The following is a 144,179-nucleotide window of genomic DNA, read 5'->3' as shown; positions in this document are numbered from 1 at the left end:
AACAACATTTGTAGTTTCCCCTTGCTTTTGGATGGTAACAGTTCCAGTTAATGTTACAAAGCCAGATCAGTCAATCATCCAGACTGTTGTCACTGCAAATGCCAAAAACATTGGTGCTCCTGTTCAGGAAGATCTTGTTTGTATGGCCTCTCCATAGATATCCCTCCACTGCGGCAACACCTAGGATAAGGCTACCCGCATGATTGAGGTACGCAAGCTGCCGCACATTGGCTAGGACCATGGGGGGGAGGGTGGGGGGGGGGGGGAGTTAGCAGCAATAAGGTTAGGAGTAGACAGTAGACTAGATGGCCAGACTGTGGTCAAATCTGGCAGTCTTCTAGATTTAGTATAGATACCCAAGAAGTTCAGGAACTATCTGGCAAGGTAAGGAAGAAAGTACAAGGTGAAGCTAATACTGGTCCTAGGGTCCTAGGTTAAAGTCATCCTGCTTGGGAGTGATCTTGAAAGGGGAATGTCAAATAGAACTCCCTTGGTGATGAATACCAAGTAAGTAATATTTTTAAGGAATCAGCAAGTCACCTGCGGATCAGGACCTTGGAGGAAATATCTTTGTAAAGAAGATAATGTTGTGATTACTTTTTGTTTTCATATTTTTTGCCCTACAGAGAATGCTTCTCACACTATGTTGGAAATCGTGTCACTCACTGTACAAAACAACAAGTCCTGGAAGAATAATTCTACCAAACATTTAATGCAGACCCCAAGCATCACCAATAAACTGAGATGATCATACATGTGTATGATAAATGAATTACCAGCATTTGATTGCACTAAACATGACACGGTCTACATCTAAATGTTTCCTGGGAAAAGGTTACGTACATCACTAAATTCGTGAAGCATTCAGTTTAACCGAAGCACTGTCTATCCAATCCCTGTGTTACCAAAATCATCACTAATGTGTTGTAGGGTAAATGTTCCTGAAAGGCATGTTTGCTAAATGACTACTGTCACAGTAGCAGCAGAACAAAATACTGTAGCATAGACAACAAAAAAGATAAGAGACAAAATGAATTTGAACTTTCTTAATCAAAACATAACAATCATAAAAAATAGAAAGGTAAGCTTGTTCATATCTTTAAAAAATTGGAAACCTAAAGGTATTATAGATAGTATTACCAGATGCTCTCAGTTCTTTGGCTGTTTGTCTCTTTTACAGTATGTAACAATCTGTCTTTTCCTACTTTGTTAAATCATTAATACATGCTTAGCATTTAGTATATAATGTAAATATATGTGTGTTTCAGGCCAATTTTACTCCTAAACCAACATATACCTGCCCAATATACAAGACTAGTGCAAGGCGAGGTGTATTATCGACAACTGGTCACTCTACAAACTTCGTTATGTTCATGGAATTCCCCAGTGACAAGCCACCACAGCACTGGATTAATCGTGGAGTTGCTTGTCTCTGTCAGCTGGATGACTGATTCTTATGTATCAGTTTTACTGTCATATTTCTTACACAGTATGTAATTTTCAACTGAAATATATACGATTGTAGGAGTGTAAAACATTTTTAATTCAGCAGTATCTGCATCTAATGACATAAGATTTGAAATTACCTGTTGCACAAATACTGGATATTTTCTGTGAGATTTATGACTAATATTTTCCTTTATAGTTCAAAAATCCAGCATGAGTAAGCATAACAGCTGCCCAGAATATACAAAGGTTGTAGATTTTTGTGAAAAACAGTTCACTGAACTTCCCATTTAGCAGTGGCTTATTGTGTAATAAATAATGCAAAGTTCTTCTGAAAAAGTGGCAGGTCATGAATAAAATTTGTTTTTAAAATACACTCTGCCTCGTGGCAAACTCAGTCACACATATATTCAATAGTTGTTTGACCCTTTGGATCCGATCTGAAGTCTTGTGTCTTGAAAGTATATGGATTAATGGGCTACACTTATTCCATATTAAAGAAGTGAATAATGAGCTAAAAGTTAAATTACCATATCAGTTGGGACAGTCAAGAAGTACCGTGCTTCCAAGAGACTTTGAAATCCCATTTGTATCCTATAGATGGCGGTTGTGAGTTACTTCACCACAGTCGTATTGTGAGGTAATTGAGCAGCTCAGGGAACACAAAAGCAATCACCACTGCCACGTGTTTTGAATTATAGGTTAACTGGAGCTTCCTATGAGAAGCAGAAAGTAATACACACAACAGACCTCAGGGCAGTGCTACCTGCCATAGGAACATAATGGCAAATGATTGATAACAATGGCTGGTGCTAAGAAAGACTTGTGTACATTTTCTGAGATTATAATCACACTTGACAAGTTACGAGAAAAGGAAAATGTTCTTAGTGATCCTGATATCTCTCACCAGAATCCTGATTACATTACCAGTGACTCAGATGACTCAGAAGTATGTAAATTTGCAGGTCTGTTGCACTTAGTATGTTTTGGAAATATAATGATCATTGTATGTACATACTATTGTGTTCTGAAAATGAATGAATGCTGCTGTTCAAGGCATTACAGTGTGTATACACATATAGCTTCATTTATGTTTGTACAAGTGACAATCACATCAGCAACATGTAGCAGGACTTTGAATTTCACCGCGCTACACTCGTTCCCGCAGATATAAATTATACCGTCGCAGCTGTACAAGCACTGGACGGCAGAGAAAATGTATAAGAAAATGAAGGTACTAAAATTGTAATTATTTTGTTTTTCTACCCGCTTTTTTGTCTTTGAGAGCGGAAGCTTAACTTACTTATTAGCTAGTCGTGGTCAGATTAAGACGAAAAAACTCATTGATGTGAAGACGTATTGTGGAAGTTGGTATGAAATTTGGAGGATGGAAGTAGCAACGTAAAATAAATTGCATTCAATACCAAGATAGTTTTGATTTGTATAAATTAGTGATTCCTGGACGATTGCAAAATTTCGGAGCAGCTACGACTTTTCAAGCAGAAATGAAACAGGAAATTTTTGGAGAGTAAGACCTGGACGCCGCACGAGAGAAGACATCTTAACATGGTAAAGAATGAACTCTTATCTACGCCATTTCCCCCTGTTAATCACATTTTGTTATTCTTTGTTCTCTTTCAAATAATTTTTGTAGTGGAAATTGGTTTGACTTTTGCTCAGAAACGCCACAAGGACCACCCCAACAATAGCTTTTCCGAATCACGAAGTCCGATAACTTTTCTGTAATACGAAGTCCAACTTGCATTTCATTCTTTCCCTTTTTCACGGTCATTAACAATTTTATAAACCCCTTTTTATTCACGATTTCTTCCCACATTTTCAACCTTTTCTTTTCTTCTCTTTTTCTTTTTTATTAACCACTACAAACAATAATAATAATTCTAATAATTCGGGTAATCTGCGACAGCTTTTGAATTGGCCTTAATATTGAGCAATCTGTTACTGTCTCAGATATGTGTCATGAAGGGGCAGGAGAACAGACAGATAGGTCTCCTCAGAAAAGGATGAGATGCACCTCACAGCAGAAATTTAAGCAGAAGAGGTGTAATTTAGGCAAAGAATATGTATTTCATTCTGGAAAAACTACAGATAAAAAGGATGTAAGTCCTAACTGCTACTGTACTCTTAAATGTTTTGAGGAAGTAGGTGAAAGCAGTGTGAGCAAACATTCAAAAAATTCTGGGAAATTGGTGACTGGTGTTCAGAATATATTTTGCTGTGGAAGATGACTTCCGAATACCCATCATCTTCACTCACCAGTGAGACATTACAGTATGTCATGACATGTGGCATAAAGTAAGTTTCAGGAAATATGGGAGGCAAAATCCAGGCCTTCCTCTCTGATTAAAATATGATGCACCCGTACGCATTGAAAAGAAGAAAGTTGTTGACATTCTGTCCTTCTTAGATTACTTCCTTCTGTTCATCATGGAGTTTTCTTGTCACTTAAGCCAACACATTTGGACAATGGACATGTCTGTGATGAGAGTAAGACGGGTGAAGTACTTTCAAGCAAGTTAAACCTTCTCGTAACTTTGTGTAAGGGTTCTCATACGATTATGTTTTTTTATTAGTGCACATGATTTGAGTAACATAATGGTATCTCCATTACAGTATGTAGTGATACATGTTGCTATAAAGAACAGCAACATGTCTTGCTTTCCTTTTTCCATTTTCCAGACTGATGAAAGATGTGCTTGTGAAAAATGTGACTTTAATTAGTAGTAGAGTAAAGAGCATCTACTGTGCCCAGGGTTGTTGAAATTTATGTCTAGATACGAGAAAGAAAAATGTGGACACAGTGTAGAAAGCTGTGACAGACACTTTGTTTGGACTCAACTATGAGGGGTCCCTTGCACTTTGCAGTTGTGCTGTGGCAGTGCTGTGGACTCCAGAGAAGGAAGGGGCCTGGAGTCAAGTAGGAACTTATGGTTTTGGTGAAGCATTGAAGCGTCATGTATGAACATGTTGGTAGAAAAGCTTTGTTAGTTATCAGTTGTTGTGAGTTGATAACTTACATGAATAAGTATAGAAAACGTATGGAAACAGTGTGTTGTGATTTTGTAGAACCACTCTTATAGCCCTTGCCCCTCTGCAATCAGAAACAAAGTCAGCAGTTAAATACGTAGCACTGCACAGTGCAGGGTGACCGACTCTTCCATATCTCCCGGGATCTCACGTATTTGCATATTTTGTTGTAATCTCCTGGCGCTCATATTTTCAGGCTCATTTGGCATTTTTCTCCAGTTTTTAACTTTATTTCTTTTACATTAGTACAAATATTTTTTGAGTATTTGAACTTTGTGTGCATGGTCAGAGTTCATTGAAATGTTGGACAACTGATTCTATATTGACATTATGCCTATCAATTATCTTAGAAATGATCAACTGATGCTTGGCAGTTAGACATGACTTCATTACAGTGCCAGTACTTCCTGTGAATCCTTGTTCAAGATTTTATGATGGGTGGTGAGGATGAAGCTAAAATGCTACCAAAAAAAGAAAACAAAGTGTATCTCTACATATTTTACAAAGTGGGAAGCTTTATATTGCTTCTAAAGCAAACTGCTCAGACTGCAAACATGAGTTTAGCATCACACATGGCAGCAAGAATGATTTTGTACAGAATATGAATACTTCAGGTGATAAATTATTACTTTATATTCCAAAATTATATATATATATGAAATGAAATGAAATCATCGTATGGCACTGTTGGCCGGGAGGCCCCATGCGGGGAAGTTCGGCCGCCGTATTGCAAGTCCTTTTTAGTTGACGCCACTTCATCGACTTGCGAGTCAATGAAGATGAAATGATGATGAACACACAACACCCAGTCATCACGAGGCAGAGAAACTCCCTGACCCCGCCGGGAATCGAACCCGGGACCCCGTGCGCAGGAAGCGAGAACGCTACCACAAGACAACGGATAGAGGGAAACATTCCACATGGGGGGGGGGGGAAAAATATATATATATATATATATATATATATATATATATATATATATATATATATATATATATATATATATATATATAAACAAAGATGATGTGACTTACCAAATGAAAGTGCTGGCAGGTCGACAGACACACAAACGAACACAAACATACACACAAAATTCAAGCTTTCGCAACAAACTGTTGCCTCATCAGGAAAGAGGGAAGGAGAGGGAAAGACGAAAGGATGTGGGTTTTAAGGGAGAGGGTAAGGAGTCATTCCAGTCCCGGGAGCGGAAAGACTTACCTTAGGGGGAAAAAAGGACGGGTATACACTCGCACACACACACATATCCATCCACACATATACAGACACAAGCAGACATATTTAAAGACCAAATGTCTTAGGGGGAAAAAAGGACAGGTATACACTCGCACACACACACATATCCATCCGCATATACACGGACACAAGCAGACATTTGTAAAGGCAAAGAGTTCGGGCAGAGATGTCAGTCGAGGCGGAAGTACAGAGGCAAAGATGATGAAAGACAGGTGAGGTATGAGTGGCGGCAAATTGAAATTAGAAATTAGCGGAGATTGAGGCCTGGCGGATAGCGAGAAGAGAGGATATGCTGAAGGGCAAGTTCCCATCTCCGGAGTTCTGACAGGTTGGTGTTAGTGGGAAGTATCCAGATAACCCGGACAGTGTAACACTGTGCCAAGATGTGCTGGCCGTGCACCAAGGCATGTTTAGCCACAGTGTGATCCTCATTACCAACAAACACTGTCTGCCTGTGTCCATTCATGTGAATGGACAGTTTGTTGCTGGTCATTCCCACATAGAAGGCTTCACAGTGTAGGCAGGTCAGTTGGTAAATCACGTGGGTGCTTTCACACGTGGCTCTGCCTTTCATCGTGTACACCTTCCGGGTTACAGGACTGGAGTAGGTGGTGGTGGGAGGGTGCATGGGACAGGTTTTACACCGGGAGCGGTTACAAGTGTAGGAGCCAGAGGGTAGGGAAGGTGGTTTGGGGATTTCATAGGGATGAACTAAGAGGTTACGAAGGTTAGGTGGACGGCGGAAAGACACTCTTGGTGGAGTGGGGAGGATTTCATGAAGGTTGAAGGATGGATCACATTTCAGGGCAGGATTTGAGGAAGTCGTATCCCTGCTGGAGAGCCACATTCAGAATCTGATCCAGTCCCGGAAAGTATCCTGTCACAAGTGGGGCACTTTTGGGGTTCTTCTGTGGAAGGTTCCGGGTTTGAGGAGATGAGGAAGTGGCTCTGGTTATTTGCTTCTGTACCAGGTCGGGAGGGTAGTTGCGGGATGCGAAAGCTGTTTTCAGGTTGTTGGTGTAATGGTTCAGGGATTCCGGACTGGAGCAGATTCGTTTGCCACGAAGACCTAGGCTGTAGGGAAGGGACCGTTTGATGTGGAATGGGTGGCAGCTGTCATAATGGAGGTACTGTTGCTTGTTGGTGGGTTTGATGTGGACGGACGTGTGAAGCTGGCCATTGGACAGGTGGAGGTCAACATCAAGGAAAGTGGCATGGGATTTAGAGTAGGACCAGGTGAATCTGATGGAACCAAAGGAGTTGAGGTTGGAGAGGAAATTCTGGAGTTCTTCTTCACTGTGAGTCCAGATCGTGAAAATGTCATCAATAAATCTGTACCAAACTTTGGGTTGGCAGACCTGGGTAACCAAGAAGGCTTCCTCTAAGCGACCCATGAATAGGTTGGCGTACAAGGGGGCCATCCTGGTACCCATGGCTGTTCCCTTTAATTGTTGGCTGCTCCATCGCAGCGAGGCCCTGGACATGCGGAATATTTGTGTATAAGGAAGTGGCAACAATGGTTACAAGGATGATTTCCGGGGGTAACAGACTGGGTAGGGATTCCAGGCATTCGAGAAAGTGGTTGGTGTCTTTGATGAAGGATGGGAGACTGCATGTGATGGGTTGAAGGTGTTGATCTACGTAGGCAGAGAGCTACAATGGGACGGCCGGGATGATTGGGTTTGTGAATTTTAGGAAGAAGGTAGAAGATAGGGGTGCGGGGTGTTGGTGGGGTCAGGAGGTTGATGGAGTCAGGTGAAAGGTTTTGTAAAACCTGTCCCATGCACCCTCCCACCACCACCTACTCCAGTCCTGTAACCCGGAAGGTGTACACAATCAAAGGCAGAGCCACGTGTGAAAGCACCCACGTGATCTACCAACTGACCTGCCTACACTGTGACGCTTTCTATGTGGGAATGACCAGCAACAAACTGTCCATTCACATGAATGAACACAGGCAGACAGTGTTTGTTGGTAATGAGGATCACCCTGTGGCTAAACATGCCTTGGAGCACGGCCAGCACATCTTGGCACAGTGTTACACCGTCCCGGTTATATGGATACTTCCCACTAACATCAACCTGTCAGAACTCCGGAGATGGGAACTTGCCCTTCAGCATATCCTCTCTTCCCGCTATCTGCCAGGCCTCAATCTCCGCTAATTTCTAATGTCAATTTGCTGCCGCTCATACGTCACCTGTCTTTCAACAACATCTTTGCCTCTGTACTTCCGCCTCGACTGACATCTCTGCCTAAACTCTTTGCCTTTACAAATGTCTGTTTGTGTCTGTGTATATGCGGATGGATATGTGTGTGTGTGCGAGTGTTTACCTGTCCTTTTTTCCCCCTAAGGTAAGTCTTTCCGCTCCCGGGATTGGAATGACTCTTTACCCTCTCCCTTAAAACCCACATCGTTTCGTCTTTCCCTCTCCTTCCCTCTTTCCTGACGAAGCAACTGTTTGTTGTGAAAGCTTGAATTTTGTGTGTATGTTTGTGTTTGTTTGTGTGTCTATCGACCTGCCAGCGCTTTTGTTTGGTAAGTCTCATCTTCTTTGTTTTTAGATATATATATATATTCAGCAGGTAGTGGTTAGTTGTTGGCAATTTTCTGAGTTAACTTCTTGTATGTGGTTGTACATCACCAAAGCAAAACCAATGATGTCACTACTTCATCCAAAATAACTACTTTCTTAGGCTCTCCTCATTGAGCAAAGGCCCAGCAAACAATGACATGAAAAACCATTGCTGGTGAACTTTCATTAGTCTGTTACACAGTACAACACAATCTAAACTAGAGGATCTTGGACTGTGCGATCAGACTTATGAAGAACATGTTCAGTGAATCTCATGTGTCAAGTAAAATATCTTGCAAATGAACTGAAGCTGAACTGATTGTAATGAATATATTGCCTCCAAGAAGTGAGAATGGTTTTTTGGAAATTTTAAATTACCCTAAATATGTAGCATGTTCTTGTCTTTATCAACAGATGACTCCAGTCACCTAAACAAGAAAAGGTTTCCATTTGTAATGCAATATTTTGATCCCTTTAGTGGAATTCAAAACAAATTGTCGGATTTCGTAGAACAGGCAGATGAAGCTGCAAAGGATGTCCATAGGTTGTTAGAAATAGTCACTGAAGTCAAATAATTTGAATGGCAGTAATAGATTATCATAGTATGCTGATGGTGTCAATAAATTATGGCAAGCACCATTCAGTCAGGAAACTATTAAGTAATGAGAATGATACAATCCTCAAAGCCAGTTGTTTTAACTATATGCTTCATAATGCCATGAAATGCACTTGCACTTGTTTACAATATGTAGATGTTGAAGTGTTAGTATTGAAAATATGTAGTCACTTTCTGTTCTGTCAAATGAAGCGAAACATTAAAATCATTTTTTGAATTGTTGATGATGTATGGCAGAAATCCTCTGACATGTAAATACTAGATGGTTATCTCAGTACTAGATGTTACCTCTACACCCACTGTAGAAAGGCTTTTAAAGAATTGTGAGCCTATAAAAAGCTATTTTGAAAGCGTAGATGGTTCAGACCATCCTAATGCTTTGAAACAATTTTTTGCAGTAAAAATACAGAAATAGCCACAATTTTTCAGGCTTATTTGAGTTTCTTTTTGAATATTGCAAATGTTTTCTTTCAAAAAGCAAAGTATTTGGAAAATTACGATCTTAGTATTCTGGAATCTCATGAAGCTGTACAGTTACTAATTAGTGAAGTAAGACAGAGAAAGGAAGACAGATTTTTAGGTAGTGGTATTCATAAATTGTTAGTCACTGTTCTCGATTCAAATCTGAAATCTACTGGTGCTGGTTAACAGTGATTTTGAACAGAATGGCATATTTCCTCAAACTGCTTTCACTCTCATACGTCACACGAGTGACGTCACATACTACGGACCCCATCACTGCCCCACCGGCTGCATCACTCCCCACACCCTAGTTCGCACCGAGATACGCCGATGCCACCGCGTGCCGGTACATGTGCACAACATGACTGTTTTACCACAATCACGCATCGACAGCTTCCAGGATGTCACAACAGATGCATTAACAGCACTCTGACCACAAGACAGACATCAGAATTACATCCGGATTGCTACAACAGCTGCACGGACAAAGAACAGCGTCAAGTTTGAGCCAGGCATCGAAACCACACCGTGCTGACAAGTACGACAAACAGTGGCCACACCTCATCAGATCGTGCCTGTCGGTCTGAGCAATGCCACACAAATGCTGCACGGCAACAACTCAGTGGGACCGACACAAAGTGACCACTACGGGAATTACGCACCATCTACGAAACTCCACCTGCAGCCCATTCACACAGACTCACCAGAAGTGCGGTTTGCTCTGTGCGAGTGTACGACGAGGACGGCAGGGATCGAGGATGACCAGAGCGAGGTGTTAATACTTCTCAACCGTCTCGGCGAACGAGCAGATCTCGTCAGTGACCTACTGCTAAATGCTGCGACTGTGCACAGGTAGGAGATGACGAAGTTACTAATATTGCAACAATTATCACACACACCACAGCAACAACTGCACCTCGTCATCAATGAGAGTACACCAGGCGATGACACGCCATCAGCATTACGGTGCAAACTGCTCCTGAAAATTGATAACAACCTATTACCGGACCGGGTCCTACGGTCATTACGGTTGCTCGAGCTCCCAGAGAAAATACGGACAGCACTTCTAGTACGTGCGGACACACCGTCGGAAATGTGCCTACAACTGGACGACTGGATGCGGGGCTCGGACGCCACTGGACACCGATCAGTGCCGGGACACCTACCTGCGATCACCGTGCCAATGACGGATACGGTGCACGACAGACTAGGACGGCAGCAGTGGCAGACACAGTGCAAAACACTGCACTCAGATCCCCAGCGACACCCTCCTCTCCCTGCAACCGGACGTCTGTCATCTCGCAGGCCGCGACCACCGCAACAATCACGGCACACGGACCCAGCTCCGGCAGGAAATAAACGGACGAAGGAGACGGCCGATGCCCAGGCCACCACATCACAGCCCAGCCAAATCAAAATAATAAGCAGCTACTGCCGGTTTCGCATGTGATTCGGCACTGACCCACACCGCTGCTGCCCTGGTGGACTGGCCTAGGCTCACCAGCCCACCTCCCTACAACCAGCTGCCCTTCTACTGGAGGTACCAAAGCACATAACGTGCCACACACACTTGCAGATGGCACACAACTGTTTGTTTATGACCGCTGGCTACACTGGTACCTGCTGCTCGATACAGGTACGGACGTCAGCACACTACTCCCACATCTCACCACAGGAGATTACGAGCCCTCAACCGTACGACACTGAGCAGCAAATGATTCAGTAATACAGGTAACGGGGACGACCTCCACAGTGCTCTGGCTAGACGACCACACACCACATCCGCGGACTTTCTTTGTGGCCGAAACGGTGGAACTGGTGGATTTCCTCCATCATTACCACCTCATCCCGGATCTCAGCAGGGCTCTGTTATAACAAGGTGATGGACTACACCCTACAGCCGTTGTCTGCATTGACAGTCTGCCATCCACCACAGACCCTCCTCCTCCACCGCTAGATAAGTCGACCTCAGACCTTACATTACAACGTGCAACACTGTGTGACAAACTCCGTGGCATATGAGAACATCTGTAAAGCAAACATCAAAACATTTTTAGAGGATGAGCAGCTACACAGCCATCATCACAAATTGGTCAGCCGACATTGAAGAATTTATGTAGAGGGTGGTATAATCAGACCTTCAGACAGTGCATGGGCATCACCTATCATTATGCAGCAAAAGAAAGATGGTACACGGTGCCTCTGTGGTGACTACCAGTACCTCAATGCCAGAACGATTATAGGTAGCTACCCAGTTCTGAATATCCGAGATTTCACACACAAGTTGTCAGGGGCAACCACCTTTAGCATACTGGACAGTACAAGAGCATACTCCCAAATACCTATGGCCCTGGAGGACGTTCACAAACCGACCATTATCACTCCATTCGGTTTATATGAACTCTTATTCGTGCCATTTGGGTTGAAAAACGCCACACAGATATAGAAAAGATTGTTTTTCCATGAGCCACACTGTTACTGCTATTTAGATGATTTAATTATATTCTCAAAATCCAGAGAGTAGCACAAACGACACCTGTGTGGAGTATGCGACAAGCTGTCACAACACGGTAGGGAAATTAATACTGACAAATCCCAACTGCGACAGCCTCGCGTAGTGTTCGACAGGCATATGGGGCCCAGACGCGACAAAACTGAGCAGATTATTAACTGGTGCCCTCCCACAAATTACCAAGAACTACGTAAATTTCTTGGCATTGTCACTTCGTACCAATGACACCTACCCCATGCAACTGAAACTCTACTTCCCATCACAGAAGCTCGACACGGGAAAAATACATCAGTGAAGAGGAAGCTGACGTGGACAGTTGAGACGCAAACTGCATTGGACTACATTAAAGCTCGACTAGCCCACACCGTCAAACTCGCACTACCTTCACCAGATGCTCATCTTATCATTACATCAGAAGCGAGTGACCGAGCAATAGGCACTGTATTACAGCTGGAAGTGCCAGGGATGACTCAACCTCTCCGTCTTTTCTCAAGGAAACTGACAGACTCTCAAAGGAAGTGGTCAACCTTTGACGGCGAAATACTGGTCGTGTACGAAGTGGTGTGCTACTTCTGCGAGGATACTGAAGGGAGACCACTTTCTATCTATACAGACCATCAACCATTAGCTGACGCAGTAAAGAATCCATCTGCCAATGTCACACCGTATAGGTTTAGGCACTTGGATCACATCTCACAGTTCATAACAAACGTTTGCCACGTGCACTGAGTGAATGATATTGTTGTTGGCTAACTGTCGTGCCTAGTGGCCGTGACCACGCAACTGGATTTCGAAAACCTCGCAGACTCACAGGCAACCTGGAACGATTCTTGTCAGGCGATGACATGGGATTACAAGTACAACAACGCCCAGTGCCCAGAACCGACAAACTACATTGGTGCGACATGTCAGGGGGGAGGCAATGACCTTTAGTCTCTGCCAAATATCACGGAACAATATTTGACTTACTCCATAACTTAGCTCACCCCAGAGTGCGCCCCATGACGAAACTAGTTTCGGAGCATTATGTGTGGCCGAATATGAAGAGGGATTGTGCCACTTGGACACAAGCAAAGATAAGACGACACAAGCAGCCGCTGTTAGGGAGCTTCCCTGTCCAAAAGGACCATTTTGCCTCGTACATATAGATTTAGTGGGGCTACTACCTGAATCTTACGGATTTCATTATATCGTATCAGACATCGACTGAACGACTCAGTGGGTGGAGGCTGATCTGCTCAGGGACGTATCAGCAGAAACAGTGGTGAGATCGTTCATCGACCTCTGAATAGCAAGATTTGGCTGCACTGAGTTGCTAACGACCAATCAGGGCAGACAATTAGAATCAATCCTATTTATGGAACTGTGCCACCTCTGTGGCTGCCACTGATTCCATACCACAGCCTACCATCCACAGTGAAACTGCCTATTGGAACAGTGTCACTGCACACTGAAAACAGTACTGGTGTGCCAGAATAACGAATGGTTAGAGGCCCTACCTTGGGTGCTTCTGGGTATCAGAATGGCTCTCAATGAGGACTCAACGCCTCACTAGTGGAGGTCCTCTATGGTGAAGTGATTAGCCTCTCAGCAGGAGTTTCCACAAAGACAATGGACAAAGGCAACAAGGACCTCCCAGACCTTGCACAATGGGTCAGAGTATGGTTACGCAGCATCAGAGTCGCACCGCTGTCACACCACACAACACCCAATATATTTGTGCACAAAAACCTACAGACTTGCACTCACGTAATGCTATGCACAGACGCCATCAAGCCAGCACTGCACCCAGCATACAGTGGATGATATAAAGTCTTAAGATGGGGACCCAACACATTCAAAATTGTGATAGCCATCAAACCTACTACTGTGTCCTTCCATAGACTGAAGCCAGCATGGACTTTGTCGGAGATGCCGGGGAACAGTACTGCCCATTTGACTTCATGCCATGACACAACCCTCTTTTCCATCACAGTCTATGTCAAGCACTACCTTCCAGAAGATAGCACAGTGTCTCTACATGACACGACTGTGGTATCTGCCATGAACATAAACCACCAGGTTGACAACAGAACAGTGTCACAATCATTGTACCACTCCACACCAGTATCGCAGTCACTCAATACAGCTGCACTGTTATCTACACAATCCAGGGACAGCATCCTACATGTGTGAGCTCCAGACCACAAAATGGAAAACTGGACACAGGACAAGCCTACACCCCCACCACAGGATCACGTACAACAGCATCTCCAGAGATGACACCTGCACCACGCAGCAACACAACATCAGCATTACATGTCTTTGGGGGGGAGGGGGGGGAGGGGGAGATCTGTGGGGACACTAGCTCTATGGACTTCCGGCCTCAAGAATATCACTGCAAAACAGTATCTCTGGACCCTGGAGCAGTGTGTTCTAAGATGCTAAGTGTTTAAGTTGTATCTGTCCCTATAATGTAAATAAATAAATACTGTGTATGTGAATCAGTAATGTTGACAGTCATTACACGACAATAACGTCATGTTTGTTACCCAACTCCTACAAGTCTTTAAATTCTTATTTAGTTTACAAATCTGATGATAGTTTAAAGTCACTATGTCTCAAAAGGGAATTAACATTCAATGACATGCATGAAGGTGTGGAGTGTGTCAGACTGGATTGTGTGAATGAAAGTGAATTACATGAGGAATTTTGCAGTCCTACTGATGCAATTAAATTTGCTGTCTCTTTAGATGGTAGCTTTAGCCAGAAATGGATTAAAGTTTTAACAACTTTGAAATCAAATAATGTGAATTTTGAAAACTTGGGTAAGCTGGTGGGTTATGTTATGAGTATACCAGGGAGTAATGCTCACACTGAGTGGGTATTATCTCTTATGAATAATAAGTGGACCATTGAAGGAATAACAGTGGTACAAACCTAATCAAATCAAAACTGCAAATTGCCACGAATTTCCTTATTCGTGCAGTGAATTCTTTGAATTTGCTGAAAATGGTATAAAACTACTGACTGAGCCAAATTCTGTTGCAAAATATGTGTAAATATTTGTGATGTGTAATTAAATAGTTATCTTTTACAAACACTGCTTTGATTTTTTGTGAAATTTTGCCATTCTCTTAGTCTCCCTTATTTTTCATCAAGGATATAAGGATCTCAATATTTTCTTTGTAAATTGTTGATTACCATATCAGGCCCACAACATCAAGAGAAAAGAAGATGGCAACCGGGAAATTCGGAAAAGAAGGTAACTGTTATTACATGGGAATGAGTAAAGACTTGGCACCTCACAATATATTTTTAACTTAAAATCAACCCACAACAAGAACACCTCATGTGGCATCCTGAGTGAAGGATATGGACGAGACCAAATAAGGTAGCTATAACAAGAAATTAAAAATAAAATTTTTCAAACAATGAGAAGATGTACATTGCTGCCTAGTGCAACAGAAGTAAGCAAGCCATCGAGAACTGTTTTGTAAGCACATACACTTTAATGGTGCAAATGGCAGAAACATAGTCAAACTAAAGGGATTGTGCATTGAAGTAAACCCAAACAATTTAGATTGTCATGATGCTAGACGAAAGGAATACCAGTTCTCTATAACAGCCAGGTAAACAACGACTATTATTCATGTATGTACGTTCTTGGCACATAAACCACATGATGATAAGCCAACTATAGAGCAGATTTTCAGTGACCAGTTTCTATGGTGATGGGTGCTGTGATGGCTTCTGACAGCTACACATATGATGGCATTGTCAGGGAGTGACAGCAGCTGGTGAGACAAATTAGGTGAAGTGGAGTTATATAATATGCAATAACTGACTATGAATGACATTAATTAACAATGGATGATGGTGTAAATATGTTGATAAACAACCAACACACACACACACACACACACACACACACACACAATTATGGAATTATTTGCAATCAAATCTCAGAGACACAAGAGAGGTTGGAATTATTATAAGGAAAAATCTTATGGAAATTTCTAGCGATCCAAAAACCTTAACTAAATCGGGGAACTGTGTAGAAGAAATGGTGGAACAAAAAGTACACAAAAAGTCTAATTTTTTGGATGATAGTATTAATAATAAGAGTGAGTTACAGAAATTTCGGAAGGGATTAGAAGATACTGAAGTGTTATATGCCATTTAGGCAAACGAAATTTCACACACCTTGTGGAGTACAAGGAAGGGTGACCGTGACAGAATAATATTAAGTATGGCATAAGCCATGGAACATATATTGCCCATGGGTGTTTGTTTTCGTTTGTGCAGAAATTAAATGGGAGGTGTGGAATACAAGAAAACAGCAAGAGGCAGCAACAAATAAATGGCTTCATCTGCTGTGGGTGGGGCCTTTTACGTTTTGATGACAAGGCTTGGCAGTGGCTTGACCATCAAAGAGCAAACACAGCCTCCAAGAATGAAAGCAAAGGGCAAGACGGTTTTGCGACAAATGGGACGTACTGTAATCTGGATTGCCATGCTGAGCCTTTGAGGTGTATGTCATATAAAAAGATTGTGTTCTACTCAAATTCACAGGTCACACTACTTACCTTCTCTTGCTCTAATAACAGCTGCAGAACCTGAAGAAATCAACCCTGTCTTCACCTACATACAGGATTTCAGAGCCACTGATTAGCATGACTTCCACTTCCAGAGAATCATCTACAGTGACCAGATTAAAAAAAACATCAGATGTTATGTCGGGTTACAGATCTAATGAAGTGTTCTCATTCAGCTTCAACTGCAATGAGCGAGCCAGCAGCTACATAAAACTGTAACCCAACAAGAGAAACATTTCATTTGGCTCCCAGTGTACAGGATGTGGAACACTGGAGCAAAATGGAGGAAATAAAGAACCATAATTGCAAAATCTTGAAATTCAAAAAGTGATAAATTACGGCATTGCTAAGAGTAACAAGGATTAAACAAATGCCGTGCAGGATTAGCCGAGCGCTCTAAGGTACTGCGCTGCAGTCACGGACTGTGCGGCTGGTCCCGGTGGAGGTTCGAGTCCTCCCTCGAGCACGTGTGTGTGTGTTCGTCCTTAGGATAATTTAGGTTAAGTAGTGTGCAAGCTTAGGGACTGATGACCTAAGCAGTTAAGTCCCATAAGATTTCACACACATTTGAACATTTTTTAATGAAACAAAAGGAGTAATTATAAGAGAATGGATGTAAAACTCAGTAACGTTCCATCAAGAAGAAAGCAAAGAGAAATATTAGAACAATTCTGATGACAAATCATACTTATATAATTGTGGTACAAGTATTACAGCAACTTCAATTAAATTTACATGTCAAGTAAATAACATCGACATGTGAATAAAAGAATGTTTTAACTACAATGCAGTAACTACCCAACGGGTTTGGAGAAGAATTTCTCGGTGGGTTCAGAGAAGATGATTTCCAAAGCTGACATCGGCAGGTGCACAGCAGTAGCTGAGCAAAGCTGCAGGGCTGCTGCTGTACGACACAGTGCAGTCCACCTACTGCTGGGTTGGAGACATCGGCTCTACTGGGTGGTGCAAATAATTGCTACGTACACGCAGTTGCATTGGCTACATGATGAGACAGACCTGTTCATCAGAAATGATGAGCTGTTCAGAAAACACATAAACACAAGTTGAAATTTTTTTTATATATTTTTTATTTTATTTTATCTTATTTTTTATTATTATTATTATTTAGACAGTGACACAGTGCTTCAGTGTTATCATGTTTAAGAAAACTGTACAGAAATTGAGGGTACATAATAAACAATATTTGCATTGTATGCCAGTCATTACTTGAAGAAAGGCTGCAGAGGCTCCAGAATGCATTAAATGCTTTTTGAAACAAATGTCTGACAAAATAAATCCTAATTTTAATGCATGATCTGAGAAATTAGATTGGAATATTAAGGAACTATCTGACAAAGTAAATTCTAATATTAAGAAATTATCGGACAAAGCAGATTCTAATATCAAGGAACTATCTGACAAAGTAGAGTCCAAAAGTAATGAACTGTCTGTCAAAGTAGAAAATGTGGAAAAAGAACTAAAATGAGAGATAAGAGATCACATTAAATAGGAACTAGAAGCTAAATTAACTATCACTGCAAGTACTTTGACCCAGTTGCCTAAGGAGTTGAAGGTTGAAATCAATAACCAATGCAGTTTAGTTCACAAGGAAGTTAAAGAGCAAATCTCAGAGGCATAAGAGCAAATAACTGTTTTCAAACAATACTGAGAATTTAAGAGAAATATTTACCACACCTGAAATGCTGTCTAATTTGGAATAATGATTACATGAATCTGTAAATTCCACCATGCAAGATAAAGTAGAATCGGTTAATACTAATATTCTTTCGAACATAAAGTATGTTAAACTTTATCCCATCAAGCAAACAAATACCAATATTGTAATGCATTGTTTGCAAGAGTATTTTCAAGTACACTACCTGGACACAGTTAGTGCCAGAATTTCAAGTGATTCTTAATGAAATACCACATATGTCAACAGGATTAGCTCCTGCAGAAATTATGAATAAAACCTTTTTGTAGGAGAGCCATTGTTAAAATTGTTTACATGGCTGAATTCACTAATGATTGACTTGGAAAAGTTGCAACAAAAGGTACAAGAGAATTTGATAAACAGGCACAAAAAACAGAACTTTGGTATTACTATGTGATTTTCATCATAGCTTGAATTTAAAGTAGGAAACAAGCAAATTTTTACAGTGTTACAGTGGATCTCTTAAAATTCAGGATATACCACATCCAAAATCAGTATACCTAACAGACCCTGATATAGGGCAAGATAAAGGGTTATACAAGATAGATATGATAAAATGATTTAAGGCCCCAGGAGAGTTTACACCCTTCACAAATTTGATGAATTGATGACCACCGGCTGTCTGAGTTAAATTGTTACCTTATTTCTATCCTAGTTTTCTCAGTGACAATTGCTATCTTCTTAGGTTATTCTATTATCTTTTTTTAATGTTATACTTTCTACTACCACATCCTCAAGAAATAAAAAAATTAATAAATAAAAGAAATACAACCTCAACACCAGCATGTATAGTGTCCAGTGTTCATTCAGTAATAAATGCATTGGTACATTTATCAAGATAGCCATGAACTGTTAATAAACTTGACTATAAATTAACATTTCAAAGAAATTTTTCGAGATGTATGATGCACATTTAGTACACAAAAAGCCAAGAATAACAATGATATTAGCTCTATTATCATATGATAGTAATAGAAAGTGAAGGGAGTTGCAGCACTATGACACTTGCAGAGAAATGTTTTAACTTGTGTGCTTGTATGAATTTTTAGGCTATCAGACTACTTCTCTTACATTTCAATTATAGATGCAGGCAGCAGACTCCAAGTACACCAGTGCATTTCATAATTAAGAAAATCCTCCTTACTTGGTTTCACTTCCTTTGAATAAAACATGCTTAATTCTAGTAAATTTTTTTTTCTTATTTTGAAACATGTTGATACAAAACACTCGTAGCCCGTCATCCTCCAAACGGCACTTCTTCACAGACCTTCAGAGAGCATGAATAACAAAATCATGAAAAAAACAAAACAAAAAAAAGATGGATTTTTCATTTGTCAGCACCTTACCGCGCATTCATAATTAATGTCTTTGCCAACACTTATGGTCAATCATGGTTTCATTATTTGTTCTTAATAAATTTTAACTTTACGACATCCTGGGGGTCTTTCAGCATGTACCTACACAATTGCCCCCACACTCTATGTTGACATGGTATGGAGACGTACAGTAGTTTTTGGCTTGTACATGTTTACATTTGTCGATAGGGGTCGATGGCCTTTATTTGTTGGCTTCTCTTTTCTTAATGGAATGGGTATATGGATATATCAGCTGATCCCATGTACGTAAAGGTTCTACAAGAAATTAAAAAATTATGTAGATAATATGATAGTCCATTACATATTTGAATTTATCATGCTAACAATAATGTTCATTTTGCTTAATTCTTGCTGCTGGGTTTCGCACTTGGCTCTGGAAGATTTGGTGGCTAAGAACAAGTCACCAATGGTCAACATGTCAGCTGCTACTGTCGCATTTCATAATGTTGATTTCACATGGAGTGTCACATATTGAAGAATTGCTGTGGCGTTTGTTTTCACCCTGGGTGCAGTGGGTGTGTGCTTATTGTACAAAATCCAATTCTGTGGCAGAGGATCTCCCATTTTTATGACCCAGGCATCATTATTACTCGTTGTACTCGCATTTTCAGCAAAGAGAACCCTGACCAACAGCATCCGTTGATGAGGTAAGTACCAGCTCGAACAACTATAGTTCAGAATGAGATTTTCACTCTGCAGTGGAGTTTGCACTGATATGAAACTTCCTGGCAGATTAAAACTGTGTGCCGGACTGAGACTCGAACTCAGGACCTTTGACTTTCGAGGGCAAGTGCTCTACCAACTATTTGTCCCGAGTTCAAGTCTCGGTCCGGCACACAGTTTTAATCTGCCAGGAAGTTTCAACTATAGTTCATAATATAAATTACTTGTCTTTTATGTTCATTTCTTCATATGAAGCTTGGATTCCTATGAAAATTCATACAAGTATTGAGTTACAACAATGTACATAACAGGATAGCCTATACCTATGTCTAACATTCCATCCATCGCTTACACTACGAGCATAAATTTCTTAAGTTTTAAAACGTCATAAATTTTTCATTAACTGGGTTCTGTTACTTCAGTTTGTTTGTTAGCTTCGTTCACATCTCATACACGAATAATTACATTCACATTCTCGTGATACAATACAAGCATATGATACATTTATGCTTCATTTTTATAGATAAGCTTTTATCACGTATGGGAGCTCATTTCTTCCTTGGGTAGAGGAGAGAAAAACACATTGGAAAGAGGACTGAATCATTACGCATTGCTGGCCTAACTACACTTGGTGGCACCTCCTTTGTTTGAAAGGGAAGAAAGGAAATACTTATGTACTGGTTCAAGGATTTATGAGGAAATGTTACTCGTACAGTCATGGACTAGTTGCCAAAGAACTTTTATTTTGTGGAAATAATGTGCACTGACTAATCCTTAACATAGTATCATGTTGTTTCTTCATGTGCTAGCGCAGTTTACTTCAATTCACATGTAGCGTAGGGTGAAATTTGAAGTTTTAACCATCATAGACTTATCTTTCTCAAATACCTGGAAATGTCACTATTTAAGCTTTCAGGTGACACTATAAAAATTAATTCGTTTCTGCAGAATCTCATGCTTAAATGTTTATGTGTACTCTGCAGCAAATAGGTACTGATAATTGTCATGGAGATACACTGTGACAATGCATATTTCATTTTTCATTTGCCTTATGACCTTTGTATAAATATCCTCATAACTAAATTGTTTACTCAAGGTGTGACCCATTTCTCTTTGGTGCCTGCTACTCTTGACGTAATTGTCATCTTCTGCACCATGACAATGCACTGGTCGCTGAAAGACAAGAACTTAAAATTAATTGCATTACATAGCTCGATGGCCACTGATACATTTGGTCATTGCAAACATCCGCAGATATTTCCACACTTTTTTTAAATTCATAGACATTCGTTTGTTCTGGTACCCTTTATGAACATTTACTCTGCAAGGAAAATTAATTGACATTTTTTACGGTATTTTGTTGTTCATGCTTAGCTTACATGTCTCATGTACTTTTTCGTAATGCTTCCTTTTGCATGAAAATATCCTGTATATACGTTAGTATTTAATTAGATCTCTGTGTACATATATCAACAGGTTCTTTAGTTCTTAGGCAGTAGACGTGTTTGCATAGTATTTCTGTTTACTTTGTATTTAAGTTAAGTACTTGTGCATATTGCATTCCTATTTGGTTGCATCTTCTGCCAGTCTGTCACACATGAGCACAGGTCAATGCCTCCTCTCCTACTACCAACATCTGTGCGTATTGTCGAGCACGCACAGCTGAGCCATAGGTTAATTTTGTTTATACCTTTGCTTCGCATTAAGTGTTGTATTACTTCTCATTACTGTTAATTTTATGCCTTCATGTACAAATCAAAAGAATTACTTATGTGTGTACACATTACTTTATCTTAAAAGACACTCCAGAAGAAAAATTACACTTAGAACTATGTACAATAATCTTGTGATAGAAAGAAAAAATTTTGCCTAACTGCATCATTCTATAAAAACTTTTATATTTTTGTGAAGGTGGAGATTTAGGGTACATCCCTAAGAGGACTTGTTGCCCTTCAAAAAACTGGGTAATATGTTTCAGTTTCTTATTATAAATTTTCTTTCTATACTCACTCCTGTTTTCTAGTGTAACCATGGCTTGTTTGATTTTGTCTTGTAGTGATATTTCTGTTGTGGGTATCTTTGGTATGGGGGACTCCCATTCATTTGTTTGTTTTGTCTGGAACATCAATTCGTTAGGTGTGAAACCTGTTGAAGAATGTCGAAAATTATTGACAACTAACATGAAAGGAATTATGTATTCTAACCCTTAAGTGTGTTTGTGAGGGGTGTATGTCCTAATAAACTAGTTAAATTCCTTAAAGACACATTCTACTGGGCTTGCTTCTGGGTGAAAAAATCATACTAATATATGCTTTGTGCCCTGTGAGATCGTAAATTCTTTCCACTTTAGCCTAATGAAATATGACGCATTATCAGGTAGCAGTACCTTTGGTTTACCTATTCTTCTCAAACAGTCTCCCTTGGTTCTTTTTCTGATATTTGTGGCTGTTGCATTTTTAATGGCATACATTTTGATATGTTTCGAGAAAATATCATATAGTGCCACTATGTATCTTACTCCTCCTTTACTTCTTCAATATGGACCAGCCATGTGTATGGATACTATATCTAGAGAGTTTTTTGTGAGTATTGGGTGTAGCTCAGTATATTTTGACACATTGGACTGTTTTGATATGACTCAGATTTTCATTGATCTTCTCTCTCTCCTTCGTAGCACAGGCTGAGTCAACTTCTAATATTGCTACCCTTCAAGTAAGCTTTTATACAGCTAGAGGTACCTCTTCATAATTTTTATTTAGTTTGTTAACTACAGTGGTTACCTTTTTTACTGTAGAACACAACTGGTTTTGTGTGGCTTCAATGTTTGTGTTTGCATCTGTGATTTTCCTTATCTGTTGCTCTACTAGATCATGATAGTCGTTAAAAGGATCTACTTTTTGTCTTAACTCAGTAATATTACTGTTAACTTCAGAAAGTACTTCATGCTTCACTTCTTTTTCATATCATTCAATTTTTCGTTGATTTCTATGAAGAAATTTTTGGCTGTCATCGAACTTCTGCAAAACCATGTCTTGCAAATCCTTGAATACTTGTTTTTGTTCTTGTTTCATTGTATTTAGATCTTCTGTAACAATGTTTTGTTGCTGTTTTACCATGTGCATATCTTACTTCATGTCACTGAAATTTTCATTGAAACTATCTAATTTCATGTTTATGTTAGATAATAACTGCCATAGCAGTGCATTAGTTGTACTACTGTGGTTTCTGTCAGCCATACTTTCCAAGTTAATGTTTGTGTTGTAACCAAGTGGTGTCTTTAATGTGTCATCAAAATTCATATGGGAATCGCTCTCCAGTGGTTTCATCCTGAGCTATATGTCACTCTGGGAGACGTGTGACATTGTCTCGTCAATTGTAAACATTGTGTCATCAAGTTTATAATGTTGTGGAGCATTGCTATCATTTGTCACACCTATGACTTTCATCTCTGAGCTACTTAAATCTTCAGCAGTAGGCACGCATGGTGCCTGAACTTCAGCTGTACATTCTCGCAATTCTACGCCATCTTGGCTGATTGCTTTTTTGGTACTGCTATCAATAATGGACATATATTTTTCTGGCATGCTATATGAATAAGTGAAAATAAAAAATTTCACAAAAAATGGAAAAATTTTGTTTGCTAATTATTACACTTGATAATTGTAATTTATGTAATCTCAAAGCCTGTTACGTCTATTATGATGTGCAAACTATTCTGTTGCATTTATTTATATTTTACTGTTTATGTGTATCACAAAAAAATTCCTGTAATTTTTCCATATAAAATTCAAGGAAGGGAATAAAGAGGAAAAGGTTTCTATCTACATGAAAAGGGGTGCTACAAATCAACTTGCGTAGCCGTCCTGCCTTTGCTGCACCCAACAAAACAGCTTACTGTGGTACATTTTATGTAACCTGCATCCAATTGTTGTTACTTTCCAAAATTTCTCCTCATTTTTTGCCTTTTTGCTGTGCTTGCTTCCTAGGGTGATTAATGCAAACGGAAGATACAGACGAATAGCTTTTATAATTCATAACAATGTCATAGAAATTTCTTACTATAACAGTAATTAACAAACCCTACTCACAACTGGTGCCCTGAAGTCCTGGCACACAGGTCGACAGTTATGCTGTAAAAAAATTAATAAATAAATAAAATATACATATATGCATACAAGAAACATTTAAAAGGAATAATACAATTGCATTATTAGAAATGTTCTGTGCTTGTAAGGATTTTTAGGCTATCAGACTTCTTTTCTAACATTTCAATTGCAGGTGCAGGCAGTGGACTCCAAGTACACCAGTGGTTGTCAAAATTAAGAAAATCCATCTTACTTGGTTTCACTTTACTTCAATAAAAAATACCAAAGTTTTTCTTGTTTCAAAACACGTATGATACTAAGCACCCATAGCCCGGCATCTCCTTTGGAAGGCAATTCGTAACAGAACTTCTACATACAAGAGAGGGTGAATAACAAAATCATGTGAAAAAAATGAATGATAGGTTTTTCATTTGTCTGTGCCTTACCACACATTTGTAATTAACGTATTTGCCAATGCTTATGGTCGATCAGTGTTTCAGTTTTTGTTATTAATAAATTTTAACTTTACAACATCCTGGGGGTCTCTTCCAACATGTCCCAACACATACCTTTGCAGATGGAGACCCTGGGGTTGGCTCGGTAAGGGAATCCATCTATGGGGTACTGTCTTCTTTTCTTCTTAGTTCCTAACACACCTGTATTTCTATTTCATTTGCTTACTTCTCCATTAGGAGTAACAACTCTATCTTCTCTGTGTGCAATGCAAAGTTCCTATTGCAGAATCTCTTCTTCAGCTAATTTGCCTAAAGAGTTGAAAACCAAAATAGTGGAGCATTGTGATATAGTTAGACAAGAAGTGATAATACAGTTAAAAGATGTAAGTGATAACATAACACAGTTAGAGAAATCATCTTCAAGTGATTGCTAAACTATATGCAGTCAATTCTCAGAGACTCAGGACGGGTTAGAATATATCAAAACTAAATAAAATAACTTATTGATATAGCTAGTAATCCAAATACTTTAACTGATGTGGAGACATATCTATAAGAAATAGCAGAGCAATAAGTACACGAAAAACTAGATACCAACATCACTAACTTTAATTCTTTAGATGAGACTATTAATAGTAGGAGTGAGTTACAGCAATTATGGAGGGAGTTAGAAGACACTAAACAGGAACGTAGAAGCAAAATAGCTACATCTAACATAGGATTATTGCCAGGATTATTAAAAGATTTACAAATAGGCAGTAAAATTAGTTGTGTTAAGCTGTTTCCAAAGTTTAAACCAGAAGGAGAAGTACATCCAACATGTTTCTTTAGAGTATTTTCTTGATCTATGCCTCAGAAATGGGATAATGATAAAAAGATCAATTTTGCGCTAGGTTGTTTACTAGCTGATGCAGTGAAATGGGGAACAGCTCATTCACAGGAATTTAAATCATGGGAAGATTTTCAAGAAAAATTTTAAGAGAAAATCTTGGTCCACAAGTTCACAAGAAAAATTGACACTAGAGTTTTTAGATCCTGAGTATTATAATACATCATGGGGCACATATAAGAAGTATATCGAGTGGCATCTGCCTAGGTCTAAGTTTTTACATAACCCACCAGATGAAAAGCTTTATATAATTGATAAAATAAAAATTTTAAGTCCTCAAGATAATCTGCCCTCTTTGCAAATTAGATGGGGTGACAACCGCCATGTTCTGAGTTAATTGCTTCATTTTTTTTCCACTTCATTTCTCTATGAGGCAATTTCTTCCGCTTTAACTATTCTATTGTCTTTCAGCTTCAACTGTTAGAGAGATTTTGCAAACATAAATGGTATCTATTAAAAGGTTATACCTATATTTTTTTAATACAGAAGTATAGAATAATATTTGTAAATCATTACAGAAGGGAAAGATTTACTATAAAAAAGTGAATAAAATACTAGAGTACCATAAAATTAGATATCTATTCCTACAATCCGTATAAAAATGGTCCAGATACTTTTATATATTTTGTATGCGGGATTTTGTATTATTATTTTTTTTTTTCATATAAACAATGGGTTGGGTTTTATGTACATTTTATAGTGGAGTTTCACTACTGGAATGAGTTATATGTTATTCTAAGTACAGTACTGCCCATCATATATTGGGTATATGTAGAATGACCTATTACTCACAAGGCTGTTAATATCCCCAGAGGTAATTGACAAGGATATTAGGACAAACGACAGCAACTGAATGACAAATAATGTGTAACTACCAGGTTTCTACTGACTATGTTTATGGATGGGTTAGAGTAAGTTTTCAGGCTCTGCACAATGGTGAAGCTATGGCAGTTGATTCTATAGGGAATGCTGTCCATCTACTCCCTCTGCCATCCTAGTCAAGAACGTTTGCTGAAGGGGACCTCATGTGGGGATGGATAGGAATCTGTCTTTGGGTTCTATTGTATTTTTCTTCATGAACCTAATGCATTTGTCCTTTTACTTTCTTTTCTTTCCTCTCAATTAGGAGTAGCAATTCTATCCTCCCTCTTTCCATATGCATATGTTACTATCACTGAAAGCCTTCTCTTATCTGGACGATATATGAGATGAGTCCAAATTATTCCAGAACTTTGTCCACAAAATTTTTCTACACTTTATGTTTTACTTATTGAGTATGGTCTTCTTTGAAATACTCTCCTCCACAATTAATGCACCACTCCCAACAGCATTTCCATTTCTGGAAGCAGTCTTGGTACACCTCTTGCTTGTATTATAATAAAAAAAGTTATTAAAGAATAGTACAATTGCATTATTATGAAATGCTTTGCATGTATGATGTTGTGCTATTGTTTATTCACTTTACCTTGCATCCTTTGTTTTTCTGTGTACATCACTATATATATTTTAATTGCATTTCTCAACTTCTGAAAGTTTCTGCTTCTGTTAATTTTATGAAAATATGATCATGGACTTCTTTTCCTCCATTTCAATTGTAGATGCAGACAGCCAACTCTGGGGAACACCAGTGCGTCTCAAGATGATATAAAATATGAAGGAATTTTTTTTAACTTGGTTCTGTTTCACTTTAATTAAAATACTTAATACTGTAATTAAATCTTCTCTTATTCAGAAACACATATGATAAAAAATACTCGTAGCCATCTTGCTCCTAGCAGTACATCTTCACAAAACTTCTACCTACTAGAGGATGAAACAAAATCATGTACAAAAAAGTGAATGATGTTTAATGGTCATAAGTCTATGCTTTATTTGTGCATTCATAACTAATGTCTTTGCTGAAGCTTATAGTGGATCTTTGATTCTGTCATTACTGCTGTTTCATTTCTTAATAAACTTTAATTTTACAATATCCAGGGGTCTTTCACCAAGTACCTACACAATTTCCCGCACACTGTATGTTAACATGGTATGGAGACGTACACTGTTTTTGCATGTACATAAGTTATATTTACGTTTGCTGATAGGGGTCGATGTCCTTTATTTATCAGCTTCTCTTTTTCATTTAATGGAATGGATATGTCAGCTTATCCTATTTACGTTAGGGTTTACCAGTAATTAAAAGATTGTACACATAATATGATAATTCAAAGATGCTGTGACGTAGCAAACGAGAAAGTGCCAGTAGATAGACATAATAAAAAACACACACAAACACACACACACACACAACTTTCAAGGTTTAGCAACCCAAGGTTGCTTCATCAGGAAAGAAGGAAGGAGAGGGAAAGAAGAAAGGATGTGCATTTTAAGGGAGAAGGTAAGGAGTCATTCCAATCCCGGGAGCGGAAAGACTTACCTTAGGGGGAAAAAAGGACAGGTATACACTCGCGCGCTCGCGCGCGCGCGCGCGCGCGCACACACACACACACACACACACACACACACACACACACACACACACACACACACACACACACACACACATCCATCCACACATATACAGACAGGCAGACATATGTATATGCAAATAGGTTGGGCAGAGATGTCAGTCGAGGCAGAACTACAGAGGCAAAGATGTTGTTGAATGACAGGTGATGTACGAGGGGCGGCAACTTTAAATTAACGGAGGTTGAGGCCTGGTGGGTAACGGGAAGAGAGAATATATGGTAACGGGAAGAGAGAATATATTGAAGGCCAAGCTCCCATCTCTGGAGTTCTGACAGGTTGGTCCAAGTGGGAAGTATCCAGATAACTTGAACGGTGTAACACTGTGCCAAGATGTGCTGTCCGTGCACCAAGGCATGTTTTGCCACAGGGTAATCCTCTTTACCAACAAACACTGTCTGCCTGTGTCCATTCATGTGAATGGACAGTTTGTTGCTGATCATTCCCACATAGAAGGCTTCACAGTGTAGGCATGTCAGTTGGTAAATCACATGGGTGCTTTCACACATGGAGCCAGAGGGTAGAGAAGGTGGTTTGGGGATTTCATAGGGATGAACCAAGAGGTTACAAAGGTTAGGTGGATGGCAGAAAGACACTTTTGGTGGAGTGGGGAGGATTTCGTGAAGGATGGATCTCATTTCAGGGCAGGATTTGAGGAAGTCATATCCCTGCTGAAGAGCCACATTCAGAGTCTGATCCAGCCCAGAAAGTATCCTGTCACAAGTGGGGCACTTTTGGGTTTCTTCTGTGGGGGGTTCTGGGTTTGAGGGGATGAGGAATTGGCTCTGGTTATTTGCTTTTGTACCAGGTTGGGACGGTAGTTACAGGATACGAAAGCTGTTTTCATGTTATTGGTGTAATGGTTCAGGGATTCAGCACTGGAGCAGATTCGTTTGCCACGAAGACCTAAGCTGTAAGGAAGGGACCGTTTGATATGGAATGGTTGGCAGTTGTCATAATGGAGGTACTGTTGCTTGTTGGTGGGTTTGATGTGGACGGATGTGTGAAGCTGGCCATTGGACAGATGGAGATCAACGTCGAGGAAGGTGGCATGGGATTTGGAGTAGGCCCAGGTGAATCTAATGGAACCAAAGGAGTTGAGGTTGGAGAGGAAATTCTGGAGTTCTTCTTGACTGTGAGTCCAGATCATGAAGATGTCATCAATAAATCTGTACCAAACTTTGGGCTGGCAGGCCTGAGTAACCAAGAAGGCTTCCTCTAAGTGACCCATAAATAGGTTGGCGTACGAGGGGGCCATCCTGGTACCCATGGCTGTTCCCTTTAATTGTTGGTATGTCTGGCCTTCAAAAGTGAAGAAGTTGTGAGTTAGGCTGAAGCTGGCTATGGTAATGAGGAAAGAGGTTTTAAGCAGAGTAGCAGGCGATCGGCGTGAAAGGAAGTGCTCCATCCCAGCAAGGCCCAGGACGTGCGGGATATTTGTGTATAAGGAAGTGGCATCAATGGTTAAAAGGAAAGTTTCCGGGGGTAACAGATTGGGTAAGGATTCCAGGCGTTCGAGAAACTGGTTGGTGTCTTTGATGAAGGATGGGAGACTGCATGTAATGGGTTGAAGGTGTTGATCTACATAGGCAGAGATACGTTCTGTGGGGGCTTGGTAACCAGCTACAATGGGGCAGTCGGGATGTTTGGGTTTGTGAATTTTAGGAAGTAAGTAGAAGGTAGGGTTGTGGGGTGTTGGTGGGGTCAGGAGGTTGATGGAGTCAGGTGAAAGGTTTTGTAGGGGGCCTAAGGTTCTGAGGATTCCTTGAAGCTCCGCCTGGACATCATGAATGCAATTACCTTGGCAAACTTTGTATTTAGTGTTGTCTGAAAGCTGATGCAGTCCCTCAGCCACATACTCCCGATGATCAAGTACCACGGTCGTGGAACCCTTGTCAGCCGGAAGAATGACAATGGATCGTTCAGCCTTCAGATCATGGATAGCCTGGGCTTCAGCTGTGGTGATGTTGGGAGTAGGATTAAGGTTTTTCAAGAAAGATTGAGAGGCAAGGCTGGTAGTCAGAAATTCCTGGAAGGTTTGGAGAGGGTGATTTTGAGGAAGTGGAGGTGGGTATGCTGTGATGGAGGATGGAACTGTTCCATGCAGGGTTCAATTTGGATAGTGTCTTGGGGAGTTGGATCATTAGGAGTAGAACTAGGATTATTTTTCTTCATGCAAAGTGATATTGCCAGCAGAGACTACAAGTGTAGGACAGTAAATCTTTGACGAGAGCTGTTTGGTTGAATCTGAGTGTAGGGCTGAAGGTGAGGCCTTTGGATAGGACAGAGGTTTCGGATTGGGAGAGAGGTTTGGAGGAAAGGTTAACTACTGAATTGGGGTGTTGTGGTTCCAGATTGTGTTGACTAGAATTTTGTGGTTTTGTGGGGAGTGGAGATGGAAGTGGGAGATTGAGTAGATGGGAGAGACTGGGTCTGTGCGCAGTGAGAGGAGGTTGAGGTTTGCTGGAAAGGTTGTGATAGGTGAGTGAGTTGCCTTTCAGGATGTGGGAAACCAGGAGATTGCTTAGTTTTTTGAGGTGGAGGGTGGCATGCTGTTCTAATTTTCGGTTGGCCTCTAGGAGGATGCCCTGAACAGCCGGTGTGGATATGGGATAGGAAAGATTGAGGACTTTGATTAGTGATAGGAGTTGACGGGTGTGTTCATTGGCTGAATTGATGTGTAGGTGAAAGATTAGGCAGGTGAGGGCTATGGATTGTTCGGTTTGGAACTGGTAAAAGAACCAATGGAAAGAAGGGTTACAGCCAGATATGGGAACATTAAGTGTGAGGCCTTTGGGGGTAATGCCAAATGTCAGACAAGCCTGAGTAAATAAAATGATGTTGTTGTTGTGGTCTTCAGTCCTTAGACTGGTTTGGTGCAACTCTCCATGCTACTTTATCTTGTTTAAGCTTCTTCATCTTCCAGTACCTACTGCAGCCTACATCCTTCTGAATCTGCTTGGTGTATTAATCTCTTGGTCTCCCTCTACGATTTTTACCCTCCACGCTGTCCTCCAGTACTAAAATGGTGATCCCTTGATGGCTCACAACATGTCCAACCAACTCCTTTTCTCCCCAATTCTATTCAATACCTCCTCATTAGTTATGTGATCTACCCATCTAATCTTCAGCATTCTTCTGTAGTACCACATTTCAAAAGCTTCTATTCTCTTCTTGTCTAAACTATTTATCGTCCATGTTTCACTTCCATACATGGCTACACTCCATATAAATACTTTCAGAAACAACTTCCTGACACTTAAATCTATACTCGATGTTAACACATTTCTCTTCTTCAGAAACTCTTTTCTTGCCATTGCCAATCTACATTTTATATCCTCTCTACTTCGACCATCATCAGTTATTTTGCTCCCCAAATAGCAAAAGTCCTTTACTATTTTAAGTGTCTCATTTCCTAATCCAATTCCCTCAGCATCACCCGACTTAATTCGACTACACTCCATTATCCTCATTTTGTGTTGATGTTCATCCTTTACCCTCCTTTCAAGACACTGTCCATTCTGTTCAACTGCTCTTGCAAGTCCTTTGCTGTCTCTGACAGAATTACAATCTCATCGATGAACCTCAAAGTTTTTATTTCTTCTCCATGGATTTTAATGCCTACTCCGAACTTTTCTTCTGTTTCCTTTACTGTTTGCTCAATATACAGATTGAATAGCATGAGGGAGAGGCTACAACCCTGTCTCACTCCCTTCCCAACCATTGCTTCCCTTTCGTGTCCCTTGACTCTTATAACTGCCATCTGCTTTCTGTACAAATCGTAAATAGCCTTTCGCTCCCTGTATTTTACCCCTGCCACCTTCAGAATTTGAAAGAGAGTAATCCAGTCAACATTGTCAAAAGCTTTCTCTAAGTCTACAATGCTAGAAACATAGGTTTGCCTTTCCTTAATCTTTCTTCTAAGATAAGTCGTAAGGTCAGTATTGCCTCATGTGTTCCAACTTTTCTACAGAATCCAAACTGAAATTCCCTGAAGTCAGTTTCTACCAGTTTTTCCATTCGTCTGTAAAGAATTTGCGTTAGTATTTTGCAGCTGTGACTTATTAAATTGATAGTTCAGTAATTTTCACATCTGTCAACACCTGCTTTCTTTGGGATTGGAATTATTATATTTTCCTGAAGTCTGAGGGAATTTTGGCTGTCTCATCATCTTGCTCATCAGATGGTAAAGTTTTGTCAGGACTGGCTCTCCCAAGGCTGTCAGTAGTTCTAATGGAATGTTGTCTACTCCCGGGGCCTTGTTTCGACTTAGGTCTTTCAGTGATATGTCGAAGTCTTCACGCAGTATCATATCTCCCATTTCATCTTCATCTACATCCTCTTCCATTTCCATAATATTGTCCTCAAGAACATCACCCCTGTATAGACCCTCTATATACTACTTCCACCTTTATGATTTCCGTTCTTTGCTTAGAACTGGGTTTCCATCTGAGCTCTTGATACTCATACAAGTGTTTCTCTTTTCTCCAAAGGTGTCTTTAATTTTCCTGTAGGCAGTATCTATTTTACCCCGGTGAGATAAGCCTCTACATCCTTACATTTGTCCTCTAGCCATCCCTGCTTATACCATTTTGCACTTCCTGTCGATCTCATTTTTGAGATATTTGTATTCCTTTTTGCCTGCTTCATTTACTGCATTTTTGTATTTTCCCCTATCATCAATTAAATTCAGTATCTGTTCTGTTACCCAAGGATTTCTACTAGCCCTCATCTTTTTACCTACTTGATCCTCTGCTGCCTTCACTATTTCATCCCTCAGAGCTACCCATTCTTCTTCAACTGTATTTCTTTCCCCCATTCCTGTCAATTGTTCCCTTATGCTCTCCCTGAAACTCTCTACAACCTCTGGTTCTTTCAGTTTATCCAGGTCTCATCTCCTTAAATTCTCACGTTTTTACAGTTTCTTCAGTTTTAATCTACAGTTCATAACCAATAGATTGTGGTCAGAGTTCACATCTGCCCCTGGAAATGTCTTACAATTTAAAACCTGGTTCCTAAATCTCTGTCTTACCATTATATAATCTATCTGAAACCTTCTAGTATCTCCAGGGTTCTTCCATGTATACAACCTTCTTTCATGATTCTTGAACCAAGTGTTAGCTATGATTAAGTTATGCTCTGTGCAAAATTCTACCAGGCGGCTTCCTCTTGCATTTCTTAGCCCCAATCCATATTCACCTACTACTTTTCCTTCTCTTCCTTTTCCTGCTGTCAAATTCCAGCCACCCATGACTATTAAATTTTCGTCTCCCTTCGGTACCTGAATAATTTCTTTTATCTCTTCATACATTTCATCAATTTCTTCATCATCTGCAGAGATAATTGGCATATAAACTTGTACAACTGTAGTAGGCGTGAGCTTCATTTCTATCTTGGCCACAATAATGTGTGTCACTAGGCTGTTTATAGTAGCTTACCTGCTCTCCTATTTTTTTATTCGTTATTAAACCTACTCCTGCATTACCCCTATTTGATTTTGTATTTATAACCCTGTATTCACCTGACCAGAAGTCTTGTTCCTCCTGCCACCGAACTTCCCTAATTCCCACTATATCTAACTTTAACCTATCCATTTCCCTTTTTAAATTTTCTAACCTACCTGCCCAATTAAGGGATCTGACATTCCACGCTCCGATCCGTAGAACACCAGTTTTCTTTCTCCTGATAATGACACTCTCTTGAGTAGTCCCCGCCCGGAGATCCGGATGGGGGACTATTTTACCTCCAGAATATTTTACTCAAGAGGACGCCATTATCATTTAATCATACAGTAAAGCTGCATGCCCTCGGGAAAAATTACAGCTGTAGTTTCCCCTTGCTTCAGCTGTTCACAGTACCAGCACAGCAAGGCCGTTTTGGTTAGTGTTACAAGGCCAGATCAGTCAGTCATCCAGACTGTTGCCCCTGCAACTACTGAAAAGGCTGCTGCCCCTCTTCAGGAACCACATGTTTGTCTGGCCTCTCAACAGATACCCCTCCGTTGTGGTTGCACCTATGGTATGGCTATCTGTATCGTTGATGCACGCCAGCCTCCCCACCAATGGCAAGGTCCATGGTTATTGGGGTGCGGCGAAGGGGGGGGGGGGGGGGGGGGAGCATAATCTGGCTAGGTCGAAGGCATGTTTGTGGAGGGAATGTAAATAAAACTTAATGGGGTCATTTTGGGGATGTTGTGAGGGTGACATGGTATTAGAAGGTGGAAAGTGTAACATGAGGCTAGAAAGCAACTGGAGTTCCGGTGTGAAGAAAGTCGAAAAAGTGTTGGTTAAAGCTGAGCTATGTTGGTCCTGGGGTGAACTTCGGTTTGTAAACAACTATGTGCACAAAGGTTAGGTAGTTGTGTCGCCTCCAAAACACGTTAAAGGGTGGATAAATTCGAGAAAATTTCGAAAAAACTGCGTGTAAATGTATTAAAAGGACTGGTTATGTGTTGGTAGATTTTGCAAATGAGGCTAACAATTGCCTGACGAAGAAATAATAACGTTAAAACCAGTGGGAAGCTGCTAAAAAATGATCGGTTATGTGGGAAAAACAGGAATGGAAATAAAGCGAAAGTTGTTAGAATGGTTGTTTAATAGGTTAATAGGTGAAAGGAACTGAAGTTGTGACATAGTATTCGCGAGGTTACACGAGAAATGTTTGTAAATTGGGAACGGTGGATTTTATAGTAGCAGTAGTGTTGAAAGTGGTAAAAAATTTTTTGGTTATGGTTTGGAAGTAAGTTACATATTATTGAGTATATATAGGCAGGATAAAATTGTATGGTGGATTACCATAAAAAGGGAAGGTGAATACAAAGTGAAACTACTTGCAAAAACAGAAATAGAAAGTAAGATGACAGAAAAGATTTTCAAATGCAACAGTGACAATAACGAACATAATTGTTGGGTTCAAATTAGTGATATGAATATAATAGAGGGAAACATGACACGTGGGAAAAATATATATAAAAACAAAGATGCCCTCTCCAAACCTTCCAGTAATTTCTCACTTCAAGCATTGTCTCTCAATCTTTCTTGAAAAACCTTAATCCTACTCCCAACATCACCACTGCTGAAGCCCAGGCTATCCATGATCTGAAGGCTGAACGATCCATCGTCATTCTTCCGGTGGACAAGGGTTCCACGACTGTGGTACTTGATTGTTGGGAGTATGTGACTGAGGGACTGCGTCAGCTTTCAGACAACACTACATACAAAGTTTGACAAGGTAATCCGATTCGTGATGTCCAGGCAGAGCTTCAAGGAATCCTCAGAACCTTAGGCACCCTACAAAACCTTTCACCTGACTCCATCAACCTCCTGACCCCATCGACATCCCGCACCCTTACCTTCTACTTACTTCCTAAAATTCACAAACCCAAACATCCCGACTGCCCCATTGTAGCTGGTTACCAAGCCCCCACAGAACGTATCTCTGTCTGTGTAGATCAACACCTTCAAACCATTACATGCAGTCTCCCATCCTTCATCAAAGACACCAACCACTTTCTCGGACGCCTGGAATCCTTACCCAATCTGTTACCCCCAAAACCATCCTTTTAACCATTGATGCCACTTCCTTATACACAAATATCCCGCACGTCCAGGGCCTCGCTGCAATGGAGCACTTCCTTTCACGCTGATCACCTGCCACCCTACCTAAAACCTCTTTCCTCATTACCTTAACCAGCTTCATCTTAACTCACAACTTCTTCACTTTTGAAGGCCAGACATACCAACAATTAAAGGGAACAGCCATTTTTACCAGGATGGCCCCCTCGTATGCCAACCTATTTATGGGTCACTTAGAGGAAGCCTTCTTGGTTACTCAGGCCTGCCAGCCCAAAGTTTGGTACAGATTTATTGATGACATCTTCATGGTCTGGACTCACAGTGAAGAAGAACTCCAGAATTTCCTCTCCAACCACAACTCCTTTGGTTCCATTAGATTTACCTGGTCCTACTCCAAATCCCATGCCACTTTCCTCAATGTTGTCCTCCATCTGTCCAATGGCCAGCTTCACACATCTGTCCACATCAAACCCACCAACAAGCAACAGTACCTCCATTATCACAGCTGCCACCCATTTCATATCAAACGGTCCCTTCCCTACAGCTTAGGTCTTCATAGCAAACGAATCTGTTCCAGTCCTGAATCCCTAAACCGTTACACCAACAACCTGAAAACAGCTTTTGCATCCCGCAACTACCCTCCTGACCCGGTACAAAATCAAATAACCAGAGCCACTTCCTCATCCCTTCAAACCCAGAACCTCCCACAGAAGAACCCCAAAAGTGCCCAACTTGTGACAGGATACTTTCCGGGACTGGATCAGACTCTGAATGTGGCTCTCCAGCAGGGATACGACTTCCTCAAATCCTGCCCTAAAATGAGATCAATCCTTCATGAAATCCTCCCCGCTCCATCAAAAGTGTCTTTCTGCCATCCACCTAACCTTTGGTTCATCCCTAACCGCCCTGGTGTAAAACCTGTCCCATGCACCCTCCCACCACCACCTACTCCAGTCCTGTAACCCGGAAGGTGTACACGATCAAAGGCAGAGCCATGTGTGTAAGCACCCGTGTGATTTACCAACTGACATGCCTACACTGTGAATCCTCCTATGTGGGAATGACCAGCAACAAACTGTCCATTCGCATGAATGGACACAGGCAGACAATGTTTGTTGGTAAAGAGGATCACCCTGTGGCTAAACATGCCTTGGTGCACAGACAGCACATCTTGGCACAGTGTTACACCGTCCGGGTTATCTGGATACTTCCCACTGGCACCAACCTGTCAGAACTCCAGAGATGGGAACTTGGCCTTCAATTTATTCTCTCTTCCCGTTACCCACCAGGCCCCAAACTCTGCTAATTTCAAGTTGCCGCTCCTCGTACATCACCTGTCATTCAACAACATCTTTGCCTCTGTACTTCTGCCTTGACTGACATCTCTGATCTCTGCCCAACCTCTTTGCATTTACATATGTCTGCCTGTGCCTGTATATGTGTGGATGGATATGTGTGTGTGTGTGTGTGTGTGTGTGTGTGTGTGTGTGTGTGTTTTGTATTATGTCTATTTTCAAGTGCTTTCTCATTTGGTAAGTCACAGCATCTTTGTTTTTCATATATATTTTTCCCACATTTAATGTTTCCCTCTATTATATTAATATGATAATTCATTACATATTTGAATTTAGCATGCTGACAATAATGTTCAGAATGCTTTGGCCTCGTTGTCGGGTTTTTCGCCTGGGTACTAGTATGATTGACGGCTAAGCACAAGCCGCTAATGGTCAACATGCTAGTTGCTATCATCGTATATGCGTGCTCTCATTTAATTAGTGTTAATTTCACACTGAGTGCCACACTTTCACCTGAGTATTACATATTAAATGGCTGCCATGGCATTTGTCTTCATTCTGGGTGCAATGTGTGTGTGTTTGTTATTCAGAATCTGACACTATGGGAGAAGATCTCCATTTGTGGAGCCCAGGCATCATTATTACTGTTCGTATTTGCATTTTCAGTGGAGAGAATCCTGGCCAACATGATCTGTCGACGAGGTAAGTGCTGGCTCGAACAATTGTAGTTCACTTATTAATGTATCAGATGTTGTGAGACACAATACTTAGAAATTACTTCATTGCACACGTATGTTAATGTCACCACACTTCATTGTCCACATTGAAAGACTCATATTGCCATTCCAAAACATTGTATAAATTGCTTGTCTTTAAAGTTCACTCCTTTGCGTGGAATTTGGTTTCCAACGAAAATTCATACATGTATTGATTTACAACAATATATAATATGATAGCTTGTACCTATGCCTTCTTTTCCATCCATTGCTTATACTATGAACATAAATTTCTTAAGTTCTAAAATGTCATACATTTTTCATTAACTGATTGCTGTTACTACAGCGTGTTTGTAATTTTTTACTTATCTTCACTCACATTACATATGCAAATTAATTGTGTAACACATTATTATGGTAAAATACATGCATATGATACATTTATACTTCATTTTATACCCTTTTACCACTTATTTCAGCTCATTTCTTCCTTAGGTAAAGGAGGGAGAAACACATTCAAAATAGGACTAAAACATCATGCATTTCTGGCTTAACTATTCTTGGCACCGCCTCCTTTGCTTGGGAGAGGATTTATGAGGAAATTTTACCTGTACAATCATGGACTAGTTGCCAAGGAATTCTTATTTCATGGAAATGATGTGTACTGACTAATCATTCATGTACTATCATGTTGTTTCTTTTACTTATTTATTTATTTATTCTCCATGGACAAATACAAGGATTTGTTTTGGATAGTTTACATATTGCTCATTTCCCCTTATAACATTGTGGTAAACACTCATATACAATAGGCCTACAGATAAAAAATTATGTTGCTCTTTTTGGTACATGTAAATACTATTTATACAAATGAAAGTATTCTACTCCTCTGAGAGGAATTCCTTATTACTATAAAAACATTTACTGCTGAGGAACTCCTTCAAGGCAGTTTCAAAGCAGCTTCAACTTAAGCTTTTTAATTTTTTTGGAAGTTTGTTATAAAATTTGATCCCCATGTAATAGGGGCTCTTGTCTGCACTTTTTGTACTATTTATTTCCAGGTGATAATCATCAGCTCTCCTAGTATTGTACATGTGCACTTCTCTATTTAGATGATTGTACTGCTTGTATTTTAGCATCAGCTTAACAGTTTTATAAATATTTAGTGATGGGAGTGTTAGTAGTTTCTTAATTTTGAAAACTGCTTTGCTGGACTGATTATATCTAAGCTTACACATGATCCTAACTGCCTTTTATTGAAGGATGAATACCCTATTTACATGCTTGGCAGCAGCACATCCCCATACTTCAATTCCATATGAGAGGTATGGATACACTAAAGCATGGTAGATTATACTCATTTGCTCATATTTAAGAAATTGTGAGATTGTCCACATTGCATAAATTGATTTGCTTAGTTTTTGGCATAAGAAATTGATATGATGCTCCCAAGAGAGATGCTGATCTAACAATACACCAACGAAGGAAATTTTATCTTTCAATTTTATTTCTTAACCATCATCAGACACAACACTCCATTGCATTTCATCTTGTTTGTGGTGTATTTGAAATTCCATTACATTTGTTTTATTGGTGTTTAAGGTTAAGTGATTGTTTTGGAAGTAATTCTTCAATCCAAATAAGACATCAGAGTAATTTTGGGCCAAATCATTCTCATTGGTTCCCCAGTTTACAACGGTTGTGTCATCCACATAGTTAAGTATCTTGCTGTTGTGTTTTGTGGGCAGATCATTAACATATAATATGAACAGTAAAAGATCCAGAACAGACACTTGGGGCACACCATAATTTACTATAGCTAGACTGGAGCTGTACTTCTTAATAATGTTGCCCGGTTTGTGTGTCACTTGTGTGACATAATACCTCTCGTCTAAGTATGACTGTATGAGACTTTTGGCAATTCCTCTAATACTATAAGTTTCCAATTTCTCAAGTGGCAGCTCATGAGATACTGTGTCGAATGCACATGATAAATATAGGAACAAACATGCCACCCATTCTTTTCCATCTAATTTCATAAGTACCATATGTACTGCATCACATATGGCAGATGATGTTGAATAGCCTTTCCTAAAACCATGTTGGGTTTCTCATAGGACTTTTTCTTCGAAAAGAAAGTTTTCTAACCATAGTGAAATAATCTTTTCTAATATGTTGCCTAGGATTGGTATTAAGCTAATGAGTCAGTAGTCGATACTACCTTTTTTGTGCAATGGCTTGACTATTGTATATTTTAATTCAGGTGGAAACACACCTTTATTCAAACTTTCACTTAAGAGGTGGACCAGAACCAGTATGAGTGAATGTTCGCATTGTTTTAATATAATGGAGGAGATTTCATCCCATCCCGTAGAGAATTTGTTTTGAATTTTATTTATGATTCCCTCTACTTCAGTTGTATCGGTTTCATACATAAACACTGATTTTTGTACCTGGTAAGGAGTTCTGTAGTCATCAGTGTCAGAGGTCATACATGTTACCTGAATTTATAAAGTGGGTATTATAAACATTGCTGATCATGTATGGATCTGAAATATTTACATTATCAGTCATTAGTTGGATATTGTTGACACTAGGCTTTGGTTTTCTGCTGATTCTCTCATTTACTCAGTTTCATACTAATTTGCTTATGTTATTTGAAGTAGCAATTTTTTACTGTATAATTTCCTTTGTGTATACATTCAGTGCTTTTTCATAGGTGTTTCGACATGTTTGGTAGTTGTCTCTAGTTGATGTGCCCGGGAACTCTTTATATATTTTCCAAGTAATAAACCTTTTCTTCTTTACATCTGAAGAAAATTTTATAGGGTTTTCAATATATTTCTTTTTGAAAGTAACTGGACATGTTACATTGAAATGGGCAAAGAAAGTGTTTTAAAACTTATTCCATTCCTCTGCAACATTTTCTGCACAATATGTGTCAGCTCTGTTTTCAAGTGTAATCATAGCTTGCTTGATTTTGTCTTGTAGCGACATTTCTATAGTGGGTACTTTTGGTATGGGCAACTCCCACTCATTCGTTTGTTTTGCCTGGAACATCAATTCATAAGGTGTGAAACCTGTTGAAGAATGTGGAAGGTTATTGACAACTTACAGGAAAGGAGTTACGTATTCTACCCATTGGATGTGTTTGTGAGGGGTGTATGTCATAATAAACTGGTTAAATTCTTTAAAGACTTTGTTCTACTGGGCTTGGCTCTGGGTGAAAAAATCTTACTAATATATGCTTTGTGCCCTGTGAGACCATAAATTGTTTCCACTTTAACCCAATGAAATATGAAGCATTATCAGTTAGCAGTACCTTTGGTTTACCTATTCTTCTCAAACAGTCTCCCTCAGTTCTTTTTCAGATATTTGTGGCTATTACACTTTTAATGGCATACATTTTGATATGTTTCAAGAAAATATTGTATAGTGCTACTGTGTATCTTACTCCTTCTTCACTTCTCTGATATGGACCAGCCATGTCTGTGGATACTATATCTAGAGGGTTTGTTGTGAGTATTGGGTGTAGCTCAGTATACTTTGACTGTTTTGATTTTTGACATATTGTGCACTTTTTTAATGCCTGTAGGACTTGCCTTCTCAAATTTGGAAAATAACAAACTGTTGTAATTTTTTCAGTACATTTGCCTACTCCATAATGTCCACATACTTCATGTGTGTGTCTTATAAATTCGTCGATGTAATCTTCAGGAATGCACACACACCACTGATCATATTTTGCATGTTTTCTATGAAACGAAACACCCTTGTACTCCTGATACCATTTGCTTACCATTCCACCTACACCTTGCTTAATGTTTTGCATGACTTTACACCATCTGCAATCTTGCTGTTGTATAATTTTCATTTGCTTACAAAACTTATGGTAATCAGACCATTTGTTTTACCTTGCATTAATAACTTTTTGATTTCTACATCGTGCTCTGTTAATTCACTAAATTCATTTAAACCTTCTAGTAACCTAGACAAGGCATCTGTAATAACATTTTGACTTCCTTTAATATAAACGATTTTGAAACTGAATTGTTGTAAATATAGACACCACTGGATAATCTATGGTGCAATAGTTTACATGTTAAAAGAAATGACAGCGACTGATGATCACTGTAAACTTTGGTATTCTTACCCCACAAAAAATATTCAAACTTTTTAAATGCCCATAATACAGCTAAAATTCCTAATTCTGACACCGAGTAAGATTTTTCTGCCTCTGATAATGTTCAACTAGCAAAAATGATGACCTTGAAAACTTCTTTACCTTCTTCTCGCATCAGAAACAACACTGTGCATTTACGTTCTTCTTCTCACATCTGAAACAAGCATGCCCCAGCAACTGAGATGAGGTGTCTGTGCATAGACAAAAAACCTTTGCACATATCAGGGTGGCTAACAATGTTTACATTGACTAAGGCCTGCTTTATGTTGTTAAGGTCCTCCTGACACTTATCCTCCCTTAATCAAGGTCTATTTTTTCATAGCAAGCTCAGTAATACATCACTGTTCATCACATGATGAAAAGCACTGATAAATACTACTGGGTTCATTCTTTTACCTTCGGTAATGAGTACAGCAACTGTCAATTTCTCAGCAAACCTTTGTCTGCAAAAATAGTTGATAGAGACATGGCATTTTCTGTTGTATTTACTGTAATTGCTCAGGTGTTGTATGTATAGTTATGTTTACATTTAGCACTCTACAACTGTCACTGGTATCTGCTGCAGGACTCATGACAATTTGTAGATAAATACCAACAGATTGTGGTTTGTTAACTGTAGCCTGAGTATTATATGCATGCATATATTTAAATATGTCTGCTTGTGTCTGTATAACCATATATATATACCTAAAAACAAAGATGATGTGACTTACCAAATGAAAGTGCTGGCAGGTCGACAGACAGACAAACGAACACAAACATACACACAAAATTCAAGCTTTCGCAACAAACTGTTGCCTCATCAGGAAAGAGGGAAAGACGAAAGGATGTGGGTTTTAAGGGAGAGGGAAAGGAGTCATTCCAGTCCCGGGAGTGGAAAGACTTACCTTAGGGGGAAAAAGGGACGGGTATACACTCGCACACACACACATATCCAGCCACACATATACAGACACAAGCAGACATATTTAAAGACAAAGAGTTTGGGCAGAGATGTCAGTCGAGGCAGAAGTGCAGAGGCTAAGATGTTGTTGAATGACAGGTGAGGTATGAGTGGCGGCAACTTGAAATTAGCGGAGATTGAGGCCTGGTGGATAACGGGAAGAGAGGATATATTGAAGAGCAAGTTCCCATCTCCGGAGTTCGGATAGGTTGGTGTTGGTAGGAAGTATCCAGATAACCCGGACGGTGTAACACTGCGCCAAGATGTGCTGGTCGTGCACCAAGGCATGTTTAGCCACAGGGTGATCCTCATTACCAACAAACACTGTCTGCCTGTGTACATTCATGCGAATGGACAGTTTGTTGCTGGTCATTCCCACATAGAATGCATCACAGTGTAGGCAGGTCAGTTGGTAGATCACGTGGGTGCTTTCACACGTGGCTCTGCCTTTGATTGTGTACACCTTCCGGGTTACAGGACTGGAGTAGGTGGTGGTGGGAGGGTGCATGGGACAGGTTTTACACTGGGGGCGGTTACAAGCGTAGGAGCCAGAGGGTAGGGAAGGTGGTTTGGGGATTTCATAGGGATGAACTAAGAGGTTACGAAGGTTAGGTGGACGGCGGAAAGACACTCTTGGTGGAGTGGGGAGGATTTCATGAAGGATGGATCTCATTTCAGGGCAGGATTTGAGGAAGTCGTATCCCTGCTGGAGAGCCACATTCAGAATCTGATCCAGTCCCGGAAAGTATCCTGTCACAAGTGGGGCACTTTTGTGGTTCTTCTGTGGGAGGTTCTGGGTTTGAGAGGATGAGGAAGTGGCTCTGGTTATTTGCTTCTGTACCAGGTCGGGAGGGTAGTTGCGGGATGCGAAAGCTGTTCTCAGGTTGTTGGTGTAATGCTTCAGGGATTCCGGACTGGAGCAGATTCGTTTGCCACGAAGACCTAGGCTGTAGGGAAGGGACCGTTTGATGTGGAATGGGTGGCAGCTGTCGTAATGGAGGTACTGTTGCTTGTTGGTGGGTTTGATGTGGACGGACGTGTGAAGCTGGCCATTGGACAGGTGAAGGTCAACATCAAGGAAAGTGGCATGGGATTTGGAGTAGGACCAGGTGAATCTGATGGAACCAAAGGAGTTGAGGTTGGAGAGGAAATTCTGGAGTTCTTCTTCACTGTGAGTCCAGATCATGAAGATGTCATCAATAAATCTGTACCAAACTTTGGGTTGGCAGGCCTGGGTAACCAAGAAGGCTTCCTCTAAGCGACCCATGAATAGGTTGGCGTACGAGGGGGCCATCCTGGTACCCATGGCTGTTCCCTTTAATTGTTGGTATGTCTGGTTTTCAAAAGCGAAGAAATTGTGGGTCAGGATGAAGCTGGCTAAGGTAATGAGGAAAGAGGTTTTAGGTAGGGTGGCAGGTGATCAGCGTGAAAGGAAGTGCTCCATCGCAGTGAGGCCCTGGACGTGCGGGATATTTGTGTATAAGGAAGTGGCATCAATGGTTACAAGGATGGTTTCTGGGGGTAACGGATTGGGTAAGGATTCCAGGCATTTGAGAAAGTGGTTGGTGTCTTTGATGAAGGATGGCAGACTGCATGTAATGGGTTGAAGGTGCTGATCTACGTAGGCAGAGATATGTTCTGTGGGGGCTTGGTAACCAGCTACAATGGGGCAGCCGGGATGATTGGGTTTGTGAATTTTAGGAAGAAGGTAGAAGGTAGGGGTGCGGGGTGTTGGTGGGGTCAGGAGGTTGATGGAGTCAGGTGAAAGGTTTTGTAGGGGGCCTAAGTTTCTGAGGATTCCTTGAAGCTCTGCCTGGACATCAGGAATGGGATTACCTTGGCAAACTTTGTATGTGGTGTTGTCTGAAAGCTGACGCAGTCCCTCAGCCACATACTCCCGACGATCAAGTACCACGGTCGTGGAACCCCTGTCCGCCACAAGAATGACGATGGACCGGTCAGCCTTCAGATCACGGATAGCCTGGGCTTCAGCAGTGGTGATGTTGGGAGTAGGATTAAGGTTTTTTAAGAAGGATTGAGAGGCAAGGCTGGAAGTCAGAAATTCCTGGAAGGTTTGGAGAGGGTGATTTTGAGGAAGAGGAGGTGGGTCCCGCTGTGACGGAGGACGGAACTGTTCCAGGCAGGGTTCAATTTGGATAGTGTCTTGGGGAGTTGGATCATTAGGGGTAGGATTAGGATCATTTTTCTTCGTGGCAAAGTGATACTTCCAGCAGAGAGTACGAGTGTAGGACAGTAAATCTTTGACGAGGGCTGTTTGGTTGAATCTGGGAGTGGGGCTGAAGGTGAGGCCTTTGGATAGGACAGAGGTTTCGGATTGGGAGAGAGGTTTGGAGGAAAGGTTAACTACTGAATTCGGGTGTTGTGGTGCCAGATTGTGTTGATCGGAATTTTGAGGTTTTGGAGGGAGTGGAGCTGGAAGTGGGAGATTGAGTAGATGGGAGAGACTGGGTTTGTGTGCAATGAGAGGTGGTTGAGGTTTGCTGGAAAGGTTGTGAAGGGTGAGTGAGTTGCCTTTCCGGAGGTGGGAAACCAGGAGATTGGATAGTTTTTTGAGGTGAAGGGTGGCATGGTGTTCTAATTGGCGGTTGGCCTGTAGGAGGATGCTCTGAATAGCCGGTGTGGATGTGGGAGAGGAAAGATTGAGGACTTTTATTAAGGATAGGAGTTGACGGGTGTGTTCATTGGCGGAGTTGATGTGTAGGTGAAGGATTAGGTGGGTGAGGGCAATGGATTGTTCAGTTTGGAATTGGTATAGGGACTGATGGAAAGAAGGGTTGCAGCCAGAGATGGGAACTTTAAGTGTGAGGCCTTTGGGGGTTATGCCAAATGTCAGACAAGCCTGAGAAAATAAAATATGTGAGCGTAATCTGGCTAGGGTGAAAGCATGTTTGTGGAGGGAATGTAAATAAAACTTAATGGGGTCATTGTGGGGGTGTTGTGAGGGTGACATGGTATTAGAAGGTGGAAAGTTTAACATGAGGTTGAAATGAAAGAGAAAGATAGAAATGTATGGGGATAGATAACTAGAAGCAATTGGAGATCTGGTATGAAAAAAGGCGAAAAAGTGTTGGTTAAGTTGATCCTGTGGTGAACTTGGGTTGGTAGACAGCGATGTGAAAAAAGGTTAGGTGGTTGTGTTGCCGCTAAATCACGTTAAAGGACGGAGAAATTCTGGAAAATTTCGAGAAAATTTCGAAAAAACGTATTAAAGGAGTGGTGTTGTGGTGAAAGATTACGAAAATGGGGCTAACAATTGTAGAAATAATGACGTCAAAACATGTGGGGAGCGGCTAAAATGATCAGTGATGTGCGAAAAACGGAAGTGGAAATAAAGTTAAAGTTATTAGAACTAGCCGAAATGGTTGTTAAAAACGTGAAAGCAGCTGTTATTGAACTAGAAACGGTGGATTTTATAGCAGCGGTAGTGTTGAAAGCGGAAAATAAAATTTTTTTGGTTATGGTTGGGAAGTGGGTTACGTATTGTTGAGCATATATAGGCGGGATAAAATTGTATAGTAGATTACGGTAAAAGGGGAAGGTGAATACAAAGTGAAACTACTGGTAAAAACAGAAAGAGAAAATAAAGAGAAAAAAAGAGAAATAAGACGACAGGAAAGATTTCGAAATGCAAAGGCGACAATAACAAACGTAATTGTTGGGTTCAAATTAATGATATGGTTATAATAGAAGGAAACATTCCACGAAGGAAAAATATACCTAAAAACAAAGATGATGTGACTTACCAAATGAAAGTGCTGGCAGGTCGACAGACAGACAAACGAACACAAACATACACACAAAATTCAAGCTTTCGCAACAAACTGTTGCCTCATCAGGAAAGAGGGAAAGACGAAAGGATGTGGGTTTTAAGGGAGAGGGAAAGGAGTCATTCCAGTCCCGGGAGTGGAAAGACTTACCTTAGGGGGAAAAAGGGACGGGTATACACTCGCACACACACACATATCCAGCCACACATATACAGACACAAGCAGACATATTTAAAGACAAAGAGTTTGGGCAGAGATGTCAGTCGAGGCAGAAGTGCAGAGGCTAAGATGTTGTTGAATGACAGGTGAGGTATGAGTGGCGGCAACTTGAAATTAGCGGAGATTGAGGCCTGGTGGATAACGGGAAGAGAGGATATATTGAAGAGCAAGTTCCCATCTCCGGAGTTCGGATAGGTTGGTGTTGGTAGGAAGTATCCAGATAACCCGGACGGTGTAACACTGCGCCAAGATGTGCTGGTCGTGCACCAAGGCATGTTTCGCCACAGGGTGATCCTCATTACCAACAAACACTGTCTGCCTGTGTACATTCATGCGAATGGACAGTTTGTTGCTGGTCATTCCCACATAGAATGCATCACAGTGTAGGCAGGTCAGTTGGTAGATCACGTGGGTGCTTTCACACGTGGCTCTGCCTTTGATTGTGTACACCTTCCGGGTTACAGGACTGGAGTAGGTGGTGGTGGGAGGGTGCATGGGACAGGTTTTACACCGGGGGCGGTTACAAGCGTAGGAGCCAGAGGGTAGGGAAGGTGGTTTGGGGATTTCATAGGGATGAACTAAGAGGTTACGAAGGTTAGGTGGACGGCGGAAAGACACTCTTGGTGGAGTGGGGAGGATTTCATGAAGGATGGATCTCATTTCAGGGCAGGATTTGAGGAAGTCGTATCCCTGCTGGAGAGCCACATTCAGAATCTGATCCAGTCCCGGAAAGTATCCTGTCACAAGTGGGGCACTTTTGTGGTTCTTCTGTGGGAGGTTCTGGGTTTGAGAGGATGAGGAAGTGGCTCTGGTTATTTGCTTCTGTACCAGGTCGGGAGGGTAGTTGCGGGATGCGAAAGCTGTTCTCAGGTTGTTGGTGTAATGCTTCAGGGATTCCGGACTGGAGCAGATTCGTTTGCCACGAAGACCTAGGCTGTAGGGAAGGGACCGTTTGATGTGGAATGGGTGGCAGCTGTCGTAATGGAGGTACTGTTGCTTGTTGGTGGGTTTGATGTGGACGGACGTGTGAAGCTGGCCATTGGACAGGTGAAGGTCAACATCAAGGAAAGTGGCATGGGATTTGGAGTAGGACCAGGTGAATCTGATGGAACCAAAGGAGTTGAGGTTGGAGAGGAAATTCTGGAGTTCTTCTTCACTGTGAGTCCAGATCATGAAGATGTCATCAATAAATCTGTACCAAACTTTGGGTTGGCAGGCCTGGGTAACCAAGAAGGCTTCCTCTAAGCGACCCATGAATAGGTTGGCGTACGAGGGGGCCATCCTGGTACCCATGGCTGTTCCCTTTAATTGTTGGTATGTCTGGTTTTCAAAAGCGAAGAAATTGTGGGTCAGGATGAAGCTGGCTAAGGTAATGAGGAAAGAGGTTTTAGGTAGGGTGGCAGGTGATCAGCGTGAAAGGAAGTGCTCCATCGCAGTGAGGCCCTGGACGTGCGGGATATTTGTGTATAAGGAAGTGGCATCAATGGTTACAAGGATGGTTTCTGGGGGTAACGGATTGGGTAAGGATTCCAGGCATTTGAGAAAGTGGTTGGTGTCTTTGATGAAGGATGGCAGACTGCATGTAATGGGTTGAAGGTGCTGATCTACGTAGGCAGAGATATGTTCTGTGGGGGCTTGGTAACCAGCTACAATGGGGCAGCCGGGATGATTGGGTTTGTGAATTTTAGGAAGAAGGTAGAAGGTAGGGGTGCGGGGTGTTGGTGGGGTCAGGAGGTTGATGGAGTCAGGTGAAAGGTTTTGTAGGGGGCCTAAGTTTCTGAGGATTCCTTGAAGCTCTGCCTGGACATCAGGAATGGGATTACCTTGGCAAACTTTGTATGTGGTGTTGTCTGAAAGCTGACGCAGTCCCTCAGCCACATACTCCCGACGATCAAGTACCACGGTCGTGGAACCCCTGTCCGCCACAAGAATGACGATGGACCGGTCAGCCTTCAGATCACGGATAGCCTGGGCTTCAGCAGTGGTGATGTTGGGAGTAGGATTAAGGTTTTTTAAGAAGGATTGAGAGGCAAGGCTGGAAGTCAGAAATTCCTGGAAGGTTTGGAGAGGGTGATTTTGAGGAAGAGGAGGTGGGTCCCGCTGTGACGGAGGACGGAACTGTTCCAGGCAGGGTTCAATTTGGATAGTGTCTTGGGGAGTTGGATCATTAGGGGTAGGATTAGGATCATTTTTCTTCGTGGCAAAGTGATACTTCCAGCAGAGAGTACGAGTGTAGGACAGTAAATCTTTGACGAGGGCTGTTTGGTTGAATCTGGGAGTGGGGCTGAAGGTGAGGCCTTTGGATAGGACAGAGGTTTCGGATTGGGAGAGAGGTTTGGAGGAAAGGTTAACTACTGAATTCGGGTGTTGTGGTGCCAGATTGTGTTGATCGGAATTTTGAGGTTTTGGAGGGAGTGGAGCTGGAAGTGGGAGATTGAGTAGATGGGAGAGACTGGGTTTGTGTGCAATGAGAGGTGGTTGAGGTTTGCTGGAAAGGTTGTGAAGGGTGAGTGAGTTGCCTTTCCGGAGGTGGGAAACCAGGAGATTGGATAGTTTTTTGAGGTGAAGGGTGGCATGGTGTTCTAATTGGCGGTTGGCCTGTAGGAGGATGCTCTGAATAGCCGGTGTGGATGTGGGAGAGGAAAGATTGAGGACTTTTATTAAGGATAGGAGTTGACGGGTGTGTTCATTGGCGGAGTTGATGTGTAGGTGAAGGATTAGGTGGGTGAGGGCAATGGATTGTTCAGTTTGGAATTGGTATAGGGACTGATGGAAAGAAGGGTTGCAGCCAGAGATGGGAACTTTAAGTGTGAGGCCTTTGGGGGTTATGCCAAATGTCAGACAAGCCTGAGAAAATAAAATATGTGAGCGTAATCTGGCTAGGGTGAAAGCATGTTTGCGGAGGGAATGTAAATAAAACTTAATGGGGTCATTGTGGGGGTGTTGTGAGGGTGACATGGTATTAGAAGGTGGAAAGTTTAACATGAGGTTGAAATGAAAGAGAAAGATAGAAATGTATGGGGATAGATAACTAGAAGCAATTGGAGATCTGGTATGAAAAAAGGCGAAAAAGTGTTGGTTAAGTTGATCCTGTGGTGAACTTGGGTTGGTAGACAGCGATGTGAAAAAAGGTTAGGTGGTTGTGTTGCCGCTAAATCACGTTAAAGGACGGAGAAATTCTGGAAAATTTCGAGAAAATTTCGAAAAAACGTATTAAAGGAGTGGTGTTGTGGTGAAAGATTACGAAAATGGGGCTAACAATTGTAGAAATAATGACGTCAAAACATGTGGGGAGCGGCTAAAATGATCAGTGATGTGCGAAAAACGGAAGTGGAAATAAAGTTAAAGTTATTAGAACTAGCCGAAATGGTTGTTAAAAACGTGAAAGCAGCTGTTATTGAACTAGAAACGGTGGATTTTATAGCAGCGGTAGTGTTGAAAGCGGAAAATAAAATTTTTTTGGTTATGGTTGGGAAGTGGGTTACGTATTGTTGAGCATATATAGGCGGGATAAAATTGTATAGTAGATTACGGTAAAAGGGGAAGGTGAATACAAAGTGAAACTACTGGTAAAAACAGAAAGAGAAAATAAAGAGAAAAAAAGAGAAATAAGACGACAGGAAAGATTTCGAAATGCAAAGGCGACAATAACAAACGTAATTGTTGGGTTCAAATTAATGATATGGTTATAATAGAAGGAAACATTCCACGAAGGAAAAATATACCTAAAAACAAAGATGATGTGACTTACCAAATGAAAGTGCTGGCAGGTCGACAGACAGACAAACGAACACAAACATACACACAAAATTCAAGCTTTCGCAACAAACTGTTGCCTCATCAGGAAAGAGGGAAAGACGAAAGGATGTGGGTTTTAAGGGAGAGGGAAAGGAGTCATTCCAGTCCCGGGAGTGGAAAGACTTACCTTAGGGGGAAAAAGGGACGGGTATACACTCGCACACACACACATATCCAGCCACACATATACAGACACAAGCAGACATATTTAAAGACAAAGAGTTTGGGCAGAGATGTCAGTCGAGGCAGAAGTGCAGAGGCTAAGATGTTGTTGAATGACAGGTGAGGTATGAGTGGCGGCAACTTGAAATTAGCGGAGATTGAGGCCTGGTGGATAACGGGAAGAGAGGATATATTGAAGAGCAAGTTCCCATCTCCGGAGTTCGGATAGGTTGGTGTTGGTAGGAAGTATCCAGATAACCCGGACGGTGTAACACTGCGCCAAGATGTGCTGGTCGTGCACCAAGGCATGTTTAGCCACAGGGTGATCCTCATTACCAACAAACACTGTCTGCCTGTGTACATTCATGCGAATGGACAGTTTGTTGCTGGTCATTCCCACATAGAATGCATCACAGTGTAGGCAGGTCAGTTGGTAGATCACGTGGGTGCTTTCACACGTGGCTCTGCCTTTGATTGTGTACACCTTCCGGGTTACAGGACTGGAGTAGGTGGTGGTGGGAGGGTGCATGGGACAGGTTTTACACCGGGGGCGGTTACAAGCGTAGGAGCCAGAGGGTAGGGAAGGTGGTTTGGGGATTTCATAGGGATGAACTAAGAGGTTACGAAGGTTAGGTGGACGGCGGAAAGACACTCTTGGTGGAGTGGGGAGGATTTCATGAAGGATGGATTTCATTTCAGGGCAGGATTTGAGGAAGTCGTATCCCTGCTGGAGAGCCACATTCAGAATCTGATCCAGTCCCGGAAAGTATCCTGTCACAAGTGGGGCACTTTTGTGGTTCTTCTGTGGGAGGTTCTGGGTTTGAGAGGATGAGGAAGTGGCTCTGGTTATTTGCTTCTGTACCAGGTCGGGAGGGTAGTTGCGGGATGCGAAAGCTGTTCTCAGGTTGTTGGTGTAATGCTTCAGGGATTCCGGACTGGAGCAGATTCGTTTGCCACGAAGACCTAGGCTGTAGGGAAGGGACCGTTTGATGTGGAATGGGTGGCAGCTGTCGTAATGGAGGTACTGTTGCTTGTTGGTGGGTTTGATGTGGACGGACGTGTGAAGCTGGCCATTGGACAGGTGAAGGTCAACATCAAGGAAAGTGGCATGGGATTTGGAGTAGGACCAGGTGAATCTGATGGAACCAAAGGAGTTGAGGTTGGAGAGGAAATTCTGGAGTTCTTCTTCACTGTGAGTCCAGATCATGAAGATGTCATCAATAAATCTGTACCAAACTTTTGGGTTGGCAGGCTTGGGTAACCAAGAAGGCTTCCTCTAAGCGACCCATGAATAGGTTGGCGTACGAGGGGGCCATCCTGGTACCCATGGCTGTTCCCTTTAATTGTTGGTATGTCTGGTTTTCAAAAGTGAAGAAGTTGTGGGTCAGGATGAAGCTGGCTAAGGTAATGAGGAAAGAGGTTTTAGGTAGGGTGGCAGGTGATCGGCGTGAAAGGAAGTGCTCCATCGCAGCGAGGCCCTGGACGTGCAGGATATTTGTGTATAAGGAAGTGGCATCAATGGTTACAAGGATGGTTTCTGGGGGTAACGGATTGGGTAAAGATTCCAGGCGTTTGAGAAAGTGGTTGGTGTCTTTGATGAAGGATGGCAGACTGCATGTAATGGGTTGAAGGTGCTGATCTACGTAGGCAGAGATACGTTCTGTGGGGGCTTGGTAACCAGCTACAATGGGGCGGCCGGGATGATTGGGTTTGTGAATTTTAGGAAGAAGGTAGAAGGTAGGGGTGTGGGGTGTCGGTGGGGTCAGGAGGTTGATGGAGTCAGGTGAAAGGTTTTGTAGGGGGCCTAAGGTTCTGAGGATTCCTTGAAGCTCTGCCTGGACATCAGGAATGGGATTACCTTGGCAAACTTTGTATGTGGTGTTGTCTGAAAGCTGGCGCAGTCCCCAATTCTATGGTTCATCCATCTGTTATTACTTCTATTGTAACCACTATTATTCTGATTTTCATTGTCACTCCTAACTTGATTCCTGCTGTGATTCCACCCCCTGCCAAATATGCCATTACTTAACTTCTCACTCCTCTCAAAGGCTCTATCCAACTTATCTACATACCTCAAGAACTGATCTACAGAGTCACCTGGCCCATAAATCAATTCCCACTGTACTTTTTCTGGCACTCTCCTTTTTAAGGCATCTATTTATATTAGTTCATTAAAAGGTTTGTCTAAGTGTACTAATTTCCTCTATTGGTTTTCACAAAAACACTTCAAGCTACCATCACCTTCCCTGTACATTTGACCATTCAAAAACTCACTCTTAATCCTAGCCTGCTCAGATTCTTATTTAAGAACTTTCTTTCAAATTCATTATATGATGTATCTAAAAAGAAAGATGATGAGACTTACCAAACAAAAGCCCTGGCAGGTCGATTTATGTGACTATCGACCTGCCAGTGCTTTTGTTTGGTAAGTCTCATCATCTTTCTTTTTAGATATATTTTTCCCACGTGGAATGTTTCCCTCTATTATATTCATTATATGATGTGGTACAATTAACATTCTGATTGGCCCATGAGATTCCTCCTCCATCCAAAAATCTCTTAACAAATTTAATTTTAACATTGCCTGTCATGTTATTATTAAAATTATCTTGACAATGCTGTAAAAAATCAACAGGATGCAATTTAGTATCTCCTGGAAATCATTTTAAAGGTATACAAAAAAATGGCTCTGAGCACTATGGGACTTAACTTCTGAGGTCACCAGTCCCCTAGAACTTAGAACTACTTAAACCTAACTAACCTAAGGACATCACTCATCCATGCCCGAGGCAGGATTTGAACTTGTGACCGTAAAAGTCGCGTGGTTCCAGACTGTAGCGCCTAGAACCGCTCGGCCACCCCAGCCGTCCAAAGGTATGCAACCCCATACACAATTAATATTGCTAACAAAATTTCTTTGAGCTACACCCTCTTGAAGTTCTACAACTTTCCTACTTAAATCTACAACATTATTTTTACATAAATCTATTTTTTCATCACACTTCAGTTCTACATTACTTATTTGATTGGTAATGTCTGTAAATTTTAACTCAGAGTTCCTTTTGTAAGTTTCTACTTTTTCTTCTAAGATTCTTTTAGTCTGAACAACCTCTACTTTAAGTTTAGAATTTTCTACTTCTATATGCTCATCTAGTTTTTTGAATCTCTCCTTGTTTTTTGACAACTCTTGTGTGAAATTAGTTTCTAATATTTCTAACCTCCCTTCTACTGCTCCTACACGAGTACGGAGTTCACCTTGCCCTGTCTCAACAGTAATTTTTAGTGCTGCCAAACTATCCTGGATTTCCCTTATCTTAATAGTATAATGCCTAATCTGTCCCATCTTTTCATTCACTTCTTGCCTAATCTGTCCCAGTTTTTCCTTCGCTTCTTGCCTCATCTGTCCCATCTGTTCCCTCACTTCTTTCATATGGTGCATTAATAACATTAACCAATCATCTCCGCCTACTCTTCCCTGTGCAATTGGAGTACTCATGGTGACATTTTCACTGGAACCCTCTGCACAAAAGCTTCGGTCTACACTTTGATTACTATTGGGCGACAGTTCACTAATACTTGTTTCTAGGTTTGAAGTGTTTTCCATTGTTCCTCACTCATTTTTCCCATGACATTATCGGCCATGGTAAATTACAAAATATAAAAACATACCACACAAATGTTTGTCACTGTCACAAAACTATTTAATTAAAAGGATAAACTGTTACTCATCTCATTGGTTGATGGTGTTGCCCGAGAGTTTGGTCCTTTTTATCCACACCAACTCTTTCCATGTGGCGACATCTATTTGTTCTGTGTCTCCATAACGCAAAATTTTTTCAAGACAATAAATGCTTGGCATTCATCTTATTTTCATCTGAAACAGTCACTAGTTAAACATATTTCCACATTTCAAACATCGATCCCAGTTCAACTCCACCAAATGTAACAATTCATGTTAAATGTTACTTTACTTACGTTTCTTCTGCCTGGTCCATAGATGAATGAAACAAAACTTTCATGCTTCACAAAATTTATTCACATTAATAGACATGCAAACTGCACACTCGGCGTGTAAACAAAACACAGACAGACTTCACTGATCTCTTTGACTTCCAAAAGTAACTTCCAAACTGACTCGTTGCAGCATCGCTGCATCACTTTATATAGAACTTTAACAAAGCTTCCAAAATAAAGCATTATTAATTTTGTACAATTTTGATGTTACAGTTATAATTTACAAAACGTAAACAAACTGATGGTACAGATGAATAAGGTATAAAATACAATATTCAGTGATAATCTTTTATAGTAATGTCTTTAACTTTCCATAAGAAAATAATTCTGAACTTTAATTACAATAATGTCTCTCATATTATTTTATTCTTCTTCTTCTTCATCATCATTTAAGACTGATTATGCCTTTCAGCGTTCAGTCTGGAGCATAGCCCCCTTATAAAATTCTTCCATGATCCTCTATTCAGTGCTAACATTGGTGCCTCTTCTGATGTTAAACCTATTACTTCAAAATCATTCTCAACCGAATCCAGGTACTTTCTCCTTGGACTGCCCCGACTCCTCCTACCCTCTACTGCTGAACCCATGAGTCTCTTGGGTAACCTTGCTTCGCCCATGCGTGTAACATGACCCCACCATGTAAGCCTGTTCGCCCTGACTGCTACATCTATAGAGTTCATTCCCAGTTTTTCTTTGATTTCCTCATTGTGGACACCCTCCTGCCATTGTTCCCATCTACTAGTACCTGCAATCATTCTAGCTACTTTCATATCTGTAACCTCAACCTTGTTGATAAGGTAGCCTGAATCCACCCAGGTTTCGCTCCCATACAACAAAGTTGGTCGAAAGATTGTACGGTGCACAGATAACTTAGTTTTGGTACTGACTTCCTTCTTGCAGAAGAGAGTAGACCGTAGCTGAGCGCTCACTGCATTAGCTTTGCTACACCTCGCTTCCAGTTCTTTCACTATGTTGCCATCCTGTGAGAATATGCATCCTAAGTACTTGAAACCGTCCACCTGTTCTAACTTTGTTCCTCCTATTTGGCACTCAATCCGTTTATATTTCTTTCCCACTGACATTACTTTCGTTTTGGAGACGCTAATCTTCATACCATAGTCCTTACATTTCTGATCTAGCTCTGAAATATTACTTTGCAAACTGTCAATCGAATCTGCCATCACAACTAAGTCATCCGCATATGCAAGACTGCTTATTTTGTGTTTACATATCTTAATATCACCCAGTCAGTATATTGTTTTCAACATATGATCCATAAATAATATCATCAACAGTGGAGACAGGTTGTAGCCTTGTCTTACCCTTGAAACTACTCTGAACCGTGAACTCAATTTACCGTCAACTCTAACTGCTGCCTGACTATCCATGTAAAGACCTTTAATTGCTTGCAAAAGTTTGCCTCCTATTCCATTACCTCGTAGAACAGACATTAACTTCCTCCTAGGAACCTGGTCATATGCCTTTTCTAGATCTATAAAGCATAGATACAATTCCCTGTTCCACTCATAACATTTCTCCATTATTTGCCGTAAGCTAAAGATCTGGTCCTGACAACCTCTAAGAGGCCTAAACCCACACTGATTTTCATCCAATTGATCCTCAACTAATACTCGCACTTTCCTTTCAACAATACCTGAGAAGATTTTACCCACAACGCTGATTAAAGAGATACCTCTGTAGTTGTTACAATCTTTTCTGTTTCCATGTTTAAAGATTAGTGTGATTACTGCTTTTGTCCAGTCTGATGGAAGCTGTCCCGACTCCCAGGCCAATTCAATTGTCCTGTGCAGCCATTTAAGACCTGACATTCCACTGTATTTGATGAGTTCCGACTTAATTTCATCCACCCCAGCTGCTTTATTGCACTGCAATCTACTGACCATTTTCTCCACTTCCTCAAATGTGATCCTATTTCCATCATCATTCCTATCCCATTCTACCTCGAAATCTGAAACATTACTGATCGTATTTTCACCTACATTGAGCAACTCTTCAAAATATTCCCTCCATCTGCCCAAGACATCCACAGGATTCACCAGCAGTTTTCCTGACCCGTCCAAAATACTTGTCATTTCCTTCTTACCTCCCTTTCGAAGACTGCTAATTACACTCCAGAATGGTTTTCCATCAGCTTGACCCATAGTCTCCAACCTGTTTCCAAAGTCTTCCCAAGATTTCTTCTTGGATTCTGCAATTATCTGTTTGGCTTTGTTTCTTTCTTCAACATAATTTTCTCTGTCTACCTGAGTTCTAGTATGTAGACATTTTTGATACGCCTTCTTTTTCCTTTTACAGGCTGCCTTGACTGTGTCATTCCACCAAGTTGTTTGCTTCATCCTACTTTTACACACTACTGTTCCAAGACATTCTTTAGCCACTTCTAGTACTGTGTCCCTGTACCTTGTCCATTCCTTTTCCAATGACTGTTATTGACTGCATTCAACTAACTGGTACCTTTCTGAGATCGCTGTTATGTACTTGTGCCTGATTTCCTTATCCTGAAGTTTCTCCACTCTTATCCTCCTACATATGGACCTGACCTCCTGCACTTTTGGCCTCACAATCCTAGTTTCACTGCAGATTAAATAATGATCAGTGTCATCAAAGAATCCCCTGAATACACGTGTGTCCCTCACAGCCTTCCTGAATTCCTGATCTGTTATTATATAGTCAATGACAGATCTGGTTCCCCTGCCTTCCCAAGTATACTGGTGAATGTTCTTATGTTTAAAAAAAGGAGTTTGTGATTACTAAGCTCATACTGGCACAGAAATCCAAGAGTTGTTTCCTGTTCCTGTTGGCCTCCATATCCTCTCCAAATTTACCCATAACCTTTTCATACGCTTCTGTTCGATTTCCAATCCTGGCATTAAAATCAGCCATGAGCAGAACACTGTCCTTGTCCTTTACTCTGACAACTACATCACTGAGTGCATCATAAAAACTATCCATCTTATCTTGATCTGTCCCTTCACAATGCGAATATACTGACACAATCCTAATTTTCTTGCTAGACACTGTCAAATCTATCCACATCAGTCGTTCGTTTACATACCTTATTGCAACTACGCTGGGTTCCATTTCTTTCCTGATGTAAAGCCCTACACCCGATTGTGCTATTCCTGCTTTGACTCCTGACAGGTAGACCTTGTATTCTCCCACTTCCTCTTCTTTCTCACCCCTTACCCGAATGTCACTAACAGCTAAAACGTCCAGCCCCATCTTACTTGCAGCCTCTGCCAGCTCTAACTTCTTCCCAGAGTAGCCCCCATTGACATTAATAGCTCCCCATCTCATTACCATTTGTTTGCCAAGTCGTATCTTAGGAGTCCCTGGTTTGTCAGTTAGAGGTGGGACTCCGTCACCTCCAAAGGTCCGAGGCATTTTGCTCTGATTGTTGCCAGCATCATATTTAAAGTACCAGGGAAGCAAGTTGCTAGCCTTACTTGCCCCGAGTCCCATTGGGGTTTACTCCTAACGGTTGAGGGACTAACCGGTGGATTTGGTAGTCTTTGCCGTATGAGCACAAAGGTGACCACGACTCAGAATATGTCCGAGATGCCCAGCCTTATTCCAAAGTAACTGGTATCCCGACTGTCGGGACCACTTACTTGGCCACTCATACATTGCCCGTGGTTCATGAACTAGGACATGACTACAGGAACCCACACAATTTTAGTTATGTAATTAATTACAGTTTGGATTTGGTTACTAACATGTAATGGTATTACAGAACTCGTGCTGTATCCTATACACAGAACATATAAATAAGGTCTGAAATTGGAAAACTGTGAGATGTAAACAATTGGAGAGTTAATTAGAAATGTAATTACAAAGAATATTAATTACAGAGGAAGGCATAAAAATAAATAACAAATAAAAGTACATCGCTTGGTAATAACTTTTAAGCAATTCAAAATCTGAGCTGATGAACATATTAACAGCAAATAATTTGGAGATTACAATCCACTCCCCTACACGTGAAACAAATCATTCTAGCACTACCATAGAACAAATAATAATGAGCTCCAAAACAAAATATAAATCAGTTGTAATAAAAGCTGGACTGGCAGACCATTATGCACAGGCTATAAGCTTTTGTGTAAATACTAATCCATCCTATGATTATATGAGGAAGACTACACACATGAGCAGAACTTTCAGTAATACTGCAGTACAAACATTCCAGAATCATCTCCAACAAGAATCGTGGGAGATAGTGTATAGTACAGAAAACATTTCTGGTAAGTTTCAGACATTCATGAATATTTTTAAATATTATTTTGATCTTGCTTTTCCATTGAAAGCCAAAACAACCCAAACCACTAAAAACAACAAGTGGATTGCTAGTGGTATAAGGAAATCTTGTTCTAGAAAACGGTACCTTTACAATATTGCAAGAGGCTACAACACATCTCAGGAGTTACTTTAAAAAATATAAATCTATCTTAAATAAAATAATAAAGGAGGCAAAGAAACGAGACAATGACAAATACATAGAAGATACTTCAAACAGAACCAAAGCAATTTGGCAAGTTGTAAAGAAAGAAACCAAATCTTAAAAAAATAGAGATAATAATATAGTATTAAAGGCTGGCTTGGAAAACATTAATAACCCACAGGAAGTAGCTAATATGTTTAATAACTATTTTATAAATGTAGCAGAGAAACTACTACAACAGATCTTTAATAGAAAACAGCATACATTATCATCATCATCATCTGTGTTCTGCCTAAAGGCAGGTTTTCACATGGTAGTTCTCCAGGCTGTTCGGTCTTCTGCCATCTCTTCAGGTCTGCATAATTTTCTCTTCCCTTAATGCCATCTATCACCATGTATCTCCTTCTTCCTCTCCCACAAACCAATCCTTCCAAAGCATCTACTAGCAAGCACTCCCTTCTCAATGAATGTCCCAACCAGTTCTTTTTCCTTTCTCTTACAACCTTCAGCAGACATCTTCTCTCACCAATCCTTTCCAATACTCTTTCATTACTAACTCTTTCAATCCAGCTTATTCTCTCCATTCTCCTCCAAATCCACATCTCAAATGCTTCTAACCTTTTTTCATCCTCTCGTCTCAGTGTCCATGTTTCTGGCCCATTTATAACGCCACACTCCAGACAAAACATTTTCCAAGACTTTTCCTTAGTCCTTTATCTAATTTGGCACATAAGAGTCTCCTCTTTCTGTTGAATTTCTCCTTCACTATGGCAATTCGAGTTTTCACCTCCTGGTGATATCTCAAGTCTTCAGTTATTGTGCTTCCAAGATATTTAAATTCACTTACTTGGCTAGTGGTATATTGTCCTATTTTAATATTGGACAGTCTGCATCTTGTCCTGATGACCATACTCTTCGTTTTTGCTGTGTTTGTTTGCATCCCATATTCCACACAAGCTTCATTCAGATCTTTGAGCATGTTATTCACTGTCTGCTCACTTTCTGCCACTAATACCATGTCATCAGCAAATCTTATACATTCCTTTCTCTTTCCACCAATACACATTCCTCTTTTCACATCTAAGCTTCTCGCAATAATCTCTTCAAGGTATACGTTAAACAACAGTGGGAAAAGGCAATAGCCTTGTCTAACACCTTGTCCAATGCTGCTTCCTTCTGACATTTCATTTCCAATCCTTATCCTTACTTTCTGGTGTAAATATAGATTCTTTATCAGTCGTCTATCTTTCCAATCTACTCATTTCCTCTTCAAGATATCCATCAGCTTGTTCCACTGAACTCTGTCAAAAGCCTTTTCTAAATCTATAAAAACAGCAAAGATTTCTCTACATTTTTCCATATATCTTTCCCCTATAGTTCTTAGTAAGCCAATAGCATCTCTTGTTCCTTTTCCTCTTCTAAATTCGAACTGCTCCTCTGCAATCCCCCTATCCAGCTTGCCATATAACCTTCTATTTAACACTCTCAGCAAGACATTAGGTGCATGAGAAATTAGACTGATGGTCCGGTGCTCTTCACATTTTTTAGTGTTTCTCTTTTTCTCTATTGGTATCATAACTGTTGCAGCAAAGTCCTCAGGCCATTCCCCTTTGTCATATATCTCGCTACAGAGGTAGACTATTTCTTTTTTTGCCTTGTTTCTCAGACTCTTCAACAGTTCTGCTGGCAAATCATCTATTCCACATGCCTTCCTATTCTTCATCTCCTTCAGTGCCTTTTCTACTTCTGCTTCCAAGATGGTAAACCCCTTTCCATCTTCCGGCACATATTGCTCCTCTTCAACCTTAATTTCGCTTTGCATTTCATCCCCCTTATACGGACATTCAATATATTCTTGCCATCTGTTCAAAACCTCCTGTGGTTCTTCTGCTAGAGTACCATCTGCTCTTCCTATTTCCATGTCATTCCTCTTTCTTTTACATTCAAAAACTATCTCACTAGCCAGCCTATACATCATTTCATACTTTCCCTTTCTCTCCATTTTCTCTATTGCGTCACATTTCTGTTTCATCCTTTTTTCTCTTGCTTCTTCAGTTTCTCTTCTTAATTCATTATTCAGTTTCCTGTATCTCTTTTTGCCTTCTTCAGTTTCTACACTTTTCCACTTTCTCCACTCTTCCATCTTTTTCAACATGTTTTCTGTTATCCATTCTTTCCTGGTGCTTTGGGATACTCTAATTCCTAGTACTTCTTTGGCATAGTCCATGAGTCCTTCCCTCATTTTTATCCACCTGTCATTAACTCTTTCATCAACACTACCTCTTTGCCATTTTTCCATAAATCTGTTCTCCAAATCTGATGCCTTTCCTACCTCTTTGAGTCTTTCTATATTTAGACTTTCCTTTGCTTTACCTCTCCACACTTTTTTCAACTTCACTTGTATTTCTCCCATCACTAGATGGTGGTCTGAATTTATATCTGCTCCTGGATAAGCTTTAGCATTCTTCAAACAGTTCCTAAACCTTTTTTGTATCAGGATGTAGTCCAGCTGATATCTTTCCCTATCAAATTTCATATCCATGTGTAACGTCTCCTTTTGTGGTGTTCAAATAATGTGTTGCCCACTGCTAATGAATTTTCTTTACAGAAACTAATTAGTCGTTCACGTCTCTCATTTCTTATTCCTAATCCAAATTTTCCTACTGTATCTTCATCTCTGCCTTCACCCACCACTGCATTCCAGTCCCCCATGATGATAATGCAGGCATTTCTATTTACTTTCTCGATGAGTTCTTGTATTTTCTCATAATATTCTTCCACTTCCTCATCTCTATGCTGGCTGGTTGGCATATATACCTGTATTAACACCAAATCTTTTGAACTACCCTTCAGTCGTATCATCATCAGTCTTCCATCAATATATTGTACCTTCATTACCTTATTTTTCAACTTTTGCACTATCAATATTCATACTCTTGTTTTCACCATTCTTGATTTCCCCTGAGTAAAAGAGATTATAATCTCCACTTTCTATCTCCCCATTCTCTCCCCCATCTCGTTTCACACAAACCAAGGGCATCTAATCTGTTCCTTTTCATCTCCTGTTTTGCATTCTCTAGCTTTTTCTGCTTGCAGAAGTGTCCTCACAATCCATGTTCCAATCTGTATCTTTCCTCCCTTCACTGTCCCTTTCTTCCTTTCAAATATGTCTACTCTCAAAGTGTTCCCCTCCCGGAGATCCGAATGACGGAAAAAAGAAACAGGGAAAAAGTCTCGAGCAGATCAATGTTTTTGTACCCAACAAATGTAGAAGAAGTACAGGTTTCAATAAAAAGTCTCAAAATTAAACTCTCTGCAGGTGTAGATGATATACCTGATTTCATTATAGAGAAATGTGGGAACTTGATTACTGAGTGCTTAACCCACATATGCAACCTATCTTATCTTTTGCTACAGGAACTTTTCCTTCATGTTTGAAAATAGCAAAAGTAAAGCCATTATACAAGAAAGGAAACAAAGATGATATTTCCAACTACAGACCACTGGCACTTCTGTCTGTTTTCTCAAAAATATTAGAAAGGCTTTTCAATAAGAGGCTAACAGACTTCTTAGAGGATGATTGCATTCTGTCAGAATCTCAACATGGATTTAGAGCAAACCGTTCAACCAAATCAGCAGTTCACTCCATTCTGTTAGAGGCACTGATAGCATTAGAGAACAAAAAACTTATAATGGGCATATTTTTAGATTTGTCAAAGGCATTTGACACCATAAATCATGACAAATTGCTATACAAGCTAGAAAATCTTGGCATTAGGGGAACAGCTAACAACTGGCTCAGCTCTTATCATAAGAACAGGGAACAATATGTGGAAATAGATCAAGAAAGTCACAATGTCATTAGGAAATATAATTCCAAGCTACTGACTGTTAAATATGGAGTGCCACAAGGATCAGCAATGGGTCCTGTTCTGTTCTTACTCAATGTAAATGACCTAAACATAAGCAATGACAGCAGTAAAATATTTCAATTTGCTGATGATACGAGTGTTCTAATTACAGGAAACTCAGAAGAAACTCTTGTAAAAAACATAAAAGAAACCACTGACAGGCTAACATGCTACTTTGATGACAATGACTTAATAATAAACACTGAAAAAACTGTAGCTATGGATATACATAGAACACAAACAAAAAATCTGATATCACCCAACCTAGAGCTATACGGACAGACAATTGCCAAAACAGCCTGTACCAAATTTCTTGGACTTCATCTACAAGACAACTTGAAATGAAAAGCACATATTGACCAAATGAACAAAAAAATTAAGTACTTCTTGTTTTGTGCTGCGTACATTAAAAAATTGTACCAGCTACAACACCCTTCAGTTTGTATATTATGCAATTGTACACTCTCACCTCCGGTATGGGATTATGTTCTGGGGAAATTCTGGAGATGCCATCAAAACAATCAAAATTAAAAAAAAAATTATAAGAATAATGGAAGGGGTAGATAATCGCAAATCATGTAGACCATTGTTTCAAAAAAAGCATGATCCTGCCACTTCCTTGCATATATATACTTGAAAATATAATGTATTTAAAGCAAAACTTACATACAAAAAGACCACTCATCACTCAAAATCACACAATACACAGCTATGATACAAGACAAAATTTGGATGTACATGTTCAAAGTACCAACACAAAGTTATTTCAAAACAGCCTTATCCATCCTAGTGTCAAACTATACAATGCCTTACCAGATACCATTAAACATATACAAAACATTGGTCACTTCAAATCTAAACTGATGTTGTACTTGGTTGATCACTGCTTTTACACAGTAAATGATTACATACAAAGCTAGTTTTCTGTGTTTTTACCCAATGTAGTCTCATTCAGAAGAATATTAGCATTTTATCTCTCTGTATATAGCGTAACAACATTTATTTAAGTATTTATCATTAATTGATATGTTAATGTGTGTTATTATGTATGTCTGCTTGTGTCTGTGTATGTGTGGATGGATATGTGTGTGTGTGCGAGTGTAAACCTGTACTTTTTTCCCCCTAAGGTAAGTCTTTCCGCTCCCGGGATTGGAATGACTCCTTACCCTCTCCCTTAAAACCCAATCCTTTTGTCTTTCCTTCTCCTTCCCTCTTTCCTGACGAGGCAACCATTGGTTGCGAAAGCTAGAGTTTTGTGTGTATGTTTGTGTTTATTTGTGTGTCTATCGACCTGCCAGCGCTTTTGTTGGGTAAGTCTCATCATCTTTCTTTTTAAATTTATTATGTAAAAAGGTATATTACATGTAAAACTGTTAATATTAACAAAAAAATCCAAATATCTCTTTCACATTGTGCAGCTGCAGATGAAAATGGATCAATAAACCTGTCTGTCAAATCTGTCTGTCGTAAACTCTTGTCTTACTCATAGTAGATTGGCCAAAAGCAACAGTCAACATTTCAAATTTAGAGCTTCACGTCATTCCATTTTCCAAGCACAATTTAATGCAAATTCTTTGAGCCATCTTTTTTGAAAGTAATAATTCTCTGAGTGCTCAGAAACATTTATAACCTCTTTGACTGTCAACAATAAACAGATATTCAGAACAACTGAAAATGCAAATATACACCAGGAATATGTGTACCAAAAAGATAACTGATTGATTTTTTTAAATCAGATGTACAATGCTTCAAAAATTTTTAAAGAATTTAAAAATTACTTTTTGTTGTCACACCTCATAAATCTCAATCTCATAGTTAATTTGTGCTGAATTCCTCCAGATTCACAGAACTGCAGCTATTTGGGGAAATAGAATTCTAGGTCATTGTCAGTCCAGATTCTCTTTCAATATTTACCAGTTTATTTTTCCATTTTTTGGATTCTTCAAGTTCTTGGTCTTTATTTTTTAAGAAATGCACAAATATTTTTCTGCTTGTATCAGGTATTGTACTTGTTAAATATGTTTTGCCTCCCAAAACTGGAACAACAACAGTTGCCATGAGATCATTATGAACATGTTCTAAAGGTTTGTTTGTTCCTTCGAATTTGGTGATACAATTTCTGGAAACAGTCTTCATGTCAGTTTTCTCACCAAAGTCATCATATCTTTTTTGCAGTCTAATCCCAAAACTGCTTCCCTTTATTTATCATTTTGTTGATTGTACTCTTACCAAAGTGCATCATCATTTCTCAATATGTTTATTAACCTGCTTTCATTGGCACATGGCTTCTTTTTTGTGTAATATAAATGGTCTCTCTGTTGAGCTGTAATGAGCAGTCTCCCAGATCCATCATAGACCTGACAATCTATTTAATTAAAAATGACCTTTCTATCATTTCTCGTGACCTGCCATAGAGGTAAAATAGCATGATAATATATTTTTAGCTACAAATTCTTTAGAGATATCTTCATTGTCCTTTCCCTATGAGTTCTCTTAACCTGCATCAGCTAAAGTTATGTTTTTAACGAAAATATTTTTATCACCAATTGAAAAATAATTTACATTTGGCACCATGTTTTGAGTTGCCCTGGAATGCATTATCCAACTGGCACTATTCAATCTAACTGTGTCACACACTAAAAGCACCTCATTTCTTTTGTTCTCTCTGAAATTTCTCCTTTTCTGGGCACTCTCTGGGTATGTGACTGACTTTGTGATAGTTGTAACAAAGAAACACATCTTTTCCTGTTGTTTCTTTCTTAATTTTTCCTGTCCTTTGTCACTTTGTTCCATAAATGGCTTTTTTTGGTACTACCTTCCATTACCTTTCAAACACATTGCAGAATGTTTACCTTCATTATATTCGTTATATCAAGCATCTTCAGCAATAAGAGACCTTTTAATTGTTGCACACTTAAGATCATTGTCTGGCAAATTGTACAAAGCTGTAACTACTGCATCCCATTTGTGTGGAAGTCCACATAGAATAGTCATTTCTAGATCTTCATTTTCAGTTTCATCATCAGTATTCACTAGATCTTCTACAGGTTTGGTTATCTGTTCTATAAAATTTTCAGTAGATTCACAATTTTAAGTTAATATAATTTCAGTCACAATGGCACAGCTTGAAATGTGCTATGCCTTGAGGAACAATTTGTAATGTTCTTCCCATCCTCTTACCAGATTTGCCAAGCTTTGTATAAGCAATTACTGCTTGTTGCATTTTTAAAGTGTAATTTTTGCTAGTGCATTATTTTTTTTTATTTATTACTATTGGTCCTGTAGATCATACAATTTGTACTTTGCTGTACATCATGATATAGGACAAGTCAATCTGAAAATTTTGTTGAGAGACAGTGTATGATGAGAGATGACGGTAACGGTACATAACTCAAATAGCAGAATACATATAGGATATATAGACAAAGTATAAAAAGGTGGTTCGTGATGAGAGATGACAGTAGTAGTAGTAGTAGTAGTGGTAGTTTATTCATCCAGAGACAATGTACATTGCATGGATTTCGTCAAAAAATACATAGTATATATATATCTAAAAAGAAAGATGATGAGACTTACCAAACAAAAGCGATGGCAGGTCGATAGACACACAAACAAACACATACATGCACACAAAATTCAAGCTTTCACAACAAACGGTTGCTTTGTCAGGAACGAGGGAAGGAGAGGGAAAGACGAAAGGATGTGGGTTTTAAGGGAGAAGGTAAGGAGTCATTCCAATCCCGAGAGCGGAAAGACTTACCTTAGGGGGGAAAAAGGACAGGTATACACTCGCACACACACACATATCCATCCACATATACACAGACACAAGCAGACATTTGTAAAGGCAAAGAGTTTGGGCAGAGATGTCAGTCGAGGTAGAAGTACAGAGGCAAAGATGATGTTGAATGACAGGTGAGGTATGAGCGGCGGCAAATTGAAATTAGAAATTAGCGGAGATTGAGGCCTGGCGGATAGCGAGAAGACAGTATATGCTGAAGGGTAAGTTCCCATCTCCGGAGTTCTGACAGGTTGGTGTTAGTGGTAAGTATCCAGATAACCCGGACGGTGTAACACTGTGCCAAGATGTGCTGGCCGTGCACCAAGGCATGTTTTGCCACAGGGTAATCCTCATTACCAACAAACACTGTCTGCCTGTGTCCATTCATGCGAATGGACAGTTTGTTGCTGGTCATTCCCACATAGAAGGCTTCACAGTGTAGGCAGGTCAGTTGGTAAATCACGTGGGTGCTTTCACACGTGGCTCTGCCTTTGATCGTGTACACGTTCCGGGTTACAGGACTGGAGTAGGTGGTGGTGGGAGGGTGCATGGGACAGGTTTTACACCGGTGGCGGTTACAAGGGTAGGAGCCAGAGGGTAGGGAAGGTGGTTTGGGGATTTCATAGGGATGAACTAAGAGGTTATGAAGGTTAGGTGGACGGCGGAAAGACACTCTAGGTGGAGTGGGAAGGATTTCATGAAGAATGGATCTCATTTCAGGGTAGGTTTTGAGGAAGTCGTATCCCTGCTGGAGAGCCACATTCAGAATCTGATCCAGTCCCGGAAAGTATCCTGTCACAAGTGGGGCACTTTTGGGGTTCTTCTGTGGAAGGTTCCGGGTTTGAGGAGATGAGGAAGTGGCTCTGGTTATTTGCTTCTGTACCAGGTCGGGAGGGTAGTTACGGGATGCGAAAGCTGTTTTCAGGTTGTTGGTGTAATGGTTCAAGGATTCCGGACTGGAGCAGATTCATTTGCCACGAAGACCTAGGCTGTAGGGAAGGGACCGTTTGATGTGGAATGGGTGGCAGCTGTCATAATGGAGGTACTGTTGGTTGTTGGTGGGTTTGATGTGGACAGACGTGTGAAGCTGGCCATTGGACAGGTGGAGGTCAACGTCAAGGAAAGTGGCTTGGGATTTAGAGTAGGACTAGGTGAATCTGATGGATCCAAAGGAGTTGAGGTTGGAGAGGAAATTCTGGAGTTCTTCTTCACTGTGAGTCCAGATCATGAAAATGTCATCAATAAATCTATACCAAACTTTGAGTTGGCAGGCCTGCGTAACCAAGAAGGCTTCCTCTAAGCGACCCATGAATAGGTTGGCGTACGAGGGGGCCATCCTGGTACCCATGGCTGTTCCCTTTAATTGTTGGTATGTCTGGCCTTCGAAAGTGAAGAAGTTGTGGGTCAGGATGAAGCTAGCTCAGGTAATGAGGAAAGAGGTTTTAGGTAGGGTGGCAGGTGATCGGCGTGAAAGGAATTGCTCCATCGCAGCGAGGCCCTGGACATGTGGAATATTTGTCTATAAGGAAGTGGCATCAATGGTTACAAGGATGGTTTCTGGGGGTAACAGACTGGGTAGGGATTCCAGGCGTTCGAGAAAGTGGTTGGTGTCTTTGATGAAAAATGGGAGACTGCATGTAATGGGTTGAAGGTGTTGATCTACGTAGGCACAGATGTGTTCTGTGGGGCTTGGTAACCAGCTACAATGGGACGGCCGGGATGATTGGGTTTGTGAATTTTAGGAAGAAGGTAGAAGGTAGGGGTGCGGGGTGTTAGTGGGGTCAGGAGGTTGATGGAGTCAGGTGAAAGGTTTTGTAGGGGGCTTATGGTTCTGAGTATTCCTTGAAGCTTCGCCTGGACATCAGGAATGGGATTACCTTGGCAAACTTTGTAAGTAGTGTTGTCTGAAAGCTGACGCAGTCCCTCAGCCACATACTCCCGACGATCAAGTACCACAGTCGTGGAACCCTTGTCCGCCAGAAGAATGACGATGGATTGGTCAGCCTTCAGATCACGGATAGTCTGGGCTTCAGCAGTGGTGATGTTGGGAGTAGCATTAAGGTTTTTTTAAGAAGGATTGAGAGGCAAGGCTGGAAATCAGAAATTCCTGGAAGGTTAGGAGTGGGTGATTTTGAGGAAGAGGACGTGGGTCCCGCTGTGACGGAGGACGGAACTGTTCCAGGCAGGGTTCAATTTGGATAGTGTCTTGGGGAGTTGGATCATTAGGAGTAGGATTAGGATCATTTTTCTTCGTGGCAAAGAGATATTTCCAGCAGAGAGTACGGGTATAGGACAGTAAGTCTTTGACGAGGGGTGTTTGGTTAAATTTGGGAGTGGGGCTGAAGGTGAGGCCTTTGGATAGGACAGAAGTTTCGGATTGGGAGAGAGGTTTGGAGGAAAGGTTAACTACTGAATTGGGGTGTTGTGGTTCCAGATTGTGTTTTGGGGGGAGTGGAGCTGGAAGTGGGAGATTGAGTAGATGGGAGAGACTGGGTTTGTGTGCAATGAGAGGAGGTTGAGGTTTGCTGGAAAGGTTGTGACGGGTGAGTGAGTTGCCTTTCTGGAGGTGGGAAACCAGGAGATTGGATAGTTTTTTAAGGTGGAGGGTGGCATGCTGTTCTAATTTGCGGTTGGCCTGTAGGAGGATGCTCTGAACAACCGGTGTGGATGTGGGAGAGGAAAGATTGAGGACTTTTATTAAGGATAGGAGTTGATGGGTGTGTTGATTGGCTGAGTGGATGTGTAGGTGAAGGACTAGGTGGGTGAGGGCAATGGATTGTTCAGTTTGGAACTGGTATAGGGACTGATGGAAAGAAGGGTTGCAGCCAGAGATGGAAACTTTAGAGTGTGAGGCCTTTGGGGGTGATGCCAAATGTCAGACAAGCCTGAGAAAATAAAATATGGGAGTGTAATCTGGCTAGGGCGAAGGCATGTTTGCGGAGGGAATGTAAATAAAACTTAATGGGGTCGTTGTGAAGGTGTTGTGAGGGTGACATGGTACTAGAAGGTGGAAAGTGTAACAAGAGGCTGAAATGAAAGTAAATATAAATATATATGGGGAGAGATGAAGGTACTTGATCATCGGGAGTATGTGGCTGAGGGACTGCGTCAGCTTTCAGACAACACTACTTACAAAGTTTGCTGAGGTAATCCCATTCCTGATGTCCAGGCGAAACTTCAAGGAATCCTCAGAACCATACGCCCCCTACAAAACCTTTCACCTGACTCCATCAACCTCCTGACCCCACTAACACCCCGCACCCCTACCTTCTACCTTCTTCCTAAAATTCACAAACCCAATCATCCCGGCCGTTCCATTGTAGCTGGTTACCAAGCCCTCACAGAACGAATCTCTGCCTATGTAGATCAACACCTTCAACCCATTACATGCAGTCTCCCATCCTCGTCAAAGCCACAACCACTTTCTCGAACGCCTGAAATCCCTACCCAGTCTGTTACCCCCGGAAACCATCCTTGTAACCATTGGTGAAACTTCCTTATACACAAATATTCCGCATGTCCAGGGCCTCGCTGCGATGGAGCACTTCCTTTCACGCCGATCACCTGCCACCCTACCTAAAACCTCTTTCCTCATTGCCTTAGCCAGCTTCGTCCTGACCCACAACTTCTTCACTTTCGAAGGCCAGACATACCAACAATTAAAGGGAACAGCCATGGGTACCAGGATGGGCCCCTCGTACGCCAACCTATTCATGGGTCGCTTAGAGGAAGCCTTCTTGGTTACCCAGGCCTGCCAACCCAAAGTTTGGTACAGATTTATTAATGACATTTTCATGATCTGGACTCACAGTGAAGAAGAACTCCAGAATTTCCTCTCCAACCTCAACTTCTTTGGATCCATCAGATTCACCTGGTCCTACTCTAAATCCCATGCCACTTTCCTTGACGTAGACCTCCACCTGTCCAATGGCCAGCTTCACACGTCCATCCACATCAAACCCACCAACAAGCAACAGTACCTCCATTATGACAGCTGCCACCCATTCCACATCAAACGGTCCCTTCCCTACAGCCTAGGTCTTCGTATCAAACGAATCTGCTCCAGTCCGGAATCCTTGAACCATTACACCAACAACCTGAAAACAGTTTTCGCATCCCGTAACTAACCTCCCGACCTGGTACAGAAGCAAATAACCAGAGCCACTTCCTCATCCTCTCAAACCCAGAACCTCCCACAGAAGAACCCCAAAAGTGCCCCACTTGTGACAGGATACTTTCCGGGACTGGATCAGATTCTGAATGTGGCTCTCCAGCAGGGATACGACTTCCTCAAATACTGCCCTGAAATGAGATCCATCCTTCATGAAATTCTTCCCACTCCACCTAGAGTGTCTTTCCGCCGTCCACCTAACCTTCATAACCCCTTAGTTCATCCCTATGAAATCCCCAATCCACCTTCCCTACCCTCTGGCTCCTACCCTTGTAACCGCCCCCGGTGTAAAACCTGTCCCATGCACCCTCCCACCACCACCTACTCCAGTCCTGTAACCCGGAACGTGTACATGATCAAAGGCAGAGCCACGTGTGAAAGCACCCATGTGATTTACCAACTGACCTGCCTACACTGTGAAGCCTTCTATGTGGGAATGACCAGCAACAAACTGTCCATTCGCATGAATGGACACAGGCAGACAGTGTTTGTTGGTAATGAGGATCACCCTGTGGCGAAACATGCCTTGGTGCACGGCCAGCACATCTTGGCACAGTGTTACACCGTCCGGGTTATCTGGATACTTCCCACTAACACCAACCTGTCAGAACTCCGGAGATGGGAACTTGCCCTTCAGCATATCCTCTCTTCTCGCTATCCGCCAGGCCTCAATCTCCGCTAATTTCTAATTTCAATTTGTCGCCGCTCATACCTCACCTGTTTTTCAACATCATCTTTGCCTCTGTACTTCTACCTCGACTGACATCTCTGCCCAAACTCTTTGCCTTTACAAATGTCTGCTTGTGTCTGTGTATATGCGGATGGATATGTGTGTGTGTGCGAGTGTATACCTGTCCTTTTTTCCCCCTAAGGTAAGTCTTTCCGCTCCCGGGATTGGAATGACTCCTTACCCTCTCCCTTAAAGCCCACATCCTTTCGTCTTTCCCTCTCCTTCCCTCTTTCCTGACGAAGCAACCGTTTGTTGCGAAAGCTTGAATTTTGTGTGTATGTTTGTGTTTGTTTGTGTGTCTATCGACCTGCCAGCGCTTTTGTTTGGTAAGTCTCATCATCTTTCTTTTTAGATATATTTTTTCCACGTGGAATGTTTCCCTATAGTATATTCATAGTATATATATATATATATATACACATATAGGGTGAACAATACTATACAAAATACTGATGTGCATAGTAGACTACATAACATCAGACTACATTGAAATAGCATGTACAACTTTGATTATTTACATTGATGTATGAGAAAGACTTCTTACATGGAATACACAGTTGATATTCAGATATAACACATACAATTCTAGCACTTTTGTACATATTATTTATTTAGATCATAGCAGCAGTCAGATAAAAATTACTATTGGCACAGAGTACATAAATATAATTGTTTAGTATGAAGCTATTCTAGGTATTCTTTTACACTATAATAGCAGTTGGTCATTAAAAATTTGAATACTGCTTCTTTAAATGAAGACAATTGTTTTATTTCTTTTATCTTTACCGGTAGTGTGTTATACATTCTGCTTCCTTGTATGTTTGTTTGTTTCTGCGCCAAAGCCTTGTTAACTCTTTTTATATGAATGTCATTGCACTTTCTTGTGTTGTAAGTATGTAGATCTGAGTTGGATTGGAAATTGTTAATATTTCTTTTTACATTAATTACGCTTTTCTGTATATAGAGGCATGGTAGGGGTAGAATATTCAGCTGTTTAAATAATTGCTTTGAAGGAGTTAGCCTTGAACTGTTCATAATTATTCTAACAGCTCGTTTTTGTAGAGTGAAGATGGTTTTGAGATTTTTCTTACTATGACCCCAGAAGGTGTGGCCATAGGTAATAGCAGAATGTATATAAGCAAAGTAAACAGCTCTGCTACATTACCTACTACATACAAAGCTAATAACACATAAAGCAAAGCAAGCAGAGCTTAACTTATGCGAGAGATACAGGATATGGGATTTCCAGTCTAAATTTTTGTCTATATGTACACCTAAGAATTTTGTGGTAGCAACTTTCAATTTCTTTTTTTGTGTGTGTTCTGAGATCTAGATCAGAGTGTGACTTTGCTTTCCTGTAATGGATATAATTAGTTTTAGAGATATTTATGGTTAATTTGTTCACTTCATACCAATTTTGCAAATATTCTATAACTCTGCTTGCAGATGTTGGCAATACCCGGTTTATGTCAGTTACTACAATGTTTGAGTCATCCGCAAACAGGGTTATATGAGTACCATTTACTGGAATCTTGATATCATTTATGTAAAGAAGAAATAGGAGAGGTCCTAGAACACTCCCCTGTGGTACCCCAATTGGCAGTCTGAATATCCGATCTGTAAACAATACTTTGGTTTTTACTGTTTGTTGTTGTAATTTCTACTACCTGTTCCCTATTATGGAGATATGACTGAAACCACTTTTTGGCTACTCCTCGTATACCGACATATTCTAATTTGTCTAGCAGGATATCATGTTGGACAGTATCAAATGCCTTTGAGAGGTCCAAATTTATTCCTATTGTACTGTTGTTCTTATCTAGCCCCGTTACAATATTTTCAATGAATTGGGTGATGGCTGACTCCGTACTCATTCCTTCGCAAAAGCCGTGTTGGTTTACAGACAATAGATTGAATTTCTCGAGGTAATTTGTAATTCTGTTTTTCATGACTGTCTCTATTACTTTTGAAAATACCGATAATAAAGCTATTGGTCTATAGTTTCCCACTTCATGTATATTGCCCTTTTTTTACAATGGTTTTACTTTTGCAATTTTTAATCGTCGTTGAAAGACACCTTCTGAAAATGATATGTTTATGATGTGTGAGAGTGGGTCTGATATGACACTAGCACATCTCATCATGACTGAGCAAGGTATCTTGTCAATCCCTGAGGACATTTTATTCTTCATTGTTTTTATTATTCGATTAACTTCCAATTTGTTCGTGGGAGGTAGCAATAATGAATTAACACTTTGTTCTTTTGGGATTGATGTCTACTAATCTTAGAACAATTTTTACTCAGATTAATTGGACTATTTATGAAGTAGTCATTAACGTAATTTGCTAAAGTAAGATTTCTGACTAGCACACCTTGATCATCATTTTAAAACAAAGTCATCTGGATTTCTAACGTTTTTGCTTGGACCTATTTCTTTTTTTACTACATTCCATATAGCTTTCGATTTGTTTGCTGACCCAGCAATTACACTGTCATTGTGCATTGTCTTGGCTGTTTTGATCACCTTCCTGTAAATTTTCTTGTATGTCTTAACATAATCTGTGAAGTGTTCATCTTTGTTATCTTTTTTGAGTTGACTGATATGTTTTAGTGTTTGACTAGATACTCTAATAGCGGGTGTTATCCACTGGCTTGTGTTCCTAGGCATGACATTGATCTTTGTGAGCTTTTTTGGAAACACATCTCAAATAGGGACATGAATGTACTAGAAAAAGCATTGAAAGATTCCTCGGTTGTTGTTTGTGCAAAGACATCTTCCCAGGTTTCATTAGCTAACAACTGGATGAAGGTATTCACTTTTTCTGTATAGAAGTGCCTTTTGTATCCCCACTTATATTTTACTGCCTTGGGGATAAAGTAATTTATGTATGTTAATAGTGTATTGTGATCCAAAAGACCTAAGTTTACGTTTAGTGGCTCAGTGATACCATTCTCCATATTTGTGAAAATATTGTCTAAAAGAGAATATGACGGTTCTGTTATTCTGGTGGCATCTGTAAAGAGTGATTTCATGTGGAAGCTTCTGAGTATACTCAAAAGCTGTCTTTTTTCATCATTTTAAATTAACAGCTTAATATTAAATCTCCACATAAAAATAATTTCACTTCATTACTATAAAAAGTGTTTAGTGCTGCTTCTATTTTTTTGAAGAATATGTTTTTGTCACCCAGTGGAGATCTATATATTGTAATGACAACTAGTTTTTCACTCTTCTCCTCAGTTTTTAACTCTATGGCACGTGATTCAAAATGTTTTCTATATTTAGATGGTCCAATTCTGTTTTCACTTTGAACTGCAGTCCTACTCTAGAGTAAATGCATACCCCACCATTTTTAAAAACACTTCGGCAATAATGTGATGCTAAATTAAACTTGCTTATATTTATGAGACTTAATTCACTAGCCTTGCACCAGTGTTCAGATAAACAAATACAAGAGACATCAGCAAGATTATTTAAAGCTACTTCTAGATCCAGTACTTTGTTTCTGAGGCATTGAATATTCTGACACATTATCCTGACTGTTTTGCAAGTATTTTTTCTTTTGACATTACCTGGTAATGTGCTGCTTTTTCCATAGTAGTTGTGACTTATCTGCAAATTTTCTTGCTGATTTGTCACGATCTTTCCCTTCTCTTTGTCTGAAGCCATAAAAAATCCTTATTTAATGATGTAGATGTACCTTGTCTTTGACTCCTCCTTAGGCAGTGTTGAGTTGCTGCAACTGTTGTTGATGGTTTTGTTGCTGCTGCTACTGTTGTTGTTGGTTCAGTTGCTGCTGCTGTTGTTGCTGCTGCTGTTTCTGTGGCCGGAGGTGGTGGTGGTGGTAGTGGTTGTGGTGGTGGTGCTGACAGGATTCTTCGTGCTGTTGCTGCCTTTGATTCTTTTATTGGCACTATTTCTGTTGATGGTGGATCTGTTGTTGTAGTATCTGTTGGTTTTGCTGTTGTTTCCGCCGAAGTTTTAGTTGCAGTTACTGATTGTGGTTTGACCATTTGTGGTAATTTTACTGCTGCTAATGGTGATGATTTTGTTGTTGCTGTTGCTTCTGTTGTTGGTGGTACATAGTAAAAGGAAAACGTGTGCAAGTTGCAAAAATGAAATACTGAAGCTGAACAAACGGATATCCAGTCTACAGTTTACAATCAACGCACTAAAGGTGGAAATAAGTTAACTACAATCTGAAGAACGTGATATGCTAATGAAGAAAGAAGACTCGGTCTCGGGAAAATGGAAGATAATGACTGACGGAAGTATTACTCAGAAGGTAAAAGTTCTGAAAGACAGTGAAAATTTTGTGCAAATAAACTGTTTTGAAGTGCTTTCTGCCATGGATTCAGTGAACACGTCGGAAAGCGTTGAAAAGTTGGAAAACAAAGTAGTCAAACCGTTGCTCGTTGTAAGTAGGTCAATCAGTGAAAATACTGGGTCGGGAGATATTCTAAAAACTCCGAAAATAAGTGCGCACACCTACACTACCGCAACAAAGGAAACTATGTTATACGTGTGACAAAAAAACACTACTCGGGTGAGAACAATCAATCAATCAATCTCTTTATTCGTCTGTTACCATACATTGTATGGATTTTAAATCCTCCGGTTACAAAAAGTGTGAAACACAAAACAATCTGTGTGTTATCTTCTGGTAAAGCCTTCATACTATAATCTGTGTGTTAGGTGATAGTCACTGCCGTGAAATTTCTGCAATGTTGATGGGAACATGTAGTTTCAAGGCTTCTGGTTTCATAAAGCCAGGGGCTCCATTGAGTGAAGTAACGGGCCTAAAAACATCAACTGACGTGGCTAGTTTGAATAAGGACGATTTCGCCTTGACAATAGGAGGATCAAACGACGTCTATAGAAACGAGACATACAAGGTTATTACAGAAATGAGGAAATATTTACATAATTTAACCCACACAGATGTACTTATTGTGAACATCCCATATCGTCATGATTTACCACTCTGGTCGAGTGTGAACCGCGAAATTAATGACGCAAACGAGTGTATCACTGAAATATGCACCAACTTTAAGAATGTCGATATTGTAAACAGATTGGAGCAAAGGTTCCATACAGTCCATGGACTTCATTTTAATACGCCAGGAAAGAAATTATTAGCCGAAAAAATATGTAGTCGCATTTCGAAGAAGAGTGAAGGAAAAAGTATAAGTGACAAACAAACGGAGTTTAAGAAGTGCTTTAGACGAGTTACAAGCTGTGCCATCGGCCAAACGCAAATTACCAAGTGGTTTAAAACGATTAGGCGAGAAACAAACAATCAAGTCGTCAGCCAAACTAAAATTACGAAATGGTTTAAACCGAAGAGGACCGATGTGGATGAAGCAAAACTTATACAAGCTCCAGAAGTTAACTCACCTGTTGGGTCTAGTGAAGCAGGGGATACAACCCGTCGGCTTTGATCAATGACGTCATACATTAGTCACAGATAGTAATTTCTTCACTTCGAGGCATAGATAATAAAGCAGTTCTGTGTTCTGGATAAGCGCTATCATCGCACATTAAAATAATTATTCGTAATGATATTGAGGTAATTTGGAGTATTAGTTTGTTATTGTAGAACAATTTTTAGTGTCTTATTTTCGTTCATAGGAATGGATTTGTCTGTTTGTGGGTATGTAATTTTCGTTACTGTCTGTCTAGGCGAGCTTCGGTTATTCCTTGATATTTCCGTGTGACAAGGTCACTTTCCCATTAGCTTCTTTCACTGTATTTCACTATTTTGACATATTTCACTGTTTCATTGCACCAATGTGTGTATTTTCGTGTTGTGAAGTACGTAACAGAAATTTCTCAGCTGTCAATCTTCTTTCGTTTCCCAGCACTAGTATCAGTACGACATTTTCGAATGTGTACTTGCTATATTACAGGCGAAACCCCTGACACAACTACAACTTGTATCTCATTCTTCACTTCATCTTTATACTGACGACACAACTAAAATTTGTATCCCGTCCTTCACTTCGCCTTTACACTGACACAATATATGTCAATTGGCGAGCAAGATACAAATGTTGCATATAGCTATATAGCTCAAGTAACGAATAGGATACTATTAGCGTACAAGACAACAAGAAAACTGTTTCCCATAGTGAAGTACGGGATACAAATTGTACATGTGTCGTCTTCTTGTCTCCGTGTAGTTCAATTGAGGTACAGGTTGCAAATGTATCTTATGTCTGTTTCCACCTTTTCGTTACCAGTGTACATATATAGAGGTCAATGGAGGTCTGGTATACATATATTACATACGTAGGCCCTTCTGTCATCAGTAGTACTAATATGTACGTAAGACTGTTAGTAATAGCGGAGACGAAATAAACAACACATCTACAATTTGTCTCCCATGTTCTACTTAGGGTTTACTGAAGTGGAGGATACATCGTTCGAGAGAAGAACAGGACAGTAATGCTAGTGAAAACGAAGATATCGACTTACGACAAACTCCTATTCAAACTGTACTTAAGCAACACACTTCGAATGAGCTTTTAATTTGTATCCGGTGTTTCATTTACGGTTTAGTGAAGCAGGGGATACATAGTTCAAGTGAACAACAGGACAGCAATGTTAGTTGGAACTAAGAAATTGACGTACGCTGAACTTGTATCCCGTACTGCACTTAAGCAATACAGTTCGAAAGAGTTTCACGATACAACTGACATACATGTGACGTGATGTATTCTTTGCTAGTAATATATTTCATTCATTTATTTCCATTGTATTTTGTGGAGAAATACTAAGATACAAACACGCGATATCGTTAACGTGAGAATACTACTGGCCCTTATATATGTGAAGTATAGTTTTTCTCTCTTGCATTCCTTTGTTTCTCAACATTCTTCTCAGCTCTTTCATCTTTGTAATACATGCTCTCTGGCCAATTCTGACGTCATTGGTCAAAGCCGACGGGTTGTATGTTGGTTGTATCCCCTGCTAAACTAGACCCCACCTGTTGATTGCCACCAGCAAACAGAAGCCACACATAAGACAGATACCGAAACTTTTTAGGGTAAGTGCTGTATTAGAAATGCCATTAGATAAAGAATCAGCTAAAGTTACTAAATACCCAGATTTTGCTATACTACACCATAACGTTCCGTCACTCACAAATAAAATTTCCATGTTGGTAGCTGTGCATATTTAAAAAGTACATATACATATAAATATATATAGCAATAATAATCAAGGGTATGTAAATAGATTAATAGAAATCAATTATTTTCAATTAACACCCAAATTTTCGAATTTTTATAGTTTCTTTCGTTTGAGTCTGTTTTAACGTGAACTTTCTTCTGATTTCATGGGTTATATTCATCTTCTTCCGCCATGAATATTTATCTGTTGACCGTGTGTGTAACAGTTCTTAATCGGGCTTTTTCTTTCGAATGCAGGCCGCTTGTGGACCTGACATTGAGATGATGCGCGGAAGGAAAGAAAACTTTCTTGGTTTTGCACAAATAAGAATTATTACTCCAAACACAGACGGCTACCTCATGAATCTTACAAAAATACGTCCTCTCCACTCAAGAACTAATAACAGAGTCTCTCTATTAATGGAAAAAAATATATAATGGAATTTTTTTATCATTTGCTATCCAGCGTAGCATAATATATCTTAATCGGCGGTTACAACGGGCGCGCTAATGATTATTATCACTGGTTTTAAATTTTTGTCGTAGCTTGTTGGGGCTTCTCCTTATGTACCTATACAATTGCCCCTACACCGTGCGGTAACATGCAATGGAGGGCACACAGTGTTTTGTATACACTCGTACAGCTTAAATTTAATTTTGTACCGAAGGGGGTACAACGACCTTTATTTGTCGGCGTATTTTTATTTGTAAATTGGGTTTGAGATGTCAGCTTGTCTTACTTACACATTATCTTACAGGAAATACATAACTTACATACAGAATGATAGTTCTCTAAGTATTTACATGAGAGTGCTGCTAGAGCTATTACTCATCTCTTTGCCAACACTGCTAGCCTCTGTGCGCATACACGCTAAATATATTTGTTGACTGCGCAACAACCATTACATGTTCCACATATTATTGGGTAAGGTCGTCCGCGATTCCACTCGCACTTTTAGTGTTATTTTCACTCTGAGTGCCGTACTATCCGTCGAATAATTTGCTGTGGTGTGGTCTTCTATTCTGAGTGCATTGCATGTGCGTTTATTCTCCAAGAACCGATGCTGTGGAAGATAACTCACCTTTCATATGGCCCGGGAAGGATCTTCCCCACCGTATCCACATTTTCAGTGGGGTGAACACTGCACATCAACACCAGACATCAAGGTAAGTGATTCTTGCACAATTGTAGTTTGCTGTTTAATATCAGACGTTTTGTGGCATGACATTACCATAATTGCTTTGTTGTACTATTGCACACGCATTTGGGTTCCACTATATGTTTTGTCGTTCAGTTTGTCATGAGAATTGCTTTTAGTCCTTGACGTTTTTTCCTTTTAGATAGTTCTTCATGTTCATTATTTACATATGGCTCGATATACACATAAAATTCACATAAATATTTTGACATAATAATGCATATTACAATGGCTTACATCTAAGACTGACATTTCACCCATTATTTGCATCAAACATTAAGAATTCATAAATACTAAAACATTACAAAATTCCTTTTTCAATTACCAGGTGTACCGGTATGAAATGAGCCTTTTTTAGTGAAAATGAAACACTAATTTTGAATTGAAAAATAAAAACATTTTATTCAAAGTTTGCTTTGCGTTCTATACATTTTGACCACCTTTCTGGCAATTTGTGGACACTACTCCAATAGAAATATTCGTCTTTTGTAGCAAACCAATCAGATACCCAATTGTCGACTTCTTCATAGGAATCTGCGTATCCCACTGATGGAAACAAATTTTAGTCATAAGGGGCCACATGTGGTGAATACGGCGAGTAGGGTAGCAACTCCCAGCCAAGTGTTTTGATTGTATCCTGAACCAGTTTTGCTTGTGAGCAGGTGCATTCTCGTGTAAAAAAAAAATACTTTGCCAAGTCTTCTGGCCCGTACTGGTCTTTTTTCGATCAATGCATAGTTCAAATTGATCATTTGTTGTCTATAGCAATTAGTATTCACAGTTTCACCGGGTTTTTAAAGCTCATGATACACCACATCTTTCTGATCCCACCGAACACAGAGCATTGTCTTCTTGCCGAATCGATCTGGTTTTGCAGTCGATGTTGACGGTTGTCCCGGATTAACCCATGTTTTTTCCAGTTTAGGATTCTTAAAATAAATCCATTTTTCATTGCCAGCAACAATTCGATGCAAAACTGATTTTCTTTCGTGTCTTTGAAGCAAAATTTGACAAATGGTTTTTCGGTTTTCCATCTATCTTTCATTCAATTCAAGTGGCACCCATTTTCCATACTTTTTCATCTTTCCCATGGGTCATTCCATCTCAAATCAACTAACAGTCTGAACCTTGATATCTCAGATTTGGATGAATTTTTTTTTCAGGTAATGTACCCACTAACACTAGTTTAAATTTGAAATTTCAAATTTTTCTGCCCTTTGGTCTTTGAGTTTTAAGGGTTTAAAAATCAAAAAACCTCTGTTTATGATCAATCAATGATTGTTTTAAAATGCTGTAGCTCAAAAACTATACAACCTAGAGAGTCAAATTTGCACCATTGTTTTCCTCTAAAAATTCCGTTCAATTTGATATGTAACATGACTATGCTACCTAAATCTGAAGATTTTAAACTATTACAAAAACACATTTTTTGAAATTTCCAAAATATGTACCCTCGCCTTTTAAAAAAAATTATATGTGTTGTCCAGTCTAACTGACTACATGCATGCAAAATTTCAAGATGGGATCTCAATGGGTTCTTGTATAAAGTAATATTTTACTACCACAATACATACTAGTGAGGTGAAAAGCAGACTATTTCTAGGCTATGAATACTAAGGTAGGCCTATGTAATTCTAACAAACTTAAATTATTATGTTAGCCTCTTTATGCAACATTACCTTCTTATTGTTTGTTAATTCATTAAATGATATTTTAATGTGAGAATGAAATATATAAAAAAATATTAACTTAAGAAACTTACGATTTTATACGACATTCACTTTTTATTATAAAAAACGGGAGATTTTCATATACGGTCAAGGCTCTAGTTTTGGCCACTACCTCACTTATTGCCACCTCCATGTAACGAGTGCAAATTTTAGCACCTTTGGGATACCAGCCAGTCCTACCATAGATTATAATAAGCAATATGGAATGAGCTATTCAGTTGTCTATAGAAACATTTCTTTGTTTGGTCTTGTTTGAAGTCACCATTCAATGAAAAAATGTGTTGCAGATTTGGAGTTATGTAGTGTTTTTCTTTAAGCAACACACAAATTGTTTTTTTTGTATTCAACAAGTTGTACAAAGCATCAGAAGAAACTTAATTTATTGAGAGGTAAGATTAAGTATTATATTTTCATTTCCTACAGGTTAAACATGATAAAACCAAAAAACATGTCATTAATGTGGCCATAAGTGGGGCCTTGATGCTACATTAAAATGTGTATGAAATAATCATAGCAAAAAAACTTATGAGTGCTCTACATTGTACTGTGTTTTAGTGTTAAGTTCTCCAAGTGATCTAGTATAGAGCGGTGTAGTCTTAGAGTACGCCACACCTTGTATGTGGTAATATATCAAACATCATAAAATACGATTGTTTACTATATTTATTTTTTCTAGAATGTTCCAGATAATATAAATGTAGTTATTTAAGTTGTATGTATATATTTACTTTTTGGTAGTAGCATTTGTTACCTTACAGAAATGGCATCTCAGAAGAATTGGGCGACTATTGCTGCTAAATGTTGTAACCCTTTTAAAGTAGAACAACATAAGAAAGTCTGTGTACAATCACTATGAAATGTAACAGACTGGATGTGCTCTCTAGACTTAGGAATCATTAGTGACATGAAAATATGTGATGTATGTAGGAAAAAGGTTAGTGACAAACACAAAACATAAGAAGAAGTTTTACCTTGCAGTAGCAAAAATGTAAACGGTTCTTTTATTGATCCTCAATCTTCCGTAGACTATTTGAACAAGTCACTGGAACTCATTGGTGAGTCACCACTAAAGAAGAAAAAGTTTACTGTGCCTACCTATACAAAGAAAAACTTGATAAAATAAAGTCTAGCTTAGAAAAGAACTTACTATCAGAATCAAGCCCTGAAGAAGTTATTACGGAACATTCCGAAGATGAATCGGAGATTATTCAACAGTTAATAGAAAAGTTTGCTCAAACAACAAAAAGAAGTGAAAACCTGATGATTTTGTCTATCCTACCTATGAGTTGGAGCTGTCAGAAAATAGAAGAAGAATTTGGAGTGACAAACTGCATGGCTCGTGTAATAAAACTGATAGTAAAAGAAAAAGGAATTTTGTCAAATCCTAATCCTAAACCTGGAAGAACTCTAAATCAGAATATTGTTGACTGTGTAAAAGACTTCTACAATTCTGACGACGTTAGTAGAATGAGGCCAGGGAAGAAAGACTGTGTGACCATAAGAAATGAAGATGGAAAGATCCAGGTTCAAAAGAGGCTAGTGTTGGCAAATGTGCAAGAAATATACCAATTATTTAAGGAAAAGATCCCTGCAAACAAAATTGGGTTTCCCAAGTTTTGCAAATTAAGGCTAAGGAACTGTATTCTGGCTGGAAGAAGTGGCACACATACTGTTTGTGTGTATACCTTACACCAAAACATTAAGCTAATGAAGAAAACTGGTTTGAAATCTTATCATTCCTGCCTAGTCAAGATGATGTGCAATCCACCATCGCAACAATGTTTTATGGATATTTGCAAAGAATGTCCTGGTGTCTCTTGACTTAAAGGACTGTTTATGAAAAGTTCACAGACGATATGATTAATGAAGTTACCTACAAAAAGTGGGTAATTGTAGATAGGTGTTTGACGGACACTGAGTAAAAAGTACTGATGACTTTGTGGATGAGTTTTTGGACCAACTATTGAAGGTAAAAACTCATTCATTTATAGCTAGTCAGCAAAAGAATAGTACAGCAAAATCAAGGACAGTTTAACTGAAGGCCATGCGTAGTCAACTGTGATTTTGCAGAAAACTGCTCTTTCATAGTGCAAGATGAAATACAATCATTCCACTAGACTACCACCCAAGCTACACTGCATCCTTTCATCATATATTATAAATGGGAGGGAAAACTAAAACATGTGCAGTATATCTTCATATCATATTGCCTGAAACATAATACAGTCGCTTTCTATGTATTCCAGAAAAAACTGCTGGAAATCATAAAGCAAACCTTGCCATTTGCACTTAAAAAGATTACTTACTTTTCTGATGGCAGCGCTGCACAATATAAAAATAAGAAAAACTTCCTTAATTCGTGTTTTCATAAAACTGATTTTGAAGTTGAGGCAGAGTGGGAGTTCTTTGCAACATCCCATGGCAAGAGTGCATGTGATGGCCTTGGCGGAACTGTTAAGCGGTTAGCTGCTAACACCAGTCATATGACCAACAAATCTTAATACCCAAATCACTTTATGTATTTGATATGGAAAACATAAAAAACATTGACTTTGAATATTGCACAACAGAGGACTATGAACTGACCAAAGAATACTTACTTTCTCGGTTTAGTGAATCAAAAGCGATTGTGAGAACACAAAAGTTTCACTCAAATAAACCCTGCACAGATAGTCAAATTACTGTCAAGCCTTATCATTTTAGTCTGGATGAGTCTCTTGAATATGTGACAACACTGAACCAAATAACACCGTCACATGTGGTAAATATTGATGCTGGTTTTCTGACAGTAACATATGATGCCTCTTGGCAGCTAGGATGCATTGAAGAAAAATACAATGACATGTACCGGAAAAATTTTTTACACCCAAAGGGTCCAGCCCAGTCTTTTCCTATCCACAACCAAGATATATATATTATATGTCCCAGGAAATACTGTTTTACAAACAGTGAATCCAACAATAACTATGGGAAGAACCTACACTTTAAGTGCTAAAGAAATGAAGTTATCTTCTCTTGCTTTGGAAAAATATCTTAAAAGATCATAAAAGAAGCATGTTTAAATTATGTGACACCTACCCTTACCAAACACTAAGTTGTATAAATACCATGTGTATTAACTTTGTAAATACCAATTAGTATTAGAAATACAGTTTTATCCATGCAAATACCAACAAGTTAATCTTTTTCCCAAGTGAAATTACTTATATGCAAATTTCTAATATAAGGAGTTTGTTGTAAATGGTTACAAATAACACTGGAAAACTAAGAAGAAGATAATCTTTGCCATTTACAACTAAGAATGAAGGTGAGTGGCTTTATTAAAAATTTTAACTTGTAGCACGTATACTACAAATTAAAATGTGTTCACTTCCTTCTGATGCATAGTTAAAAGAATCATGAACATTAAATTAAAACAACACTATATCAGTTAATGAATTAACAAACAATAAGAAGGTAATGTTGTGTAAAACGGCTAACATAATAATTTAAGTTTGGTGGAATACCATAGGCCTACCTTAGTATTCATAGCCTAGAAATAGTCTGCTTTTCACCTCACTAGTGTGTATTGCGGTAGTAAAATATTATTTTATACAAGAACCCGTTGAGATACCATCTTGAAATTTTGCATGCAAGTAGTCAGTTAGACTGGACAACACATACAATTTTTATAAAAATTCCGATGGTATGTATTTTGGAAATTTCAAAAAATGATTTTTTGGAATAGTTTAAAATTTTCAGATTTAGGTAGCATAGTCATGTTACATATCAAATTGAACGGAATTTTTAGAGGAAAACAATGGTGCAAGTTTGACTCTCTAGGTTGTATAGTTTTTGAGCTACAGCATTTTAAAGCAACCATTGATTGATCAAAAACAGAGGTTTTTTGATTTTTAAACCCTTGAAACTAAAAAACCAAAGGTCAGAAAAATTTGAAATTTCAAATTTAAACTAGTATTAGTGGGCACATTACCTGAAAAAAAAATTAATCCAAATCTGAGGGGTCATGGTTCAAATCATGTAGTACAATTGGTTGATTCGACATGGATTGACCCCCATACCTTTCAAATGGTCAGAAATTGTTTGTTGTGCAACATTAAGATCGCTGCCATTTGTTTCTGACTCAAAGTATCATCTTCATCCAATATTGCTTGTAATTCGACGTCTTCGAACTTTTATGGTGGTCTTCCACGTTCTTCATTTCTTACATCAAAATCATTATTTCTGAACCGTTGAAACCATGTTTTGTATGTTGCTTCTGATAAAGCATGATTACCATATGCCTCTACAAGCATTCGATGCCACTCTGCAACACTTTTTTTCAAAAGAAAACAAAAAATTGATTCTTTCCGCAAATCATCACTTTCTGGTACAAAATTCGACATTGTTACACGATGAAAACATATGATGTTGTTTGTTCAATGACTTGATGTATACTAAATATCTTTGACAGATGTCATACCAACCAAACAAAAAAAATTAAGGCTCGTTCACAAGAAATGTTCCCCATCGACACATTTGTATCTTAACGCTCATTTCATCTACATCTACATCTACATCCATACTCCGCAAACCACCTGACAGTGTGTGGCGGAGGGTACCTTCAGTACCTCTATCGGTTCTCCCTTCTATTCCAGTCTCGTATTGTTCGTGGAAAGAAGGATTGTCGGTATGCCTCTGTGTGGGCTCTAATCTCTCTGATTTTATCCTCATGGTCTCTTCGCGAGATATACGTAGGAGGGAGCAATATAATGCTTGACTCTTTGGTGAAGGTATGTTCTCGAAACTTTGACAAAAGCCCGTACCGAGCTACTGAGCGTCTCTCCTGCAGAGTCTTCCACTGGAGTTTATCTATCATCTCCGTAACGCATTCGAGATTACTAAATGATCCTGTAACGAAGCGCGCTGCTCTCCGTTGGATCTTCTCTATATCTTCTATCAACCCTATCTGGTACAGATCCCACACTGCTGAGCAGTATTCAAGCAGTGGGCGAACAAGCGTACTGTAACCTACTTCCTTTGTTTTCGTATTGCATTTCCTTAGGATTCTTCCAATGGATCTCAGTCTGGCATCTGCTTTACCGACGATCAACATTATATGATCATTCCATTTTGAATCACTCCTAATGCGTACTCTCAGATAATTTATGGTATTAACTGCTTCCAGTTGCTGACCTGCTATTTTGTACCTAAATGATAAAGAATCTATCTTTCTGTGTATTCGCAGCACATTACACTTGTCTACATTGAGATTCAATTGCCATTCCCTGCACTATGCATCAATTCGCTGCAGATCCTCCTGCATTTCAGTACAATTTTCCATTGTTACAACCTTCGATACACCACAACATCATCTGCGAAAAGCCTCAGTGAACTTCCTATGTCATCCACCAGGTCATTTATGTATATTGTGAATAGCAACGGTCCTATGACACTCCCCTGCGGCACACCTGAAATCACTCTTACTTCGGAAGACTTCTCTCCATTGAGAATGACATGCTGCCTCCTGTTATCTAGGAACTCCTCAATCCAATCACACAATTGGTCTGATAGTCCATATGCTCTTACTTTGTTCATTAAACGACTGTGGGGAACTATCGAACGCCTTCCGGAAGTCAAGAAACACGGCATCTACCTGTGAACCCGTGTCTATGGCCCTCTGAGTCTCGTGGACGAATAGCGCGAGCTGGGTTTCACATGACCGTCTTTTTCGAAACCCATGCTGATTCCTACAGAGTAGATTTCTAGTCTCTAGAAAAGTCATTACACTCGAACACAATACGTGTTCCAAAATTCTATAACTGATCGACGTTAGAGATATAGGTCTATAGTTCTGCACATCTGTTCGACGTCCCTTCTTGAAAACGGGGATGACCTGTGCCCTTTTCCAATCTTATGGAATGCTACACTCTTCTAGAGACCTACGGTACACCGCTGCAAGAAGGGGGGCAAGTTCCTTCGCGTACTCTGTGTAAAATTGAACTGGTATCCCATCAGTTCCAGAGGCCTTTCCTCTTTTGAGTGATTTTAATTGTTTCTCTATCCCTCTGTCGTCTATTTCGATATCTACCATTTTGTCATCTGTGCGACAATCTAGAGAAGGAACTACAGTGCAATCTTCCTCTGTGAAACAACTTTTAAAAAAGACATTTATTATTTCGGCCTTTAGTCTGTCATCCTCTGTTTCAGTACCATTTTGGTCACAGAGTGTCTGGACATTTTGTTTTGATCCACCTACCGCTTTGACATAAGACCAAAATTTCTTAGGATTTTCTGCCAAGTCAGTACATAGAACTTTACTTTCAAATTCATTGAACGCCTCTCGCATAGCCCTCCTCACACTACATTTCGCTTCGCGTAATTTTTGTTTGTCTGCAAGGCTTTGGCTATGTTTATGATTGCTGTGAAGTTCCCTTTGCTTCCGCAGCAGTTTTCTAACTCGGTTGTTGTACCACGGTGGCTCTTTTCCATCTCTTACGATCTTGCTTGGCACATACTCATCTAAAGCATTATGTACGATGGTTTTGAACTTTGTCCACTGATCCTCAACATTATCTGCACTTGAGACAAAACTTTTGTGTTGAGCCGTCAGGGACTCTGAAATCTGCTTTTTGTCACTTTTTCTAAACAGAAAAATCTTCTTACCCTTTTTAATATTCCTATTTACGGCTGAAATCATCGATGCCGTAACCGCTTTATGATCGCTGATTCCCTGTTCAGCGTTAACTTTTTCAAATAGTTCGGGTCTGTTTGTCACCAGAAGGTCTAATATGTTATCACCACGAGTCAGTTATCTGTTTAACTGCTCAAGGTAGTTTTCAGATAAAGCATTTTAAAAAATTTCACTGGATTCTTTGTCCCTGCCACCCGTTATGAACGTTTGAGTCTCCCAGTCTATATCCAGCAAATTAAAATCTCCACCCAGAACTATAACATGGTGGGGAAATCTACTCGAAATATTTTCCAAATTATCCTTCAGGTGCTCAGCCACAACAGCTGCTGAGCCAGGGGGCCTATAGAGACATCCAATTACCATGTCTGAGCCTGCTTTAACTGTGACCTTCACCCAAATCATTTCACATTACGGATCTCCGTCAATTTCCTTCGATACTATTGCACTTCTTATCGCTATAAACACGCCTGCCCCTTCACTGTCCAGCCTGTCTCTGCGGTATACATTCCAATCTGAGTTTAGGATTTCATTACTGTTTACGTCTGGTTTCAGCCAACTTTCTGTCTCTAGTACTATATGGGCGTTGTGACCGTTTATTAATGAGAGCAGTTCTGGGACCTTTCCATAGACGCTCCTGCAGTTTACTATTACCACATTAATATTCTTATTCCCTGTTGCATTTTGCCTACTCCTACCTTGCCGCGTCTCAGGAGGCGTCTTGTCGGGCCTAGGGAGGGGATTCTCTAACGTAAAAAACCCCCATGTGCACTCCACACGTACTCCGCTACCCTTGTAGCCGCTTCCGGCGTGTAGTGCGCGCCTGACCTATTCAGGGGGACCCTACATTTCTCCACCCGATAGCGGAGGTCGAGAAATTTGCACCCCGATACACCTGGTAAAGTTGCTGATATACTTTGTTAGATTAAAAAAAATTTCTTTGTACATAAATACAAATTTCTATTATATTATGTTGCTACATACGCATTTAATGTATCCACGTTTTATTTTCCGGTCATGCATACATGGCGTATGAGAGTTTGATATTTTTCTAGGGAGAAACATGGAAAAGCATTTACATCATCATTCTACATTACGCTTTGCTGGCCTAGCTATGCTCTGGCGCCAATTCCCGTATTGGAGAAGGAATAAGGAATTTTACTCTACTGGTGTATGGATTACTAAGGAAATGCTATTCTCCCTTTCTTAATTCACTTGTCAGGGGACTCCTGTTTCGTGGAAACAAAACGCATTAACGCCTCACGTACAACAAATATATATATATATATATATATATATATATATATATATATATATATATATATATATGTTTTACGTGTAGCTTTGAGTTCGTAACATAAAACTTTTTGCATCACTTCATACTTATCTCATACCATTATAGGGAAATGCCATTGTTTATGTCCATATTTAATGCAATAAAAAATAGATTTGTTTTATCTGAAGTCATATGCCTCCATGTTTATGTGCGTTTTGTAGTCAGTATGTACAGGAAAGATGTTTTGTGGTTGTACTGCGACGATGTATATTCTTATTTTTCATTTGCTTGATGACTAAAATATACACAAACATCTACTAATAACTAAATCATTTCTTTGAGGTGCGGCCCGTTTCTTTCATTAGGCACCTATAAATCTCCTCTTCTCCACCGTGTCAATGCACTGGTCGCTGCAATATAAAAAGACTTATAACTAACTTAAAAGCTAATTGTCCTTTGCAGCTCATAGGCTACTCATATACTCGGAAATCACAGTCGCTGGCAAATGTTTTTTCATAATTCATTCTTATTTGTCCATATATATATTCACTTGCATGTTTATTCCTCTTATTAGTTTATAATGTTAAGAATGTTATTTCGAAATTTGCTACGGTATCCCATCCTTTTGGTAGCTAACACGACATGTATGTATCGTCATAATGATTTCTTTTGCTATTACAAGATGGCGGTGAAAAAAGGTTCACGAAAATCGAGTTCCGCGAAAAACGTAAAAAAGAATGAGTATTTATGTATTCAGTGCAAAAAAAGTATCGTTGTTCGACCTGGAAAATGTTACTGCTGCGAAGTTAAAGCAAAAAACGCAAACGAAATCATTACAAGATCAAAATCTAGTGAAAAAGCCGTAGCAAATGCAAATTCAGTGACATCGACATGTAAATATTGCGATGATTTTCGTCTCGTTTTAACTGCAAAAAACAGTGAAATCAGTGAACTTAAAAGGACTGTAGCCTTATTGGAGAAACAGCTGCAACATCTTGGCTGTAAAACTCAACAAACAGAGCATGGTCTGAACCTGGAAGAAATATCGGCTACGAGTGATGTAATCAAAGGAAGAACTACTGTGGAAACCAGTACAAAACTTGGAAATAATAAAGTAAGTGCATCAAATAGTTATAATGGCAAACGTGATTCCACAAACAATGACAATCAGGAACATATGAGTCCATATAATAATTAAAAACAACAACAGCCGTGCACTGTAAATTTTTCGCGCATGTCGCATCCTAAACAAAGAAATGTGATTAAAAAATCAGTCGACTGGCAAAAAAGAACAAAAAGTGTTGATTTTTGCCGATAATCATGGACGTCAGATAGCAGATACACAAACTAACGCAAGTGTCCAAGCCTTTGTCAAACCAGGAGCAGGCATTGCTGAAGTGACAAAAACAATGGTAAAATCGTGTGAAAACCTTAACCCAAAAGACTGTGTCGTAATTTTTGCAGGTGCGAATGATGTTGCCAGAGATAAAGGTAGTGAACTCATCACTGTTCTTGAAAGTGTGCTACCCAAATTAGGCAACACAAATGTAGCTGTTGTAAATCAACCACACAGATACGACCTTCCTCCTTGGTCATGTGTAAATAAGTTAATAGAAAGAGTAAACAAAGAGATAGATACTGTATGCAAAAAGTTTCTGTATGTGAACTTAATAAATGTAAGCACGTTAGACAGGTCCATGCACACCAGCCATGGCCTTCATTTAAATCACAGTGGGAAACAATTTTTGGTTGAAGAAATCTGTCGTCTAGTAAACTGGAATCACAATAGGCCTAATATAGAAGCAGTCCAAAGTACTTTGGACAAATGGGTCATAAAGAAAGATACAATGTCTTATAAAAAGGGTGAAAGGCATATTTTAGGGAAGTAGACTGTATCACAAATAAATGTGATGCAGAATTAAATTGCAAATATAGACTGAAGATTGTACACCAGAATGTACAGTCATTAACAAACAAAGTTGATGAAATAAATATACTCCTCAATAGTGAATGGAAAGATGTTTCAGTGTTATGTTTTTGTGAGCATTGGTTACAAAATGAGTATTTTCAGTACTTAAAAATATTACATTTTAACCTTGCAAACTGCTTTTGTAGAATGGAATCAAAACATGGGGGAACTTGTATATATGTAAAGGAAAATGTAGATTATAAGAGTATAACATCTGTTTGCAAACTTGGTTGTGAAAGAGACTTTGAAATCTCAGCTGTTGTCTGAAAACACTATTATTTTATGTGTGTATAGATCTCCTGTTAGCAACATAAGTGTTTTTTTCAAAAAATTGGACCTTGCTTTATGCAAACTTAAGGCAACTGGGAAAACAGTGGTACTATGTGGTGATTTTAATATTGACTTTCTGAGCCATAGCCCTCACAGGGAAACGTTTTTAAATATTATAAAAGCCTATAATCTTTGTCTTACTGTTAGCTCTCCAACACATGCAACTAAAACTAGTGTCACTCTCCTTGATCAGGTATGTGTAAACATGGACAAGTGTACATCAGAAAACTTTGATACCGGCTATAGTGACCACCTTTCGCAATTACTGACCATACCTGTAAATGACATTTCGACAAGTATAGAAAATGTTATCCATAAAAGGATTTATAGTGGGAAAAATATTGAATGCTTCCAGTACCTAATCAGTGAACAATCTTGGAGAGAAGTATATGATACCTCTAATACTAATGAAAAGATGGAACATTTTTTGAACATTTTCAAGCATAACTTTGACATAGCTTTTCCACAAAGGAAAGTTATTTCCAAGAGCATGGATAGATTCAGAAACTGGATTACATCAGGCATCAGAGTATCTTGTAAAAGGAAGCGGGAACTTTTTCTGCAGTCAAAAACTAACAGCAGTCCAGAATTTATTAATTATTTCAAAAAATACAAGCTAGTTTTGAAACGCATCATAAAGAAGGCAAAAATTAAGGAAAATGACAAATATATTATGAAGTCATCCAATAAAACTAAGTCCATGTGGAAAGCTGTGCAGGATCTTACTGGGAAGAAGACAACTCAGAAAAATATTGTGATATCACATGATGGCAAGAATGTCATTGACCCTAGGGAAGTTGCAAATAGTTTCGATTCTTACTATGCAACTGTTGCTGGGAAATTAATGAAGGAAAAATTTGGAAATCTACCTAATACAACATGGAAAGAACTTTCATCTATTGAAATAAATAATATATCCATGTTCCTCAGTCCAGTAAGCCCAACAGAGCTCCTAAATACCATTAATTCACTGAAGAGTAAGTATTCAACTGGTATTGATGATATTCCAGATTATATTATAAAAATAACAGCAAGACAAATACTTTCACCTTTATTGGACATATGCAATTCATCCTTATCATGTGGTGTCTTCCCTCAGCAACTGAAAATAGCAAAAGTAATACCCCTATATAAAAAAGGAGATCACCAATGTATGGGTAACTATAGGCCTGTGTCTCTATTGTCAGGGTTTTCGAAAATTATTGAAAAAGTGTTCCTTTAAAAACTAATTACATTCTTCTACAAGAATAATATTATATCTGGATGTCAACATGGCTTCAGACCACAGAGATCAATTGAAACTGCCACTTTCAATCTGATAAACTATGTCTTAAATGCAGTGGACAACCACAGAAATATCTCAGGTTTATTCTTGGACCTAACAAAAGCTTTTTATGTGATTGATCAATTTATACTCCTGAGGAAGCTCGAATGGTATGGTGTAAGAGGTGTGCCAAATCAGTGGATTAAATCATATTTGGAATATCGTTCTCAGGTAACTGAAATTAAGTACACAGAAGGAAATGAATTCCAGGTACACGTTTCAGAACCATGTGGACTAACTCATGGTGTTCCACAGGGCTCCATTTTACGTCCCTTTCTTTTTTTGGTCTACATTAATGATTTCCCGTCACACGTTAGGGATTCTGAACCAGTACTGTTTGCAGATGACACCAGTCTATTGATTGAAGGGAATAATGAAGAAAATCTTACTGCATCTGCAAAAGATATTAGAAAAGGAGTGTCTGAATGGTTTACCAGAAACAGGCTAATAGTTAATCCCCAAAAAACTGTACTAATGAATTTCCACACTGATCAAAATAAAAATCCGGCACAACCTGTAATACGCATAGATAACCAAAGCATTAATTCTGTCAATGAAACTAAATTTCTTGGGATTCATATCCAGGAAAATCTTAAATGGAATACTCATATCACAGCCCTAAATTCAAAACTAGCAAAAATGAGCTATGTGGTAAGAATTCTCTGCAACAGTACTAGTGCAGAAACAGTTAGGGCTGTATACTTTGCTCGTGTACATTCAATACTGAAGTACGGTATCATTTTCTGGGGAAATGTACATCAGGCCATAACAGTTTTCAGGAAACAAAAGGCAATTACAAGAATAATGAAACAAGTGAGCAGCAGAAAATCATGCAAACCTTTCTTTAAAGATCTAAAGATCCTACCCCTTCCCTGCATTTATATACTGGAAATAGTCACACATGTCAAAAAAAGCATACTGAGAAAAGAAAACCTTTTTCCTCAAAACAAAAGTGTCCATGATTACAGTACCAGGTCAGACAGTGACATACATGTCAATCATTGTAACACCACATTATGCCAAAAAGGTGTACATCATGCAGGAACAAAACTTTACAACAGATTACCAAGACATATAAAATCTCTTACTGAACTACAAAGCTTTAAAAAGTCTGTGACAACCTACCTTCTGAAAAACTGCTACTATTCAGTCTCACAGTATCTTATGCAAGAAAAAATGTAATTTGTATCTTTAATTGTAGAAATAAGTTATCCAGTATTTCAAAAATTTGTAATTATTAACTGTATAGATCCAATTTGTCATAAAAATTTATAAAATTTATGTTTGATATTTGAAAATCCAATAGCCAAAAAATGTTTTCTGTCCAATATCCTGTGTACAGTATATGTACTTAAAAAGAGATTTATATGGACAAATAAATAAATAAATAAATACTTATAGTATATATATTTTGGTGTCCACATAACTTTGCATATTAATGTAAGATTAGATTCTTTCGTTCACTGATAGTAAAATATGGTTGTTGCATGTTAACATTTATTTTGAAAAAACGTTTGACACTGGTGTGGTTTCGTGTTCCTAGCTGGATGTGAAACAAGTTAGCCTGTAGCACTTGTAGTTCTGACGTAAACAAGCATTGTTGAGTGCCCACAGCTGATTCATATGCAGCTAACTTTTGCATTTTGCTTCACGTGAAGCTGTGTTTTTACACTTCCCTCTTGTCGAACGTCTGTTTTTGCTTATAAAAAAGGAAAATTTGCTTGAGTCTATACACATTTCATTCAAAATATACACATTAATTTTCTTTGCAAAACTATAACATTTGCTTACAAGACTATTTTTTGCATGTCTAAACAGGGTAGAAAACTCTAAAACGACAAGGGAAACTTCCAATATTATAACAAAGAGTAAATGTGGTACAGAATGTCAGAGAGCAGTCCAGAGCGAATTGTAGAAGTTCACTATAAAAATCTCAAAAACCGCAGAGTGTGCCGGAACCAGATCGCAAAAAAAAGAAGAAGAATTGCTCTCGCCTGCTAAAGTAACTGGATGGAAGAACACAAAAAGAAACGCTCTGAGAGAATGAAAAGTTTTCGTGAAACAAAGAAGAAAAAACTCCTGGAAATTAAATTGTGAATTCAAGCTCAATCACTCTCCAAAAATAAAATGGGGATAATTTATGATAATAATGAAAACCATGACATTATTCATACATTTTTCTCTTCAAGAAAACTGCTGTGATAAAGTGTCACTACTCGTGAAAAGCCTTTAAATCTTTGTAAGGGTGGAGATCTTTGTCTCGCCCTGTTCTTTCATATACTGATCTATAAGTTCTAGGATAAGGAATTTTGTAATAATATAGAGTCCAGGGTATATTAATTGCCATTTTTTGTTCAGCTTACCGATCTTTGTCGATTTGGGGTGTGTTCTCAAGAGGACTTGTTGCCCTTCGAAAAAATCGTTTTAACATTTTGTTGTATATTCGCTTTCTGTATTCAGCTCTATCCTCTACTGTAATTATTGCTTGTTTGATTTTATCCATTAAAGTTAACTCTATAGTAAGTAATTTTGGTATGGGTGATTCCCATTCGGCAGTTTGCTTTGTGTTTCATTAGAAGTAAAACCTGTGTGAGAGTGGGGGAGATCGTTTACTATTTGCATAAATGGAGTCACGTATCCAATCCATCGTGAATGTTTATTATGAGTGTATGTCCTTAGAAATCTATTGAAATCTTTAAAAACCGTCTCCACAAGACTTGCTTCTGGGTGGAAAAAACTTACCATATATTGTTTCCATTTTCTTCCTATGAAATAGGCTGCATTGTCTGTTAATATGACTTTGGGTTTCCCTCTCTTCAATTCTTCTTATGATGGCTGTAGTGGTTTTGATAGCATTAAGTTTGATGTATTTTGTGAAAAAATCAAAAGGAGCTGTTATGTATTTGATACCACCTTTTGCTCTAGGATATGGCCCTGTGATATCCAGAGAAACCATTTCCAGTGTAACCTGGTTAGTTTGGGGTGTAATTCTGTAACCTTTGACATCTTGGATGGTTTTGTTCTTTGGCAAATAGCACACTTTTTCAATATTTTTGAACTAGGAAGGTAACAAAGTTTGGAAATCTTGTCTGTACATTTTGTTACTCCCTAGTGCCCCCATACTTCGTGTGTGTGTTTGATAAATTCGTCAATATATTCCTGTGGAAGGCATACACACTAATGGTTAGAAATTTCGTGCTTCCAGTGAAACAAACGCCTTTGTATAACTGATACCATTTACTTACCTTGTGGTTTGCATTCCAGTTAAGATTTTGTATTACCTTTTTCCACCTGTTGTCTTGCTGATGCATTATTCCCATTTGATTAAAAAATATTTGTAGTCTGATTTTTGTTTACTACTTTGCATCAGTAATGTACGGATTTCTGAATCGAATTCAGACAGTTTACTGAACTCGTCTAGTCCCTGCGATAATCTGGATAATGCATCTGCAATAACATTCTAACTGCCCTTTATGTATATTATTTCAGAATTGAATTCCTACAGGTACAAACACCACCTCGCTAGTCTTCGGTGTAACAATTTACATGTTAAGAGAATAGATAATGATTGGTGATCACAATACTCAAGTGTTTTTACCCTAAAGAAAATATTCAAATTTCTTAATCGCCCAAATTACTGCTTAACTTTCCAGTTCTGATATGGAATATGATCTTCCTGTCTCTGATAAAGTTCTGCTGGCAAAGCTGATGACTTTGGGTGCTATTTCTCCTTCTTCTTGTATTGGAACAAACATGCCCCCAGCCCTTGAGATGAGGCATCCGTGCTTAAACGAAAGCGTTTGTACATGTCAGGATGACTCAAAATGTTGGCTGATATTAATGCATTTTTAATTTTGGTAAAGTCCTCCTGGCATCTCTCATCCCATAACCAAGGCTTATTCTTTCTCAACAGGTTACGTAGGACATCGCTATTCATATGCTGCTGTGGTACAATTTTTTGGAAAAAGAAAGTTAGGCCTAGATATGCTTTCATATTTTTCTGTTCCTTGGGGGTGGGCAATTACGTGTGGCATCTAGTTTCTTTGGATCTGGTAACATCCCCTGTGCTGATAGATACAGCCTTGAAATTTTACTTGTTCTTCGCCAAAGCTAGATTTCTTTAGATTTGCTGTTACTCCGTACTCTGTAAGTCTCTGAAATAAATTTTCTGTTATACTGATGTGTTCTGCCCAAGTTATTGTGGTTATTAACATATCGTCATCATAAATGGTAACTTTACTCAGCAATTCACGTGCTAAGATTCTGTGCGAAGCTGATATAAATACATCTGCGCTAATGTTTAAGCCAAAGCGTAGAACTTGAAATTCCTAACTCCCGCCATTGCAGACAAATATGTGTGTTTCCTACTCTCCTCGTGTAACTTTATATGCCAGTAAGATTTTTTAGGGTCAAGGAAGCTGAAATTTTTGTTTTATGAAATTTTAGCGATTGTTCATCTAAATTATCTGGTTTTGTTCTTACTGGTACTAGCATTTTGTTTATGCCTCTAGCGTCTAATACTAGTCGTACTGATCCATCAGGTTTGCTAACCGGTAATATTGTGCTGCAATATGGAGAAAATGATGGCTGTATGATTCCCTATTCGCACATTCTATTGATTTCCTGCTAAACTGCTTCACGCTTTGCCCATGGTATAGGTTAAGACATAACACAAAATGTTTCGTGAGGATAGACATTAAGTTTATGTTCATAATCTTTAATTACTCCTGGATTCTTATTAAAAACACTTGCATATTTTAAAAGCTCCTGTCGTTGTGTAACGTCTAGAATATTTGATTCTTCAATTTTTGTTCTACTAATCCCTGGTTAACTTCAGTGTCGGTCTTGTGTTCATTATCACATTTGTTCACAAAATAGATGGTGGGATATGAATACTGTACAGTGACATGGGGTTCTGAGTTTACTTTGTCGTACCTCTCCTGTGTGGTAATCAGGCTGATAGAAGATCTTTGGTCCTTCACAAAGAAATGGCACTTACCATTACCTATGTCTATTTGAGTTTTGTAGGTTCTAAATGTGTCCATACCTATCAAGCAGTTGACTATAAGTCTGTCTACTATTAAAAAATTACACTGCACAGGGAGTTGCTCACTGTTCACAGTAATAGGAGCTTGGTGTTTTACTAATTTGGTTTTGCCACCTGTAGCTGTTTGCACTTTGCAGTTTTGCACTGTCAGAACAGGAAATTTATTCCGTCTTTTTAATTCAGTGAAAAATGCTTCAGACATTAAATTAGTCCTGGAACCTGTATCAAGTATTAACTGTGCGTCTATACAAAAAAATTTCACTCTGATTACTGCTTGCACTTGTTCTTCCAGTGCATACATCTAGCGTTATAAGGTTTTTTGGCTTTTAACATTTAACCAAATATAACATTGATGTTGATAATTCATGGCAATGTTTGCCGACAAGATAAAGAATGCAACCTTTTAACACTAGATTGCGTACTCACGGCAGTTCTCCTTGGCCGTTTCTTGGTACGACTTGGAAAAAGAGAAAAATTAATGAATGATCGATGATGCGTCGGTTGTCGATTGTGTTTAGGAGACGTACGGATTGATTGCGTGAAAATAGTTTCTCAAATGACCTCTTAACCCGGATTGCTTTCACGCAATCATACTCTTCAATGAAATTACCTAAGGGACCTATTTGAATAATAAAAAAAAATTGGAAATGAATGCAAAACAGTGAAATTTTGTAAAAAAAGTTGTCAGATCGTAAATTGAACACGTTAATGGTCTCCCAAATACAATCGACACACCGCGAGAAAGAGCGAACCTGTAACAAAGTTCATTTAAACATAAACATTATTTGTGGTTAATTTAAAGAAAAGAATAAGCATAGATTTTCTGTACAGTGGAGGAAAAGTATATTTTTAAAAGAAGAAAGGCGTTAAACTATAAACATTACCAAATTTACAATGAATACAAAACTTACATTTTTATGTTTTTCTCATACATGGAGCAGTCCAACAATCGCTGCTTCTGTATGTGTGATATTTTGTAAAAATTAAATGTCCTGGCGTGCGCGTAAGTATTTTTTATCGTCACAAAGTTTATAAAAGCGTTTTTGTTTTCTTGGTGATAACGTGGTTTTTCACACCAAAAGAAATTTAACTTGTAGCGGTGCTACACAACACGTCTTAACAAGTCGGCAACCAAACATCAAAGGTAATGAAGTACATGTTAACATATCGGCGACCAGAAGTACAACTAACTATAAAGACTCTAGAATTTTCCTAACAAATGATAAATTGTTCTTTCTTCTGTTTCGCAGCTTCTTGCTATCTAGCGCTGCGGCAATGATTTTAAATATCTGCGCCCAGCGAGTCATAGTATTTAAAAGTACCTTTTAAACGCTGGCCGCGCGTCTTGGTGTAGGCGAACGTTATAAACAGATTTCGTTTTTTTTTTTTTACTCTCGTGTTGTCATGCTTAGTATCACTGCAAACTACAGCTTGGTGGCTGTCCTTTTCTCATATGCAAAATGTCTGAAATCCAATAATATCACAGCCTCTAGCGTCTAATACTAGTCGTACTGATCCATCAGGTTTGCTAACCGGTAATATTGTGCTGCAATATGGAGAAAATGATGGCTGTATGATTCCCTATTCGCACATTCTATTGATTTCCTGCTAAACTGCTTCACGCTTTGCCCATGGTATAGGTTAAGACATAACACAAAATGTTTCGTGAGGATAGACATTAAGTTTATGTTCATAATCTTTAATTACTCCTGGATTCTTATTAAAAACACTTGCATATTTTAAAAGCTCCTGTCGTTGTGTAACATCTAGAATATTTGATTCTTCAATTTTTGTTCTACTAATCCCTGGTTAACTTCAGTGTCGGTCTTGTGTTCATTATCACATTTGTTCACAAAATAGATGGTGGGATATGAATACTGTACAGTGACATGGGGTTCTGAGTTTACTTTGTCGTACCTCTCCTGTGTGGTAATCAGGCTGATAGAAGATCTTTGGTCCTTCACAAAGAAATGGCACTTACCATTACCTATGTCTATTTGAGTTTTGTAGGTTCTAAATGTGTCCATACCTATCAAGCAGTTGACTATGAGTCTGTCTACTATTAAAAAATTACACTGCACAGGGAGTTGCTCACTGTTCACAGTAATAGGAGCTTGGTGTTTTACTAATTTGGTTTTGCCGCCTGTAGCTGTTTGCACTTTGCAGTTTTGCACTGTCAGAACAGGAAATTTATTCCGTCTTTTTAATTCAGCGAAAAATGCTTCAGACATTAAATTAGTCCTGGAACCTGTATCAAGTATTAACTGTGCGTCTATACAAAAAAATTTCACTCTGATTACTGCTTGCACTTGTTCTTCCAGTGCATTTTCGCAGATTTTAGTAGATATTGGTAAAGATCGTCTTTTATGTCTCCTTGTTCATCGAATCGTACGAAAAATGTTTGCAAATCTGGTTTGCCACCATCGTTATATGGTCTATAGTATGGGGCTCAACTACGACCAATCCGGGTTTTCCTGCAGTGTAGTCTCATCTACTTCAGTACTGAGGACAACTTCTGTCAGTTGTACTATGTGACTGTTTCTCCAGTATGTATCATTTCCAGTAAGCAACATACTTTCTCGTGTGTTCATATGGCTTTTGCCATATTGTGGTTTTGCTGCGCAAATGTTGGTTGTGGTACGGCATGTTGCCTGTTACTATTGGTGTCGCGCGCCACCCACTGATGTGGCTGACTGTTTTCATTTACATACGTTGCATAATTTTGAGAGGGGGGACTGACATTAGCTTGTGGATGGTAATCGCTCCTGTTATACAGTATTATATGACATACAACACATCTGAGGTGCAAATTTGTGGAGAGGAGAGATTGCATTGAACCTGTTGTGTATGTATGGTGCACATTTTGTTGCACTGCTGGGATGATGTCATCCAGATTTCAAAATTAGTGGTCTAGTAATGAAACTCTCATCAGTTTTAATATTTAAAAATAAACATGCCTGAAAAAGGAAGCTGAATTAGGACTTTCAATTAAATTGCAAAAATGTTCCTGTTTTGCACATTCACTGCGGATGACACTTAAAAGCACGGTATTAGTAGCACTTATTGACCTTTGTGTCAGCCACAGTGAACATGTTGAAGGTTTTAAAGTAACAAAGTAGTTGTTGACATTCAGGTATTAATGGATGACAGCAGCAAACAGCAATGAAATAATGTGAATTACTTAAACCAGGAATTAAACAAGTCTACATAGCTTTGAACACTGTCAAAAAATGGTCGGTTCAAATGGCTCTGAGCACTATGGGATTTAACTTCTGAGGTCATCAGTCCCCTAGAACTTAAAATAAGAACTACGTAAACCTAACTAACCTAAGGACGTCACACACATCCATGCCCAAGGCGGGATTCGAACCAGTGACTGTAGTGGTCGCGTGGTTCCAGACTGTAGCGCCTAGAACCGCTCGGCCACCCCGGCCGGCGAACACAGTCATATCAAACTTGTTATTCACTGCATATTTGTATGCTATAACTAATACAGCAACCTTTTATTTTCTCATCTTTGATCTGGGACACGTGTCACATCTTACTTGTTTTCCTAGAGCAATTACCAGAATTCTGAAATCTGGATCTTGCAAGTTCCTTCGCGTACTCTGTGTAAAATTGATCTGGTATCCCATCAGGTCCAGAGGCCTTTCCTCTTTTGAGCGATTTTAATTGTTTCTCTATCCCTCTGTCGTCTATTTCGATATCTACCATTTCGTCATCTGTGCGACAATCTAGAGAAGGAACTACAGTGCAATCCTAGAGCAAAATGGTACTGAAACAGAGGATGACAGACTAAAGGCCGAAATACTAAATGTCTTTTTCCAAAGTTGTTTCACAGAGGAAGATTGCACTGTAGTTCCTTCTCTAGATTGTCGCACAGATGACAAAATGGTAGATATCGAAATAGACGACAGAGGGATAGAGAAACAATTAAAATCGCTCAAAAGAGGAAAGGCCTCTGGACCTGATGGGATACCAGATCAATTTTACACAGAGTACGCGAAGGAACTTGCCCCCCTTCTTGCAGCGGTGTACCGTAGGTCTCTAGAAGAGCGTAGCGTTCCAAAGGATTGGAAAAGGGCACAGGTCATCCCCGTTTTCAAGAAGGGACGTCGAACAGATGTGCAGAACTATAGACCTATATCTCTAACGTCTATCAGTTGTAGAATTTTGTAACACGTATTATGTTCGAGTATAATGACTTTTCTGGAGACTAGAAATCTACTCTGTAGGAATCAGCATGGGTTTCGAAAAAGACGGTCATGTGAAACCCAGCTCGCACTATTCGTCCACGAGACTCAGAGGGCCATAGACACGGGTTCACAGGTAGATGCCGTGTTTCTTGACTTCCGCAAGGCATTCGATACAGTTCCCCACAGTCGTTTAATGAACAAAGTAAGAGAATATGGACTATCAGACCAATTGTGTGATTGGATAGAGGAGTTCCTAGATAACAGGACGCAGCATGTTATTCTCAATGGAGAGAAGTCTTCCGAAGTAAGAGTGATTTCAGGTGTGCCGCAGGGGAGTGTCATAGGACCATTGCTATTCACAATATACATAAATGACCTGGTGGATGACATCGGAAGTTCACTGAGGCTTTTTGCAGATGATGCTGTGGTGTATCGAGAGGTTGTAACAATAGAAAATTGTACTGAAATGCAGGAGGATCTGCAGCGAATTGACGCATGGTGCAGGGAATGGCAATTGAATCTCAGTATAGACAAGTGTAATGTGCTGCGAATACACAGAAAGATAGATCCTTTATCATTTAGCTACAAAATAGCAGGTCAGCAACTGGAAGCAGTTAATACCATAAATTATCTGGGAGTATGCATTAGGAGTGATTCAAAATGGAATGATCATATAATGTTGATCGTCGGTAAAGCAGATGCCAGACTGAGATCCATTGGAAGAATCCTAAGGAAATGCAATCCGAAAACAAAGGAAGTAGGGTATAGTACGCTTGTTCGCCCACTGCTTGAATACTGCTCAGCAGTGTGGGATCCATACCAGATAGGGTTGATATAAGACATAGAGAAGATCCAACGGAGAGCAGCGCACTCCGTTACAGGATCATTTAGTAATCGCGAAAGCGTTACGGAGATGATAGATAAACTCCAGTGGAAGACTCTGCAGGAGAGACGCTCAGTAGCTCGGTACGGGCTTTTGTCAAAGTTTCGAGAACATACCTTCACCGAAGAGTCAAGCAGTATATTGCTCCCTCCTACGTATATCTCGCAAAGAGACCATGAGGATAAAATCAGAGAGATTAGAGCCCACACAGAGGCATACCGACAATCCTTCTTTCCACGAACAATACGAGACTGGAATAGAAGGGAGAACCGATAGAGGTACTGAAGGTACCCTCCGCCACACACCGTCAGGTGGCTTGCGGAGTATGGATGTAGATGTAGATGTAGATATTGTCATCAAAGAAAACTACTGGTTGGTTACAGTTAAACTTTCTATATTTAACATGTTATAATGTGGAAACTAATTACCGTGCAAGAACATAACTTGGTAGCATTAATGTCAAGGACATGGGGAAGAGAAATAATGCAGAATCAATTCAATTGAAACACTTAATGTGCTGCTACAGTACACCATACCACTACCATTACTGGTGATGGTGATGGAGGCTGTTATGAAAAGCTTGCAATTTTATTCAAATCTGATGTGGCAAGTCAATAGAACTTTTTATCCATGTGAGTAAAACTATTGTGTAAAATCGATAGTGCAGCTTCTTACAGAAGTCTCTCCAGGGCCCTTCGGAGTCTTTCACTTACATGTCAACATATTTACTGCCTAATAGTATTTGTTGTTCATAATAGGGGTAATTTTACTCGTTCAGTTAAATTAACTTGCAAAATACTGGAAGTAAAAACAATGTCCATGTAGACTATACATCCATGCCTACGATTCAGAATGGAATTTCACATTCGGATCGAAAGTCTTCAATAGGTTACTGCTAACCATCAGGCAGAAAACTGAAAATCCTAAGATATTAAAAAAAATACAAAATAAAAAAATATTTTATTAGCCTCTCCTTCTATAATTATAATTAAATGTAATGTTTCGACTCAAGGATGCATATGTTAGTTAAGACTACGGTTCAAATTAACAGGATTTTAATTTTATCATTTTATGCAGGGCTGACAGTACCCATTGCTTTGTACGAAGTATGAGAGAAAAACAGAACTTGAATAAAAAAAAAACATTTCTAGCTGTCATGGTCATTACTTCCTTCCTCTGTGAAGATGAATATCTTTTGTGACTGGAAATGAGGGGAAGATCACTTACACCACCCATATAGAACACTTATGTGACACATTCATGAGTATTGCTCCAATGTTTGAGATCCAGGTCAGATTTAAGCAACACACTGAAGCAACTCAGAGGTTGGACGCTAGATAGGTTACCAGTAGTTTCAAACTATGTGCGAGTATTATGAAGATGCTTGGCAAACTCATGTGAGAATCCCTGGAGGGGAAACAATGTTCTTTTTGTATAACACTATTGAGAAAATTTAGAGGGCATGAGAAAACAGGGCTCGGATAGTAGATAGCCTTTCTTCCCTCTCTCTATTTGCGAGTGGAACAGGAAAGAGTATGATTTGTAGTGGTACAAGGTACCCTCCACCAGGTACCATTTGGTTGCTTGTGTAGTATGTATATACATCAAAATACGGAAGAAAATTGTGACTGCTTACTACATTAACAAGTAATAGTTGAACTAACCTAAAGCTTCATGATTTACTTCAAATGTTTTGTCCCACTAACACACTCTGGCAATCTGTGACTTGCATCTATAGCAGTCTTACAATTTGGAGATGTCAGTATTGCTTCGATCTATTAATATTCCCTCATTGAACTCTTTTTATCTTAAGATCACATAAACTGGATTTTTGAGAAACTACATACAGGAAGATGTGATTGGCATATAGCTGTTTGTTTACAGAAAAACAACGATCAAAATTTAAGCATATCGGTAACACACACAGGGCAAGAGCACATATCTGGGCAAGAGCACTATACTGGATTTCGTCCCCTCCCCCCTCCTTTTCCCTAAAAAACGTTGTCTGTAGTAATAACTTTATTTGTAGCATAGTCGGAGGTCTACATTAGGTTGAAAAGCGATAATTTCGTTGACAGTTGTGGAACACAGCGAATGAGAAATAAAGGTTGTGGTAACAGACAGACGAGTTTCTTTGCCTAATATTTGTTTGCGGCATATTTAAATGCACTTTCCCACATTTAACGCATTTCTCATAATAAAAAACATAAAACTACTAGGTCATTCCCAAAAAACATACATTAGAAAATGAACAAGCATCCGACGTGTTTTGATGCATATTACGTACAGATATCGTACACAAACTGGAAAAATGTAATGGGCGTTCCATTACGCATCCTTTAACATAGTTGATTCGTTTTTCCGGATTTGCTACTGCTGGTATGGGTTCAAAGACAAATTCGTGCTGCAAACGTCTCAGTGGTAGTTAGCCTACATTAGTAAGCTGCAGTTAATGCGTTAAAAACATTTAGACACATTGTCCGCAATGCGTAATATGTGTTATGCTGTAAATAACTCTGCCTTTCGACCAATAATTTGTAATCAGTTGGCTTCAATCAATCACGTACGACTCTAATATGTAACTTTGACTACGCTGCGGATTTAGCATGTCACCATAATCCAGATTATTCACATTTAAACCTCCTTTCTACATTTTATTCTGCTAACAGAAGCTTCATTCAAACAATCTGGATTGATTTGACATTCCAAAACAACAGCTGAAGGCAAGTCTGTAGCCAACGTGTGATGTCACTTACGTCAACAGAGTTGTTTACAGGTATAGTCACCAGGCAGCGCTGTCACGCTTTCAGCCTTTCTGATTTATTTATTTATTTGTCCATATAAATCTCTTTTTAAGTACATATATTGTACACAGGATATTGGACAGAAAACATTTTTTGGCTATTGGATTTTCAAATATCAAACATAAATTTTATAAATTTTTATGACAAATTGGATCTATACAGTTAATAATTACAAATTTTTGAAATACTGGATAACTTATTTCTACAATTAAAGATACAACTTACATTTTTTCTTGCATAAGATACTGTGAGACTGAATAGTAGCAGTTTTTCAGAAGGTAGGACGTCACAGACTTTTTAAAGCTTTGTAGTTCAGTAAGAGATTTTATATGTCTTGGTAATCTGTTGTAAAGTTTTGTTCCTGCATGATGTACACCTTTTTGGCATAATGTGGTGTTACAATGATTGACATGTATGTCACTGTCTGACCTGGTACTGTAATCATGGACACTTTTGTTTTGAGGAAAAAGGTTTTCTTTTCTCAGTATGCTTTTTTTGACATGCGTGACTATTTCCAGTATATAAATGCAGGGAAGGGGTAGGATCTTTAGATCTTTAAAGTAAGGTTTGCATGATTTTCTGCTGCTCACTTGTTTCATTATTCTTATAATTGCCTTTTGTTTCCTGAAAACTGTTATGGCCTGATGTACATTTCCCCAGAAAATGATACCGTACTTCAGTATTGAATGTACACGAGCAAAGTATACAGCCCTAACTGTTTCTGCACTAGTACTGTTGCAGAGAATTCTTACCACATAGCTCATTTTTGCTAGTTTTGAATTTAGGGCTGTGATATGAGTATTCCATTTAAGATTCTCCTGGATATGAATCCCAAGAAATTTAGTTTCATTGACAGAACTAATGTTTTGGTTATCTATACGTATTACAGGTTGTGCCGGATTTTTATTTTGATCAGTGTGGAAATTCATTAGTAGTTTTTTGGGGATTAACTATTAGCCTGTTTCTGGTAAACCATTCAGACACTCCTTTTCTAATATCTTTTGCAGATGCAGTAAGATTGTAGCCTACGAATGACCAGGTCCTTGTTCACATTTCTCATGTAGAAGGCTGTGTCGTTCCCGTAAATATCACAGAACAACCACCTACCAGAGGAGCATAATTAACATTGGTGTAATACTATACAATAAGAGGAAATCAAAAAATGCTATTCATCCAATATTTAAAGCTAACCTAAAGGCATTTCTAATAAAGCATTGTTTCTATTCTGTCAGAGAATTTCTGAATATGTAACAAAATTAATTGTAATAGGTACCTATTTTTAATTTGCCTACTATTTTGCTAATACTGTGTATTATTGTAGCTTATCTTTGAGCTGTGCAATATCAATTGTAGAATTTTTGCTGTATGATAAAACTGGACCAATAAAAAATCAAATCAAATCGAATCATAGCTGAATACATATACGAGATAGTCAGAATAACAACAACATACAACAATTAAATTATCTTACTAAGTAGAAATACCTACAAGCGAATAAACAGCATATTACAAGTAATTAAAATTTTGGGGTACATACTTCACATAGCGGAATACATCTATGAGATACAGACAGAATGTAAATAAGATACAATGATTAAATTATCTTACTAAGTAGAGATAACTACAAGTGAATAAACAGCTTATTCCAAGTAATTAAACCTTTGTTCCAAGAAATTCATCTACGAAATAGAAACAATGGTTTAGTACTAATTCTGTTAATTTAATTCTTATTATTTTCGGGTTTTTGCTTATTTTTATGTCTTTTGGGAGGTGGTTGTGTACTTTAATGCCGATCCACTTAACCCCATTCGCATATAATTTTGTGTTGTGAGCTATAATTTGTAATTGGGTTTTGTTTCTGGTGTCATGTGTATGGCGGTCTGCATTTCTGTGGAGGGATTCCAAGTGCTGTACTGTAAAACAAGCAAGTTCCATTATGTAGAGGCATGGCAATGACAAGATTTTTAACTGTTGAAGCATTGGTTTACAGTGTTCAGGTTTTTTTTTAAATTTCATTATTCTTACCACTTGTTTTTTATAACTTGAAAATTATGGGACAATCAGAGTTAATTCCCCAGAAGATTAGACCACAGCTCAAGACAGACTCAAACAGGCAATGGTACACAGGCTTCAAGGTATCTACACTGGCTGTGTCTTTTAATAATCTTAATAGATAACAGTTTTTGTTAAGCTTTTGTGACAGTGCCTCAACATGTGGTTTCCAATTTAGAGTGTGGCTGATGGTATGTCCAAGAAATTTAGTGTCCTGCCTGCTTGTAATGTCATCTTTGCCAAAAAACTATAACTGCATTGAAGGGGGTAAGATTTTGTCTAGCAGGGAAGTTCATACGTACAGTTTTTTGAGTATTTATGAGTAGTGTATTTGCTTCAAACCAAGATTGTAATTGACAAGTAGTTTCATTGACTGCATCTTTCAATGTGTCACCTCTACTGGTTATCAGTATATTTGTGTCATCAGCATACAGGTAGGAGCTGGCATTTGGTATGTGTTCTGGGAGATCATTTATGAACAATATGAAAAGAACAGAGCCCTGAGGGATGCCATTTGTTGTATGTGTTGTATCTGACCGGCAGTGCCTGGACGTCTTTGATTTTCTTATTTCTACGTATTGCTTTCATTCACTAAGGTAGCTACAGAACCAATTGTGGGCTACACCTCTAATCTCATACTTGTGGAGTTCCATAAGAACCAGCTTGTGGTCGACCCTGTCAAATGCCTTGGACTGATCAAGAGATATACCAACAGCAGGTTGATTATAGTCAATGAAATGTGAGCACTTTTCTAGAAATGCATACAAAGCATGTGTGGTGGAAATATTTTTCCGAAATCCATACTGGGATGAAGTGATTATGTTGTTAGAATTTCAGAATATTTCTAATTGACATTATTCAAATATTTTTGAGAAGGCAGATAGTATAGCAACTAACCTATAGTTTGCTGTGTCTGTTATCTCTCCCTTCTTGTAGAGAGCTATAATTTTAGCAAGTTTTACCTGGTTTGGAAATGTTCCCTCTACAAATGAGGTTTTTATGATACTTGATAGGGGTCCACTGCTTAATTTGAACACTTGTGAAGCAGGGTATAATATCATGCCCTGCAGAATAAATCTCCTTAACTCTTTTCTTAATAATATCTTCAATTTCATATGGTGTTTTAGGAGACTGGGAAAAGGAGTTCAAAGAAGTATTGTTTTTGGGAAGAGAGTGTACAGTGTTTGGAGTGTTAGTCAGAAGATTTGTGGGAAGAGAGTGTACAGTATAAGGAGATTTGAGGAAATTTCTGAAAAATAGCTGTTCAATTTAGTGGCAATTTTATGTGCATTTTCATTTTTTTAGTCCATCTATATTCATTGTGATTTTATCCTCTATACTGAGCTTTCTCCCAGTCTGCTCATTTACTATACCCCAGACAGTCTCACATTTGTTGGAAGAGCACCTAATTGTTTTATCATTATGAGCTTTTTTAGCGCATTTGATAAATCTCCTGTATGTGGTTTCGTAATTTTTATAGCATACCTTGAACTCTTTGGATTTGCCGCTATCCAGTTTGCTAAGTCTGTGCAGCAGCCAGGTTTTAATACCTTTTGTGACCCCAGCATTCTGTTTTTCGTCAGTGATAGTCTTTGTTTTCTCTGGGAAATGACAGTTAAAGTAATATTCAAAAATCTGCAGAAAATTGTCATATTTTTCATTTGTAGTTGAAAAAGTAAATATTGTTAGTCAATCTTCTTTCTTTAAGCTAAGTATAAAGTTATTTATGTTACTGTCACTATAAATTCTATTCTTGATAACTGTTTTTCCTGTTGGGAGAACATTGAGTATTGGACTAAAATACATTGTTAGTGCACTGTGATCTGAAAAACCAACATCTATAATTTTTACAGTGCTATCAGTGTTAGCAGCAACCTGATCAAGACAGTTGTTTTATCTCTTTGGACATATAACTTTCATATTTAAATTGAATGACACCATTAAATTTACTAATTGCGACTTTCGAGCAGATTCTTCAAGGAAATCAATGTTGAGATCATCACATATTATTATATTTTTTTAGTTATTGTGACATGCTTTTTCTAGCAGTAGTAAAAAGTTTCTGAGGAAGATAGAAAAATTACCGCTAGGTGATCTATATACACACATTATATATATGTTTAGGTCAGGAAGTACTACTCCTGCTATTTCAATGTCTTTATCTAAGGAGTACACTTCACAGGGATGGAAAGGTCGACAGCTAATGCCATTTCTTATGTCAATACAGGGTCCACCACCTTTGTAATTCTTCCTAGAATAGTGGTGAACTAATCTAAGGTTTTGAACATACTTGTAAGGTAATTCTGACTCTTTTAGCCAGTGCTCACTAATACACAGTAAGTGCATGTCTGACAAAACATTAGTATCACTCGTAAGAATTTCAAGTTCACTTACTTTATTTCTCAATCCTTGTACATTGTGACAGTATATGTTAAGGTTGTCACATTCTTCTATTTGAGGAAGATTTATGTCTGCTGTGTCCTCTTGCGGAAGAAGTGCCTTGACCATAAAAAATCTTTGTTATTAACTGACACTTATTTATTTTTCTTGACGAACTTCTCGGAGATAATGAGATCTTGCTGCTTGAAGCTGAATATCACATGGTGGGAGTATGTTGTGATCCTGTAAACATTTCTTGTTGAGCTGTTGTTTGAATAGTGGTATCCAAATTTTGACTGTGTAATAATTCGCTGCCAATTTCCATTTTTTTTTTGGCGAAGTTTTCCTATCTGCTTCTTCATTTATTTTTTGTGACATACACAACATTTTATCAGCAATTAAAGGATCTTCACCAGATTCCATCTCACCAGGCTCTGTTATAGTCTACCAGTCAGAGTCTAATAGAATCATCTCCTTTTGGCTCACCAAGGAAGCATAATGGTCGATTCACACTTAACGGAACGTCTACGTCACGTCACAGAACGTCAATTGCCACAAGATCGTCCGAGCATTCGCACTACCCGAAACGTCAATGTAACGGCCTGTGACGTCATAGAAGGTTCTCACCACTATGGCTTTGTTTATTTGCAGTTTGTGTGACGACTGACGAAGGAACTACCAGAAGTGCAAAGATGCCTAAATTCAATTTAAGGAGTTTGGCAGTGATTGCGATAGCACTTGATGAAGAAGAAGAAATGCAGCGGAGGAGGATGTGGGTTAGAAATATATTGAAACGGAGAGTTCCATACTCTATACAAGGTGCTGGAGGACGAGGAACAGTCCTTCTTCAAGTATTTTAGAGTGTCAAAACAGCAGTTTTTTTTCTTGCTAAATAAGATCCAGTCCACGATTACAAAAAAGGCTTCGAGGTTCAGACAACCAATATTACCACAGCAGAAGTTGATGGTATGTTTAAAGTAAAATCAGTTATACATTTCCATGAAAGTGTTTGTGCTGTCACTTCTGTTACACTCAATTTGTTGTAAACTACTTGTATTAAACATATTTTTAAATTTTGTTACCACATAGACTCTAGTTACTGAACAGTTTTAGTTAATGCTATTCCACATGTGAAACTGTGAGCAAAATACAAGTAACTGCGTCTGTTTAACACACACACACACACACACACACACACTAACACACACACCTGAGGAATCTAGGATGTAATGTATTTGTCATGCTGCTCTCATCATTTGCTTTCCCCTCTTTGGGGAAGTGTGAGGGCGAGTTTGTAGCCTTTCGGCTTTTACTCCCCTGTGTACGTGTGTGTATGATTTTTCTGTACCTTTTTCGTGTCTGTGATATGTGATGACTGGTCTGTATGTGTCTGGTATTTGCCTGGGGTTGGCGAGATGTTTGGTGTTATGTGGGCAAGGAGCAGAATTTGGGATTAGGTATTGGGATTTTCTCTTCGACTTAATCGTCGAAGATCGTCATAGGGCGCTTGTGCTTATCGCGGGACATGTCATACCGACCTAGGGAGTGGATGAGGGCGTTTCCCGATCTGGAAGAACCCTCATAGAAGGCCCCTGCCAGATCTTGGAAACGCTCTCTCGGGACTGGGATACCGGCAGCGGCGTGCAGGTCGTCTGTGGGGAATCCCAGAGGTAGATGCTGTGCCCTCCTGAGGACGCGGTTCTGCAGCCTCTGGAGTTTGTCCAAATGCTACTTTCCTGTGTATCCCCAGACAGGGCATGCATATTCCATTACTGGCTGGATCAGGGCCTGGTACACATTTACTGCTACCGGGCATGGAAGGGAGCTGGTTGAGTGCAGGATAGGGTATAGGATGGACATTCTGGCACAGACCTCCCTGTGGACCAAGGTACTTGGCGGTTCTGCGCCAGGGGACTTGGGTTCCATTTAGGTGAAGGTGGAGAGGGGGACGTTGAGGAGGTTCGCGCCTTCCGAGCCTGCAGGTAATCAGCATTGCCTGCGTCTTTTCAGAGTTGATGGTGATGCGCCAGCGATTGGCCCAGGTTTCTGTGTCGTCTAAAACCCTTTGTAGCCTACGAATGACCAGGTCCTTGTTCACATTTCTCATGTAGAAGGCTGTGTCGTTCCCGTACTGTGCAGTGTGCACCAGGGGGGCCATTGGAGTGTCCGCAGTGTACAAGCTGTACAAAACGGGCCAAAGGACCGATCCCTGTGGCACCCCAGCACGAATACGCCTTTTGGTGGAGGTGTCAGTTTCTACTTTGACGGAGAAAGTCCTATTCGTGAGATAGCTCTTGATCAGCTGAACTATGCCGGGAAACCCTTGTGTGTACAACTTGTAGATTAGCCCTCTATGCCATACTGAATCAAAGGCTTTGGCTACGTCTAGTAGCACTATCCCACAGTAGCCTCTGTGGTTGAAGCCCTCTGTGGCTGCTTCAACCATTCTCATGACCTGTTGTGGGGCAGAGTGGTTCTGCCGGATCCCAAATTGGAAATCCGGCACAATTTGCTCTGTGGATGTATTTGTCATACAGTGGAGCTGCACTATACATAAGCTGTGGCAACAGATGGGAAGCATGGAACTTCAAAACTAGTGGCAATTGTTTACTAATGTACATGCATGTTCTGTCATATATAGCAAATTGTGAAAAGTTGTGTACATTGTAAGTTATGCTAGATAAGTTTTCTATATGGCTGTTTATTCAAGACTAATGCTTTTCGGGTTTTTGGCATCTGGTGACTCCTTTCTGACAACGGCGTGCAGCTTCCGACTTGGACATTCAACTGTCCATTATATAGTGAAAGATGTCTGCCAGGCTATAATTGATACAATGCTACCTGAGGTAGTTCCAACGCCAGCAGAAGAAGACTGGCAATTCATATAGGGTGACCAGATATCCGGATTAATCCGGACATGTCCTCCTTTTTGGCTCTTTGTCCGGGGTCTGGGCGGATTTTTACAGTGTCCAGCTTTTTCGCAAAGTTGAGCGTAATACAGTCAAATTCACAATTTGTCCTGTTCTATTGCTCTTTTCTTAAATACGTTAACTATTGGCACAGCCTTCGTGATAAACACGCATGAAGGCAGTGTCAGTAGGTGGCACCAGGATCGTCGATGTTATCGTTGATCTACCTATAAGAGAATGCAAATATCGATTATTTAAAATTTTCGTTTCGTATCTTAGCTTTGTATTGGCTTGGCTTCCTGTAGTGCACGTGCGATTTGTGAGTGTAATATTTAACCCAGTGGGTTACGTAAAATATTTGACTATGCCTAAACGAAAGTGTACATTTTCTGATGTCCTTTCCTGCAAATATCCGGCTTTCAAGAAAGGAGAAATGAATTTGAAGCAGAATGTAAGAAGGTAAGACATAACTCGACAGATTAACTGTCATGGTTTTATTTCATTGTTTCGTAGTCATTCAATTTATTTGTATTCGGAAGGTTAAAGTGCAGTTTAGATGTCGTCAGCTGCTGCTTGAATTGTAGATGTTGGTAGCGGTGCGTCGAATGAAGGGAAGTGAATGGACTTACGTTTTCGCTTTGTAAACAATTCCATGTTGTTGACATAACAAAACAATTGACGCTACACTGTCACCACAAACAATGTTTTTAATTTTTTTTATATTGCTCAGTTAACCACCACCTGACCATCAGTAACAATTAACTACTAGTTTTACCGGTAATTCCCGGCAGTCACGTGGCTTGTCCAAAGCTGACGGGTGGTATCCTCATCTGCAGTTGACCCGTTTGATGTGTCCTCTTTTTTCTTCCTTTGTCCTCCTTTTTTAAACTGTTTGTCCTCCTTTTTAAACCCTAAGCGCATAGCACAGCAGTTTTGGGATGTCCGGAACTTTCCCACTCATATAGATGCAATTGATGGGGAACATTTATGAAACTGGATCCTCCAGACAGTGGATCCCAGTTTTTTAATTACAAACAAACATATTCTACAGTTCTTCTTGCATTTGTTGATGCAAACTATAAGTTCATAATCGTAGACATTGGGTCTTACAGTAAAAATGGTGATGGGGGCATATTTGCCCAGTCAAAGTTGGGGAAAGATTTGGAACCTGACAAATTGCAAGTGCCAGAAGATAAGAGACTTCCTGGTACTGATGTTGTAGTGCCATATGTGATTGTTCGTTACGAAGCCTTCCCATTAAAACATTATTTATTAAGACCGTATCCGAAAAATCAAGCAAGTGGAGATATTAGCATGACTGCTTTTAGTGCCAGGCAATCCAGAGCTCACTGGGTCTCTGAAAATGCATTTGGGCAATTAGCTCAGAAATTTAGAATTTTTTTAGGAGAATTAACACAATGCCAGAGGATGTGGACAGGATAGTTATGACGACATGTATTTTACATAACTACATTAAAGAAAATGTTCCTGCACAACTTGAAGGAGCAAATGGGACCCTCATGCTGCAGGAACGAGGTGGGCAAGGTGGTTCTTCTACATCATGTGCTTTCATTGTGAGGGAACAGTTCAAAGATTTTTTTTAATTCCCCTACTGGTGGACTCCCCTGGGAGTAATTTAAACTTGTGTTCAAAAAGTTTTCAAACAAATTCCTTTCTTTGTTTTTAAAAAAAAATATCTGTAACTCCACTATATGTTACAGTGGGTGACTGCCTATGTTTGTGTGTAAATTATTCTGGAACTTTTTCTTAGTACCAGATCACTTGAAGTGCTCATCTGTGGGTAACTAAAGATAAAGTTTGGAGAAAAGGGGTGTCATGTATTCAACGATTTAATACTTGGATAGCTTCCTACTTCATTGGGACAATGATAACTGAACAATAAAGAAATTGAAATAGTACAGTTTGGGGTTTTATTCACATACAATTATTCCCCATCCCTATCCTGGAAATTAGGCTTGAGCAATACAATTTTCCATCTACGTTTTGCTTTGAACTGGAGTGAAAAAGTTATATCATTAGGGGCATATACATTCTCATTATGAAAATGATTTCATATCACAAGAAAAAAATTGTTGTCACTGTAAGGTATTAACATGATTAATAAGTTGCGGTGTTCCAGTGTAATGTTAAGCTCTCTCCAAACAGCTTAAGCGTTTTCATGGTCTTACTTGTTGAAGAATACTGGTTCTGCTTTCTTGCAGCTCCGATATCTTCTGCTAGCACCGGACGCTTCTCCGAAGATTTCACTGGTATGAAAGAGAAATTTTCACTCTCTGTTTCTCTCTCTCTCTTCTTATTAAAAAATACGCTACTCTCTTTATTTTATTTATTTATTTACTTGGCCCTGTTGATTACATATTATACAGCCAATGTACAATTAATATAGTAATATAGTAATAAGTCAATTGATGCAATTACAGTAGTACATTAACATTTATACATCACATTGCACAGACATTGGTTTATTTTACAAGAATAATTACTTGCATGCAGTATTAAAGCCTGCATTATGCCAAAAACAGTTTAAGTGATTGTTTAAAATAGTGGAATAAGTGACAGTGCATATTTTTGTGCTACTGACATAAGTAAGGAAGTAAATATTCTTCATGGTCATGGGTTGAATGAATACAAGTTTTGACTGCATTCCTTAAGAAGAGGTTTAAGTGAATGCTCAAGAGAGTGGGATACATGGGAGTTCACATTTTCTCATAATGAAACAGATAAATTTACATTTTATCACCACAATTTCAGTTAAACTACATGTAACAGCATCACACTTTATCTTTAAGGGTGTGCTTTTCTTAGGCAGTTTCCCCCACTCTTGTTATCATAACTCTAAGTATTCATTCATTTTATAGAAAGTTTGTTCGATGAGAAATAATTTTAGTTTCCTTTTGAAAACCTGTACATTATTTATTTCCTTTTTTATATTGATGGGGAGCTTATTGAAGACCTTTATACCTGCCTCACTAACTCCCCTATGAACTTTAGAGAGATGCAGAGCCTTGATGAAAATTTTTCACCTGTCTTGTGTCCTGGTTGTGGAAGTCACAATTTTTCTGAAACAGTTCCCTGTTGTTGGCTACAAATAACATCAGTGAGTATATGTACTGACCTGTGATGGTAAGTATCCTGAGAGATTTGAAGAGACCTCTGCAATATGTCCCATTAGGGACCCCACATATTAGCCTCACTGCTCGTTTTTGTATTCTGAAGACTTTTTCAGCACCTGAAGCATATCCCCAGAAGATTATGCCATAGGTGAGAGCAGAATGGAAATATGCAAAGTATGACAACAACATTATTTCTCTGCCTACTAACTGATGGAGAGCTCTTATTGCAAAGCACAACCAGCTGATCAATTTGTTCTTTCCATCTTAGGTGACTGTCTATCTGGATACCTAGGAATTTTGTATGTGTGGTTTCATTAATTTTGTGATTGTTAACATGTATTTCAGGAGCATTAATTTTTTTATTTTTTGTCAGAAACTGTATCATATTGGTTTCTGAAATATTTAAGGTTAGGCTATTTGCAGTGAACCATTTGTGTACTTGTACATGGATGCATCTTCCACTGTTGAGTTGGCCTTTACGAGGATACTTGTATCATTGGCAAACATTACTATTTTTGCTCTGTTGTTAATTGTGATTGGTAGATCATTAATGTAGATCAGGAAAATTAATGGCGCAAGAATTGAGCCCTGTGGGACTCCATACTTTATATCTCGGAATATCATTCAATGCACCAGAACATATTTATTTCCACTTTGTACAAAAAAACAACTAAACTTTATGATGTTTGCCCACACATTACCGGGCACCCCGAATCAGTTAATTACACATTTTTGAACACAATTAACACATAAGCTTTTATAGTGGCTGACTATCCACGTCCAGTCCACATACTCTCAACAACAGTTCAACGTCTAATAAACAGTCACTATTTCCAGTCTTTCCATTCATTTTTCAACAATACAAAGCTACATTACTCTTTGCAACCACCCACGGAGCTTCTGGGCCATATTTGTTTATTCTTGGCAGGTCGCACTGAACGCTTGCCAGCGCCAACGAATTATCCACCTTCCAGTTTCGCCTGCACAAACAATAAATGGGTGCAGTATCCAATCTTCATCCCTACGCCCTGCTTTAAAATAACACGTGTTCGAAATGGCTGGAACACAAGTGTCTCCAGACTTTCGTAAAATTCTGGGGGCACAACATATCCTTCCCCTTAGCTCGAACACTCAATATTTTGCACACAACATATATTTTAATAATTTTTTTTCTTCACACTTATCTTGTTACTTTGTACTATATAAAAACATTAGGTACGAAAACTCTCTTCCAACTCCGATATTTCATTAAGCTGTTGGTAATAACCTTTTACAGACATAGTAGTATGATAAACTAATAGTACAACAAGTATTAGCTATTTACAATAGATTTTTCCACTATTTCTACCAGGATTGAGCCAAAAATAAATTCCTCCCCTTACCCAGTTTCAAAGTTCAGGCGTTATTCTGAATAGAGTCTTTACTTTTTTTTAAGACGTTGTTGCAATGATAGCCACCAGTTTTCTAACTAGTTGTACTAGGGATTTTCTCTTTTTTCTATCTCCTTGCACAGGACTCGTCTTTTCTGTTTAAAAAATTTTAGAATTCAAATTTACAGGGAGAAACTTTCCACTACAATCTCAGGTCACAGTACCACCCTTTCCCTTTGGATTCCAATCTATGTAAGGGTTGATACTATGAAAACATCTTCTTCCTCATCCTTGGGTAGGTACGCCCCTCCCATTTATACTAAACTATGGTACAGGTCAAACCCCTGCCTGCATAGTATAGGTCAGCCTCCTCTGGGTCTGCCTACCTGCCTCTCTTTCTCTCATTTGATCTATATCGGATGTGCCCTCGCTATCTTCTCTAACAATGATTCATAGCCTTGCCTCTTTTGTACTTCTCTGCACCCTTTTTTATTTAAAATTTCCTGGTAAAATTTCTATCTACCTCTCCTTTCCTCCTCCTGACTCCTTCAGCCTACCTGCTTAAATTCTTCGCTTGTTCATTGCTTACAGCTCACTTATATAGCCTTAATAACTAAATATGTTTCGTCCATGATTGTAACTTTATTTCTTTACTCCAGGTTATTCGGTCAGCACAATTCTATTATTCATCAGAAAGTTATTTGACTCGATACCACTGGCTTAATATCTATTTCTTTTTATCTCTATTCATATTACTTCGTACTACTATAGCTATGAACACAGGTGGATATACACTTTATCCCCCCTTGTTCGTTTAGATTAAGCTTACTATACCTTTTCACTTGAGATGTGCAACCGTCATTATTTAGCACATGTGCTCGAGCCCTTGCTGAGCACTACCTCCCCCCTTATCTGTGACAGTTGTTACATCTCCCTGTTTATTACTTGTCTGCGTCTTTGTGTTTAATTGTTTGAGTGTGGAAGTGTGATCATGCATCCTGATTCTTCGGCCCACTAACATTCTTAGTTGAAGATTTTTAGAAATCATGGAAAAGAGAAGGACTTCAGCGATAGAAGTATACGAATGTGTACAGAGAGAAAGATAGATTGGTACTCTTACGAGAAGTAAGAAAGGAAATAAAAGAATTGGTTGCTAAGATCGAAGAAAGAAAGAAGACAGTCCCAAAGACAGGAAACCCTTCCCACCCCCCTTCCCCAGGATTCCCACTTCGCTGGTACTTAAGTGAGAAGCTGGAGGAGGTATGATGTTTGGCGTCTCCTGCAGAACAGACATTCTCACCGTCACCTTTGAAGTCCCTGAAGAAAAGATCTCAGCAACTCCTACGGAACGGCAAATGATGAAGAACCAGTCACACTTGTTTGCGAGGGTTGTATGAAGGGCGTGGCGTGTAGGTCGTGTCTGTGCCTGTGCTACCCGCCCCAATCACATCACACTTTGCAAAAAATATAAAACATTCTATAAAAATAGAAATTATATACACTATAATCAAATAGTTATTAAGTTAGTCACTTCACTTCATATTTCATACACATGTTCAGTTAATGTCATCTAGGTATCATTCTTCCTAAACAGTACCATCAGATTATATCTTCCGTCAGAATGTCACCCTGTTACTTTTATCTCATGCTTAGAGGTTACTGTTTACTGTGACTCCTTAAATTAGTCATAATCGTGTAGTCATAATTGGCCTCTTTTAATACCAATATGATAGGATAGCTTAAGGGCTATAAATAGATTACAGGATAGTCGAAGATTTGAAGGGAGTTCGTTGTAGGAAAACTAATGTGGATGTAACACCGACCACAACTCAGGAACCGGCAGACGTCACTCCACCGGTTGGCACAGAACGTCAAAATGCCTGGGGTTTTTGTACATATCGTTTTATATCCTTAACACTGTTGGCTTGGTTAAACCGTTTTAAGAAATGGGTGGGGTGTACTTCCCCGTCTGGTTTGAATTTAGCAAACTGTTTCGACAAGCCTGAATTTGATCCCCATTGTAAATCAGTTATCATGTCATTTAATATAATGGCAAACTGTGCCTCTCTCTAGTTTCTCCAGCATAAGCTTCAATTCTTTCCTCAACGTTTCTAAGTCTTTCTTGGTGTTATCTAAATCGAAAGTTACTATAGGCGAAGAGATATCAGTACTTAGTTTCTCTTCAACCTTTCGTCTTATTAATTCTTCTAAGCCATTCAAATTTATAAGTTCGGCAGTCATTAACTTTTCTTTGAAGTTCTTTGATATGGTTTCCACCTGTGATTTGATCCCTGGAATTTGCGCCTGTACTAGGGGGAGCAACATATCTTGTTTCTGGACATTGGTTTTTAGCATAGTTAATTCTCGTCCGACCACATCAAAAGTAACATTACAAACATTTTTCAAAGAGTCGTATTTTTCGTTAAATTGTGTTTCCGAATTACTTCATTTACAGTCTACATCATATTCTAATTTTTGAACTAACCCTTTTAGATGAGCTTCACTTCCTTGTTCTAAATCTTTAAATAAAATATTTGTCTGTTCACTTAGGGAATCGGGCAATTCTTCTTTCAATTCTTTTTTCCATTCTTGCATCTGATTACGAAGGATATTAACTTGAGCCTCTAGTTTTGTGTTTTGTAAATGTAACTTAGAGTTTAATTCTGCCTTCAGTTCGTCCTGTTTTGTGTTCTGTGATTCAAACTGCACTTTGATAAACCTCATTAATTCGCTTAAATCTGGCCCCCGTTTTTCAATTCCCATAGCCCCAACAGACTCTACGGATTGATAATCCTTTTCCATTGTGTTTTGTTTTGCCTTTAATCTAGATATCATTAAAAGGACACTCACTTATTTCCACAACCCCCCCACTTCACAAACAATCAAACGTCAGTAGTAGCTCACCCGGCGTCGATGGACGGCGGCGTCGGCGTACGCGGACGACGGCGTGTGCTTTTGTGAACGGCTGCGTCGGCGTTGGTGTGATGCGACGTCGCCGTTGGTGTACGGCGGCGTGGGCGTTGGTGTACGGCGGTGTCGGCGTTGGTGTGTGGTGGCGTCAGCGTTTGTAGACGGCGGCGTCGGCGATTTCAGACTAACTGCAGCGTTGTACGATTTTCGTGATTCCCTTAATCATTTCACCATTTATCGACACGATATTTCTGGATAAGTATCGTGGAATCGCTCTTCAGCCTTGCTGTTACTGGTTGCTATGGCAACTCCCAACTGTTTTTTTTTCTTTTTCTTATAACTTCTTTAATTTTTCCCCTTCTTTCTCAGGTCCTTTCTTTACAGTCGCCATGTTCTTGCGGTGGCCAGGTGTAATGTTAAGCTCTCTCCATACAGCTTAAGCGTTTTCGTGGACTTATTTGTTGATGAATGCTGGTACTGCTTTCTTGTAGCGCTGATGTCTTCTGCTAGCACCGGACGCTTCTCTGAAGATTTCACTGCAAGGAAGGGGAAATTTTTACTCTCTCTCTTCTTATTTAAAAAATACGCTACTCTTGGAATATCATTCAATGCACCAGAACATATTTATTTCCACTTTGTACAAAGACAACTAAACTTTATGATGTATGCCTACACATTACCGGGCACCCAGAATCAGTTAATTACACATTTTTGAACACAATTAATACATAAGCTTTTATAGTGGCTGACTATCAACGTCCAGTCCACATACTCTCAACAACAGTTCAATGTCTAATAAACAGTCACTATTTCGAGTCTTTCCAGTCGTTTTTCAACAATACAAAGCTACATTACTCTTTGCAGCCAGCCATGGAGATTCTGGGCCATATTTGTTTATTCTTGGCAGGTCGCGCTGAGCACTTGCCAGCGCCGACGAATTATCCAGCTTCCAGTTTCGCCTCCACAAACAATATATAGGTTCTCCAGACTTTCGTAAAATTCTGGGGGCACTACAATCTATGTCTTCATCTCTCAAGTTATTCCACCCTCCCGAAACACTATTCATAAAAAAAGAGCCTAGCCTAGCTTGAAAGAAAATCCCTTTTTAATATGATGTTAAGTCACTAATGACTTGGATTTTTTGCTCTCTAAATTACTAGTCATCAACATAAATAAGTCACAAACACAACAGAAAATACTTTGGGTGTAAGGAATAGGTGCTCATGTCAAAAATTTGGTTGATAAGACAGAATTACCTTTTCGAAAGACTTTTTTATTTAATTCAATTTATACATACAATTAACATTACAGGTTGTAACAAACAACATTGTTCAAGGTGAATTACCATTTATACCTCTTAGTAGGCCTACTTGCTCCCTTTCTAGGGCAGACACTACTCCATACATTTCATCTTTAGCTTTTATCTGTCGCATTGGGGACAGTGTTTTTATACTGGAACTTATCCCTGAAAGAAAACTGTCAATATGATTTTCCATTGGCTGTGTTGTTAGAATATAATTCATCAGAGAAGCTGACGCAGATTCTGCAATTCCCCTCTTTATGCCTCTTGAACTACGCTTTTGCACATCAATTGTCTCTGCCCTTGAATCATTGTCAATTTCACTGCCCAGAATAGGCGATGAAGACAAATCCTTGTTTTCTTCCTCGTCTGAACAAATGTCAACAGTCATATAGTAACTGTTTCCTGCTCCTGCATGTATGGGTGCAGGAAGGCCATAACCTCCTCATACTTCCAGGGCTACTTGGGTATGCCATCTTAGCCATTCTTCGTCTTTTTATTAATACATTATCTAAATTGGTCTCCCAGTGCCACCCATCGTCGCTTGCATTCAGGGCCTGAAATCAGAGAACATATACAACCATTAATAGAGTAGTCTAAAGCTTTTTTAAAAATGACTTAGGGACACTACAAACTTTTAACAAGAATGGCAACTATGGTTTGCTTTCTTTTATTTTTTATTTTTACAGCTTTCATTTGCTATGCTGTTAAGCAGCACATGGTGCTGTGCTAATTTTCTGCAGCACTTTTTCAAATGAAATGTGTTATTTCCTAACAACACCACAACATAACTTTTGTTATATTTTATAGTATTGTTGCTACCAAAGGAATGCAGATGGCAGGTGTCTATAAAACATATTGTTGTTCAAAATATTTCACGTGTAAACACACACTACAAATATGTCAATTATAACCTATACACAGCTGAAGAAACTTTATAAGCCTAATGTAGTAATGTGTAAAACAAGAAACTAACATATTTGCATCCTGCAGACTGGCTCCAAATATATATTAGAATAGGACAAACAGAGATTCTTTAAATGCTAGCTACCAGAATGATTGCCTATGTATTTCATTGTCACATAGCTTCATTCTTACAAAAGAATTATTGCAGTCAGTTACTGTATATTCTGTGATCCTTTTAAAGATTTTTTGATAACTATCCAGCAACAGGAAATAGTAAAGACTTTCAGAAATTTGTCTCTCTCAAATTACAATTAATGCCCCACAAATATGCCTTTTATACATTAAAAGTGTTGCTTCCTTCTGTTGAAAACAGCAATAACACTTTTGTAATTTAAAACATGCGCATATGTGCGGCCCCATGTCCATTTTCCTTCACTGGAAATTGCCAGCTTTTCTATACAGTGTGTTCTTTACAGAAATATTAACAGAGTGTTAATTTTTCGAAACTACAGGAATAGGGTTGCATTTTATGAAGCATGTCTTTTACTTTCGGATTTGTACACTGTACAGCACAAAAAATTCTGCTAAATTCCCAAATACTACATTCAGAAAAATACTGCAAATATTCAGCACAAAAAAATCTGACATACTATCTTCTGTTCTAAACAGAATCCACGTGCAGTAAACAATTTAACAGGTCCTGAAATGCTAGGTTCAAGTCAATACAACAAAAAATCGGTTAATTAACACTGTGTAGTTATGTTGCTGGCTTTTTTTTTTTTTTTTTTTTTTTAAAGAAGGTTGTATATAACGTTTCTACCGTGGCACATTGCATACGGTACTTTACTGTAGTTATTTATCGTTGTACTGAAAACTTTCACACATACATATAAGTACCATTTAAAATTTCTCACTAGGTGTTTCATTTACCTGGACACCCCATCTCTAATCCAATTTCCTTCCACAGTCATTCTTTCCTAAGGGAATCACTGTATCTATGATTTGATAGTGTAATAGCGGCCTTATGTTGTACAGCTCTGAGTGTGTACGAACTAATTCTATTAAATACTCGTCGAAGTCCACTGTCTAAACAAAAAACGAAATAAAATAAAATAACAAGCACAGGAAGATACATGCAATTAGAATAAATAACAAAGTGAAACTTTGAGCAATAAAAATTGATACTTACATAACCAAATCATACTTCTCCTCTCTGTAACCTCACTATTTCCAAATGTTTACATTGCTCGAGCAAATATGGACTAGTGGTGGACAGGAAATCGGGTATCTGTTAAAAATTACAGTGATTGAGAAATCACAGATATCACAGTAACAACTTTACAAAATCTAACTGCGATTTCAGTCACAGTTAGCAGTCGCAAGTAGCATTTCACATTCGACGCCGTAAGCCATCTGTTGGCCGAATTCCGTACTGCTTTCTGCGATTACAATGACATTTCGCGGCTAGAAGTCGCAAGTAGCAACTAAAAAACGTAGTTTTCAGTGCCATCTGCTGGCCAAAGTTCGTACTACGCTCATCTCTGCGACACGCTATCGAGTCCAACTGCGATTTCTGTGACACGTCGCAACTAAGAGTCGCAAGTAGGAACTAAAAAGCGCAGTTAACATTCTTTTCCTAGTGCCAGCTGTCGACCGACGTACGTACTTCGTTATGAGGGCCTTGTGCCTCACGAGATCGGTGTGCTGTGTGTGCATATGAAGGACTTATTTCATTAGTGGTACAAGTCCATTTTTGCTCATTTTGAGATACAGAGTCGTAAAGTTAAATGAGCGCTGAAAAATCTGCAGTTGAGATACCAGAAATATTCAAGCATTTGGCTTCTTGCTAGAGATGAACCATTATTTGTTTTGGTTTGGATCATTAATTTCAGAAGCATTATAGACAGAAAAGTGGAGGTAATAGAGTTGTACCAGTATTGAAATAAGCCCTTCACATTATATGACGACATGCACATTCAGCATCAGTTATGGTTGGTGAAACACAGCTGTGACTCTGAAAATATTATATTAATAAGAAGCAACATTGCCTTTTTCTCCTGAAAATATCAAGTAACGTAACAAATGTGTTTGATTCTGCTTCCAATATGACAGTTTTGGTAAATACTCCACATGCCTACAGGACTTTGCAATGTTAACACAGCAGAACTCAGACATCTGTTTAAGTGTAGTGAAATTAAAACAGTATTATTGAGTCATATGAATGCCTCACTTTTTTTCCGACACAGTTCAAGACTCGGGATAAAAGTTTTACGCCTGGTGTTCTACATGGCAACTTCACACACAAGAACTTTTTGCCGACACTATTACCACCTACATAAGTAAGCTTTTCCTGTGTTACTTTCAAGTAATGGACTTAAGCTATTCCTGATTTAAGTGGAAGATCTGTACTTCCCACTTTCATATCAACAGCCTCAAAATGCGTATTGTAGACTTTGGTATATGTTAAAGGTCAGTGTCACACCAAGATTGTGGAGAAGGGGAGGGTGGGGGGCGACATGTCACTCTCCAACTAGTGTTTACCAGTAAATAAGTGGCGGAAAATTACAGGTATAGGACGGCTTAAACATGTGGAAAATGAGATTTTCATTATTCACTCACTGTATTTAACATTTATTATTCCTTTAAAATCGCACAACTACTTCAATAAAACACAGTTTAATCACTCATCTGCACACTTATTTCACAATTATGTCACTTTTAAACTGAAAATCCTCTAAGAGCTGTCTTGAATCTTCACGAGTCTCCCTCAACAGCCTTGATATGGATAGATAAATACATCAACCAGTAATCAGAGTCAGAACTGTCTGCAAAATCACAAGGATTATTAAAGAATTTTTGCTCTCACTAATAACAAGCAATATAATTGACAGAGTAGATTGCTAATATTTGCTGTAATGAAAGCCACTCAGAGGAGTATATTTCACATTTGCAAGAACGATCTCATTGAAGTAATTAAGTCCATCGAAACACTTAGAAACTAACCTCTCGTCTGACGAAAACGGTCTAAAGGCGCAGTGGCAATTTCTCTAGACCTGTTGACAATGATATTTTGAGTTATCACTTTACTGAGTGACTGAAATGTAGTTTGGGTACCTGTGAACATAACAATATGTTAGAATTCATTTTTTAAACACGAATTATTACGCTACTGTATGGCTTCTTACATATTAATTACACTATTAATATTTTGACAGTTGTTTCTTTAATACAAAATTAAAGCCAACGGAAGAACAAACGTAAAACTTACTTACCAATGACAGGTTTGTTGAGATGCAACTTTCTCTGTGGACAGATGTAACAATGTAAGTCGCAGAAATTGCAGGAGTCACAGAAATCGCAGAAGTAGCAGAAATCGCAGAAGTAGTAGAAGACTGCGGCTCTTAACTGCTACAAATCACAGTTAAGAATAACTGATACTGAAAAGTAGCATTCAAAGAAATCACTGACATCGGAAAATCACAGTTTAGCTCATCACAGTATGGAGGCGGTCCTTCGCAAGAACCAGGGATCACGTCGAATTTGGCACTGCCACATTTTGGAGCAGAGAATCGCCTATAACAAGTAAATCACTGTTTTCGTTCTGTTTTACGTTAGTGAGGCTCTTTGAGTTCTTTTTTCTGTGTGTTATACTTGTCCACTTATATTTATTTGGAGTTTTTGTGATTGCTGTGCTAGTTACTTCCGTAGGTGCTGCAGGCGCATTTTTTTTGAACAGATGTATCAATATGCGTGTTTTTGATGTTATTTTCGTCAGTCGCCTAGTGCAAAAACATATTCTTCCGCTTTTCAGGTCACCGTTTTCTTGCTTCTGCGCTGATAGTTCTGCTTTTAAAGTGTGAATATCGCTACCCGATTTTGATAATGTCTTCCTGTGAGCTCACGGTGGAAGCTAGTTTCGCTTTATCGTCCTGCAAACAGAGTAGGCACGACCAGTGAATATCGTCACTAACAAATTTTAATCTCGTATATCTTTCATGCAGCCAAAAGTTGCATTTAACACACAAGATTCCTTTTACAACTCGTTTCTGACACTTTTTACGCGATGAACGATTTAATTTTTGGCTATTTACGAGCGTTGTGTCACAACACTCTTCAGTCGGCGCCATCTCGCTTAAAATTTGTCATAGCTAACACTTGGTTTTAAGAATCATGAAAGACGGTTGTGCACGTGGAAGAGGCCTGGAGACATTGGAAGGTTTCAGATAGAATATATAATGCTAAGACAGAGATTTAGGAATCAGGTTTTAAATTGTGAGCCATTTCCAGTGGCAGATATGGACTCTGACCACAAGTTAATGGTTATGAACTTGGTCGAAGCAGGATGGGATATTTTTACTTCCCCTCTTGTTTTGCCATATGCATCCTTAAAATTCATTTTTTTTTTCATTTCTGTCTAACTGCCAGTAATATATGTGAGTATAATTTGCATTTTCATAAAAGAGAAAGGTTGGTCCTCAGTTTTAAAGAATATAACACCGGATCTAATTTTGTGCTTAGTTTAGTTAGGCTATGTAATTGATTTTATAATTTATTTCGATTATTTCCAGCTAGTATCTTATTTATTTATTTATTCATCCTTGGAACAATATATATTGTATGGATGTCGTCATTTTATAATACACGAGCACACATTTACAATGAAACAAATTTCTCATATTTTGTGTAGTTTTTATAACTAGTCACACACACATTTATAATTACCTCATATTTTGGTGATAATGTCATATGTTGCTAATAATCTACATCTATGTTAAATATTCTTTTACAGTATAACAACTTTTGAAAATACGGAAGCGTCCGATCCCACCCGTCTGCTTTGACCCATGACGTCACATATGGTGGAAACGACCATAAACCACGATTCCAATACGGCGCATATAAAGTCGTTACGTACACATTATGAGGATGAAAATACATCGAAAAACACACACACACTTTCCACAAAAACCCTGATGACACTAACGGGACAAATGCGGGAAATGGGGTGTTTTTGGGTGGGGGCAAACTAAATATAAACAAATTTAGACATCCACAAAACCACACAAAACGGCGAATAGAACCGACATCACAAAACTCCCCTTGACCTATATAGCTCAACAGCAGAACCCGATCCCATAAATTAGGACCAAAGACTTCCCTTAGCCTATATAGCTCAAAAACATCTCCCAATACCAATAGCAACATACACAGCCACACATTGGGATCGAACACTACCCTTGAGCTGCGCACTTAATTTTATCTGTCATATCCATCCCTGAACAAAAACAACAACCGATTAATTTTACTAAAATTACCACACGACGTGCAGTGAACAACACTAAATTAACCTTCACACAAAATCGTTAAGTCACTGAAACGAATTCCACTACAAACACAGCTGACACTTGAACAATTCTGGATAATGAGTAAAACCAAACTGAGCCCATTACACCACACAAAAGAAATCCCTGAACATACCACCAGAGAGCACAACAAACCAGGACACGACGACATCTACAAACACGCCACACTCACAAACCAAACTCCGCGCCGTCATGACGACGCACACGACAACACCCTTATGTCACAGGTCAAAGCCGACGCGTGGGATCGGACGTTTCTGTCGAACCCAACTTTTCCTTACTAAGGAGGTTTTAAGCTTTTGTCTGAAGGTGAGGGGCTCATTTATTTCTTTAATTTCGTGTGGTAATTTGTTATACAGTTTTATCCCATTACAAAATTTTTTGCGTCTTTGCCTTGTTCTTTCTATCTAGATGGAGGTGGTGACAAGATCTTGTTTCATGGTCCTGTATTGGGCTGTTTGTGTTATACATGTTGAGATCTTTCTTAATGAACATTATGTTCTGTAAGATATACTCACAAGAAACAGCTAGCTTTCTAAATAATTTTAGACAGTGCGCCCTGTTGTTGCTGTTTGTTATTATCCTTATGGCTCTTTTTTGTACTATGAACACAGTTTGTATGTTACTGGCACTTGTTCCCCAGAACATGATCCCATAGCTGAGGACTGAGTGTAGATATCCGTAATATGTTATTTTAAGACAGATATTCTTGCATACCGGTGCAAGGATTCTAAGAGCATAGCATGCTGTGGATAATTTCTTTGTCAAAACCCAAAACAGTTATACATACACAGGGGTACAATTATTTAACATCCTGCCACCTACAGCACACAGTGTATCACTGAATGTCTTCAAAAATATTACAAAAAGGTGGCTTGGGTAAAAAGCATTCTATACAATAGAAGAATTTAAATTATGTAATAAAAATGATCTAATCTATTAAAACTGCTGTATGACATGACCACCATATTACATGAGCACTTCTGAAAATGTAATTCTATCATGCAGTTGTGCTTTATTTGCATAATGTATTTTTACTGAATAGTTAACTGCTGTATTACATGACCACCCTATCACATAAGTTCTTCTGAAAATGTTATTGTACCAAGCCAATGGTTAACATGTATTAAGCCTGTCTCATTTATATTTGTTAAAATGTTTTTTCTTACCATGTGTATTCTGTTACACATACAGTATCTCTTTTTGTCATTCTGCACGACACATTTATGTTTAATGACTACTAAACATGTGTAGTATAAAACATATTTACTCATTCAGAATGTTAAAAATGTATGACTTATTTTGTAATTATATAATGTATGCAAAATGACATCATTTGCATGAAAAAAGATAGATCAAAAATAAATCAAATCAAATCAAATGACATGGTTTGTCCATTTCAGTTGGCTGTCTACATTCATCCCAAAGAATTTGGTACTTGTTACACATTCTAATTCATTATTATTAACTTTTACTCTAGTGGCATTGTGTTTTTTGTTCAATTGGAAGGTAATATAGTTAGTTTTCTTTACATTTAGGGTTACTTTATTTTTAATGACCAGTTGTGGACATCATTGAGAGCCTCATTTACTCTTTCTGACAGTTGTGTTGGATTTTCACGTGTTATTACTATGTTGCTGTCATCAGCAAAAAGTATTTTTTTCTTCATGGCTGATAGTTTGTGGGAAGTCGTTAATGTATATAAGAAACAATATTGGGCCTAATACACTTCCCTGTGAGACGCCTATATTCACATGTTCTGGGTCAGACAGGTGTTTTACAAGGGAATTGTTTGAAACTTGTGATATCTCAACTCGTTGAACTCTGTTTTCCAAGTGTGATTTGAACCACTTCTTTGTCACACCTCTTATTCCTGTTTCCCCTCATTTATGAAGTAAGATTTAGTGGTCAACTGTATCAAAGGCCTTTAAGTCTAAAAAGATACGACTTACATATTCACCTTTGTCCAGTGCTTCTAAAATTACTTCAGTGAACTGTGCTATAGCAGATTGTGTGCCTTTTCTGTGCCTAGAACCAAATTGGTCATTGGAAAGAAGGTTATGTTTATTCAGGTAATTTAGCAGTCTTTTTTTGACTAGTATTTCTATTATTTTAGAAATGATAGACAGTATAGAAATCGCCCTGTAGTTCTCTACATTTTCCACATCTCCGTTTTTAAGGATAGGTATAACTTTTGCTTGTTTTAGGTATTCTGATTCAAAAGATTCATTAATTATGTCTGTTAATGGGCCCTTTATGGAGTCTATACATTCTTTACTTACGCAGACTGGGATTTCATCAAGTACTACGGAAGTTTCATTTTTTAGTTGGTGTACTACTAGTGCCACTTCTCTTTCTATAGTTGGCAAGAGCACCATTGAGTTTGTTGGCTGGTTCTGAGTAGGTATATCATACGTATCTGGAAATTTCTCCTGTAATTTTTTTGCAATACTACTGAAATATGAGTTTACAAAATCAGCTAATTCTTTAGGGTTACCTACTGGTACATCTTTGTTTTTAATATGTGAATTGAGGTCCCTTTTAGCAGAGTTAGATGTTGCCTGTTTCACGATGTTCCAGGCTGCGTTGCTATTGTTTTCAGCTTGAAGTAATATTTTGTTGTTTGAAAGTTTTTTTGCGGCTAGCAGCACCTTTCTGTATATTTTCCTGTACTTTTCGTAGAATTGCAGAACTTCTGGGTGAGACTGATTATTTTTTATGGAGTTGAGATATCTAAGAGTTTCTGAGGATTTTTTGATACCTGTAGTCACCCATTGATTTCTCTTTGTAATTTTAATTTGATAAAGGGTTTTGGGAGACATCTCTTCGAACCTGAGTTTAAAAATTGACATGAACTTGATAAATTTCTGATTTGCATTAGTTTCTGCATAGACTTCCCCCAATCTTCATATTCTAGCTGGGATTTAAACTCGTACAGGTCTGATTTGGAAAACATTCTTTTGTATGTACACAGTTTAGGAGGAGTTTCCATATGAATGTTAGTTTTTAAGATCTGGCAGAGGTGGTCTGATAGGCCCAGGTTTTGGTCAACAATATTACATTTTTTACTATCGACATCTGTAGCTACATGATCTATATATGAGGAAGATTCTTTCCTTATTCTAGTTGGACAATTAACAAGGGACGATATTCCATAACAGCTTAGCCTTATCAGGCTTCATCATATTAATGTTTAAGTCACCACAGATAATTACATTTGGTTTTGGTCCAGAAACCTTGTCTAAGCCTTGATTCAGTTCTGAGAAGAATATATCAATGTCTCCACTGGGAGAGCAGTACACACAAAATATGACTAATTTTTTTGCTATGCCAGGTCCTATTACTTCAACAGCGCAAAGTTCAAAATGTTTGTGCTCACCTAGATCTAAAAGATCATATCTAACTTTAAATGACATTGCTTTTTTTACATACATACATGAACCTCCACCATTCATTGAGATTTTGCTATAGTAAAATGCAAGGTCATATGAGGCTAATGCAATGTGTTCAATTTCCTTCCCTTGGCACCAGTGTTCGGTGATACACAAAATTTGGCCATCAAAAGTTTCCAATTCTACTTCTAGCTGTTGTGCTTTGTTCTTTATGGCTTGAATGTTGTGGTGAAACACTGTTAGTGGAGGTGAGTCTGTTGCCAGTTAGACTTGGAAGTTGGTGCATCTGAAAGTATTTGCCTTATTTGTCTTGTAACTGAGGCAAAGTACCAAAAATCCTGCAGAGTTGTAAGTTTCCTGGTTCTTGTGCTTCTTCTGTTTTCTTCTGTTACTGCTGGAGATGGTGAAGCTGGTGAAAAGTCTTTCACTGTTGAAGACTGAGGATGGGCTAATACTGATGAAAGGTTGTTGGCTGCTGACACATCATTCGTTGTTTTTTTCTTGTTAATGATGCAGTTGCATAGTATGTAGCTGCTTCTGCTGAAGCTGCTTTGGAAACTTGTGTCCTAGTTGAATCATTTATTTCAGCTGCTTTTGAGGAAAGTGGAGATTCTAGTGCTGGACCTGTTGTCTGTGATTCAGTTTCATTTTCTTGTTGGAAATTTTCAGTTGCTGTGTTTGGTGGTGGAAGTGGTATGGTCATGCTAATCTTGTTCTTAACTGCTTTCACTGCATTAAATATATCTCGACTACTGAATGATTTTCCGAGTTTATTTCTGTGAAGTCCATGCCTGGTAAAATGACTTCTCTCTGTAGATGGTACGTCCACATATGTGGCATTTGGGAGGCCTCGGCAGATTTTCTCAAATTTCCTATTAGTAACTGTGATTTCTTTGTTGACACAGGATTGTTCTATAAGATCATGTCTTTGTGGGATACTGGCAATGAAGAAGTTTGTAACCTCCCCAGAAAAATTTACAAAGACAATATTTAATAAAAATGGGACCAAGTGAAACTTTCCCACAAAAATGTTGAAAGACTATAATTTGAATGTTAACAAGAATACAACCTAACGTAATCTCCCAGCAAATCAATTCAATGACAATGACCATTAGACAAAAACTAGCAATCTGACCCAAGTATAAATTCCTCACAAAAACAAAATGAAAGTCAATTCAGTGATAAGAAAATCTCAGTGATAATGAAATTTCAATTAAACCGAAATATCGGTCTTTGGCCCTGTATAAAAATCAGAATTAAATTCTTACCTCATTGTAACTGCTAGTCACATTTCTGCTCTTATTCTTGCGCACAGCTTGGAGGAACTGCATTGCAAATAATAATATTCCTTTTTTTTTAATTTAACTGAGACTTTTGTTTAAGGGAAGTGGAACTTCAATTAAATAAATTTTTTTTTGTAAAATTGCTTTTGAAATCAAAATTATTATTGGGGCACTTGTTGGAAATTAATTACAATAAATAAACTTTACATTATCTGATGATTACCTTAATTAACAATATACCTCATTCAGCATCTTGACCAGTGTTGCCCACAGACTGCTCTGCATGACGACTACTAGCGTAGTCCACGACGACTACCACTGAACTGCTCTCAACGACTACTAACAGAGTACTTCCCGCAACTAGACAGAGCTACAGACTCGCAACGACTGACCGACAGACTGAGAACCGCTCGCAACACTCGCGCGGTTAAGCGCATACTCTCTGGTCACAGATGCTACAATGCCTCGCCATCGCTGCTATGTACATACGTGTTTCATAACCCTCCACTGGGGGGGCAAAAATTTGGCAGCGATGGTGAGTCATTTGGACTTGCCAAGCGCGGCAAAATTTTTCTTTAATTAACAAACTTCTACAACTTACAGAATATTTAGATGTGGTACATGAATTAAATGTTGTGCACACACACTAAGTACAAAATATATCAGACAAAGACAAAATGTGAGTACAAAACATAGTAGCAAATCAGAAAAATGTATATACAAATTATTTGACAGATAACAAAGTGCACAGGCACTGAAAAAATTCTTTAGCATATTCAGAACAAATAAACAGACTGGCAAAAAATATTATGTTGACAAGTGACATGAGTGCACATGCACTGCAGTTGAGAACATATCAGTAAATGATGAAATGTATATACAATTCGTAACAAATGACATAAGTGCATACGCATTGAAGTATTGAATATACAGAATAGTACAAATCATATTGAAAAATGAGAAAAGTGCACAGGCACTGGAGTTCAGCAGAGAACATATTAACACACAACATAAGTGCACATGCACTGTAGTTCAGAACATCATTAAAATAAAATACTAAAAAATTGTATATACAATATAAAAGACAAGAGTGCACATACTGTACTTGAGAACAAATCGAAAAAATGTCTTAGGTATTTTTGCAATAAATAAACATAATGGCAAAAATCATATCGACAAGTGACATAACTGTACTCGCACTGGAGTTCAGCGAATCAAAAAAATGTATAGTCATGAACATAAATAATGTTAGCAAAAAATTATTTTCACTATGTGACAAGAATTAGGATAGGAAAGGGAAGGATTGCATCATGGTTGTAGCACTTTAGATTGCACACAGCTGTTCTGAAAGTCCATATCTTTCCACAGAAGTACAACACCAAGTGACACAATTTGCAGTTCTTTTCCCATCAGAATTCATCAGTGTAGCCAAGACACTGAACTCTCGTAGTAATATTTCATGTTCTCATTTTGGCAGTACATTAGGTACACCAAACAGTGGGACCATAATAATGTCTTCATCGCTCATGGTGGTGGACAGCATGTCGTGTCAACACCACGCTTTTACAAGGCACACCAACGTAGAAGTAGTGCAAACCCAAAGGTAGTGCTCCATGATCACTAGGATAGACAGGACAAATGGACATTGCAGTAATTCAGGGTAGTTAGCTCATGAGGTGAAGGACATTAAATCACATAATATTGACAATTACAGTTTTCATTTGCGGCATTCATAGCCCAGTGTTGAACATTTCTGTACCATGATGTAGTATTACAGAAAATGTTCATTAATTGTTTTACATAGAATCAGTAACCTTCTTTTCCTAGTTACAAAGCATTATTAAATAATCGCATTCTTTTCCAGTTACAAAGTATGGCATAGTTAATTAATTATTTGTCATTCCAATAGTAATAATCATTAGCCTTTTCCTAATTACAAAACATTATGAAACAATCATATTCTTTTCCTGTTACAAAGTATCAACATTGAAAACAAGAGCTAATTAATGGCATAATTAATAACCTAATTCATTGATTGTCATTAATTATTGGCACTCAGTGGCCATCAAGTATTGAATAGAATAAAACATTGTTCATCATTCAGTATTATTCAGATCATTAAGAAGTAATAACAATCCATTGAGTCACATTCAGATCATTATGAAGTCATTATTAAAAATCAGCTAATTACAGTCATAGCATTAATAATCATGGGCATTATAAGTAGTCTCATTACAATAAACAGTGGCAGTTATTAGCCAGTTACAAGGCATTATTTTATATATATATATTTTTTGTGTCATTACGAAGTCATTACTGAAGTGACATACTATTCAGAGTTGATCAGTATTATTCAGAACTTTCTCAAACTGGTATCACTATTTGGGACTGGTAATACATTTTTTTGTTAGCAATGCATTGCGTTTGGTAATTATAAGAGAAAGCCAGAAGAGAAAAAGAGAGAAAAAAAATTGGTAGTGGGTTGTTCCTGTAAATGAAAAATGTGTAACGTCATTCGTCATGAGTCAGCTGTAGCAAGGTTATGTAACAAAGCAGTATATGTGATCACATTTGTAAATGATAAACAAATGGGTTAAAAAATGCAAGTACTAGAACAGGTATAATAAGTAACAGGTTTAGTATGTATCATGAAAAACTTCTCCTGGAAAAAATACAAAATGGATTATTGACCTGAAAGAAGAAACGCACACTATGCTGAAAAATAGTGAACTTCGAATTAACAAGTAGTGAAATGTGTATAAAATGTGTTCCATAGCTGTCCTTTCCAAAACTTTCCGTCATCCTACTATGCAATATAACACCTGCTGTCAAAACAAACTGCAACAAATACTTAAATAACTATGTAGCATAAATACATAACTTCAACATTATCCTCATCTGTAAAGAAAAAGACTTCATTATTCATCACTTCATTATCATAATTCCATCATTATCATCACCTGTAAAGAAAAACTTCATTATCCATAGTAGCACACTCTTCATCATTATTCATCATCACTCATTATCATCTGCAAAAATCACTTCATTACTCATTACACAACTATTCCTTATCTCTAACATATTTCATCACTAAAACTAAGATGTGTAGTTCTGTCTGACAGCCTGCACCAATCACCTTGTATTCTGAAAGAAAAAATTAGTTAAGACTGCTATTCTACGATGAGTATAGTATATTCTTGTTAATGCTTGTTAATCCTGATCCATTTACTCTTCCTCATAAAGTTATTGCATCTTCTTTCGTCTATTCCGTAGTTGAAATTCCCATTTCTGTTGAATTTATTTCCTTTACACGTTATTTCTTTCTGAAAATGATGAACAAAGATTAATGTCTTGCATTCAAATCATATACCCACTAAATAATTACTGATTAACGGTAACAGAATCAAGCATACAGCATAACGTGACAGAAAACGTAATATGTCAAAAGCATAGACAGTGTTCAAAGGCAAAAAAAATGTACACGGAATATCACAATGCAGCAGCAAAAAAAGAAAAACGTAAAATAGTCACGATGTTGACACATCATAGGGCAAAATGTCAAAGTCAACTGGTGTTCGCTATATCTTAGCTAATTCATAGCGCATACAAACAAAACAGGAGAATAATCATATATACATAAAAAATGGAAAATGTGCACGGTCTGACGTGTAACGACAAGAAAAGCGACCTGCTAACCTTATCTTGCCGAGCACTTGCCAAGAAAAGATACGATATTCATCAGTAAGTGTTCATGTGCGTATAATTGCATAAGTAATCATAAAAAATTAGGAAATAGCATTACTGTGCGATAAATCATAAAGTATGTTTATTGAATAAAGGCTTTGATGTTGGAGACGTGGTGATTGCCTTTACTTTTTTTTGTTCTCAAAGTTTCGACGTGTACAACATTGGGGTGAGGAATGCTGCGAATCCGATATGGACCTGCGTATAGAAGTTCGAATTTACTGCACTTACCTTTTATTCTGCTGGATAAATGGTGTGTACGTACTAATATCTTCTGTCCAACGGGAAAGTCTCGGCGTGTACAAACCTGTTTTTGCTGTCTTCTCCGGCGCTCTGCGGCACGTTTGATGTTGTTCAGCGCCATGTCGATTATTTCGTGGTGTCGTAAGCGACGAGATGTAGGGAAGTTGACTAATTCTTTAATTTTGTTTGGTGGTTCAACGTTTTTCAGTATAACAGACGGAGATAGCATAGTGGATTCATTTGGAATAGAATTAATTACATCTTGGAATGAGAGTATGTGTGTATCCCAATCAATATGTCTTTTGTGGCAGTATATTCGGCACAGCTTACCAATTTCTTTCATTAACCGTTCACAGGGGTTCGAAGAAGCATGGTACTTGGATATATAGATCGGAGAAATGTTTCTAGCTCGCAACATACGTGTCCATATTGCAGATCGAAACTGTGGTCCATTGTCGGAAATTACTTTCATCACATGCCCTACATGAAATAAAAAATGCTTTACAAATGCTTTTGAAACAGTTTTAGCAGTAGCTTTGCGTAACGGAGTGAAAGTAACAAATTTTGAAGTGAGGTCAACAGCGACAAAGATGTAGCAAAAACCTCTGTTAGTTCTCGGAATCGGACCAAAAATATCTACTGCGGCCATGTGTCTTAATTTAACAGGTACAATGGGATATAAAGGAGGAATATGTGAAGTGGTGTCTGATTTAGCTTTCTGGCAAATTTTACAAGACGCTAAAACTCGTCGTATACGTTTCTCCATGTTGTTAAAATAACAGTTCTGTCTCAGTATAAGAAAACATTTTCGTGCTCCGTAATGTGCGTAACTTAAATGAGTGTACAAGATTAATTTGTTAACAAGTTCGTCAGGGATGCATAATAACCAATTGTTGCTGTCAGGATGAGAGCGACGAAACAGAATGTCATTGCGTACAGTGTAATGGTTCCTAATCGTAACATTATTCTTATCTTGCCAAAGGTGTTTAATTTCTTTCCACACATTGTCTTTATTTTGTTCTTGTGCTATGTCCTGTAATGACGATGAAATAAAATTTTCAAATGCTACTTGCTGAATGTACATGACACTGAAATTTGTTTTGCAGAAGTTGGTTGCTACGTCTTGCTGATTGTTGCCGAGAGAACGCGATAGTGCGTCTGCTATAACATTTTGCGTACCGGGTATGTGAACTATTGTGAAATTAAATTCCTGTAAATAAAGTTTCCATCTGCTTAATCTGTCGTGTGTGAATTTAGCTGAAAGTAAAAATTGTATCGCTCTGTGGTCTGTGTAGACTGTGGTATGTCTGCCATAAAGAAAGTGCCGAAATCTCGTAAAAGCCCATACAACACATAATGTTTCCAGTTCTGTAACGGAATAATTTCGTTCAGCGGGTGACAAAATGCGGCTTGCAAATGCGATGTTTTTAATTACTATTGAACCATCTTCTTCAATTTCCTGAAAAATATGTACGCCTAAAGCTGTGTTGGAACTGTCGGTGGCAATGGAAAAATTTCTGGTAAGATCTGGGTGCGATAAAAGTGGAGCATTCAACAAAGCATGTTTCAGGTTCACAAATTCAGAATGTGCTTGCTTATCCCAAGACCAAATACTGTTTTTACCTGTCAGTTGACATAATCTAGGTGTGTCTAAAGCAGAGTGATGAATAAATTTACGAAAAAAGTTAATTAAGCCCAAAAAACTGCGTAGTTGCTTTTTTGTCGTAGGAACAGTAATGTCACGTAGAGCTTGAAGTTTTTCCGGATCAGGTGCAATGCCTTCCGCTGAAATTACGTGTCCCAGAAATTTTATAGAAGTTTTGCCAAAGTGCGATTTACTAAGATTAACTGTGAGTCCTTGTGCATGGAAAGTTTGTAACAGTTGTTCAAGAATCAGATTGTGTTCCGACCAGTTAGCTTCTGCGATAAGAATGTCGTCTACATACGTCGTAATTCTGTCCTTAAGTTCTGTCGGAAGTATTGTGTTCAAACCGCGAATAAAAGCTGCAGAAGAAATAGTTAAGCCGAATGGTAATTTACAAAATTGATAACAGTCGCCGAAACAGAGAAAAGCTGTATATTTTCTGCAATTTGGATGAAGTTGAATTTGCCAAAATCCCGATTTCAAATCTAATGTAGAATAAATAGCAGTACCGTGAAATTTCTGTAAAAGTTCCTCTAGTGTCTGTGGTCGATCTGTTTCATTAATAATAATGTCATTAATGTGACGTGAATCAAGTACGAGGCGAAGTGAGCCATCTTTTTTCTTAACAATATGTAACGGGTTTATGTACGGACTAACTGCTGGTTCTATAATTCCTTGATCAAGCATATCCTGCAATTCTTTTTTAACTTGTTCTCTGTGAATATACGGAATAGGATAATGCTTTGCTTTAAATGTGTAGTGCTGTTTCACTTGAAATTCATACATAAATCCGGACATAGTACCAGGAATGTTGTCAAAAACTGGAGCTTGCTGTAAAAGAATTTTGTGTAGTTGCATTCGTTCGTCGTCTGTAGTTGCACTGCTTTGTCTAACTTTATCGGAAATCATTTGCATTACGTCATAGTCAGCTTCGTCTGGAGTATTATCGTTGTGTACGTACGTATTCGTGAACAATGTGGGATTACAGTCTATGTTACGTGTTGCGGAAATGACCTCTGTGCGGTTAATTGTTTGTTCTTCCGCAGATAAAGAGTGCTGAAATTCTAAAGCCAATTGTACATTTTCATCTTTTAACATTAAGTAAGAATTTTGAAAATCGATAACTGCATCGTGCTGTACCAGAAAATTCGTACCTAAAATTACGTCTGTTGTCAATAAAGGAACAATCCAAAAATTAGAGTGGAAAGTATGACCTCCAATACAAAATGATAAATGTGTCTGCAATTTAACGTCTACTCCTTTACTCGATACTGCTCCTTTCACTTTTGTTTTGCCTAAAGGTAATGTCGGATAAGTATTCTCTTTGTTGCACTCGTTAAAAGTCTCCTCATTTATTACTGATATAGGTGATCCAGAATCAATTACTGCTGAGAATTTTGATGAACCAATTTTAATTTCGATGACAGGATGTGAAATAGTTTTCTGAACAAATGGTCTTTCCTGCAAGAGAGTGTCTCTGATATCGTCAAAAGTAATTACATTTTCGTGAACAACATTTTGCGTGTCAAACGTAGTGCTTGTGTTATTGGAAGATGCGATCTGTACATTATCTAGTCAGATTCTGTCTGACGTGTTACTATTATTAGGAGGATTCTGTGGCATTTCGACTATTTGAACTGTCCTATTACTTCTTCCAGACGTGTTACGCTCTGGATGGTACCTACTGTCGGGTTCATTCATGAGAATATGTTCTTGCTGATTACTTTGTTGCTGGTAAGACCGACTGTTATTATATGTACGCTGATAATTGTGTTCATCGTTTTTACGTCTGTCGTGATAGTCATTCCTATACGGTACATTGCGATAGGAATTGAAATATTGTCTTCTTTGTACGTAGTTGTTTCCTTGCTGTCGTGCGTTACTATTTGTTGTATCAGGGACTATACGTGCTCGCGGCGGAACATTAAAGCCTGGTTGACCTTGTGCATTCCATTGTTGGTTAGGTATGCTAACCGGCTGGTTTTGATGTTGTTGTTGTGAAATACCTCTATTGTTACTAAAGTGTGGTTCCTGTTGCTGAAAATTTTGACGATATTGACAATCTGAATTTTGTCTGTGATTTAAGTTCTGGTAGTTGTCGTTCCTAAAGCGTCTGTTACTTTTCCTATTGAAATTACGTCCCTGATCATAATTACTGTAAGTTTGTTGACCTTGGTTATTATACGAAAAGTTTTTATTCACAAATGAATAATCAGATTGCTGTACTTCTAAAAGCTGCAAAAGATCCCTGAATGCTGAAATGTTTTCTTTTTGCTGGCCCGTTAGCAGCGACACTCGTAATGACCGTGGTAATTTGGAAATGCATAATTGTATAAGTGCGGATTCACTGTACGGTTCACATAGGTATTGGTTTTGTTGTACCATGTGTTCAAAAAATTGCGTCACACTGGGAAAATTTGAGTTCTCGTAATTCGGCAAACTAATTAACTGATCTTTAATTCCGCGCTGTGTCGTCTTCGACCAGTACGCTGACAGAAAAGCATTCTGGAATTCTTCTACCGAGTAACATTGCCTCGCGATCGGTCTCATACGAGTTGCCGGCTCGCCTTCCAAAAAACTACAAATAAATTCAAGTTTGTGCGTTACAGGCCAAGTCGGTGGAAGAGCAAAGCTAAATTGTTGAATCCAATCTAGTGGGTGAATCTGCGTTCTATCGTTTTTAAAAACTTTAAACTTTCTCACTGACAGAAAATGTTTGTAATCGAAATTATCATCTCTGTGTGATGGAACATGTTCAGGATCGTAAGAGAATCTATTGAACTGTGGTTGTTCGGAATCTATGTCCCGTACTCTCTGTAGATTACTCAAATTATACGCGTTGCGCGAGTCTGACAAATGTTCATAAAGTGGCGTCTGTTGTGGTATGTTATTAACTGAAATGTTTTTCATCTCTGTTACTTCTTGTTGTAAACTCGACAATTTTCTACGCAACGTGTTGTTAGATGAATCGATCTCATTAATTGTCTGCTGTAAATTCTGAAATTCTGGTGTTTGGTTAAAGGAAACCGGTGCAGTATCGTCTGATTTATTGTCATTACTACTTTCAATAGCATCAATACGACTGGCTAATTCATCATATTTTTCAGTCAGTGTTTTTGCCTGATCAACGGTTTTAGAATCGGACGCATTAATCTGTTTTTGCAACTTACGCGTAGTTTCGCTCAGTTTTTTAACATCAGCTTTAATGACATCGCAATCCTGTGTTAGTTCTAATTGTTCGAATTTGTCTGTCACTGTTTGAATATTTACTGTGTGTGTATCTGTTTTTGATTTAAGATCAGAAATTTCATCCCGTAATTCCGCGTTCAACTGTTCTATGGTATTAATTTTGTCGGACACTGTAGTAATATTATTGTCTACATACGTCTTCGCTTTCGCGAACATTTTACGTTTGTCTTCCTGTCTCTGTGCAGTGATTGTTTCCATGACTTGACGTTTGACTTTATTTTGATCTTGAATAAATTTGCGGAAACGTGTATTACTGTTTTCTATGTGGTGATTAAAGCGTTCGTCAATCTGAGTATTTTGTTGTTCGAATTTCGCGTCGATCTTTTCATTCATTGTGCGCGAAAGTTCTGCTGTCATTGCTTTAAACTCGTCGCGTAATTGTGTGGCTTTTTCAGAGCATTGTTTAGCGACTCCGCTAATTTCGTCTCTGAGTGTTTCTGTTGCGGCTGTTTGCATTTCCCTTAATTCTTGCGCAACATATTTAATTTCTTCGCTATTTTTTTGTGAACAAGCCTCAATTTCCACGCGCAACTGTTCCTTAGTGTCATGGCACTGCGCGGCAACGGCTCCAATTTGTTCACTAAGCTGTCTGGAATTGTCGTCTAATTTTTTATTAAGTTTGTCTTGTTTTTCATAAAGGTTCTCTAATTTTTCGCTCTGTTGTCTGATATCCACACTAAGTTTGTCTTGTTTTTCATCAAGGTTCTCTAATTTTTCGCTCTGTTGTCTGATATCCACACTAAGTTTGTCTTGTTTTTCATCAAGGTTCTCTAATTTTTCGCTCTGTTGTCTGATATCCACACTAAGTTTGTCTTGTTTTTCGTTCTGTTCGTTCCTAAACTGTAGCATTATTGCCATAAATTGTTCCAAAGTAACATTACCTACTCCATTCTCTGTGCTGTTTGATTGTGTACCTGGAATTGTCGCGCTTTGTGTGACCATTTGGTCATTCTGCAATTTACAAAAAGGATTATCATTCGGACCTACACTGTCACTCACTATTTCGGAATGAAATAAATCCGTCGTACCTTGTGTATCCTGTTCATTTTCATTAGACAAATTTGTCTGTACGTTACTTGAATTTTCCAAATCGGGTATGTTAGGCTGCGCAGCGCTCATTACAATAGAGCGTCCCGCGTCATCAATTGTCGTCAAATTAACAGACGAGACAATTGAGTTCATTTGTTCATCATTAAGGTAAAAGTCATCATTAGTGGTTGTAATGCACTGATTGTTAGTGAACGCAGGATTGTCATCATTACACTGCGTGTCACATGTCCTATCGGTAAAGTCGTTTGAGCCGGTAATTTCGTTCGTAATACCTCGCGATACACTATTCATAGTCTTTCGCGGCATTTTTACAGTAGTCACAATTATTCACAAAACAATAAACACAAATGCAAAAACAACACACAAATGCAACAGAGCAACGAATTGCCGTTGACCTGTAGAAAGAAAGTCACAAGATTAGTAAAAGCGTTGCGCCAAATCCTAATTATATCTAAAAAAATAAGAGCAGATATCTGACTGTTTTTCAAAAGATTCTCAACGAAATACGATCCTGGACTGGGTGTCGCCAAGTGTAACCTCCCCAGAAAAATTTACAAAGACAATATTTAATAAAAATGGGACCAAGTGAAACTTTCCCACAAAAATGTTGAAAGACTATAATTTGAATGTTAACAAGAATACAACCTAACGTAATCTCCCAGCAAATCAATTCAATGACAATGACCATTAGACAAAAACTAGCAATCTGACCCAAGTATAAAT

General features: G+C 38.9%; 1 protein-coding gene across 1 annotated transcript in view; it reads left to right on the top strand.

Moving 5' to 3' along the window:
* Positions 1-1,451, top strand: part of LOC126163202 (dynein axonemal heavy chain 3) — a 1,221,238-nt gene extending 1,219,787 nt beyond the window's left edge. Inside the window, exon 65 of the mRNA XM_049920156.1 lies at positions 1,269-1,451. Coding sequence (XP_049776113.1) covers positions 1,269-1,451 — 183 coding nt within the window. The remainder of the gene's footprint in view (positions 1-1,268) is intronic.
* Positions 1,452-144,179: the final 142,728 nt, after the last annotated feature.

Source organism: Schistocerca cancellata, chromosome 2 (assembly GCF_023864275.1).
Source record: "Schistocerca cancellata isolate TAMUIC-IGC-003103 chromosome 2, iqSchCanc2.1, whole genome shotgun sequence".
NCBI lineage: Eukaryota > Metazoa > Arthropoda > Insecta > Orthoptera > Acrididae > Schistocerca > Schistocerca cancellata.
This window is presented reverse-complemented; position numbering and strand designations above follow the sequence as displayed.